This window comes from Trichosurus vulpecula, chromosome 6 (genome assembly GCF_011100635.1).
Source record: "Trichosurus vulpecula isolate mTriVul1 chromosome 6, mTriVul1.pri, whole genome shotgun sequence".
NCBI classification, from domain to species: domain Eukaryota; kingdom Metazoa; phylum Chordata; class Mammalia; order Diprotodontia; family Phalangeridae; genus Trichosurus; species Trichosurus vulpecula.
In genome coordinates, this window is record NC_050578.1 from 60,604,482 (window position 1) to 60,748,660 (window position 144,179).

Here is a 144,179-nt window from a genome sequence, read left to right on the forward strand (position 1 = left end):
GTCTTTTGTTTTGGAGTGCTTCTCAGCACTAAGGCAATCAAGGGCCTTTGAGTCTTGCCTTTGTTTGAATCAAGAGTCATTGACTGGAAACAATGTATATGATGTGGTGCTATTCGTGATTAGAGATCTTTCCCACACCCTTTTGCTAAGTAGATGCTAAGTCTCAGGCTTAAACCCTTTTGCTAAATAGCCACTAAGCCCCAGGGCCCTAAACAGGGTATATATGCTCTGAGGTTAGCATTTTCCTTTTCGGGCTTACTCATGGGAAGAGTATTCATGTGATTTGGCCAGACAAAGCTCTGGATAGCCGTTAAGGAGCATCCCCCTCCAATCCCTCTGCTTTGAAAAACCAGATGTTGGTGCTTCTTTCTCTGGTAACTATGTATGTGTTGTCTTGGTCAGATAGCTAGAAGCCTGTCTGTTGATTTGTTTTATTTTGCTTTGTTTATATAATTTCTGCTTGTAATTTCTGTTGGTGTTTTCTCTGAAGTTCAGGGTGTTGGCTTTTTCACCTAAACTAAGTGAATGATATAAGTATCTTTAATTAAAGTAAGATTATAAACCCCTTAAAGTTGCTTTCCTTAGAAAAGCAGATCAAAGATCCTGTGCTAGAAGCCCTCCTGTGTGCTGGTGTTATTGGCTTTACACCCCCACAGCAGCTGCAATTAACATTGTTGTAACACCCCCTGTCCCTCTCTCTCTTCATGTCTCCCTCTCTTCCCTCTCACACACAGGCACATACAAAATTTTGGAGGAAAAAGTGAATCCTTTTATATATTTTATGTAGTATTTTTTCGTTTTGCTATTGTTTTTTTCTTTCTCAGTAGGCATTCCATGCCCAATATTAGTTATGCTTTTTTGTTGTTTTTCGTTAACTAAACATATGGCTTCTTTGGCATAAGGAATTCCTAGTGAGAAAACTTCTAAGACAAAAGCCGGTTGGCACTTGCTGTGCAATTTAATCTTAGAGTTGCTTGAGAGTTTGCATACATTTCCCAGGGTCACACAGAAAGCACGTGTCAGAGGCACATACCATATCTTTTTGTTTGCGTTTTTGTTTTTGTTTTTGTTTTTTTGAAGGAGGGAAGGCAGGGCAATTGGGGTTAAGTGACTTGCCCAAAGTCATACAGCTAGTAAGTGTGTCAAGTGACTGAGGCCGGATTTGAACTCAGGTCCTCCCAACTCCAGGGATGGTACTCTACTCACTGCACCACCTAGCTGCCCCTAAACCATATCTTCTTGACTCTGAGTCTGGTCTATCCACTATGATGAGCTGCCTCAATGCTATGACCATGACCTTACTAAAATCCATTAAATTCATTTATTTTCCCCACTTGCTGAGATGACTAAATTTTAATTCAAGGAAGTCTGACAGAGTAAAGTAGTAGAGATATTCAGATCTGGCTTTGGGTACAATTCAGACACTGAACAATTATATTATCAATTAAACTTTTAGAGCCTCAGTTTACTCATTTGAAAAATGAAATGATTCTTATATATTCTACCTCATAAGGTGGTGAAGTAACACTTTGCTAAGTGCTTCATAATTATATGTTGTGTTTTTACACTGCCTTTTAAGATGCTGGTCATATTCTCTGCATCTTTGAAGATTAATGTCATAGAGACTAATCGTGAATATTCTGTCAATCTACTCTCTTAGTGTTCATGTTAAGCATCACTATAGTTAGCAGTAATCCCTTTTTACCATTGTGTTTGGTTAGCTGAGTTGGTTAGAAAATTGTGTTTATGAAGGCAGAGACATGTGTTTAATTTCCCCATAGACTAGTTTACTTTCATTGTGTTCTCTGATTTCAGATTGCTCTCCTATTCCCAGTTAACACAAAATGACAAAATTGTGGCTTGGTTGGTTGTTGTCCTCTGTGCTCAAAGAGGACTGAAATGACATCGCTATGTTAGGGTCAAGGTCCAGCTGTGGTGGATCAGACCAACACAAGCTCTGAAGGCTCTACCACGAGTCAGGCACAAATAATCCTTATGAAGATTTGGAGTAGAGATGTCTAAATTTGCACAGCTCACGTTTCTTTTGAGCTATTGACATTTGTAACAAGGAGAACCACTTAAGAGAGTGTGAATGATTCAGCACAAATCAGCACTGATTGGGGGAGGGGTCCTTAAGAAAAGTGATCATCTCACCAATACATTTTCCTGGTTCTTCAATGCAATAGATCTTGAAGAAAATGAAATGACATTCCTAAAACAGCGACAAAAATATTAACAGACTTGGACTAGTAGCAACCTGAATGTGGTCATGGATCAAAGATATAAGGACCATACAATAAGGTCCAAACTATGAGAAACATTTTCTTATTGAGGTACTTTGATTGTCGCTTATGTTGACTTTATGGAAGTAAACTTGGAGGAAAAAATACCCCATACACTATGATTTGGATGACAAAATTGGAGAAATCACTAGAATCATAGTTAGGAATGGACTTTTCTCAGGGGACTATTGAGATACATATCTGACAGTGAGATCCTTATGATAAAAAGGTCATTTAATCACAATATTTGACTGTAATTTATATTTGCTTTCCTAAAGCTCATGTAGTGGAGAAAAAAAGACTATGGAATATAAATTTCCCTATATAAACTATTTACCTGAACAAAAAGAATAATAAAGGGTCATGAGCTTAGCTGGTGATTTTATCCACAGTGTCATAGACTAGACAGCTCATTTTAGAAGAATCTGTTGCTCTGTGAAGGTTTTTCCCTCAAATCTCTTGTGTGCACCTACCATCTGTTTTTAAAAGAGCAATATACCTGTCTAGCCTCCAGCTATTTTGCCTGTAACTCCAGCAATCAGATGAAACATCCAATGGCTTGTCAGAAATAGCAGCTCTTTCTGATTTTTCCAGAACAGCATTTTAGTTTCCCAGATCAGAAGAGAAAGCTTGACTTTTTTTTTCCAGGAGAGTGGCATGGTAACACAATAGCAATTCTCTGAAATTTCATGGAAGAATCAGGAAAGTGAGAACAATACACTTGGGGTCTCATTCCAATCGATTGGGAAAGGATTGGAAAACAAATTTGTGATTTGTTTTTATGAATGATGATTATGTAAATCCCTCTGATTGGTATTTTAAACCCTTCCCAATATGGTTACGAATTATCTTGTTAGATTTATTGCATATTAATTTTTCCTCTTTATACATTTTGTATTTCACTTTAACTTGTCTGTTTGCTGTCCCTGAAAAAATGACATTTCACCTACCTATCTCCAGGCAATGTGGGCTATAAATTAAATCTCTCCTCACCTTAGCCATTTTGAATCCCCATGAGAAGAAAGAGAAAGAGAGAGAGTGCATATGTTCCAATCTGCATTTAGACTCCATAGGGTTTTTTTTTTTATTTTTCTAGATGTGGATAGCATTTTCCATCACGAGTCATTTGGAACCATCTTAGATCCTTGCATTGCTAAGCAGAGATAAGTGTATCCAAGTTAGTCATTGCACACTGTGGCTGTTACTGTGTAAAATGTTCTGGTTCTGCTCACTTTGCTCAGCAATAGTTCATGTATGTCTTTCCAGGTTTCTCTGAAGTCTGCTTGCTCATAATTTCTTAGGGAACAATAGTATTAACTTGTTCAGCCATTGCCTAATTGATGAGCATCCCTTCAATTTCCAATTCTTGACCACCACTAAAAGAGTTGCTATAAATATTTTTGTACGTGTGTGTCCTTCTCCTGTTTTTATAGTTTCTTGTGATACAGACCTAGAAGTGGTATTGTTGGATCAAAGGGTATGCACAGTTTCATAGTCCTTTGGGCATAGTGACAAATTGTTCTCCAGAGTGGTTGGATCAGTTCACAACTCCACCAACAATGCATTAATGTTCCAATTTTCCCACATCTTCTCCAACATTTATCATTTTCCTATTTTGTCGTGTTAGCCAATCTGATAAGTGTGATGCGGTACCTCATTGTTTTGATTTGCAACTCTCTAATCAATAGTGATTTAGAGCATTTTTCGAATGAATATAGATAGCTTTAAATTCTTCCTCTGAAAACTGCCTGTTCATATCCTTTGACAATTTATCAATTTGGATTTGACTTCTACTCTTATAAATTTGACTCAGTTCTCTGTGTAATTTAGAAATGAGGCCTTTATCAGAGACACTGGTGATAAAAATTATTTCCCAGCTTTCTGCCTCCCTTCTAATCTTGGTTGCATTGACTTTGTTTATGCAAAAATTTTTTCAATTTAATGTAATCAAAATTGTCCACTTTGCATTTCATAATGTTCTCTATCTCTTGTTTGATCATAAATTCTTCCATTCTCCATAAATATGACAGGAAACTATCCCTTGCTCTCCCAGCCTCTGTATCTAAATTTTGTAGCCATTAACACTGCTAAATTCTTGAGAGACAAGAAACAAGAAGATTGCCGGTTGTTAAGGAAATCACATCCTAATTTGGGGAGACACAAAGAAAGTTCAAGTATTGGAAATCTGGAGAGACTTAAAACTCCTTAGTGGAGAGCAGTGGTCTAGATGGCAAGGCCCATGGGTCATTAGGTTAGATGAGGAAATCAGAATGTAATGCTGGTGGAGTGTGGGGTTTAGGGGAAGGACAGATGAGAACACTGAAAATACCTTTAGATCTAGGAGCACAGAAAATGGTAACGTGTGATGGGCCTCCAGCTAATTGAAGGAATAGAATAGTTGACTCCCACTGTCATCAAAATGTGTAAGCAGTTCAAACAGACTAAGCAAAGGGAAGTCACAAAGGTAGGCAGGAGGTGTTACAATGTTACTTTTTTTACATGTGGTGCATAGTTTAAATAAGCATTATTCAGCTTAGTTTGATGACATCTAGGCATGTTTTAGCCAGCCTTTAAAGTATGTCTATTAATCATAGATTCAAAGAATTTCAGAGTTTAATCTGTACCTGAACAAGGATAGCCTCTACAAACATTCCTCAGTAGTCATTCATGCTTTACTCAGTAAAATACATGTGTATGTGTAATTTTTAACATTTCTTCATTCCATAATTACAAATATAACAGAAAGCATAACTCACTATTTCACTTTCGCTGAGAGAACCATTATTTTATTGGTGTGCATAGATTACAACCCATTCATTCTTTCCATGTGATTATTTTCCGTGTCTTTCCATAATGAATAATATCTTCAATATGATTTCCATCATTTGTGATGCAAAAGTAGACGCACTTTGCAAGATTCACGTGAATACAATGCAATAACTCACATTGTCTTCAATTTTAGTACATTCACCCTTTATGCTTTCAATCAAGTGTGTTGAATCTGCAACTTTCATTGAGTACACATTCTCTTTTAGCATACCCCAGAAAAATAAGTCAAGGGGGCTAAAGTCTGTTAATATTGCAAATATTTCAAAATATGCATTTTTGCATATGTTTGTAGACTTTAGGGACACCCTGTATTTCCCACTATTATGTAATGCAAGTCATTTAACCCCAATTGCCCTGCCTTCTCCCCTCAATAACAACAAAAAATAGAATCATATACTGCAACATGTTCAGCCATTCCCCGATTGTTGAGCATCCCCTCAATTTCCAATTCTCTGCCACCACTAAAAGAGCTGCTATAAATATTTTTGTATAAATAGGTCATTTTCCTTTTTTTTTTTTAATCTCTTTGAGATACATACCTAGTAGTGACATTACTGGATAAGAGTGTATATATGGTTTTATAGCCCTTTGGGCACAGTTCTAAATTGTTCTATTGTATCAACCATGGGACTAGCAGCTGCTGTGGGGGCATAAGACCAAGAGCACCAGCACACAGGAGGGCTGCTAGCACAAGTTCTTTGATCTGCTTTTCTTTTCTTTTTTTTTTTGAGTATTGAAGTAGACAATTTATTTTTCTTTAATAGTATTTTATTTATTTTCCCAATTACACATCAAGACAATTTTTAGCATTCATTTTTACAGGATTGAGTGCCAAATTTTTCTCCCTCCCCTCTTCACTTCCTAAAATGATAGGCAATTTGACATAGGTTATACATATGATATCATACAAAACATTTCCATATTAGTCACAGCTGTGAAAGAAGAAACAGATCAATAGGAAAAAAAACATAAAAAAGAATAAAGTAAGTGAAAAAGTATGCTTAGATCTACATTCAGAGTCCATCAGTTCTTTATCTGGATATGGATAACATTTTCCTTTCTGAGTCCTTTGTACTTGTCTTGGATCATTATGTTGCTGAGAAGAGCTGAGTCATTCATAGTTGATCATCACACAGTGTGTTGATGCTGTGTACCAGTTTTTCCTGCTTCTGATCATTTCACTTTGCATCAGTTCATACAAGTTTTTCCAGGTTTTTCTGAAATCTGTTTGTTCATCATTTCTTTTTTTTTTAATTTATTTATTAAACATATTTAGTTTTCAGCATTGATTTTCACAACAGTTTCGATTACAAATTTTCTCCCCATTTCTACCCTCCCCCCCTCCAAGATGGCATATATTCTGGTTGCCCTGTTCCCCAGTCAGTCCTCCCTTCTGTCACCCCACTCCCATCCCATCCCCCTTTCCCTTCCTTTCTTGTAGGGCAAGATAAATTTCTACGCCCCATTGCCTGTGTATCTTATTTTCTAGTTGCATGCAAAAACTTTTTTTTTTGTTTTTGAACATCTGGTTTTAAAACTTTGAGTTCCAAATTCTCTCCTCTCTTCTCTTCCCACCCACCCTCCCTAAGAAGTCAAGCAATTCAACATAGGCCACATGTGTATCATTATGTATAACCCTTCCACAATATTCATGTTGTGTAAGACTAACTACATTTTGCTCCTTCCCAACCCATCCCCCTTTATTGAATTTTCTCCCTTGACCCTGTCCCCTTTCCAAAGTGTTTGTTTTTTATTACCTCCACCCCCATCTGCCCTCCCCTCCATCATCCCCCCCCCTTTTTTATCTTCTTCCCTCTTCTTTCCTGTGGGTTAAGATACCCAATTGAGTATGTATGGTATTCCCTCCTCAGTCCCAATCTGATGAGAGCAAGATTCACTCCTTCCCCCCTCACCTGCCCTCTCCCCATCCTCCCACAGAACTGCTTCCTCTTGCCACCTTTATGCGAGATAATCCACCCCATTCTCTCTCTCCCTATCTCTCTCCCTCTCTCTCTCTCTCTCTCTCTCTCTCTCTCTCTCTCTCTCTATATATATATATATATATATATATATATATATATATATATGTATATATAGATATAGATATAGATATAGATAGATAGATAGATAGATAGATAGATAGATAGATAGATAGAGCCACAGGACAAAATAGAAATTGAAAGAATCCATCGATCGCCTCCTCAAATAGATCCCAAAAAGAAATCTCCTAGGAATATTCTTGCCAAATCCCAGAGCTCCCAGATCAAGGACAAAATATTGCAAGCAGCCAGAAAGAAACAATACATACACATTCACTTATATATATACATAAACATATTTGTATATGCATATTCCCTTCAGCTACCCTAATACTAAGGTCTCATGAATCATATACGTCATATTTCCATGCAGGGGTGTAAACAAAACAGTTCAACTTTAGTAAGTCCCTTGCAATTTCTTTTTCTTGTTCTTTTTCTTGATTACCTTTTCATGCTTCTCTTGATTCTTGTGTTTGAAAGTCAAATTTTCTATTCAGCTCTGGTCTTTTCACTGAGAAAGCTTGAAAGTCCTCTATTTTATTGAAAATCCATATTTTGCCTTGGACCATGATACTCAGTTTTGCTGGGTAGGTGATTCTATGTTTTAATCCTAGTTCCATTGACCTCCAGAATATCGTATTCCAAGCCCTTCGATCTCTTAATGTAGAAGCTGCCAGTTCTTGGATTATTTTGATTGTGTTTCCACAATACTCAAATTGTTTCTTTCTGGCTGCTTGCAATATTTTGATCAGGGCTCTTTTTTTGATCATGGCTTTAAGTTAGGCCAATAATTTTTAAATTATCTCTCCTGGGCCTATTTTCTAGGTCAGTGGTTTTTCCAAGGAGATATTTCACATTGTCTTCCATTTCTTCATTCCTTTGGTTCTGATTTATAATATCTTGATTTCTCATAAAGTCACTAGCTTCCACTTGCTCCAATCTAATTTTTAAGGTAGTATTTTCTTCAGTGGTCCGTTGGACCTCCTTTTCCATTTGGCTAATTCTGCCTTTCAAGGCATTCCTCTCCTAAATGGCTTTTTGGAGCTCTTTTGCCATTTGAGTTAGTCTGTTTTTTAAGGTGTTGTTTTCTTCAGTGTATTTTTCAGTATTTTTGGGGGTCTCTTTTAGCAAATCATTGACTTGTTTTTCGTGGTTTTCTCGCATCCTTCTCATTTCTCTTCCCAATTTTTCCTCTATTTCTCTAACTTGCTTTTCCAAATCCTTTTTGAGCTCTTCCATGGCCTGGGACCAGTTCATATTTTTTTTTGGAAGCTTTTGTTGTAGGCTCTTTGACTTTGTTAACTTCTTCTGTCTGGATGTCTTGGTCTTCTTTGTCACCAAAGAAAGAATAGAAAGTCTGAGACTGAATCTGGGTGTGTTTTCACTGCCTGGCCATATTCCCAACCAACTAACGACCCTTGAGTTTTTCGTCGGGGTATGACTGCTTGTAGACTAAAGAGTTCTATGTTCCACATTTGGGGGGGATGTGCCAGCTCTGCCACACCAGCACTCCTCCTTCCCCAAGAACCCCCAACCCAGACTGGGCTTAGATCTTCAGCAGGCTGTGCACTCCTGCTGTGATCCGCCACTTAATTCCTCCCACCAGGTGGGCCTAGGGCCGGAAGCAAATGCAGCTGTAGCTGCCCCACCTCCGCTGCTCCGGGCGCGGTGGCCAAACCTTGAACTCCTTCCACTCCCGCAGCTTTTCCCACTAACTTTCTCTGCTGTCTTTTGGTGTTTGTGGGTTGAGAAGTCTGGTAACTGCCGCAGCTCACTGATTCAGGGTGCTAGGGCACACTCCGGCCGGCTCCTTGTCTGGTTGGTCCGTGCCGCTCATGCTGGGCTCTGCTCTGCTCCCAGCTCCCAGCTCCCAGCTCTGTGTGGGATAGACCTCACTCAGAGACCATCCAGGCTGTCCTGGGCTGGAGCCCTGCTTCCCTCTGCTGTTTTGTGTGTTCTGCAGTTCTAGAATTGGTTCAGAGCCAATTTTTATAGGTTTTTGGAGGGACTTGGTGGGGAGCTCTCGGTAGTCCCTGCTTTCCAGCTGCCATCTTGGCTCTGCCCCCTGATCTGCTTTTCTAAGGAAAGCAACTTTAAGATGTTAACAACCTTATTTTAATTAAACATATATATATCATTCACTTGGTCTAGGGGAAAAAGTCAGCATGCTGAACTTTCAGAGAAAATATAAACAGGAATTATACACAGAGCAAAATAACAGAAATCAACAGATAGCCTTTTTATCTATCTGACCAAATCACAATATATAGTTAACAGAGAGAGAAGCACTAATATCTAGGTTTTCTAAGTGAGGGGGTAGGGGATGGTCCTAAAGGCTACCCAGAGCCTCATCTGGCCAAACCATGTGACCACTCTTCTAATGAGTGAAACCACCAAAAACAAAACTGCCAACCTCAGAGCATATATACACTTCTCAGGGCCCTGGGGATTAGCCCCTACTTAGCAAAAGAGCAAAAGGGTGTGGGGCCTGGGGCTTATGTTTTTCTCAAGCCGGTCTCTTGATTCAAAGAAAGACTCTTGATTCAAACAAAGGACTCAATCAAAGGCACTTGATTGCCTTAGTGCTGAGAAGCACTCCTAAAGAAAAGAACAAAGGCAAAACGTCTCACCCTGCTTGCCATCATGTCTCTAGAATGGTCTAATCAGTTCACAACTCTGCCAATAGTGTATTTAGTGTCTCAATTTTCTCACATTTCTTCCAACATTTGTCATTTTCCTTTTCTCTCATATTAACCAGCCTGATAAGTAGGGGGTAATATATCCCAGTTGCCTTCATTTGCATTTCTCTAATCAGTAGTGATTTAGTGGATGTTTTCATATGACTATAGATAATGTTGATTACTTTGTTTGAAAACTGCCTATTCATATCTAATCATTTATCACTTGAATAACTTGTGTTCTTATAAATTTAACTCAGTTCTCTATATATTTGAGAAATGAGGACTTTATTAGAGAAAATTGCTGTAATCCTTTTTGTTATGATTACTTTGTACATCCCTCCATCCTATTTCCCCTGTTTATCCTACTCTCTCTCCTTTCGCCTTATCCATCCTCAAAAATGTTTTGCTTCTTACTACCACATCTTCCAGGCTGCCCTCTCTTCTATCACATATATACCCACTTCTCTTATTCCTTCCCTTCCTACTTGCCGATAAGGTAAGACAGATTTCTATATCCAAGTGAGTGTGTATGTTATTCCCTCAAAGAGCCAATTCCAATGGGAGTAAGGCTCAGGTGCTCCCCCGAGTCTCCCCCTTTTTCTCCTCTATGGGAAAAGCTCTTTCACATCTCTTTTATACGATATAATTTAACACATTCTACCTCTACTTTTCCCCTCTTCCCAGTTCATTCCTCTTTCTCACCCCTTAATTTTATTTTGTTAGATAATCATCGATTATATTCAACTCACACCAATGTCCTCTGTCAGCGTACACTCCTAATTGCCTTAATAATGAGAAAGTTCTTAGGAGTTACAAGTATCATCTGACCATGTAGGAATATAAACAGTTTAATCTTATTGAATTCTTTGTAATATCTCTCTCTTTACCTTTTTATGCTTCTCTTGAGTATTGTATTTGAAAGTCGGAGTTTCTGTTGAGCTCCGGTCTTTTCATCAGGAATGCTTGAAAGCACTGTTTTACTGAATGTCCATTTTCCATAGAAGAAATTCATTCATTTTTGCTGAGTAGGTGATTCTTCACTGTAATCATAGCTCCTTTGCCCTCCAGAGTACTATATTTCAAGCCCACAGAACCTGGAATGTAGAAGTTGCTAAATTTTATGTTATCCTGACTGTGGCTCCATAATATTTGAATGGTTTCTTTCTGGCTGCTTGTATTATTTTTCTCCTTGACCTGGTTGCTTAGAAAAATCTGAAACATTATTCCTGGGAGTTGTCATTTTGGGATCTCTTTCAGGAGATAATTGGTGAATTCTTTCAATATCTATTTTACCCTCTGGTTCTGAACCATCAGGACAGTTTTCCTTGATAATTCCTTGAAAGGTGATTTCTAGGCTTTTTTTTTTAATTTTTTTAATCATGGCTTTCAGGTTGTCCAGTAATTCTTAAATTAACTCTCCTGGTCAGTTGTTTTTCCAATTGGATATTTCACATTTTCTTCTGTTTTCATTCTTTTGACTAGATTTTATTGTTTCTTGATGTCTCATTGAGGGATTAGCTTCCCTGTACCCAATTCTATTTTTTAAGGAATTATTTTCTTCAGTGAATTTTTCTACCTTTTTCCATTTGGCTAATTTTGCTTCCAAAGGAGTTCTTCTTTTCATTAGATTTTTGTGTCTCTTTTCTCATTTGGTCTTTTCTGTTTTTTTTAAGGTATGATCTTCTTGAATATTTTTTGTGCTTCATTTAACAAGCTGTTAATTTTTTCCCCCATGATTTTTCTTGCATCACTGTCATTTATTTCCCCAATTCTTCCTCTACCTCTCTTACATGATTTTTTAAAATAATTTTTGAGCTCTTCCAGGAATTCTTTTTGGCCCTGAGTTGAATTCATATTTTTCTTTGAGGCTTTGGATGTAGCAATTTTGACTTTATTGTCTTCTTCCGAGTTTGTATTTTCATTTGCCCTGTCACCATGATATCTTTATATGGGAAGGATCTTTTTTGTTGTTGTTGTTGCTGCATGCTTATTTTTCAAGCTTATTTCTTTGACTATGTTAAATTTGTGCTCTTATCCTGAGGTGAAGGGGGCACTGTCCTAGGCTTTATGTTTTTGTGCAGCTGTTTTCAGAGGTAGTTTGGGGTGGGGGGGGGGGGTCTGCAAATTTTCAGTTTTTCCAAGGTTATATGATCTGAGGAAAGATATGTTTACTACTTTCCTGTGCTATGCTCTGGTCTGTTAGTGAGCACGAGCATTATTTTCCACCCTGGAATTGTGACCAGGGTCCCTGCTCCCCTGCAGTCTTGGGCTCTGGTCTGCTAGTGATCCTTCCCACTCTGGGACTGAGACCAGGAGCCAATTACAGGCACTGAATCCTGATCCCAGTGCCAACAAAGAGACCCCTGTAATCTTCTGGCTAGTTTTCTGAATCCCTTACCATCTGTAGCATGAAAACTCTGGAAGCTGCCACTGCTGGTTTGCTAGGTCATGGACTTCCCTGGACTGCACTCTGTTTTCACCCTATGTGACAGCCCTTTCCTGCCAACCTTCTAATTTGTCTTGGCCTGGAAAATTGTTTCACCTCTTTCTTTTGAGCATTCTGTTGCTCCAGAATTTGTTTTGAGGTGTGTTTTATAGTTGTTTAGCAGGGAATTTGTCATAACTCAGGTGATTCTCTGCCTTTTCTTTGCTATGTTGGCTCAGCCTCTGAAGCATTTATTAAGCACTTATTATGTGAAAAACACTGGGAATACAAAAAGAATGAGAATACAAATGCTGGAAATGCAAAGAGAAGATAAAGACAGTCCCTATTCTCAAGGGGATCACATTCAAATGGGTGGAGAAAACAAAAAGTTTCTGTTACAATTCAGATGGAGAGGTCCCATAGTAGATGGTAATAAATCTTCATTTAATATTATTACCACTGATAAAATATCATTTTCTATTGTTGATCCATTTCACAGTGCCAAAGACTTAGCTGTCAAGACCTTTTTTTTCTAGGTCTTTATTAGCTGTGTCTGCAAAACTCTCACAATCAGTTGCCAGCCTGCTATCAAGGTTGTTTCCTATGATGAAGATTTCAGGGCCTGAACTGAAAGTAGAATTAGTAATCTGACCTTGCTACATGCACAGGGCTCTTAGTTTTACCCTCCAGTCATCTTCAGCTGATCAACATTAGGTGTTGATTGTTTTAGGGAAGGTTGGTACCTTCTCCATAGTAATTATTCCCCTCCATAATGGCTGTGGAGTCCTAACTGTGAGCAAGTTAATGGTCTATAGGGCATTCATTTTCCCAAGGCTCTTGGGTTCAGGGTCCTGGGCTATCTCCATCAGATTTACAACATGGGGCATGATTTGTTGAACACATGCCACTTTCTTAGGGTGCATTGCTGCTTTACTTAGGTTGGCTTCCCTGAATCATTGGTGATGAAATTTCTCTTTCATTATTCCTATCATATAGTAGGAAAACACTGTTTGCTTAACATTTTAAATTTTTGCTCGTATTATAATTCTGCTCAGTTTTTTCTAAGTACTTATCCAAAAAATACATTTAGCCTCATCTTAGTGTAAAAATATTGCCATGGCTCAAATCCCTTCATAAGTGCTTTTTCTTATTCTAGGTATAAGAGATTTATAAAACTATGGAAGAAAATCCTGGGAGAAGATAAATGTACACTTCCAAAGAATTAGCAAATGAATCCTGGCAAATAAGCTGCCAAGTGTAGAACCTAGAACAATATCTCAGTCACAGTAGCCCCTTAATATATGTTTTTTAATTCAAGTGCCAAAGAATCCTAACATTATATCAAACTGAACAAACATAAAAATTCCTTGTGGAAAAGAAATCCAACTCTCTCCCTAAATTTACCCTTTTATGTTAATTAATGCATCACATTAAAATACAGAAATCTGGATTCACGACTATCCACCTGCCCAGGCATCTGTCTGAGTAAGACCTAGCTATTTCAGCTGGCTTTCATTTCTTTCAGATTAAGCTTGAACTCCTGACAATTTAGAATAGAAACAAAAAGTGTGATCTTAATACAAATTTATAATAACTCAAAATATATGTCTTTTTCAAAACCAGGGTCATTCATGTTTTTCAAATGTAAGCAAAATATCCTACCATCCCTTTAATACTTGGTTTGTAGCTGATCGAATGTGAGGTCTCCAGTAAGTTCACCTGGAAAAATATCTTCAGTGAAAAGTAAACCATTACATAAATATAGTAGTCCAAGGACACTCTAATACCAGGCAAAGCAATATTGACTCAAAGCCCATTGATAATTCTTGGACCACAGCCAATTTTTCTAGAGAACTTGCTGTAGATGCATATTTGCCATGACTTTGCTTTTAAACCTATTTTATTTACTGCATAGATTGAAACTACTTGACAGCAATAAGCTTTCTCTTTTTAATTTCTTTTTTTAACTTCCCATCAGGATTTTGCTCCCTAAAAGCTTTTCTTTTCATTTGATTAATTAAACAAATTTATATACCCATTACAAGGCATTTCCCCAAGTGTTACTGGAAAAACTAAGCATACATTTTCTACACTAAGTAAAGAAGGCATAACTTAAAAAGACTCAAGCTGAATGATACATGAAATTCCCCTTTACAATTAATAAACACATTTACTACACACATACACACACAACTACATCTGGCAGGTTAGAGCAGGATTAATATGCTTGCAAGTAATCCATCATTTTTGTAGTAGCAAAGAAAGGTCTATTTCTGCCTTTGGATAAGCAAGTGCTCAACACTGATCGGTATGTTGGGGTTAAGTCACCATAATGACACATTTCTTGCGCTTCATGCCAATTTTATGAAATGAACTGAAGATTTTGACTTTGACTATAACCTGAGAGAAAACTGCATATGCAAAAAGAAAATCAGGTGAGTTCAGTTTACTGTAATTCCACACCCTAGGAGAGACAAGGGTGCTGCTTTTGGTTACCAATTGCGTAGCTTCAATATATAGACAACCTTCACTGAATCAGACTTTCTAACCTGGATTTGCTTGGATGGGCTATTTGAAGATGGGATGGTAGTAATGGGCAAATGAGAGAAGGCAGAACTACTAAACTCCTTTTTTGTGTTTGTTTTCCCTACCAAGAGAATAAAATTCAGGTGATAGACACACAGAAAGAGAGAGACAGACAGAGACAGAGATGCAGACAGAAAGGGAGAAAATTGGAAATGCCACCCTGTTACCATATGTAAGCTCCGTGAGTTCATGAACCAAATCTCATCTAGACTTTGAACTCACCCTAGTACCTAGCATAGTGCCAGGCATACAGTAAGCATTTAAAATATTTCTTGAATTGTTGATTTGAAAGACAATATAATCTCAAACATTTCAAGTCCCCACTCACAGAAAAAAAATTACACCACTTATTACCACAAGAACTTATAGGTCCAATTGTAGAATTGGCTTTGTTGGTCTTTTTATGGGATCATGGTGATTAGAGAATGGGAAAATTATTAGAGGACTAGATATAAGCAAACAATTTCCTAATTAGGGGGAAAATCGGTTATATTCAGCAAACTAAAGGCAAGAGGATTAATTGATATAAAAATTTAGTGATATTTTAAAATAATGGTTTCAGGGAACCAATAAAAGGTAAATAGTCAGATAATCACCGTGATGTTTATCAGAGAATCTCAGACTTGAAAAGTGGCCATTCCCAGCTTCTACCTGAATTGGAATTCTACCTACAGCACCCCCATTACACTCTGGAATAATTCTGATTTCTAAGAAGACATTTTATTCCATCCAGCCTACATGGGTCTCTCTGAATCTTCTTGCTGGTGTTTTATTTCTTCTCATTCTTTGGGACACAACAAAGCACATCAAATACTCCTTCCATAGTACATGCTTTCAAATATTTGAAAAATGGCTATCATATCCCCTTGAGTCTTCTCATCTTTAAATCAAATACTTCCAGTTCTTCAACTCATTTTATTTATCATTCAGCAAGCAATACCAAAATTTTTACCCAGTGGATAGAGCTTTGGGCCTAGAGTCAGAAAGACCTGAGTTAGAATTTGGGCTCTGACACTTCCTAGCTCTGTGAAACTGAGCAAATTATTTATTCCCTGCCTGTCTTAGTTTCCTCATCTACAAAGTAGAGATAATATTAGCATTTATCTTCCAATGTGATTGTGAGGATAAAATTCAATAATATTTGTAAAACACTTTGCAAAACTTAAAGTACTATCTAAATGTTAGCTATCATCATCACAATCATTATGTGCCAGGGATTGTGAACAGCGCTAGGGATATATGAACAAAACTAAAAGTCACACTTAAGGAACTCGCATACTATTGGGGAAAATCACTTGAATAGAGATAATATTTTTTTAAATGTGAAATAAATACGAAGTAGAGGAGGGCAATTGGAGCTGAGGGAATTAGATGAGGCTTTTTATTAGGAGTAATACTTATCTTGAGCCTTGAAGTAGGCTAAGGATTTTATGTGGTAAGTCAATAAACATTTATTAAGTGCCTATTATATGTTAGGCTCTGTGCTAAGCACTGGCGATATAAAGAAAAGCAAAAGATAGTCCCTGTCCTGGAGGATTTTACAATCTAATGGGGAAACAACTTGCAAACAACTATGTATAAACAAATTATATGCAGAAAAAAGTGGATGCATACAATAGATTGAAGGCACTACCATTAAGGGAGATTAGAAAAGGCTTCTCATAGAAGGTAGGGTTTTATCTAAAACCTGAAGGAAGCCAGGGAATGGAGCAGGCAGAAATTGAAGGGCATTTCGGTCATGGGAGAGTCAGTGAAACTGCTTGAAGTCAGGAAATAGTGTCTTGTCAAAAGAATAACATGGGGGACAGTGTTACTGGCTTGTAGAATACATGTTGTGCAGGGGGAGAAATGGGGTATATAGTGTGTAAGAAGACTAGAAAAGTAGGGAAGTGGGAAGGTTATGTAGGACTTTGAATGCCAAAAATAGAAATTTTTATATTTGATCAAGGAGGTGATCAGACACCACTAGAGTTTACTGAATGTGGGGTGGACAGGGGTGGATCAGACAGGTGATGATCAGATTTAAAATTTAGGAAGAATATTTTAACAGCTGAATGGAGGATTGACTTGAGTGAGAGAGATGTGACAGGGAGACCAAACCAGCAGGCTCTTGTAATGGTCTAGATGTGAGATGATGAGACCCTGGACCCCAGCCATATGGATAGTGGCAGTGTCCAAGGAGAGAAGGTAGTGTACACAAGAGATGTTAGAAAAGTAAAATTGATGTCTTGACAACAGATTGGATATGGAAGATGAGAGAGAGAGAGAGAGAGAGAGGAATTAAGAGTAATACCTAGGTTTCAATCTGGGGAACTGGGAGGATGGTGTTACCTTACACAGTAATAGAAAAGTCAGGAAGGGAAAGTTCTGGAGAAAAGAGGATAAGTTCAGTTTTGAATATGTTTAGTTTAAGATGTCTATGAAATATAATCAGTTTGAGATGTCCAATAAACAGATGGGAGATGATAGTCTAAAGGTCAGAAGAAAGATTAGGGGTAGATAAGTAGATTTGAGAATTATTATTATAGAGATCACATTGGGATGCACGGGAGATCAGGAGATCATCACACAAAGTTAAATAGTATAAAGGAAGAAGAAAAGATGGCCCAGGACAGAGCCATGAGGAAGGAGGGCATTCTCATAAAGAAGTAAGGAGAATAGAATTTTTTATCATTTTAAAATAGAATGTTAATTTTATTTTCAAAGTTACAAGTATTTTAAATTACTATGTCTCTTCCACTACTCTTTTCCATTGATTAAATGAAAGCAACATCAAGAATGAGGACAGCAATCACAAAAACCAAATACCTCAAAACAAACCTACATAGTTCAGGAAAAATAATCTCGCACATTATCTATGTTTAAAAAATGTATTCTGCTTTCTGCATTTTAATTTCATCATCTCTCTGTCAGAAAGTGATTGGCCCATTTCTTCTTCATTCTTTTGGACTCACAGTTTATCATTCTGTTGAATGGATTTCTAAAGTCTTTCAAAGTTGTTTTCCTCTAATAAGGTTGTTGTAAACATTGTTCTCCTCCCAATTCTGCTAACTTTCTTCTTCATTCATACATGAAAAGTTTTTTTTTTCCAGTTACCTCTAAAATTCTCCGTTCCATCCTTTCTTATGGCGCAATAATATCTGATTATATTCATATACCTAAATTTGTTTAGCCATTCCACAAAGGAGGATTACAAAATCTGGCTACCACAAACAGATCTGCTATAAATATTTTTGTACCTGTAGATCATTTTCCTCTTTCTTTGATTTCTTTGGAGTATATACCTAGTAGTAGTATAGCTAGCTAGATCAAAGGGTATGTACATTTTGGTAAATTTCTGGGCATAGTGCCAAATGACTTTTCAGAATGGCTAGACCAATTCACAGCTACAAAACACTATAGTAATGTGTGTGCTTTCCCATAGTCCCTCCAACATTTGTCATTTTCTTCCTCTTTTGTCATCTTTGCCAGTCTTATAGATCCAAGGTGGAATCTCAAAATTACTTTAATTTGCATTCTGCTAATTATTAGTGATTTGTAGCAGTAGTATCAAAGTCAAATAGAAATGAGGTACACTTATACATATATAAAGATCCCTGTGGGCTATGCAATGAGTTAGTTTTAAAATTTACCGTTTTCATTGTTTTATTGTATTTTTATTTGTTTTGTTAGTTATTTCCCAATTAGATTTTAATCTGGTTGATTCTGCACTCAGTAGTGTTGCAGGCCATATGTGGCTGTGGCAGCATGCTTGACTCCTCTGATTTAAAGCTCTTTTTTATGTGATTTTTACTAGATTAAATCCTGTTCATATCATTTTACTATTTACCTATTGAAAAAGGCTCCTTGTCTTATAAATTTAAATTAGTCCCTCCCTTATACATCTTGGATATGAGATCTTTATCAGATGTCCTTTTTCAAAGATTTACTTTCTCGGTTACCTGTTTCCTTTCTAATTTTATTTAATTTTTTATATTTAATTTTAAAAAATTTAATTTTACATAATTAAAATTAGCTGTTCAAAATTGTTTACTTTCTCTTGTGAGATCTTTAATATCCATAATTTCCCCATGAACTTTCCCCGCCTAAATAGATACGAAAGTAATTTCTTCCTTGTTCCTTTAATACGTTTATGATTTGACCATTTATATCTAGGTCATATATCCATTTGGAGCACATCTTCGTGTATAATGTGAGGAGTTTGTCTAAAACTAATTTTTACCAGAATTTTTTTGAAGTTTTCCCAGAAGATTTTGTCAAATAGTGAGGCCTTCCCCCAATAACTGGGGTCTTTGTGTTTATCAAGCTGTATGTTACCGTGTTTGTTTACTTTTATATGTTGTATACATAATCTGTTCCATTGATCTATTGCTCTCTTCAGGTCTCTCACAAATGTAGAACAAGGCTGTTTGGGACTTAATTTTGATAGACCTTATCCTTCACACTACTTATTTTCCATGATTATCTTTTTATATTCTGGACCTTTTTGTTCCTTCATATATGTGTCATTACTGTTCTAAGTCTATAAAAATTCTTTTGGTAGTCTCTTATAACATTGAATAAGTTAACTTAGATAACATGGTCATTCTTTATATTGTCTAGACTGACTCATGACTCACTTATTCTTCTTCAATTACAATCAGTCCTCAACTTTCATGGATATAACATTCCTAGAAAACAATGGGGAAATAAAGAAAAACCCAAATGCTGATACATTGAACCAATAGGAAGTAGGGGTTAGGTTCTCATGAATACCCAAAACTGTAATCTTTTGTCAGAGATTGCTGAAAATACATTTTTCTGTATATAATCCTTTGTGACAAAATATTAGTTCTGATAATATGTACTTTTCCTAAACATGAAATAACCCCCAAAAATAAAGCACAGAAAATAAAATTGGTAACATGCAAAACATTTTTCTCACTAGTAATTTCCTAGAATTCTGTGATGCTTTATGCTAAGATTTAAATAAAAAAATCAAAACATTGATTTCAGATAATATTCACTTTTTGTAGGACACGAAAACAACAATACTATAAATATTGTTCAGCAAATAATATTTTAAAAATAAACATTTTTAACCTGAATTTTTTAACACTTTCCATTGTGTCAGATGGCAGTGTGCAATATACTACATATATATATATATATACATATACATATCTTGTCTGTCTTCTGAAAATCAAGGGAGAGGTCACTGTTTTTGGACTCTGAGCCTAGTGAGGTTACAGTGGGACCAGTAGAATACCAGTCATTTCACAAACTTGTGTGCAATAATAACACTCATGTTTTTCTCTACTCTGCATAGCCACAAATGTACATGGTTCAAAACCAAAAATGAGGTTACTAACAAAATCACTGAAATGTTTGAAATCATGAAAGTTAAATGCACAGATGTTGAGGATTGATTATATTTAGGATTTTTAAAAATTTCTGCAAATACTGCTGTATAGTTAGATTTCTATAGATTCTGGTGAGTTGAGGTGGATTATTGAGTATGGGGGTAAGCAAATTTGCCAGTTTGCTTATAAAGAAGAGTAACATATATATATGGACAAGTAGGATATGGCCACTTAAAGAAGGGTTTGAAATTTCAAAGTATAGAGGTGTTTTGTTTTGTTTGCTTGTTTGCTTGGTTTTTTTTTATCCTAAAGGAAATAGGGAGCCATTAGAGATTTCTTTAACAGGAGAAAAACATAATCAGACCCGTACTTTAGGAATTTCAGTTTGGCAACTGTGTGGACAATGAATGGATCAGGGAAGGAAGAGACTGAGACATGGATAACAATTGGGAGCTATTACTGTAGTCTGGTGGAAGGTGATTCTAGAAGGGAACTTTGGTTGATTGTATGACAAATGCAAATGAAAGCAAACAAGCTGACCTCATCTAAGGCTACATCGAGAAGAGGTTGCTGTCTAGAATCCAGAAAGTGGCATGGCTATACTTAGTGCTGATCAAACTATGCCTAGAATATTGGCCTCAGTTCTACATGTCACATTTAAGGAAGGATTGTTGTTGTTTGTCTTTCATTCTTAAAAAGGACCAGGGACATCAGAAAGGTGATATCTTGACTTGCAAGTGAATTAGATTTAAGTGAGGCAGGGCTGTGCAAAGCTCTGAGGCTCACTCTCTCTTCCAGAGTCATCTGAAACTCTGTGGCAAGATGTGGCAAGAGGAAGGTTAAGGCAACTGGAGATGGGCCCAGATATAATGGTGTTTTCAGGGTGCTAAGACCCTGTAACACTGATACACTGGGTTCTGCCCAAATGAATTTGACCCAAGCCTTCCTTCAGCCAAAGAAAAACAAAGTTATTAAAAATCTGCCATACTTAGTAGACTCCCAAGGAATCTTAGCATTGGCTAGACTCTTAAGGAATTTGAGCCTTTGTAATGCTTGTACTCTCTGAGCACTTTCATGGAGGCAAGATGGATCTTCTATACAGAAAGACTGGGGGGGGGGGGCAGGAATCCAGGGGTGGCCAAGTCTGTCTGGGGCGAATAGAGGTGGGGTTTAGAGAGGGTCTTATGGGAAGTGGTCAGCAGCTGGAATGACTAGAAGTCAGACACGGGGAACCAAGACAATGAGATTTTGATAGGATCAAGGGTGGGAAGGAGCTGAAGGCTACCCGGAGAATGGAGGGCTAGACCAGGTTAAGGGTAACAGAGATTTGGGCATAGATATACTGGAAGGCTTATGGCCTTGGGTGAATGCCAGATCAAGTGGGAAGATTCAAGGAGAGTTCAAGCAGGCTTCTACAGCCTATGCCCCATCAATGGGGAGACCTTATTCTTCCCCAGTTTTCAGTTTGTCTGAGGCAATACCCATTCAGTGATTAAGTGGTTTAAGGCTAGGTAAGAAATGAGGCAAAAGATGGCCTAGTTTGCCTACTCAAAAAAAAAAAATTTGTTTTGGTTGTGTGGTTTGTCCTTCATTCTCAAAAAGGACCATGACATCAGGGAGACGATCACATAACTTGCAATTAAATTGGATTTGAATGAGGGAGAGCTGTTCAAGTCACCAGCCTCGCTTTCTCCTCCAGTGCCATCTGGGTCCAGTGGCCAGATACAGATCAGGATACCAGAGATGGCCCAGGATGCAGTGGGAGACCTTGGCCTTTTTAAGCTAAGGTCTTTTCAAGTTCTCGCCTTGAGTGAGGAAACACCCCTTAATCAAATAGGCCTCTTTAAGTAGTGAGTCAAGAGATGGCCCTTTAAATTTAAAAAAAAAAAAAAACTGGTAGGGGAAGGCCCTCAGAAGTTGCCAGCCAAAAGAGAAACAGTTACTATTAACATTCACTTTGAGCCTGGAGGGCCCAAAAAATAACCATTAAGTGGTGCTTGGGCAGGGACCTATTGTTGTTCTATCAGTGAGATCCAGAGTGAATACGCCCTAGAGCAAAGTCTTTGAGAAAGAAATCTAGCCAGTAAAACCCCAAGTTAACTAGGTAGGTTTTGGTCATAAAAATTTACCTTCCTTTGGACAGAAAACACCCTCGGGTAAAGGCATGATACTAGAGGAAGGGAGAGGGAGTGAGAGAGGAAAAGGGAAAGGGAAAGGGAAAGGGAAAGGGAAAGGGAAAGGGAAAGGGAAAAGGAAAGGGAAAGGGAAAGGGAAAGGGAAAGGGAAAGCGAAAGAGGGAAGGAGGGGGAGATCCTCAGGGTTTCTAGCCAGAATGGAATCAATTCTATTTACAGCCACTTTAAGCCATCAAAACCCAAACAATGATCAAGTGGGGCTTGGGCTGGGACCTATTATTGTCCAATCTGTAAGAGCCTAGAGATTTGAGTTTAAGGCATAGTCAAGTAGCTACATTTGAATTCCAATGGGCTTTATCAAAGCCTGGATACACACACACACACACACACACACACACACACACACACACACACGCACACGCACACACACACATATCTACCTGAAAACACAATTAAACTAGCTCAACTGGACCTTTGAGTCCAAAACTAGGCACAGTAGATACATAAGCTATACAAAGATATATTTTATTGATATAATTAATAATTAAATATTTCTATTAATTAAATTGCTTTAATAATTAAATAACTAATAATAATTTAAAAGGTTCAGTACTAAAGTGGACTGCCTCAGGAAATACTGGATTCTTTCCACCTACAGAATTTGGATAACCCTGTGGCCACATACAACAGAGAGAAAATTGCTTAGGGGATTCCATATTGTCCAGTTAAATGGGGTATGAAGTGAAGGCCAGTAGTTATACTTAGGTAATGAGGAGCATCAGTAGGGAACATCAAGACAAGAAGACTAAGACTGGAGCTGAGGTACTAACCAGATTTCTCCACTTTTGACTCTAAATTTTCTCCACTATACAGCATCAGGTTAGGCTTCTCAATCTGGAAGTTCATTTTTCTCTATTTCTTCCTCACCTTGAAAATTGACTCTATTTCTGAAGCCATATGTACTGGTTCCTTCTAGAAACTCCATTTAAAGCTAAGCGCCCAGACTAGCCATCTTTTCAATCCTCTCTGATCTCCATTCTGTACTTTTTATACTTCCCATATCTTCTTCCAGCTCCCCACCACCTTAGTTTTCATCTTCCTTTTGTTTATTCTTCCTCCATTAGAATGTAACAATCCTAGAGAGTAGGGACTGTCTTTCTATGTGTATTTTTATTCCCAATACTTAGCCCAATGCTTGGCAAATAGTAAACACTTAATAAATCCTTGTTGGTTTGACTTGTAGAGGGATTTTTATTCAGGTATGGGTTGGCTAGGTCAACTCTGAGACCCCTCAAAACTCAAAACTCCCGTGCTTCTATGATAGGAACAAGTATGGGTTTATAAGGAGAAGTAACACTATCTAAGACAAAGCCATTGACCAATGGTTGTCAAAAAAGGATGTGAAAAAACCATCAAAGGAACAATCCCATATTACTAATAAACATGTGAAAGATAGCTCCAATCAGAAATAGAAGGAATACAAATTAAAATTAATTGGAAACTAAATAATTTAATTCTAAAAAATGAGTGGGCCAAAGAACAAATCAGAGAAACAATTAATAACTTCATTCAAGAGAATGACAATAATGAAACAACATACCAAAACTTATGGGATGCAGCAAAAGCAGTTCTTAGGGGAAGTTTTATATCCCTAAATGCCTACATGGATAAAATAGGGAAAAAGGAGATCAATGATCTGGGCATACAGCTGAAAAAGCTAGAAAAAGAGCAAATTGAAAACCCCCAATTAAATACCAAATTAGAAATAATGAAAATCAAAGGGGAGATTAATAAAATTGAAACCAAGAAAACTATTGAATTAATAAATAAAACAAAGAGCTGGTTTTATGAAAAAACCAATAAAATTGATACACTTTTGGCCAATTTGATTAAAAAAAAGAAGAAAATCAAATTACCAGTATAAAAAATGAAAAGGGTGAGGTCACCTCTAATGAAGAGGAAATCAAAACAATAATTAGGAATTATTTTGCCCAACTGTATGCCCATAAATTTGACAACCTTAGAGATATGGATGAATATCTACAAAAACATAAACTGCCCAGGCTAACAGAGAAGGAAGTGAAATTTCTTAATAACCCCATATCAGAAAAAGAAATTGAGCATGCCATCAATGAATTCCCTAGGAAAAAATCTCCAGGGCCAGATGGTTTTACATGTGAATTCTATCAAACATTTAAAGAACAACTAATTCCAATACTTTGTAGACTATTTGGGAAAATAGGTGAAGAAGGAGTCCTACCAAATTCTTTTTATGACACAAATATGGTACTAATACCCAAACCAGGTAGAGTCAAAACAGAGAAAGAAAATTATAGACCAATTTCTCTAATGAATATTGATGCAAAAATTTTAAATAAAATATTAGCAAAAAGATTGCAGCAACTCATCACGAGAATCATACACTATGAACAAGTAGGATTTATTCCAGGAATGCAAGGCTGGTTCAATATTAGGAAAACTATTAGCATAATTGACCATATCAACATCAAAACTAGCAGAAACCATATGATCATCTCAATAGTCGCAGAAAAAGCCTTTGACAAAGTACAACACCCATTCCTATTAAAAACACTAGAAAGCATAGGAATAAGTGGAACCTTCCTCAAAATTATAAATAGCATCTACCTAAAACCATCGACAAGCATTATTTGTAATGGGGATAAACTAGATGCATTCCCAATAAGATCAGGGGTGAAACAAGGATGTCCATTATCACCCCTATTATTCAATTTGGTACTAGAAACATTAGCTGTAGCAATAAGAGAAGAAAAAGAAATTGAGGGAATTAGAATAGAAAAAGAAGAAACTAAATTATCACTTTTTGCAGATGATATGATGATTTATCTAGAGAATCCTAGAGAATCAAGTAAAAAACTACTTGAAATAATAAACAACTTTAGCAAAGTTGCAGGATATAAAATAAACCCACATAAATCCTCAGCATTCCTATACATTACTGACAAAGCCCAACAGCAAGAGATAGAAAGAGAAATTCCATTCAAAGTTACTGAAGGCACTATAAAATATTTGGGAGTCTATTTGCAAAGACCAACCCAGGGCCTATATGAACATAACTATGAAACACTTTTCACGCGAATAAAATCAGATCTAAATAAATGGAAAAATATCAGTTGCTCATGGTTAGGCCGAGCTAATAAAAATGACAATTTTAACTAAATTAATCTATCTATTCAGTGCCATACCAATCAAACTACCAAAAAATTATTTTACTGAGCTGGACAAAATAATAACAAAATTCATTTGGAAAAACAAGAGGTCTAGAGTATCTAGGGTATTAATGAAAAGACATGCTAGAGATGGTGGCTTAGCCACACCAGATATTAAACTGTACTACACAGCAGCCTGGTACTGGTTAAGAAACAGGGGTGTGGATCAGTGGAATAGGATAGGTACACAAGTAGGAGAAATCAACAAGTTTAGCAATCTACTCTTTGATAAACCCAAAGAGGCCTGCTTCTGGGCTAATAATTCACTATTTCACAAAAACTGTTGGGAAAATTGAAAAATGGTAGGGCAAAAACTAGGCATAGACCAATATCTTACACCATATACTAAAATAAAGTCAAAATGGGTTCATGATTTAGGAGTAAAAGCTGATACTATAAGTAATTTGGGAAAGCAAGGAATAGTTTACTTATCAGATTTATGGAAAAGTAAAGAATTCATGACCCAACAAGAGATAGAGAGCATTACAAAATGCAAAATAGATAATTTTGATTATGTCAAATTGAAATGTTTTTGTACAAAAAAAAAGCCAATGCAACAAGAATTAGGAGGGAAGCAGAAAATTGGGAGAAAATCTTTGCAACTAGTATCTCTGATAAAGGCCTCATTTCTAAAATATGCAGGGAACTGAGCCAAACATATAGGAATACAAGTCATTCCCCAATTGAGAAATGGTCAAAGGATATGAACAGGCAGTTTTCAGAGGAAGAAATTAAAGCTATCTATAGGCATATGAAAAAATGCTCTGGATCACTACTGATTAGAGAAATGCAAATCAAAACAACTCTTAGATACCACATTTATCCTGTCAGATTGGCTAAAATAACAAAACAGAAAAATGATAAATGCTGGAAAGGATGTGGGGAAATTGGAACATTGTTGCATTGCTGGTGGAGTTGTGAGCTGATCCAGCCATTTTGGAGAGCAGTTTGGAACTATGCCCAAAGGGCTATAGAAATGTTCATACCCTTTGACCCAGCAATACCACTTCTAGGGTTGTATCCCAAAGAAATCACACAAGTGGGAAAAGGATCCATATGTACAAGGATACTTATAGCAGCTCTTCTTGTGGTAGCCAAGAATTGGAAATCAAAGGGATGCCCGTCAATTGGGGAATGGCTGAACAAGCTGTGGTATATGAAGGTGATGGAATACTATTGTGCCATAAGAAACGGGGATGATGCAGACTTGGTAACAACCTGGAAAAACCTACACAACATAATGCTGAGTGAGCGGAGCAGAGCCAGGAGAACGTTGTGCACATCCACAGTTATATGGATTCCGTGAGGACCAACCCTGACATACTGCGCTCTTCTCAGCAACCTAAGGTGCAAGGACACTCCAGGGGACTCACGATGGAGAATGCTATCTTCATCCAGAGAAAGAACTGTGAAGTTTGAATACAGATCGAGGCGCACCACATGCTCGCCTTTTTTGCTTCTCTTTTGTTTTTGTTTTTGGGTTGTTTTTTTTTTGGTTCTGTTTCTTCTTTCTCATGATTCATTCCATTGGTCATAATTCTTCTCCACAACTTGACTAGTGCATAAATTAATTCAATGCGAAGTTATACATGATAGTTATATGAGATTCCATGCCATCTTGGGGAGGGAGGGGGGAGGGAGGGGAGAAAATCTGGAACTCAAAACTATGTAGAACCGTGTGTGGTAAACTAAAAATAAATAAATAAATTTAATAAAAAAAAAATAAAAACAAATAAAATGATAAAAAAAAATCTCTGAGGTTTCACCTTATACCTAGAAGACTGAAAGAGATAACATAACATAAAATGAAAATAGCCAATGTTAAAAGGGCTGAAGGAAGATGGACTTGGTAGTATACTGTGGTGGAGGGAGCTGTGAATTGGTCCAACCATTCTGGAATGGAATTTGAAATTATGCTTTTAAAAGTGACTAAAATGTTGATACAGTTTGACCTAAAGATCGTAGCTAGGCAAATTCCCCAAAGAAGGATAAAAAGTCCCATATGCTACAAAATATTAATAGTGGCACTTTTTTTTGTAGCAGAAAAGCAAAGTAACAAAATCTCTGCCTATCAGTTAGGAATTGAATCAATGAACTACATTACTAGAATGTAATGAAATATTAGTATGCTATAAGAAAGGATGAATATGAATAATTCAGAGATACAGGGGAAGACACATGAACTGATAACAAAGTAAGAAGATCAGAAAAACAAAACGATATGTGCAATAACTGCAACCATATAAATCAAAAGAACAAAAATGAATATTAATATTAATAATATTAAATGTGCTCTTGTAACAACAATGATACTAGCAGCTGCTGTGGAGGTGGAAGACCAACAATAAGAGTACACAGGAGGGCTGCTAGCACAAGTCCTTTGATCTGCTTTTATAAGGAAAGCAACTTTTAAGGGCTTAGTCTCACCTTAATTAAACATACATATATCATTCACTTAGTTCTGGGGGGAAAGTCAGCACCCTGAACTTCAGGGAAAACACAAGCAGAAATTACAAGCTGAAATTATATAAACAGAGCAAATAACACATAGAAATCAACAGACAGGCCTCTAGCTATCTGACCATAGCATACATATTTACCAGAGAGGGAGGCACTGACATCTGGGTTTTCAAAGCTGATGGGGGCTCCTACCAACAGTCTTCCAAGGATTGTACCCCACAAAAGCAAACCACCAACTTCAGAGCTCATATACCATGTTCAGGGCCCTTAGGGTTCTGAGTTTACTTAGCGAAAGGGGTGTGGGAAAAATCTATAATCTATAATCTCTAGTACCACATCCTATACATTGTTTCCAATTAATGACTTTTGATTCTAACAAAAACAAAACTCAAAACACCCCTTTGCCTCAGTGCTGGGAAGAACTACAAGACACCAAAAAGTCCCACTTTGCTTGCCATTACATTTGAAAGGCAAGACTCATCAAAGGTACTTGATTACCTCAGTGCTGAGAAGCACTCCAAAACAAAAGACAAAAGCTCCCACTCATTAAAGGCTCTTGATTGCCTTAGCATTCCAAAAGAGAAAACAGTTAAAAAAAAAGCCCCACCCTGCTTAATACCATAGCCATCTAGCTAATTTTGATGTCTTGGTTGGTTTTACTGATTTGCTACTCTTTCTCAATCTCTTTATACTCATTACAAAAGATGGCTAACTAGTAGAAAAGGGGAAGGGATGTATTTATAAATAAAAGTAGTGTAAAATGCAATATTTCAATGATATATATTTTTTTAAAGCAATGAGTGACTGAGAATTTTCTTTCCGTAAAAGGGATATTTTCCTGATGGACTATGATAATGCTGTATAAATGTAATATATCTGAATTTCAGGAAACAATTTAATTAAAATTTCTTATAATATCTGAACATGCTAGATTGAGACAAGTGGCCTGAATGATATGATTTGATATACTTGAATTGTTTGACAAAATTTCAAGATTTGCGTTGGTTACCAGATTGATGTCATCCTTCAGGGCATGGGAAATAGCTCCCAGTGGAATGCTATAGGATACTGTGTTGGTCTTGAACTGTCCATATTCTCATCAATGACTTGGATGAAGGCACATGGAATACTTCTTGGATTTGTGAATGATACAAAGCTGGAATGGTGGCTTAGCATTTGAGACAACAGGATAAGGATACAAAAAGCAACTCCAAAAACAGATTGGTGGACCAATGCTAAAGCAATGTGAAACACTGGCTAGAGTGCTGGTCTTTAAGGTATTAAGACCTGGGTTCATATCTTTCCTCAGACACTTACCCAGACACTGTGTAAATGTGGGTAAGTTACTGAATTTCCCCAGAGCCTGAAGATTGGAAGAGCTGGTTGAGGAAACAGCTTAATGAGGATGAACTCATTCTTAATGCCTAAGCAGCAACTCAGAGTTCCCATATCACAGACTCTAGACACTTTAAAGAATGGTCATGGAAGATTCCTGTATCTGGATTAGAAGATTTTAGGGATCTTCTAAAAGAACTATTCATACATGATACCATCATAGAGTCCAAAAGTCGCTATAAATTACATGCCAATCAATCAATCAATAAGCATTTATTAGACGCCTCATCTGTGATAAGTGCTGGAGATACAAAAAGAAGCAAAAGACAGTTCTTGCCCTCAAGGAGCTCACAATCTAATGGGGAAGACAACCTGCAAACAAATATATTCAAAACTAGCTACATACAAGATAAATAGAGAGAGTTCAAGATGCCATTGATTGTTTGCTAGGCAATTGATGGTTTTGAAGTTTAAATTTCTATAGTGGATACAATCATATTCTAATAGGAGATAAAAGAAGATAGCATTAATCTTCCCACCATGAATTTACCATTTTGAACACAGACCTTAAAGATTCTCAGGAGTCCCTGCTTTCTTCCATTAGTTTATGGACAAGGTAAGCAGGGGCATGAACTTCATGAAGTTGTAATGAATATTGGTGATCTCATTGTCTCTGCAGAGACATCAGAACAGTATGACAAAAGACTGATGGTTGTGTTAGAGGGAGGTGGTCTGAAACTGTCAAATGCCAGTTTGTAAGATCCTCTATTAAGTTGAGGAGCCACATAGTATCTCAGCAAGAAGTGGGTACTTATCTAGAAAAGATAGAAGTACTCCTCAGTTGGCCACTCCTAAAGATCCTGTGCAAATTAAGACTTTTCAAGGATTCAAAGGCTTCAATGATTAACTAATAAAGTGTTGTTATGCCTTCTTTCCTCAATAATATTATTCATTCAAATATATATGTTTTGAAAGAACAAAACACAGGATTCCATTTGTTCAATGTAATGATAAACCACAACTCAAAAGAAAAGAAAAGAAAACAAAACAAAAATGAGGGTGCTACTCACCTCCTGCTAGGTAGCAAATTTAAAATTCAAAAAGACATGCATTTTTAAAATAATGTGGGAATTTGTTTTGCTAGATTATATAAATATTAATTTTTTTTTGTTTTCAAATGTTCAAAGGGGAACAGTGAGAAGGAGAGATTAATAAAAAAATATATACTTGAAAAATTAAAGGGTACTATTACCAAGAAATTCAAAGTCTATGTGCTTGGACCTAAATATGAAGTGAAGATGTACAATAATCCACGGAAATTTTTTGACCAATGTCAAGTTGTATGTTGATTGCCACAATGGGGGTAGGATCACTATTAAATAGTTAATTCACTATGCAGTCAAGAAAGACAAATGTGGATAACGTATCCTTTCCTACTGTCTTCATGATACTGAAGTTATGGTGATAACTATAGAAGGTGTGAAAGCTATTTGACATACTCACAGACATAGTTGGCTGTTCAGAGGTTTGAGTGTGAAGTGCAGTGCTTTTCTTTGGGTATTTTCCTTGATCTGAATACCAAAGGTATTATTTATTTATTTTCTATGACTTAAACCACTTCCCACTGTCTTCTACCTTTCGAAGGTACAAGTCAGTTGTTAGAATTCAGTGCTCTCTGTTTAACTGGGTTTTACATTTTAACCAATGTCTGCATTTTAATGATTATGAGTCAGAAATTACTATATTTTTTCCGCTCCAAAAAAATTTTAAATAAATAATTTTGTAACCTTAAGAACCTTAAAAACAAAATTTAAAGTGTCAGTGATAGCCTCTTACGACTAAAAATACCAAGTAAGTATTTGGAGACCATGAGTAATAATGGATGGTAAGTTCACATTTGATTTTGTCAATGTGATTATAGATTGTGGCTGCACTTTTATCGAGAAACTTTGTGTAGAGATTACTTTGTTCACAATTTTAAGAACTGTATAGTAAACACATTTTGGAATCTATTGCCATCAAACAGATACAGATTGTGTCCAATTTACAAAGCACCTGTATTTATAGCTGCCACATTTGGTGTCCCCATGATAACTGCTTTGAGAATCACATTATTAAAGCTTAGAGTTTTTGGATGATCTTTGGGTTTAGAACTGAAAACTGAAGAGTTAATTCTATTTGGAAGAATAATGGAGGGAAACTGATCTTGGAAGTCAGTCAACTAGGAGGCTCAGTGGATAGAGTGCTGGGCCTGGAGTCAGGAAGATCTAAGTTAAAATCTGACCTCAGACATTCACTAGCTATGTGACCCTGGGCAAGTCTTTTTACCTCTTTTTGCCTTAATTCACTGGAGAAGGAACTGGCAACATACTCTGGTATCTTTGCCAAATAAATCTCATTTGGGGTTTCATGACTGAACAACAACAAATACCAATGCCAACTGTACCAATGTTATATGGCAGCCTGCTTGCTTGAAAAATAGCTCCCTATACACCAACATAATTTTCCCCCATAATTATTTACACTTCCAGACATCTAACCAAGGAGAGACGAAATAAGGTATGTGAGACATCTTTTCAAAACGAAATACCTGCAGAGAATTGAGGAATCATCGCTCACATGTTAGTGGGGATTAAGTTAATTTGCTTTCATTCTAAATCCTAGATGATATTGGTTGCACTGATGGTATGGGGCTTCTCATCAGGGAGGAAAAGGGGAAGGCTATTTTAGAGGATGGGTAAGCCAAGACGGAGGCAACTAAGTGGCTCAGTGGATAGAGTGCTGGGTCTGGAGTTAGGAAGACCTCAGTTCAAATCCAGCCCTGGGCAAGTCACTCTACCTTGGTTTTCTCAAATCCCCTGAAAAAAGAAATAGCAAACCTCTCTCGTATCTTTGCCACAAAAATGCCAAGGACATACGGGCATGATGATCCATAGGGTCACAGATTGTTGGAAACAACTGAAAGACTAAATGACTAAACAGGCCAAGATAGCTGCCTATTTGGAGCTAGATGACAGAATCAAATGCTGAGAGAGAGTACCAGAACTAGAAGAAAACTGACAAAAACAAATTTCACTTATTTCAAATTTTGCCAGTCAAAGAGGAGAATTTATGTATTTTTCTTCCCCCATTCCTTTCCCTGTTATTTCTTCTCTTCCCTAACCTCTGCTCCTCAGACTCAGAACTCAGGGCAGTACTACAATACATTTTGGGTTAAATAAATTTGGAGTGTCCAATAAGAAACCCAGTCACAATAGAGTATGGGATGTTTTTGTAATGCATTCTGAGCTTCAGGCAGCCAACTTGCAAATAAACTTTTGGAACACATTCTATTTTTAAGTTGAGGATTACTTAAGACATTCTTTTTTATATTAAATATATTGTATTCATATTTCTTTAGAAATACTTTTTATTATTATTTTCTATGCTTTTTAATAAAATGATAATAATATAGAGATGCAAAGCCATACACACTATGATTTTGATATGTATCTATGTATAAGGAAGATGAAGATTATATCAGTAAGCCATTGTGGCTCTCTCTTTTATTACTTCCCCCCCCCCATGCAATTCTATATTCAGGATATTATAATAAGATAATGAACATTTACAAAGCTAACTACCTTACTCAATATATAACTTTCATATTTTTTACCATCACTTATAACTTGTCCAACCAAGCATAACCAAAAATATTGCCAAACTGCCTATTTGATTTTCCAAAAGATTTCCCAAATAAAATAAATAGAGTCATTGGGATTTTATACATGTAAAAAAAACTTATGACAATCCATGTAATCTAATTTTGTGCCCTTCATTTTTTGCCCTTTGAAAATTTCAAAAGTAGGAAAAATTCCAATAATTATTTTTCAAATACTCTATTCATCTCCAAAGCCTCATTTATGGATCATTTTCTAAAACAGAGAGCCTCTGATAGTATGTTTCACATTTATTATCTTTTGTGTCAAGTTTTTCACACTTCTTCATTGAACAAAAAGAAAAAAAAACTCAGTTGCCTGTGTGAAAAGAAAGTCAAATTGCCTTCACTGGTGAGATTTGCAAATTGGACCCCTACCTATCATGAAGAGAACATGAGGAGAAAAGCATATTAACTAATATACAACCCAATCCTAGTTTAACACTTCAGCTTAGATGTATATGAAAGGCTGTTAACACAATGGTGGCTGAAGTCACAAAATGATCAAGAGGAAAGAAATTACTTAGTTATAAAGTATTAATTGTATGAGAATTGTGTGCCCTAGGTATTTTTAAACCAAATTTAGAAATAATATTTCCTAATATAATTAAAGATCACTAAGAATGATCTTTTATGTTTCTCCAAATTTATCAACACACTGTCACTGCTACTTTTTGCAAAGAAGAGAAGTAAGAGGTGTCAGAACAAGAAAAAGTAGGCTTGTAGCGCTACAGAATCTTAAAGATTCAGCTAAATTTGGAGACTAAGGACCTGGGTGTAAATCTGTTTGCTATCTGGGTAACCTTGGACAAAGTACCTTACCTCTGTAACATTATATGTAAACATCATATGTAAACATTATATGTAACATTATATGTAAAATGTAGGGATCGCACCAATTGAATTCTAAGGTTTCTTCCAGAAAGAGAAAGAAAAAGCAGGATTTCAAAGGGTGTGTGAAATGAATTTTTAGCCTGATTTAGGCATGTCAAATGATTCAAAACTCAGACACTCACTAGCTGTGTGATACTGAGCAAGTCACAAACTCTATTTACCTTAATCCACTGGAGAAGGAAATCGCAAACCATTCCAGTATTTTTGTCAAGAAAACCTCGTAGACAGTATGGTTCATGAGGCCATGAAGAGTCAGACACAAAAGTGATTCAGGCTCAATATTAAAATGAGACATTGGAGCACCTAGGTGGTACAGTGAGTAAAGCACAGGCCCTGGAGTCAGGAGTACCTGAGTTCAAAACCGGCCTCAGACACTTGACACACTTACCAGCTGTGTGACCTTGGGCAAGTCACTTAACCCCAATTGCCCTGCCTCCCCCACTCCAAAAAAAAAACATAAAAGAAACCCATAAAAATAAAATAAAGTGAGACATTTATTGATCATGGAGGATTAGGGGTAAAGATTGAATCTATGGTTGATTTTGTTGGTATAAGGAATTCCCAGAAAAGGAAACTCCCTCTACTCATACAGGTTGGTACCTTCTCTTCAGCTTATTATTCTTAGAGTATGCTAGATTATTGAGAAGTTAAGTGACATGTTCTAAGTCACCTAGCCAGTAAATTTCAAATGTTGGACTTGAGCCAATCTTCATTGCTCTAAGACCCAGGTGTCTCTCTCATTCTCTCTCTCTCTCTCTCTCTCTCTCTCTCTCTCTCTCATTCTCTCTCTCTCTCTCTCTCTCTCTCTCTCTCTCTCATTCCTCTCTCTCATTCCTCTCTCTCTCTCTCTCTCTCTCTCTCTCTCTCTCTCTCACTTTCTCTTTCACCCACCATTATGTAGTGCTTCCTCAAGTCTGAGGAGTCCTCACACTTTCTACAATGGGCTTTTTACTGATGGAATCAGGAAGCCATGTCAATGGTTTAAGCCCTAACCCCATGAACCTATTAAGGCTTGAGAACAGTTTAATTACCTTTTAAGGAGAGAAACAAAATCTAACCTAGTGTTGTAATGAAGCCTGGGCATCTTGCTTCTGGGAGAATCAGGATGATGTATGATAGTAGTATTTTGAAGACTCATTCTCTTTGGCTGTTCTTTCTCAGTTTAACTCCTTTGGAATCCTGTCAGCTAGAACTCTTGGTATACCAGTAGCTGGGGCTTGCATGGCTTGGAACCTGGACCTCCTCTACCAGCTCCTTAGAGACCTTTAAATAAGTGCCAAGGTTGTGCTGATCAGAAACCTGGTCATCAGCAAAGATGGATGTGAGTTTTTTCACAATTATACATCTCAAGCAATCCATACATCTTAACTGAAAACTGGCCCTGGACTGATTAATCAGTTTTTGTTTCCATGTTCTTTTGATTGAATACAGACATTTTAGGGAAATGGGACACTTCTTTTGTTTGCTTTCTCCTTCTTAACTTGGAAAGTCCCTAGTCCTTCCTCCAATTAGAAATCAGATTACCTAATTATACACACTGGCTTATAAATTGTTTTCTTTTACTTATTTGTCTTATTTGATTAATTTTCTTTAATGTATTAAAATCTATCTCCCCCTGTATGTTGAGTCCAGTGCCAAAGCTGAGGAAGGCCATTGGTCCTGATTTGTTAGGTAATTTGCCTTCATTGCTTAATAAATTTATAAGCTCAGAAGCTTGAACTTTTGCTTCCTCTGTTATTTCATCTTTTACCTAACACACAGCCCTGATGCCCTAAGGGACAAGAGTGACCATTGAGAGTGACATTCAGGACCCAGGTCAGTGGTAGCCAGGATCAGTATTCATTGGACAGTGATACATAATTTGAATGTGAATTTGGTGGGACCACCTCTATTTAGAAACTCTGCCAAGATTCTGCTCACTCTCCCCAGAGAACGAGATAGGATAGGACAGAATGTGTTAGCAAGGTGTTAGGGAAAGGACGTTTGAATTTTTATTCTGCTTATGTCTTAAAATTATCACCTTACAAAAAAAAACAAAGCAAACAAACAAAACCTAATCAATAAACGAGTTAAACTGAACAGTCATTTTCTCCTAAAAATAGATGAAACACAAATTCATAAAGTCTCAAGATTATGGTAGTAGAGAAGACACACCTCTATCCCCTGGGGTACCCCTAGAATACCGAGAGGCACATAGCATCCTGGCTCTGGAATAGTGGGCCAAAGCATACTTTTTACACTGCTTTATATGTCAGCTACCTCAGGCAGCTAGGTGGTGTGGTGGTAAAAGGGGAATAATATTAGCACCCACCTCCCAGGGTTGTTCTTAGAATCAAATAAGATAATAGTTGTAAAACACTTAGCATAGTGTCTGGCTTACAGAAGGTAATATGGAAATGTTATTATGCTTATGATTATATGTTGCTCCTACCACAAAATAGAACATGGCCTTCTTTGTAGGATACTAAGGGATGGAATTATAGATGCGGTACAGGTAATAGAACTATAATAATCATATTTATTAAGTTCCTACTCTGTCTAAGACATGATGCTTTTTGGGTACTGATATAACTTGTACACTGACTCTTTTTTTAAGGACCTTTTTTTAACCTGTCCTTGATTCCTTCTTATCCATTCTTACTCTAAACCATCTACATAGATATCCGAAGGGAGAGAAGAAGGTAAACTGTCACAGATATTTACTTATAATACATGGAAAGGTGAATTACCTACTGTTCAAAACAAGACATTTTTTTAAAGTAGGTACATATTCATTTTATACTTTGTTCACTCCATTAATTTGCTTAATAAAACATTATCAAAAGATAAATGAGCTCATTTCTTTGAAAATTATCTCAAATTTCCGAATTAGTTATATGTTCTTAAAAGATAAATTATAATTTTTAATACAGTACAGCTACAAAAAGAAATCCTTCCCCAAACTTTACTATATGTTTTGAAATTACTCTTTCATCTCCAAGTATTAGTGATCTCTGTGGCCATAGAGTTATTTTTTTTAAAAGATAAGGCAATGTGAGAACCTTGCAAAGAGCCAATCAAGGGGATTTTAGCTTGTAAGCACTTGGAAAAATGGCAGAAAAGGGCTTTTGAATCAATTGATCAATAAGTAATTTCTTAAGTACATACTACGTCCTGGGCACAAATATAAAAGTACGAAGAATGAAGCAGGTACTACTCACAAAACAAAACAAAACAAAAAATTTACATTCTAATAGGTGAGATAACTGATAAAAAAAGTATGTACATTAAGCATAAAGTTAATAAATATATATACATATATACATACATATACACACATATACATATATGCATATACATGTACATATAAACATATATACACATATATATATATATATACATACATATAGATAGATAGATAGATAGATAGATAGATAGATAGATAGATAGATAGTACTTCAATGCAAGGTACTTTGGGAGGGACACCAGGAAAGATTTCAGGAAGAAGATGACACTGGAGCTGCATCTTAAAGAGATGTACAATGTGAAGCAGAGATTAGGAGGGTATATGTTCCAGACATTAGGGAGAGTCAATGAAAAGGCATGGGAGATGCTGTGTTGTGACTCAGGAACAGAGAGTGGTTCATAGAGTGAGATAGGGGGAGCAATGTCTAGTGAGACTGTAAAGTTTGGAGCCAGGTTGCAAAAGGTTTAAAAACTAAATGGGTTTATATTTGATCCTGTAGGCAATAGGAATCCACTTTATTTGGTTGAGCAGGGGAGACATATATCAGATCTGGGCTTAAGGGAAATTATTTTGGCAACAGTGAGTAGGAAAAACTGTATTGGTAAGACTTGAGGCAGAGAGACCAAATAGGAGACTACGATATTTGAAAAGTTTGACAGACATAATTTCTGGGTAATTAGTCATTTTATTAAGCTAGCATTTTAATAAAAAAGGTGAGTGGCAATCTTGAATGCCAAAGACAATCATGGCAGTCAGCTCATGGCTTATAGGCCCTTGGATGAGGGGAGTTCCAGAGGGTGGCAATCTACTCTGATTGGTTAACAATGAGAGAATGAATATTACAATGAGGGGCTGGACCTATTCTAAAGAATTTTTATTATGTCATTTACTTCTAAATTACTCCCTCCCTCTCAGCCTTGGGCATCAAAACAAAGAACCTTTTACTTTTTTTTTAAAGAACTTTCCCCAAGCCTGAGTTTAAGACAATGGCCTGGGAGTTTCTTATTAAGATTAGAAATCTGATCTAGTGGGGTGGAGTAGCAATACCTAGAATGAGGAGAATGTCAGTCCTATCTTCCATCAACTCTGAGAGATCAGATGAGGAAATAGAACAGGGGGAAAAAAGCTGGGGTCTCCCCAATTGTAATAATTGCTATTAATATAAAAGAAAAATAATCATTTGTCCCAAGGCTTTCAGAAAATTTTAGGAAAGAGGTGATGAAGGCCCTAATTAGTGTTGATGGAGAGAAGTAATTAGATATGAGAGATTTTTGATTGTAGAAACAGTAAGATTTGACATCTCTTTGGGACTAGAAAGAGTGAGGCCAGGGTAATGCTGAGCGTACAAACCTGAAACACTGTACTTTCTAAAGAAGTTTTGAAATAAAGCTGCAAATGTGATTGGAAAGTATCCAAATGAAACCAGTGCCTCTTTCAATAATATGCGACTCTATTGATTTAAATTCCCTGTGTTTCATTCTCCTTAGCTGGAAAATTAAGGGATCACATGAGATAGATAGTTTCAGGTATAATATCTAGGAATTAGATTTATTTTAGTGGCTGTCCAAATAACAAATGCTATTATCCGTAGCTTCTAAAAGTCGACTAAGAACATGTGGATTTTTTCAATCCACCAAAACCAATAATTTGATAGATCTACCCAAAGATAACTATTAGTAAGTAGTAAAATTAAGTGGTTTGAATTGTGTTCTCTTATCTCTTTTTCTATCCCCTGACTCTGATAAAGACTTTAAAAAAACAATGAAGAGGTTGCAGGAAAGGAGAAGGCAGGGACATGGATAAAGCCAACTGGACCTTGATTTGTTGTTGTTGACTGGATATCTTTCTGATGAACAGTGGTAATTCCACAAATTCTGATAGGACCTAGAGTATTTGATCAGTTTATAAGATAAAATGTATATCTGGGTAGATATCCTCATATATCATAGAAATTACCACCATCCATTTATATCAAACCCATACTAGTGGTTTTAATTAACTGAAATCATCTGCCTGGTATTAGTTTCTCAGCTTTACTCACATTTCAATCTCCATAAATTATTTCTCAGTCGTTCATCCTGTGGAATGCAAAAGGTTGCTGTGCCAGCTCTCTGGAAGCCTGGTAGCTGGACCGATAGTCTATACGGTATTCGGCAAGCTGACTTGACCTACCTGAAAATATTGAATCAAGCTTGGTTTGTTATGTTGATTCAGCCTGAAAAATGAATGAAATTTTCACTTACAGAGTCAACTACTTCCTGTGGGTATTGCCAGAACATTATTAATGTTTGAATCAGAAGTATCTTGACTTGGCCAAAGGAAATTGCATTTTTTTCCTCCATGAAATATATTTACAAGTGATATTTATTCATTTTCAGGGAAAAAAATAAGTGAAATTTATAGACCTCCAAAGATATTGAGACTATTGTCCACATTCTAGTTATAGACTTAATCCATTTTCCTTTATGAGAAAACAACATTTCTCTGTGTAACCTACACACACACACACACACACACACACACACACACACACAAATGGTACTCCCAAAATGTTAGAGTAGTTTTAAGTTTTCACATTACAAAATTGCACTAAAATTTTTCTGACACACAAACACATGTACACACATATACACATGCATGTACGTAGTATACATGTATAATACACATACACTTAAACATACATTGTATAAACACATACATGTACATAAACACATGCTTACATATAGCATGTGCATGCACAATACATACATGTACACATATATAATAATTCTTTGCAAATTCATTACACTATTTTTCTCTGATTAAATTTTTCTATAGAACAAACTTTAAGGACAGAATCATTGAATTCCAGGCTAGAATCATAGGATTACAATCATAAGATTCCAAGGGTGGAATCATAGTATGAAAGCAATATATTCTTTTTAAAGTTAACTCTATGACAGAGTATCTATTGATGCAATCAGCAATTAGCATATTGGATATGAGCTTAAACTTCAGTACACTTAACACCCCTTTTTCTTTCCCAGAAATGTCTGTCCCTTCAAAACCAAGGATAATAACAATAACTAATAACTAATGCTATGTAGCACTTTTAATGTTTACAAAGTACTTTACACATATTTTCTTATAAGATCCTCACAGAAACCCTGCGAAAAAGATGTCGTTATTATCTTCATTTTACACATAAGGAAAAATGAAGCTGAGAGAGGCTGTGACTTGATCTAAGTCACCCAGCTGATAAGCAGGAATATAATTCAGGTCTTCCTGGCTCCACCACCTGTGTTCTGTCCCCTGGGCTACCTACCTGTATCAAAAGAAGAAAAAAATGCAAATACTCAATTGTTAGTTTAAAATTTCGTAATTGAGTGTAGGGAATTGATCATTAAAAAAAAAAAAGACTGCATTACCAAGTGGATACTCTCCTTCAAAGCTATTTTTCTAATGAAAAAAATGTCCTTCATCATCTATGTTCATGGGTTGATTTAATCTAGCTAGCGAGACGAGGCTCACTAGCTCTCACAAGAAACATCTCGGTGATGGTGTGCTTTTGCACTTGCCTTGTTCTAACGTTGAGGCTGCCTACCCTTCTTGGGAGTCCCCTATGTTCCAGACAATTGGTGGTTAACCCATGTTGTTTAGTGGGCTGCTTGATTTTAGTTATTAAAGTTGTAATATAGATTTATATTTTTCTCTATCTTGAGCTGTTTATCTGACAAGCTGAAAGAACACATTGAGCTAATTTACAGCACATGGGTGAGTGCAGAAATTATTTAATACAGCCTAATGTTCTTTCCAAGTGGTTCAGTTCCCTGAAGTGCACCTGTTTCCTTGGTCAGCGATATTGTTTAAGATACTATTTGGGAATAAAATGCTCATTCATATGATGAAAATTAACTCCTTAAGAGCACCAGGGAGCTAATAGTAAATTGTTTCTTCTCTACTACAAAACCGTAGCAAATTACTAATTAACAATTTCCTAGGGAACGCTGAACAAGCTGAATTTTTGTAAATTACATGAGAAAACACTATAGGTTTTCTCCTTTCTCAAGCTTGTTGTTAGCCCTGCTGGACATCAGGATTCTTCTTCCTTCAATCCTTTTGCTTCTTTCCCTTCTGGTCAATTTCCAAAATTCTGGGGAAGATTTCTAGGATCCCAGAACAAATTGAGAGCATTGGGTGTGTATGTGGGAGGATACAGCATATGAAGGATCATAAGACCTGGCTATGGAGCTTGATATCCCAGAATCCACTAGTCAGCCCAAACTCCTTATTTTGTAGATGTAGATACTGAGGCCCAAGAGAAGTTTGCCAATGATCACATGGTTAGAAAGCATTAGATGGAACATTTGAACTCAGGTACACTGAATTTAAAGCCAGGATACTCCCTTATATTGCATGGATTTTTTTTTTTGTATCCAGGCCTCAGAAGCCACCGGTGCACATTTGTTTTCTTTTTTAACACCCTGTTTAATAATAAAATTATTGGATCAGATGGGTGTAAAGGAATGAAGATTACTTATTCAGGCCACTAAGATGTATTATTTAATTCTAATTGTCTGAAAGAGATAATAACTATTTTTTTTTGTGAGGCAGTCAAGGTTAAGTGACTTGTCCAGGGTCATACAGCTAGTAAGTGTCAAGTATTTGAGGCTGGATTTGAACTTAGGTCCTCCTGACTCCAGGGCCTGTGCTCTAACCACCATGCCACCTAGCTACACCAAGACAATTACTCTTTAGGCTGTTTACTAGGAGAGACTTTTGGAATTCAGCAAATGATTTGTTCTTCTGCAATGTTAATTTGATTAAGCTTCATTACAATGTTTTTAAATGCTGAATATTTTGGAAAAACTGTAACTGTTTTGAAGTGCCTGTGACACTATGTGTTATGCAATAAAAGTGAATGAGGAGAAGAGAGGGAGAAAAGGGAAAGGAGATAAAAGGAAGAAAGGAGATAGGCAGCGAAGGAGAAAACAAGAAAATTAATGACAATAATATTAATAATCCTATAACTGCCATTTCTAGAAAGAGACTTCTATGTTCTTTCAAAGCACTTATAATTCCATATTTATTAACCCAATATTTATATATGTCAATTTATGTATTAGAAGTAAAGAGTTTAAAATCAGGTGAAATTTTATCAATAACATAATTGCATTGTAGAGGGAAGAAAACCATATTTTCCAAAAGTGAGCAAATTAGTCTGATTATATAACTATTTTAAATACAAATTCTAGAAACTTCACATTGAACATATTATTTTTCCATTAGTAATCAAATAATAATAATGCATCTGAACAAAAAAAACACTTGTATAGTTTGAGATGCTGCTTTCATTTATGTAATTAATTAGTTAGTCTTGAAATTTTCAGTTTTGATATCTCATGTGAATTTCCTAATGGGTGCTCATTTAAGAACAGTCATATTAGCCTTGATCAAAAAATAAAATAGAATGAGCATTTTACTTAGTATTTTTTTAAATATAGTCTCCATTTATAATTTAACCAAACTCATCTTTTGTTGCTCCTGGCTATTTGAAATGCTATGGTAATTTAAAGACAATTTACATGAGCTATTGAAGACTTAATAGAGATAATAATTTTAATTTACTATGGAATGCCTATAATATATATTAGACAAACATTTTATTGTGAAATGAGATTATTAAGGCATTTTGCCTAATCGACAAGGTAATGGAGGTATTAAATGGGGATAACCTTTTTTTCTCCTCTCTCCTCCCCTCCCCTTTCCTCCCCTCTTCTCTCCTCCCCTCTACTCCTCTCCCCTCCTCTCCTTTCCCCTTCCCCTTCCCTTTCTCCTTCTACTTCTTCTCCTTCTCCTTCTCTCTCTTCCTCTTCTCTCTGTCCCTTCAAGCTGTAATAAGAGTAAAAACCCAGAGTAAGAAGGAATGTCTCTAGTAAGTATTTTGGGAATAAAATCCATATGTTGCAAAGTAGAATCTCTCATACTAGGTGAATAACGACATACAAATCACCCCAATACTAATTAGAACAATTGACTAAAATCTTTTCTGAAGTCTTGGAATTGAATTGTGGCTACATATGTTTTTCAAATATCACATCTTCCTAGCTCTCTCATGAACACCTGTATTTTCTTCCTTTAGATCCTGGAAAATAGCTCCTATGGTTGCTTAGGAAATGACAATTTAATAGAGCCCATCAAGTACAAGTAGTTTTAGTATAAAATCTATCTATGATTAAATAAATTGTGCATATGTATGTCTTAAGAGACTACATGGTATACTGGATAGAGTCAGAAACCCAAGTTAGGCATACCTGAATTCAAGTCTAGCCTTTGAACATATACAGATGTTATGAACCTGGATGAGTCACTTAATTTTTCAGTGAACCAAAGAATGCTCTAATACTGTAAGTCAAAAAGCTAGTGTTGATCTTTCCTGGTAGAGGGGGTCCCTATACCAATGCAATCACAGATCCATTCCCCCAAAAGGTATTGGAATGTATTATCCTTTCAACTTCACAGGAGACCCTACTTGAGGGTAGAGAATATGTTGTTTTTTCATATTTATATTCCACACTTAGTATAATTCTCTCTGTACAACGGCTGTTTATTTGCTTCAGTTTATCAAGTCAAGTATTGCACTACATGTTAGGGACACAAAGAAAAGAAATCTAAAAGAGTTATTGTCTTCAAGGAGCTTACATTCCTCTGGGAAGATATGCAGTGTACACAAGTAAGTTAATGAGAGAAGTATGCTATAGCAATACAAGAGGGAGAAAGTGTAAATGAATTACTGAAGTGATTAAATTATGTGTAGCTATCATGATCTTATGAGTCTCAAATAAGTTTACATTTGAATTAGTTCTAATGTGCCTACTACGTGCAACGTAGCATATTGAATACTGGGGGAGGAGAGGGCAAAACTGAAGGAAAAAAATGAAGATGTTCTCTTCTTCAGGAACCTCAAACATTTCTCTTTGATTCTCATCTAGTCTTTTTCTTAACTTTTTCCTCTGGCAAGTTCATTTTCTCCCTTGATGTCCCTCAATGCCTTATTGTAGCCACTCCTAAAATGTGGGAGTCGGAAAATAGTACTACAACTCTGTTCTGATACAGTGCAACTATCATCTTCCTAATCCTGGACAAAAAGCCCAATGTTACATTAAGTTTTGTTTGCTTTTTTGTTTGTTTCCTTCACTTTTTTACATTAAAACTTCAATTCAACAAACTTTTCTTAAGCAGCTACTTGGCTTCTGGGCTGAGCTTTGAAGGAAACTAGTGATTCTAAGATGCACAGGTAAGAATGGGACTGCGAAGAGAGTGGACTGGGCCAAGCCAGTAAGATAAAGTTTGCATATCCAATTGGAATGTAGAAACCATGGAAAGAAGTAATATGAAATGATTCAGGGGGAAAATTATCTGAGAGTCAAATTGGAACCTGATATGGTTATATTTTACACTAGAAGCCACAGGGATTCATTAGAGATCTTTGAGTATGAGAATGTCAAGGGTTTAAGAACATTATGTAAGAGGAAGGGGACCCAGAGATAAAGAGATAGATTGGCAAGATACTGCAGAAATACTATTCATGAGAATTAGCAACTCAATTTATAGTTTGTGAAAGAGAAGGAAGAGCCAAAGACAAGAGTGAACTTTTGAAGAGAGGTGACTAAAAGAAAGGAAGTGCCCTCACTCAAACGAAGGTCATGCCCTCGCTAGGAATAAGGAAGTGTAGAGGAATTTAGGTTTAGGTAATTAATTCCCTTTTGGACATGTTGGTTTCAAGGTAGCAATAGGAATAAACTATCCAGATGGAAATATCTAGCAGACCATCTGATGACATACAACTGAAATTCAGGAGAAAGATAGATGTGCAGGCATCAGCACAATTAGACATACCTATCCTAAACTCTATACATCCTCATGAGAAAGAAAGACTAAGGCAGAAGATTTGCGGAAGAAACTATGATATATAAATGGAACGGAATAAGAGATGAAGAATGTTAGGAATGAAGAGAAAAGTGGAAAGATATGCATGAAATGATGCAGAGTAAATTAAATTATAATAAAGACAGCAATATGCAAACTTACTATGGTACTGTAAGTCAAGAGGTCACTTAATGGAAGTCAAATATCAAGTAATAGAAAATCCAAAAGATGGAATTTTATAAAAGATAATGAAACACACCTCCTCCCTCACAGCAGAGATGTGAAGGAGTACTAGCAAGAATACTGTATTGTATTCATTGTTCAACAGTCTATGGGCTGTATATTTTTTTCTGTATTCCAAGCAAGGATTCTACTTGGAAGGTGTGTATGAGAGAAATGACTGTGATATAAACAGAAAAGGAACAAATAAAGTTTATTATAAAAAAAAGAGATAAGTGAGTAGGAGGTGAAGTTGAAAAAAGTATAAACAGCTCTAAGTGTTTGAATATAAAAGGGAGAAAAAATACAGCTTAATAGGATGTTAGGGATGTCTGAAGGTGGTTGTCATCATTGTTGTTTTCTTGTTCTAAGCCTGGGGGAGATCTGGACCCATTAGTATAGTAGAAAGATCCAATGATAATGGGAGGCTGAAAATGGGAACAAAGAAGGAAATGATAAAGTGATGAATGAAGTGATGAGAGCTCCTGTAAGAGATGGGAGAGGGGGAGAAGGAAAGGAGAACGGATCAAGGTCTATAGTAAGAGAATTATCCATGGACAAGGAAGAGGAGAATGGGGGAACAAGGAGAGGTGTGGGGTTTTACAGCAGATGGCCTCAGTTTTTGCAGTTAAAAAAAAAAAAACTTTTTCTTCTACATGCACAGAATCAGGTGTCCAGCACAAAAAAGAGAGGGAGTATTGAAAGTCAAGACAATGAAAAACAGAATACCATGTTCAGTTCAAGAACTTAGAGTACATGAAAGGGAATGATGTGGTAATGTTAGGTGAGAGCCAGATTGGGAATAGTTTGATTATGGTAATTTGAGTAATTAAGATAAAATTGCTGTAAGGAATGTGACAGAAAATCATTTAGGAAAGAATGAAGAGGTTGACATAACAGTTGATACCAGATTTTATTTTCAAATGAAGTGGATTTCACATATATTGTATAACTTTTCTTTTTTTAAAAAATGTTTTATTGTTGATTTTCTTCTTTTGTTTTGGCACCATTTTTATTATCAGTAATGGACCTTTTCTTATATAAAAAAAGAAAAACAGTTAAAACAAACCAACAGAGGAGCTATGAATGATATCATACACAACAAGCCTTGATCATAATGAACAAAATGTGTCTTGGTGATTTCACTGGAACCAAGATTAGGCAAGCTTGTGTATTCTGATCTGTCTTTATGATTTTGTATATATTATTCTGGTTATATTTATTTCACACTGTATCAGTTCATTTGTGTCTTTAAATCCTTTAAAACCTTACATTTCTTATGAGTGTTAGAAGTTGCAGTTCTATAAAGAATGTTACTTCTTTGAAAGCAGAGATTGGGTTTTTTTTTTTTGGTTTTGTATACTCAATTTCTAGCAGTGAACCAAGCTGTGACACTTTGTGACACATAATTGTCACTTAATATATCATTTGATTTATTGATGGATCAGTTCATACAAGTCTCATTTCTCTGAATTTCTGTAGTCATAATTTCTAATGGCACCACAACATCCTTTTCCCCAATTTATGGACAACAATTTCTTTCCAGGTGTGGGGTGTGTGTGTGTGTGTGTGTGTGTGTGTGTGTGTGTGTGTGTGTGTATGAGAGAGAGAGAGAGAGACGGATAGAGAGACAGAGAGAGAGAGAGACAGAGAGACAGAGAGACAGAGAGAGACAGAGACAGAGACAGAGACAGAGAGAAGAGAAAGAGACAGAGGAGAGGGAGGGGAAGGAGAAAGGAAAAGAGGAAGATGGAGAGGGAAGGAGGGAAGGAGGAGGAGGAGAGAGAGAGAGAGAGAGAGAGAGAGAGAGAGAGAGAGAGAGAGAGAGAGAGAGAGAGAGAGAGAGAGTTTGTGAGTACTAAGATGGATTCTAAGGTATTTTTGAAATATATGGGACCTTTCTTTTTGTCATTTACATCCTAGGAGCAGTGAAATTGTTGGATCAAATAGTCTAGCCTAAAAGTGTACTAAGACTTTAGGGACACCCTTTATAATACTATAGTGACATTAGTAGCAAAATTCCAAATCACAGTTCAGAAGAGTTAGGGAAATCCACACATCAATGCTCTACTCATCTGCCTGCTTTTCCACAGGCTTTCCAATGCTGCCTCTTGATCTTTCATAGGTTGTGGAGAGGTGAGACCTTAGAGCTGTTCATTTGTGTTTTTCAAATTGTTAGTAAATTGTAAGATTTTAATAGTTAGCCTTGCTTCTTTTGAAAACTATTTGTCTAAAAGAAAGGATACATTTAAAAAAAACAAGAGGTATATGCCCATGGAATGAAACAGATACCTTCTAATGGATTTATCTGGTGGGAATTTATACATTAGGAAATATCAGGCAAGTTGCATTTCACTCTCACTCCAGAGTTAGTGTGAAGACCTGGCTTCAAATTCTCCCTCCTAAGCTTACTACCTATTTCATGTAAGGCAAGAAGACTAGACTAGCCGACATCTGATATTCTTTTTCATTCTATGAAATATTCATGTGTCTCCAGACTTGGGACCCTGCTGTCTTGATTGGTGATTGCCTCCAGCTCCCCTTAAATTAAGCCTGGATCTAGATGGGTTTCACTTCCACCCCACCCATCTCCTAACTAACCTCCAAGAGGTTGTACCTCCATCACCTTTCCTTTTTTCAGGTTTAGAACTAAAATAAAATCAACTGTTTTTCTTAAAAGGGTAAGAACCTTATGTTTTCATTCAGGATCCCTATAATTTTCCAAACCCAAAGTGCTGGTCACCATCCCCCAATATGTGTTACCTCCCCTAATAGAATGTAAATTTCTCTAGTGTAGGGACTGTCTTAGTTTTTGTCTTTGTATTTCCATTGCTCAACACTGTGTTTAGAGCATAGTGACTACTTAGCAAATGCTTTTAAAAAATTAATTGAAGGACAGAAATCAATACAAAAGAAACAAATAGAAGAAAAGCCAAGCATAAAAAGTATAACCTTAAATGTGAATAGATTAAACAACCACCTAAACCAAACAAAAAAGAGTGGTAGAATGAATAAGAAATCAAATCAGTTCTACACAAGAAAGATCTAAAAATAAAAGCACACATTTAAAAATAAAGACAATACAGATTGAAAAGGAAAGGTTAAAAACAAAATTTTTATGCATCAGGTATTCAAAAAAATCACACTTGTGTTATTAGACAAAGCAAAAAATACAACATGATATCACATGAAATATGTATGAGAATTTCAGAATGTTTAAAGGAAACTTTCAGGAAGAAACAGTTTCTTGTGTTTCAGGGAATGATATGATTCTATAGGCAATATGAAGAAAAAAGGTCATTTGGTTATGGTAGAGGGAGAAGAGATGAGTAATGGTGACTCCCTTTGGGGGTACCGAAACAGCTATTCATCATCATTGACCTACCCTTAACAATTGTGGAGAGGTTGGCTGTCTTTACAATTCATGCAGCCAGAATATAGGGGAGGACCTCCAGAGACCTCTCAAACTCAAGACTCAAGTCACTACTCTTTCCTAGCGATTCACCTGGGAATACATACTACAGTGAGAAGAATCTCAAGAGCTCTGTTAAGCATTATGAAGTCCTGGACCAGAAATGGAAGATTTTCAGGGAACTGATGATGTCTCCTTCACTGTTGTCACATGAAGACAGGGACATCAGAGAAGAAAGGTCGATTTGGGAAGTAAATAACTAGTTAAGATGTTGTCTGGGAATAGAATTTGAATTTAAGGACCAAGGCTTTACTCAATTAACTGATTGACAAGAATTTATAAAGTGTCTTCTGTGTTGCAGATAATGTTCTTGGTGCTGGGAATATACATACAAAGAATGAAATAGTCCCTACTCTTAAGAATCTTACAAACTAACAGGGAAATAACAAGTATATATACAGAAATATATTATTTAGACAATATTTAATTGTATTTCCTTAATATTAATTCAGTATTTTATATAATCTATACTATATATATACATAAAATATACATATATATTAACAAGACATATATATTCTAAATAGTTGTTCTCATTCTGTCATATCTGATTCTTTGTGACTCTGGTGTTTTCTTGGCAGATATACTGAAGAGATTTGCCAATTCCTTCTCTAGCTCATTTTACAGATGAGGAAACTGAGGCAAACAGGGTTAAGTGACTTGCTCAGGGTCACACAGCTCATCAGTGTCTGAGACCAGAATTGAATCCAGCAGTCTTCCTGACCCCAAGCCTGGAACTCTAGCCATTTAGCTGCCCATATCCTAAATATTAATAATAACATATACATATATACACACATACATATATACATATATAAAATCTTATATATACTAAATGTTGATACTAATATACATATGCAGATATGTATATTATATGAGTATGAGTTAGCTAAATATAAAGAAATTAGGGAGGAAGAACACTAGCACTTTAAATGTAGCAATGGGCTTATGGAGCCCACTGAGTGGAGACTTATAAAATTATTTTTACTTAGAGCCTCATGCAGTAACTAGGCTATCCCCTGTCTTTGAGGGGCCTTCAGAAAAGTTATCCCATTTCAAAATTCTCTGTGATTTGCATTAACTTAAGAATCATAGCTCATATGCATCAATCATCTACCTTTGTATTTCCTTTTCAATAGTTAGGCCGAGGACACAATTAGTTCAAAGAAAAAAAAACCTTTAATGAAATAGCATAGTGAGAAAAAATAGCAATAGAGCATTTCTTCCCATACTCTGGGGCATATGTTCCCCACAAATACAACTTCAGTGGAAATATTGAACATACCAAGGGGACACATGAGGAGGAGCATTTATTTAGGGAGCATGGATGGCCAGGATATATATGTGGAGAGCAACTCACATTTTGTCACTGCATGGTCACTGATGTCTTTTGGTAATGCCATCTTATTGTTCCCACTGAGTTTTCTCTCCACTGTTCTTGAATGGCATATTGTAATCAAGCTAAGGATACTATTGGCAAAAAGATAGAAAGAAAGAAAAAGAAAAAAGAAAAAAAGGGGAAAAAAGGAATAAAAAGGGAAAAAAAAACTTCATGAAGACTTGCATTTGGCTGCTAAGGTCTATTTCCTACTTGGTCATGATATGGTACTGGCACATAATAAAAACATGTGTCCTTATCTTAAATTTATTTCATAAACACTATTCATTTCCTCACTTTAGTTGTCTGTATCACATGTACTGAAGCATTTCCAACAGTGGGGTATACCTATTATCTTAGTACAATGAACCAATGTTCTCATGGTAACAGACTACAACCAAGTTACATTCACTCTGCTCTATTCTCTGCCAAGGGAATTATCATGATGGTTTCAAGGGCTAGCTTTGCAACCTTGTGCAGTCCCATCTACTGCATAGTTTCATAGGAGCAGTTGAATCTCACTGGTAAAAATGATAGAGTAAGCAGTAGACTAGACGAACACTAACTGGATGGTGTTTCAGAGTTCCTGCCAGGCGTTCTTGGCTACTATAGCAGTCTCTGGGTAGACAGATTCCCAACTGTACATTAACCCTACAGGTATTCCCTTGACTTGCCATTCTACCCACTTCCCTTCTCCTCTTCACCACCCCCATTCCTCTCCCAACCCCTACTGTGGCCTTACAACAAGGACATGGACAGTGGGGAGTTGTGTCTTAGAGCAGGTGATGATGATCATAATGAAAACAATGACACAGACCAGAGAAGATGGCCTCTCAGGGTCTTCTCAATGTTGAGATTCTTTGAGCCTGTCAATGGTGATTCTGGAGGGATGTCAAGAGATCTTGCATCTTTTTCATGCTCTGTTTAGTACCTAGTTGTTTTCATGCTTCATTGGTACCTAGTTGAGTGATGTCCTTCCAGCACATCTCTTCATCTCTCTGGCCCTCACTTTCTTCATCTGTAAAATAACAATTAGACAAGTCAGCTTTTTGAGGTCATGTCCAGATCAAAATTCCATGGTGATGTGTTATACTTATGTGGGCAACTATAATTGACACGCACATAAGTCTCCAATGCACCAGATATACTATAAAGGCAACCAACCTAAACTACTCATCGGTTGTCAATATATGAATGAGTAAATGACATATTTATGGAGTATACACAGAGCAAATACCAAGGTCGGGAAAAACTCCAAAGGCCAGACTAATTTAACAAAAGATAACCTGGAAAATATTCTATATCTAAAAGGAATCAGAAACGACAAAGTTAAGTAACCTCTGACCTAAACCTTATATTAAAGAATTTTCAAAAGAAATATTGTATCTACATGTGTATGTATATATGTAATGTGTATATGCATATAAAATGTTTTCCTTATCCCTTCCCTTTCTTTTGTAGATAAATTGATAAATGACTTATAGAAATTGTAGTGTCTTATAAATATAATTCTGAGATAACTATGAAACAACATTAACATGGAATATGGTTGAGCATCTAAATGCTTTGATGGTAGGAAATTATGTCTAGTTCCTACAACCAGTGTGGCTTACTGCCATTCCTTCAGGGGGCATTGAGACAAATGTTGTCATAAAGGATGCTCTGCATAGCACTTCACACATTTCCATGAGGGCATTACACATCTTGATTTGAATTGAAGGTCTGCTCCATTGCCTATCCCAAACTGGGCTGCTACTGTAGAGCAGCAACAGTATTTCAACCCACGTATGACTTTACTTCAAAGAGGTTTGCCATTATTTCTGCAAAGGTGATTTGTTAGGTAGTGTAGGATAGAAAGGTCTATATAAATGCAAGAAACTATTGCACCTGAATGTCTAATCACCTCAGGAAACAGAGCTGCTTTTATTTTAATGTAGATATTTTAATGTATTCTATAAACACCCTGTTTGGATAATGTGCTCCTTCATGTGTTGACAAATGGCAAGTCATTATTCTAAGTGCATGATTCATAAATCTGACTTGCTTTTTACATATAAACCAAATATAATTACAGTTATCCAAGAATAGAAAATACAGGCAAAGAAAAAATTCTCTTGGGAACCAAACTTTTCAGTCTAATCTTCTCCATTTACCAAATTGAGCAAGGTAATTTCCCAAAATTCTATTTCATGTTATAGGCATGGCCTTAAGGGTCATTTTGGTAGGAAGACTATTATATTAAATCTACTGGTTGCAAAAAAGATAATGATGAATTGTTTTAGAGAGGAAGGATGAATTAATATTTTGTTTTTAATGGCTGAAATGTTAATTTTACTTAATTTTAATGTGAGTTTACTGAAGAGTACCTGAGCTTCCTTGTTTTGCACGCTGTTATCAATCTCTCCAAAGCAATTTGCTGAATTTACAGAGCATAGAATTCAGGTGTAGCTGTGCAAAGAATATAATTTTATTAGTTTTCTGTCAGGGTAAAAGGGGGAAATCAACATAATAAGTACATTCCCATACACTTAAAATATATTGAAGAATTCATCGGCCAGTTGCAGAAGTATATTAAAGATCTAACAGAAATAAAAGAGCCAAATTGAGAAAATCACTGAATTAATCATTGAACAATATAATCAAATTGAGATTTCATCCTAGTTTATCATATCTTCATGTTTTTATAACAATATAAAAGTTTAGGGCATACATGAGGTCTGGTTTAGAAAATTAGGTGTGGAGAAGTTATAAATCTACCTGTTAAAAGGAATTGTCCTACAACTGCCCTGAAATGGATTATAAAATAGGGAAATGGTTAAGAAAAAGAAAAGTCCAAAGATGTTATCTAGGAAATGATCCAAAAAGGAGACAGACCTGTAATATAGTGAAAATGAGAGGTAACAGATGGAAAACCTGAGTGTTTCACTGGTACCCACACAATATTGAAGTATAGAAAGAATTGATCTATACATGAAAGGTTCTTTCTATTAGGAATGTTGGCAAGGGTCTCTCAGAGTAAGATAGTTGGCAAATGTGGATTGTGATCAGGACCATTATAGGAATATATATATTCATGAGAACACAGATTCATTGAAACAGTGAAGTATTATGTGTTATGACTCCCAGATCTTTGTGGAGCACATGCTTTGTGATATTCTAACTTGAGTATTTGATTCTTCCAACACCCCCTTCCCAGGGCTATAGGGGTAGTTCTGAGGGGTTGAGGTTGTCTCTTCTAATGCTATAATTTGTAAGCCCCACCCCCAGTGTATTTCCACCATGACTGTCAGTTGATTATCAATTATTCAGTCAAATATAATTAGTTTTCATAAGTAGATATTTACCATGGTGGTACGATATGAATAGTTGTTATTAAGTACTCCCCCTGCCAAGTCTGCGATGTACTCTCCTACCGTTATAAACAGGATATAGAGGAATGTGATGAGTTCATAAATTGTTTGTGAAAAAAGGGGTAACACAAATCCCAGTGGGTGGAAGTCCTGTTTCCCCTTTGTAGGTGTTCAAGAAATTCCCCTTAGAAATGCAGTAGCTTCTTTGCTAGGATCTTTGTAGAGTCATGAATCTGCCTTGATGTGTTACAATCATTCTACCCTTAACTCTGGTTACAGATAATGTCTCCAACCACTAATACTGATACTGATGGGAAGATGGAAAATCTAAAATTCTGTGGAACCTTCAAACTTCAGATCCTTCTCCAGACATAAAAGGTGATGATGGTAAGAAGACATAGATCAAAGCTAAAATGTAGGTTCTCCCCTGCCACCTCTCAAGTATTTCCACCTCAAGACCTTTCCTGGAACACTTCTCTTGGTTCACTCTCTTGGGTCCCAAGTGGCTTGTTATTTTATAGATGATCTGTACAGTGTGAACGAGTTTCTTCCACCAACCCAATTTTTTTTTCTGCACTTAGTATAATGTCTCTAATTAATGGATTGAACATGTTCTCACTTTGGAACAATGTCAGTTACTTTAAGTGGGGTGGAATAATTTACTGACCAACTATACACACACACACACACACACACACACACTTATTTTAAGCAATTAGATATAGTAAAATGTTAAGAGCATTTTATCTGATGTGAAGAAAGCTTGAGTTCAAAACTTGCTTTAGACAGTTAATTGGCTGTGTGACCTTGGGAATATCAGTTAACCATTTTCTACCTCAGGTTCCTCCTCTATGAAATGGGGATACACTTCTGTCACATAAAAGCTGTAAGACCATGGGCAAGTCAATCAGCCTCTGAACCCCCGTGAAACTCTTCAAAGATTTAAGTTGCAGAGCATATGTGGAGAGGCATTTGCTAAGGGAATCTCTTCACCAGGATTTGCTGATACCACTGAAGTCACAAATACAGTTCAAAAAGTGCGAAGTCCAAAATGTTCTTCCATAGGAATATGACTCTGATTTGATAATCAAAGTTATCATAAACATATAATTTATTGAAAATAAATATGTTGTAGCACAGAATTCTGATTGTGCAATGGTAGTTCACTACACTTAGAGACAGACAGACTTGAATACAAATCCTGTCCTAGATATTTATTACCTGTGTGACCCTGGGCAAGTCACTTTCCTTCAGTTAAAGACAATTTTCTCCCGTATAAAATAGGAATAATAATTGCACCTTTGCCCCTGGGTTGTTGTGAGGTTTAGATGAGATATTCTATATAAAGTGCTTTGTGAAACTTCAAGTATTAAATAAATGCTAACTATTGTCACTTGTACAGCACTGAAGAGTTCCAGGTTTCCATGTCTAGAGACAAATTCCTAATTATTCACAACAGAAGTCGTTGCCAGCAGAGTTACCCTTCTTCACACAAGACCAGAAGGATCACATTGTATTGGAATCTGTGTGAAAGCATATGTCCCACGGTGAGTGATGTCTCCAGAGGACTTAACAAGTTTGTGGGGTGATGAGAAAGAGATCATTGTTAATGTACTGTGACTTACCTTAGGGCAACTCCAAGGAAACTATGCACGTTTTAACAAGACTAGGCTTTATGGGAATCTCCATCCTCAGAGATGAGGAACAATTGCTTACACTCAGACTGAAACTTCCTAACAGACCTCTCTTTTCAGGAACCATGGGCCTGGCACCTATATATTTCATATAAAATTCTTGATCTTGGGAGCACAGTTAATAAAGTTGGGAACCCCACATCCCAGTTCTTTTCTTCTTTAGCACAAGCAATTCCATGTGTCATCAGAATATATTTCACATCACTGGAAAAACATTCTGATGACACATGGAAATGCTTATTGGTAAATAAATACAATCCTAGCCAAAATGTAAAACCTAGAGCTAATATACAATTTATAAATTATTTTTATGTTTATATTTGCATTCTCAAAAGCAAAGTATTATGTGAGGCTTACTTCATTAGTAAATACAACAGTTTCCATTTCATATGTTTAGATAGCTTTCCATTAATAATGATAATAATGATGTTGATAGCTAGCATTTATCTAGCATTTTGAAGTTTGCAAGGCATTGTATAAATATTATTTAAATTCTAGCCTCACAACAACACAAGGAAGAAAGTGCAATTATTCTCATTTTATAGGGAAGAAAATTGACTCTAACTGAAGGAAAGTGACTTGCCTAGGGTCACACAGGCAATGAATATCTAAGACAGGATTTGAATTCAAGTCTGTCTGTCTCTAAGTATAGTGAACTACCATTGCACAATCAGAATTCTGTGCTATAACATTTATTTTTAATAAATGTTATTTTTACAATAACTTTGATTATCAAATCAGAATCATATTCCTGTGGAAGAAGATTTTGGACTTTGCACTTTTTGAACCATATTTGTGACTTCATTGGTATAAGCAAGTCTCAGTGAAGAGACTCCCCCTGCAAATGCCTCTCCACATATGCTCTGCAACTTAAATCTTTAAAGAGTTTCATCGGGGTTCAGAGGCTAATTGACTTGCTCATGGTCATACAGCCTGTATGTGATAGAGGTGTAACTTGAATTCAAGACTTTTTGATTCTAAAGCTGACCTTCTATTCACAAAGCCACATTGTGTCTCTATAATTACATCACATTTTAAAATTCAAGAAAAAAATTTCAAATAAAAAGACATTTAATAACAATATTCCAGCCACATTGCATGTCCATTTAACACCTGAAGTATTGGGAATGATAGACAAACAAAAGATAACTCTTAAAATGTAGGGGGAGTTGTTTTCATTAGTCCTATTCTGCAGGGTCCTGGCTGTTCTCACTCAGACTTAGAACGAATATTCACACCAATTCCAGTCTTTGAATTGACTCACTCCAATCTGCTCTCAACCCCGGAGATCTACATTCCCAGAGGTAGGCCACCATAATGTGCTTACATTCAAACTCTGTCCGGGTACTATGGGTACCCTTGTTGAAGGAATAATACTCCTACTCCTCACCACTCTAGCTTTTCAATGCCTATCCAATGTGTATTCTCTTTATGCAACCAGTGACTCACAAGGTAATTCATCCACACAACACATGATATTCATATAATTAGCCACTCCTAAGAATGCCATTTTAAGTTATTAAACAAAACCATTTGCTTAACAAAAAAGCAAAAGAAAAAAATAGCAATATCATAGATCAGGCCGGTACAACCTGTGGCCTGCCAAAGGATTTCTGGGGGCCTGTGAAAAAATGTACATCTACATTTTTCACAGGCACCTGAAATCCTTTGGTGTGCCCGCAGGATGCTTATGGCCTACGGGCCACTGGTTGTGCAGACCTGTGTACATGCTAATATATCACAATCCACATATAAACTTGGATCACACTGTTCCTTAGTATTTATGGTGAAGAGTTACCACACATTTATAGGAATCTTGAAAGGAAGGAAGCAAAACCCTTACATACTCATGAAACTACTTCTTTGCCCAATGATTGGCTCTCTAAAGCTAAATGGATCTTCTCTTCTCTTCTCTATGGTACATAGCAACCACTTTCAGTTTCAGTTTCCTTATCAGTAAATTGGAGGTAATAATAGCTTTTTCAGTATTCTTGTGAGGATGGAAATGGATCATCATGTTAGAAATTTGCAAACCTTAAAGCTCTATATAAATGCTTACTATTATTATTGTTGTATTTGTAAATGTAGGGTTGAAACCATTTCGCCCCATTTTAATTGATACATTAACATCTTCAACAAACTAAACAAAAGATATTAGATTAAGTATGAAATATCTTAGAAAGTCATTGGGTGAAGTGAAATGACACCAGGCAGGAAGAATCTGTTCCCATAGACTGAATTTGGTCACACTCTGCGGATTAATGTATTAATTATCACTTAAGTTGAGAAGGGAAAGGGATTGAGAAAGTAGAGTATGTGGCTTTCCATGATAACCTAAGGAGCAGAGCTGAAGTTACCTATGGCAGAAAAGGGACATGTTAAGAATTTTCATTGCCTCTGTAGGCAGATTAAAGCAAAATCCCAGTCTAGGAGAGCTTAAACAAAAGGTGGGCTTATTCTTTGACTTCCCCTCCCAGTGCTTTTCCATTCATAGACATCTAAAGTTTCATTACCCAAATGTTTCCAGTAAATTGATTTTTTCCCTCTATCACAAAGAGGACAGACAGAGGTTTACTAGAGATAGATATAACTAAAAATTTGGAGTCAATCTACTTAAATTTAAGGAATTACCCTAATTGGAAGTTTAATACAACTGTGACTGAACTCATGACTTTTCATTTAAAATAAACTCCCTAAAGTTAAAAAGTAGGGCATTCTATGCCCCTTATATGCCATCCCATTGACTTCCAAGGTTTAACATATAAAATGAGTATAGCATCTTATTACATATTTATTCCATATTTCATTTGCTGTCTCAAACTGTTCAAATTCCATCCAAAATCTATATTTCTTCAGACATCATATATAAGCTGTGAATATCTTTAACATGGTTAATATCTTATATAATTTTACAGTTAACATAAATATCTTTTAATTTAAACAACAATATTTTTCTGCACTTATTATCACCAAGTTGCTTCATATGAAAAGGCATGGTGTTCCTTACACCATGGAAAAAAGACAGTATGAAAAGAATTGAAATTGAAGCTTATCAAAAAGTCAATGGGAAGACACATGGTTAGCACAAAAGCTGCAGCCCCTCACAAAGAAAAATTATGCATAAGGGTGTCTTGGATGTCATCAGAAGAATGAATAACTGGGAAAAAGAAAGTTGCCCTAGGACTATAGTGAGAGAGACCTGATGAACATCTCATGTACTCCACTGATATTCAGTTGATACACCAAGGTTTATTTATAGGTGGGCATAGATTGCTCAGGGATTGCTTAGAATAGACATGTATGACTGGCCTATGATCTACATTGTTGAAGTGAGTACAAACATAGATGAAATTATAGAATCAATGGAGAATCGGAGCATTGGAAAGAAACCATGAACATGATGCTCAAAATATGAGTAACAAAAACTTTCTAGAGATAGTTTCCTGTAGTAGATTAAAGAAGCTAAAATTCTGTCTGATTCTATTACAAGATTCTGTTTTTAAAAAAATGGTTATTTGTTTGCTCATTTAACTATTTTAACACAGCAATCTAGCTACATGCCAGCAGCAATAGCAGCAGCAGTGACAAGAATATGGTAAATATCAGATGAGCAGCCAGGACCTTCAAATTATCAAACTGGAGAGACTTATGCCACATAGTATCTGTGGTCTTTAAGTACAGATCACTATTAAATGAATCTCAACACTCACCTACCTTGCAGTCATCTCTCAAGCCTGGAATATACTGGTCCTCATTTCTGTCATGTGTAAGTCTTCCCTTCCTTCAAAATTCAACACATGTATCATCTAAACCATAAACAATCTTCCCAGATGTTCCTTTACCCTATTCATTATAGAAGCCCAAGTCTATACTCACATATAAAATATTTAAATTTTAAAACATATGTCAACAAAATGAAAAATCATAATCTTGTAAAATCTTGTAAAAGGGTCTTTCATGGGGTGGTTATTAGCAATCATTAGCTATACTATATCTCACTTACAGAATCTCATGGTTTGATGGAAACTCATGAGTCACCCAGCCTAACGCATGCCTAAACTAGAATCCTCTCTAAAAAACATTGCTGGCAAGCAACTAAGGCTCTGCCTAAAGACCTCCTGTAATTAAGAACTTTACTGGTAATCCATTCCAATTTTATTTACGTGGCATATCCCAATAAAATATGATGTGAGTGCCAAAAGCTATGTTTACTTGACAAGATGAGAAAGCCAATAATCTATAACATCTATAGTGATGCATTTATGTTTAATAAACATTTGTTAAGTTGAAGTAAATTCAAGTTGAAATCAAGGGAATTAAATTTATACTGTTTCATTATATCCCGATTCTTGATAGTAACGTCATTCTGTCTCAAAGTCCATTGTGATTTTATGGGAAAATGAAACTGATTTTTATCCTGTATATCTCACTTGTCTCCGCTGCTAATGAAGTTTTTTTTTTAATTCTAGTTACTGTAAGACCAGTTTAATAAATGAACAATATCTTTTAAGTTAAATATTATAGTAAAACTTGATAAAGTCTAATAAACTCAACCAATTCATCAATCGAAGGCTGTAGCCTAAAAGGCCTCGAGTCTCCCATTGCATCCTGGGCCATCTCCAGTCGTCCTGGTGAACATCAGGCCACTGGACCCAGATGGCTCTGGAGGGGAAAGTGAGGCTGGTGCCTTTGCACAGCCCTCCCTCACTCAAATCAAAGTCAACTGCAAGTCATGTCATTTCCCTGATGTCATGGTCCTCTTCAAAAACGAAGGACAATCACAACAACCTGGTTTTCTTTATGATCAACACTGATATGAGGAATGGAATAGTTTTATATTTAAATGCTTTACAAAAAAATACATAAACTTAACTTGTAACTTCTCTCTTTTTAAGAAATATTCGCCCTTCAGTATTGTACTGCTTACACTCTTTGGCAGAACTTTTGTCAGACCATAAAAATTTCTTTCTACAACCCAACCTCTAGAGATATTCTTACTATATTCAATAAAAGATCAATAGTGGCACAGTCTGCTGCTTTTATGGCATACCTAAATTTAGTGAAAGTATAGCAATGCAATCTCCTTTGTCTACCTTGACAATGCAGTTCGTTGCTGCCTTCAGAGTGAACACAACTTGTATTCCTTGGCTAATGGGAAACATAATTCTGTCAGGATACATGATAGCTTAGTAATGTGTCTTTTGAGAAGAGTACTCAGCCAACACTTAAAACATGACACAGGTGATTTAAGGTATGTTGAGTCAGATTTTCCAAGCACGTGCATGGAAATCAGATGCCTTTTGAAAAAGCACCTGTGACCTTAGTGAAAGAGGCAATGTAGCTTTTTTGTTTCCATCTATTTAAAAACATGTGGTCTGCTCAGGTACTTTGTTCATCCTAATTCAGCATTTTGTTTCATTTGGTTGGTAGAAGCTCAAACTGTAGAAGGAAAATTAGGTATACATACTAGGAATCTGAGGTATTTGCATGAGTGAGCAGCTTGTCCTTTATTTTGCCTAAGAAAGTATCCAGCTTTGTTCTATGATTCCCACCATTTGATATTCCTTGTTTCTTTTCTTTATACCATCAGAATTGTACCCCTTAGCTCTATTCCACAAAGTAATAGGTAATTATTATAAAGCAATATTATATTATTATATTATAAATTAATATATATTATATATATTACTAAATATAAACTATACAATATAAAATATATTAATATATAAATAATATATATCATTCTATTCTATTCTATATTGTATTACAAATATTATAAAGTAATATTCCACAAATGCCATGTCATCCCTCTTGAATCTGAATTCTTTGGGCTTCCTTGTGAGGATCTTCTACAATTTCACATTCATGAAAGGACCTCAGGGGTTATGGCATACCTCTACTTTTTGAGTCATTAGCTCTAACTAATCCTCATTCAACTAGGCTTGGTATTTGCCTGGTCAGCCCAGCAGGTGTCTCATGCTCAGCGCTCTATGGTTACCCCACTTCTGTCTTATGGCGAAGCTCAAAAAGTCTGCTTCCTCAGGACATCCTTTGGCTGGAATGATCCACCACTTCCCAGCTAGTTTAACTGTTTTATATTTATTTTTATTTTATATTTATTTTATATTTAGGCTGAGATGTCAATTGATCTCAACTCACTGCAAGATTTTTCCTTTGTGGTATCATCTGCCTTATATACAATTGTCAAAAGTCTTATGATACTTCAAAATTTATTAAGAGTGTGTCTATATCTCATGAAGAGGTTGTATGAAAATCCTTAGTACCTATTTTACTTTGTTCATTGATTTATTAATTGGGATACAGAAGGAAATGGCAAATCAATCCAGTATCTTTGCCAAGAAAACCCCAAATGGAATCCTGAAGAGTCAGGCATGATGGAGGTGTGACTCTGCAACACCAGAGGAATTTTATATTTACACATATAATAGAAATATGTTTTCACTAGAAAATAAAATGAGTTTAAGAAAAACTAAAGCCAAAATAGTTTCATGTGGTTTTAAAAAATAATTTCTGGACTAGTTCCTAGTTGTCACATCTTTACAATCACTCAGTTGAAGGAAAGGTATAACAAATACATGATCCCCTAAGCTTGTTAGTTAACCATAAAAGAAGCTTTGATTTTGTAGAGTAAAACATCACCTTAATGAATCTTCTTGACCAAGCTCTATCTCATGAATCCATTAATACCAGATGAGATTACTTGAAAAATATTTTTAAAAAATAGGTAACTATCCAAATGATACCCTGACAAAGACCCCAAAGATTTTAAATTTCAAAGGAGAAATAAGAAAAGTATATTTTCACCAAAAAAAAGTTTGCCACCATAATACAGGAGGCCAATTCCAAGACTCCTATCAAAGAAAATCTCCTAAAATCTTAATGTCCTCTGTATGCTCCTGTTTAGTGATGATGTTTGCATTAAGTAATAGGCCATTGCATATACTCTAAAGTAAGTTTTATAGTCACTCAAAACAATTCTGCCTCATAATTCACAAAGAAAAAACATTCAGTGGTTGAATAACTCTCTTTAGACCAGAGTATTCAACTTAATGTATATAACATATAAATCTGAACTTTCTGTACGAAGAACAATCAATATTCCATGAATGAAAAAGGAGGAAGAGAGTAGCCTGGGTGAATTTTAGAAAATTACATACTGCTTTCTATCCAAGTTTTTTTTTTTTCATGAAAAAGAAATCGATCCATCTTTTTTCCCCCACCAAGTCTGAAGAGTGTTTATGTTGTTTTCATTTACTTTGGGGAGTTCTATTATTTTTCATCTCTCCCCCCCAATTTATTGTTTATTTATTTTTTCATTCTTTTCTTTTAAATTTTGAATTTGAAATTTTCTGCTTCCCTCCCACATCCCTCCCCTATCCACTGAGAATACAAACAAAGCAATGTGAATTTTATGTGTGAAATGAAAAGCATATTTCCATATTAGTCATCCAATAAAGCAAACAAAATAAAGCTAGAAAACTAAAGTGCAATTTGCACTCAAAGTTCATCAGTTCTCTCTCTAGAGGTGGATATCGTTTTTTAATCATGAGTCCTTTTGATTGTCTTGGATCAGTGCATTGATCAGAGTAGCTAAGTCTTTCACAGCTGATCATTGTTACAACATTGTTGTTACTGTGCACAATGATTTCCTGGTCCTTCTCACTTCACTTTGCATTGGTTCTTTTAGATCTTGCCATGTATTTTTTTTTCCTGAAATGACTTTCCTCATCATTTCCTATAGTGTAACTGTACTCCATCACAACAATAGGCCACAACTTGTTCGACCATTCCCCAATTGAGAGTCATCCCCTCCATTTCCAATTCTTTGCCACAAGTAAAAGAGCTGCCACAAATACTTTTGTAATATGAATCCTTTTTCATTTTATTTGATCTCCTTGGGGTATATACCTAGTAGTGATATTGCTGGGTCAAAGAGTATTCCTGGTTTTATAGCCCTTTGGGTTACAAAAATTACAAATTATTTTCCAGAATGGTTGGCAAAATTCACAATTCCACTAACAGTTTATTGGCATACCTATTTCCCCTCATTCTCTTGAGTATTTGTCATTTCTGATAGGTATAAGTTGGTACCTCAGAATTGTTTTAATTTGCATCTCACTAATCCATAGCAATTTAGAGAATTATTTTTTCATATGGATATACATAGTTTGGATGTCTTCTTCTGAAAACTGCCTTTTCTATCCTTTGACCATATATCAACTTTCATTTGGCTTTTATTTTTAAAAATTTGATTCAGTTCCCTATATATGAGAAATGAGAACTTTATCAGAGAAGCTTGTTGTAAATTTTTTATATTAATACGTTGTCTGTCATATCTTTTAGCAAAATGTAGTTTCCCTGATTTTCTCTTTTAATTAGGTCCATTTTTTGCTTTTACTTTGTCTGAGGCCATTATTGCTATCTATATCTTTTTTAAGTTAGCTGAAGCGTCATAGATGTTTCTCCACCTCCTTATTTTAACTCTGTTGTCTCCCCTTTTCAATTGTGTTTCTTGTAAACAATATATTGTTGGATTCTGGTTTCTAATTAATTTTATTTTCTTCAGTTTTTGAAGGAACTTATCTCATTCATATTTACAGTTATGATTACTATGTACTTCTTTCCATCCTGTTTTCTTCTGATCATACTTCTCTTTTTTTATCCTATTGTTCCTCAAAATTTTTTTGCTTCTGAAAATTGCCTCCTTTAATCCGCTCTCCCTTTTACCATCTCTGCCCACCCCACCCCCCACTCAGCCCATATATCTTTTCTTTCCTTCTCCTCTTATTTTCATATTGATAAGATAGTTTTCTATAGCCAGTTGAGTGTATGTATAAATATGTACATATGTACACATATAAACATACATATACACACATATATGTGTGTATATTTTTTTCTTCCCTTTTTGAACCAGTTCTAGTGAAAGTGAGGTTCAAGCATTGCCCACTTTTGTCTTTGCCAGTATAAAAGCTCTTCCTTGAATGTCTTTATGATGTGAGGAAAACGTTTGTATTCTGTCTCTCTCTTCCCTTCTCTCCCTGTGCATCCCTCTTTCTCTATTTTTTTTCCTTACCCTATTTTTCTTTGGAGATCATCCCAACATTATTGGCTCATACTCATGCCCTCTATATATGCTGACTCCTTCTAACTTCCCTAATAATGATAAAGTTCTTAAGCATCATATGCATCATCTTCCCAAATAAGGATATAAACAGTTTGACTTTATTGAGTCTTTTATGATTACTGTTTCTTATTTTTGCTTCTTTTGAGTCTTATGTTTAAATGTCAGTTTTTCTATTCAGCTCTGGTCTTTTCCTCAGGAATGCATGGAAGTCCTATATTTCATTAAATGTCCATTTCCCCCCTCAAGGTTTATACTCATTTTAATGGATAGTTTATTCTTGATTATAATCCTACCTCCTTTGCCTTCTGGAATATCATATTTCAAGTCATCTACCCCTTTTATTTTGAATTTGTTAAATCTTGTGTGATTCTTATTTGAATTTTTTCTGAGTATTTTCAATATTTTCTCCTTAAACTGAGAGCTCTGGCATTTGGCTGTAATATTCTTTTGAGTTTTCATTTTGTCATCCCTTTCTGGACTTGATTGATGGATTCTTTCAATTTTTATTTTACTTTCTTTTTCCAGTATATTGAGGCAGTTTTCCTTAATGATTTCCTGAAATATGATGTCTATGTTCTTTTTTTGTTAAATCATGGCTTTCAGGTAGCCTAATAAACATTAAATTATCTCTCCTCAATCTATTTTCCAGGTTGGTTGTTTTTCTGATGAGATATTTCCCATTTTATTCAATTTTCTTATTCTTTTGATTGTTTTATTATTTCTTGATCTCACATGGGGTTATGAGCTTCCACTCACCAAATTCTAATTTTTAAGTAATTATTTTCTTCAATTAGTTTTTGTACTTCTTTTTTCCATTTCTCCAACTTTGCTTTTAAGTAGTTCTTTTTTTCAGGGAATAATTGTTCATCTTTTAACGTTTGGCTAATTTTATTTTTAAGATGTTATTTTCTTAAATGTTTTTGTACCTCTTTTATGAAACTTTTAATTCTATTTTCACAATTTTCTTACATCACTTTCATTTCTCCCCAGTTTTTCCTCTATCACTCTTATCTATTTCTTCAAGTACTCCAGGAATTCTTGTTGTGTTTGGGTATAATTAGTATTTTTCTTTGAAGCTTTGATTTTATGTGTAAGCACATTATTGTCTCCTGAGTTTATTTCTTAGTCTTCCCTGCCAGCATAGTAGCTTTTTAATGGTCAAGTGCTTTTTCATTGTTATTTGCTCATTTCTCCAGTCTATTTCTTGATTTTGAACATTATGTTAAAATTGGGTTCAGGTCACCTGGGGTGGGGAGGCACTGTCCCAAGCTTCAGTCTTTTTTGTGCTGCTTCTTTCAGAGCTGGTTCTGGGGGAAGAGGGTCTCTAAATTTTGGAAGCTTCTAAGGTAGTATAATCCTGAGATAGGTGTGGTCACTGCCTTCCTGGTCTATGATCTGTCTTTTTTTTTTTTTAACCCAGGAAGTCTTAGTCCTTATTAACCACAAGTGCTAGTGCTCCTCTCCACCTTATAACTGCAATCAGAGCCCTTGCTCCCTTTTGACAGACCACAAGCACTCTTCTCTGCCCTGGAACCACAACCCATAATTGTGTTTGGGTAATAGAATTGCTGATCAGCACCAATTGTACCCAGTGCCAACAAAGGGTCCCCTGTAATCTCCCTTTGACTAATTGTTCAGCCTCCTTGCTGTCCTCTCTGTGCTTCTTTTTTAAATGTGAATAGTCTTAAAGTGATTTTGTATTTCTCTTGGAGTCATAAAATTCCAAAATTTATCAAAAATTGAAGGTGCTCAATGCCCAAGGGTAAATGGGGAGATTCTTGGGTTGGGAGTAAATAAGCTATATTACCTAAAATTAGAGCATTGTACTAGAGCAGTGACATGAACCTTGTCAATGGAGAGATGAATGATTGAAAAATGAGGATTACCATATGGCTCTTTTACTATTGTCAAAAGATCTAAAAACAATGCCTAGCATGGGTTGTGTAGAGGATTTTTAGCCAGGAAAAAGAGATGTATTAGAAGAAATGACATAAATAGCTGATGATTGAAGCATTGAGCCAAGAGTAATATGAAGGACTTTTTTTGTTGTCTTTCTTTGTATCCCCAGCGATTAGCACTGTGTCTTGTATATAATAGAAGGCATAACTTCTAATTGTTAAAAATTGAGCTATGATTATTTTTTTTTAAGTTCCAACCATTTGGTTTTTGTTCTGTCTTCTGAAATAACTCAGGAATGTCAATGACCTAATCCAGAACATCTTGTGAGAGATATTGCACATAGTAGGCATTTCACAGACATATGTATATATGTGTGTATATATATATATATATAATATATATATATATATTGCATTGAATTCCACATGACAGTCCTTTATATAGTTGAATAACTCTAATTTGTACCTTCAAAAATCTCTTTCTTTTCCTCCATCAAGGGAATTTTGTAGGTAGCAGACAAGATGTATCAGGAATAGTCAGAGTATAGAGCTTATACACATGTGTTGTGGTCAGGCAGCACATCTGTGGAGGTAAATCTGACAGAAGATAAGCTGACATTAAAAGATATCACCAGCCAAAGGAGTTTGTTAAGGTTTTTATGTAGGAGGATAGTATTCTTTCCTCGAATCCACCCAAAGATTCCAAGGTCCTTCCAAATCCTACCTTGCTTCTCTGGAAATATTATGGCCAAAGTAATCATTTACTATGTTACTCAGTGAGTAAATGGGGAAAAACACTAGGAATGTGAGGAAAATGATGAAGGCAAGACAGCTGAATGTAAATCAGATATGGAGCAGACCAAACTGGAGGACTTCAAAGAAAGAGACAATGTGCATCTTTGAGAATAAAAATTTGGAATAATCAGGGAGACTTGACAACAATTCCTTTTTATTTAATATTTTACCAATTACATTTAAAAGCAATTTTAATATTCATTTTTAAAATGTTGAGTTCCCAATTCTCACCTTCCCACCCTTTACTCCTCATTTAGAAGGCAAGCAATTTTATATAAGTCATACATGTGCAGTGATGAAAAACATTTCCATATTAGTCATGTTTTGAAAGAAAACAGACCAATAAAAAAACACAAGAAAAATAAAGGAAGTGGAAAAAAAAGTATTCTTCAATCTGCATAGAGACTCCATCAATTCTTTCTCTGGGCATGGATAGCATTTTTCACCACAAATCTTTCAGAATTATCTTGGATCATTGTATTGCTGAGAATAGCTAAGTCATTCATGGTTGATCATGACATGACATTGCTCTTACTATATACAATGGTCTCATGTTTCTATTCATTTCACTTTGCATCAGTTCATATGAATATTTTTAGGTTTGTCTGAGAGCATCCTGTTTATCATTTCTTACAGCAAAATAGTATATCATCATAATCATATGCCACAATTTGTTCAGCTATTCCCCAATCAATGGGCATCCCCTAAATTTCCAGTTCTTTGCCACCACAAATGGAACTACTATAAATACTGTTGTACATACTGGTCTTTTTCCTTTTAAAAAAAAACTCTTTTGGAATCAGATTTAAATGGTTTCATAGCTCTTTGGACATAGTTACAAATTGTTCTATAGAATGTGTGAATCAATTCACAACTCCACCAACAGTACATTAGTATCTCAATTTTCCCACATTTACGCCAATATTTGTCATTTTCCTTTTCTGTTATATTTTAGCCAATGTGATAGATGAGGAATGGTACCTTAGTGGTGTTTTAATTTGCATTTCTTCAATCAACAGTGGTGTAGAGCATTTTATTGATATAGATATCATTATAGATATTATATGTAGATATTATATTATACATATTATATAGATACCATTGATTATCTGTAAACTGCCTGTTCATATCCCTTGATCATTTTTCAATTAGGTAATGGCTTTTTTATGTAAGTTTAACTCACTTAAGTTGAGGCCTCTATCAAAGAAACTTGGTAATTTTTTTCCAATTTTGCTATAGGGTAAGATAGATGTCAATACCAAACTGAGTATGTATACTATACCCTCTTTAAGCCAGTTCTGAAGAGAATAAAGTTCAATTGTATCCCACCACTTTCCCTATCTTCCCCTCTACTATAAAAGCTCTTTCATACCTCTTTTATGTGAGATAATTTACTCCAATCTACCTCTCATCTTTCTTCTTCTCCCAGTGCATTCATTTTCTCAGCCATTAATTTTACATTTTTGCATAATCATCCCATCATATCAACTCATGCCCCTGCCTTCCGTCTGTGTAGACTACTTCTAATTACCCAAATAATGAGAAAATTCTTAAGAGTTACAAGTAGCACCTTCCCATGTAGGAATGCAAAGAGTTTATTGAATTCCTTATGATTTTTCTTTCCAGTTTACTTTTTTTGCTTTTTGTTAGTCTTCTGTTTGAAAGTCAAATTTTTATTCAGCTTTAGTCTTTTCATTAGGAATGCTTGGAAGTCTTCTATTTCATTGAATATCCATTTTTTTTATTTGAAATTTATACTCAGTTTTGCTTAGTAGGTAATTCTTTGTTGTAATCCTAGCTCCTTTGCCCTCTGGAAAATCATTTTCTAAGCCATCCTATCTTTTAGTAGAATCTGCTAAGTCTTCTGTTATCCTGACTGTGGCTCCACAATATTTGAATTGCTTCTTTCTGGCTGTTTTCAATATTTTCTCTTGACCTGGGAACTCTGGAATTTGGCTATAATATCCCTGGGAGTTTTCATTTTGTGATATTTTTCAGGAGGTGATAGTGGATTCTTTCAATTTCTATTTTATCCATTGCTTCTAGAATATCAGGGATATTTTCCTTAATAATTTCTTAAAAGATGATATGTAGACTCTTTCGTTGATCATGACTTTCAGGTAATTCAATTATTCTTAAATTATCTCTCCTGGATCTATTTTCCAGGTCAGTTGTTTTTTCCAATGAGATATTTCACATTTTCTTCTATTTTTTATTCTTTTTATTTTCCTTTATTGCTTCTTGATGTCTCATGAAGTCATTAGCTTCCATATGCCAAATTATAATTTTTAATGATTTGTTTTCTTTATTGAGTTTTTGTGTCTCCTTTTTCATTTGGCCAATTCTACTTTTTGAGGAGGTCTTATTTTCAGTGAATTTTTGTATATCTTTTTCTATTTGACCCATTTTGCTTTTTAAGACATTCTTCTCTTCACTCAATTTTTGTGCCTTTCCCCCCATTTGGCCTTTTCTGTTTTGTTTCGTTTTTTTCATATTCTTCAGTATTTTTTTTCTTTCTTTTATCAAGCAATTGACTTTTTCTTGCACCATTCTTATTTCTTTTCCCAATTTTTCCTCTACCTTTCTTACTTGATTTTTAAAATAGTTTTTGAGCTCTTCATGGATTTTTTTTTTTTGCTTCAGATGAATTCATATTTGTCTTTGAGTCTTTAGATGTAGCATTTTTGATTTTGTTGTCTTCTCTGAGTTTGTGTTTTGATCTTCCTTGTCACCACAGTAACTTGTTATGGTTGGGATCTTTTGTTGTTGTTTTCTCATTTTTTCCCAGACTATTTCTTGACATATAATTTAATATTGCAGTTGGGCTCTGCTCCTGGGGTGAAGGGTCCACTGTCCGAAGCTTATTTTTGTAGTTGTTTTCAGAGTTAACTTGAGGGATCTGTAACCTTTCAGTTTTTCTATAACCATGGATTTTGCCCTAGGGCTCTCTCTTCTGCTTCCCTTTTCACTCTCTATTATTTCACTTGGCAATCTCATCAGCTTCTATTAATTCAATTATGATGGTCAATTATCTATAGTAATGTTTCTTAAATATTTTTATCTAGCCCCATTCTCTCTGCTGACATCCAGTCTGGCTTCTCTAACTGCCACTTGGATATCTTAAAATGTTATACTATAAACATCTTAAATTCAGCATGTCCAGAACTGAATTCTTTCTATTTCTCCCCCAAATCCTCTCCTTTTTCTGACTTCTTCATAATTGTTGAGGGTAACCCCCATGTTTCTACTTACTGAGGCTCAGAATCAAGTTGTCCTTCTGCTCTCTTCACTCTCTCATGCTTCCCATTTTCAATTTCTTGCCAAAGTCTATTGATTTACACTTAAAATATCTCTCTGATACCCATTTCTCTCCTCTGACACAGCCACCATCCTGGTGGAAGTCCTCATAACCTCACACCTGGTCTAGTACAATTGCCTGCTTGTTGCTCTTCCTGCCATAAATACTTACTGCCATATATTGTCTACCTAATCTATTCCACTGATCCACTACTATATTTTTAGTCAATACTAAATTGTTTTGACGATTACTACTTTGTAACATAGTTTGAAATCTGCTACTGAGAGGCCACCTTACTTTATAATTTTCTTCATTGATTCCCTTGATGTTCTTGACCTTTTGTTCTTCCAGATAAATTTTATGATTATTTTTTCCAGCTATATATAATAATTCTTTCATAGTTTGATTGGTATGACACTGAATAAGTAAACAAACCTGGGTAGAATTGTCATTTGTATTGTATTGGGTTGGCCTTCCCATGAGCAATTAATATTTCTCTAATTCTTTAGAACTGTCTTTGTGTGAAAAAGTGTTCTGTAATTGTAGTCCCTGGATTTCTCTTGGCAGGTAGACTTCCAAATATCTTATATTGTGTGCAATTATTTTAAATGGAATTTCACTTCTGTCACTCCATGTTGGAAATGCCGATGATTTATGTGAGTTTATTTTATATCCTGCAACTTTGCTGAAGTTGTTAATTGCTTCAACTACTTTTCTTAGTTAATTTTCTAATGTTGTCTAAGTATACCATCATATCATCTGAAAGAGTGATGGTTTTGTTTCCTCATTGCCTATTTTTGTTACTTCAATTTCTTTTTCTTTTCATATTGTTATGACTAGCATTTCTAGTATAATATTGAATAATAGAGGTGATAATGGACATGTTTACTTCACCCCTTATATTTTTGGGAATGCTTTAAGTTGATCTCAATTAACAGATAATGCTAAGTCTTGGTTTTAGATAGATGCTACCTAACATTTTTAAGGCTCTGTTTATTCCTATGCTTTTCTAGTGTTTCTAATAGGAAAGGGTGTTATATATTTTTAGAGGCTTTTTCTGCATCCATTGATATATTCACATAATTTCTATTGGTTTTGTTATTGGTATTGTCAATTATGCTCATAGTTTTCCTAATATGACAGGCACCTTAAAGACTAGTAAAAATCCCACCTGGACATATTAGAGGATCTTATTGATATATTACTGTAATCTCCTTGCTAGTATTTTATTTTTTAAATGCATATTTGCCTATTTTATTAAACCAGCTCCTAGTTCATGCTCCCCTCCCAACTTCCTCCATTTTCCTCTCCACTATAAAATCTCTTTCAGAGCTGTTTTATGTCAGATGATTTATCCCATTCTACCTCCCCTTATCCCCTTTTCCCAGAGAATTCCTCTTTCTCATCTCTTAATTTTATTTTTTTAGATAATTGTACCATCACATTCAATTCACACCTCTGCTTTCTATACACTCCTTATGACTGCCCTAATAATGAGAAAGTTTTTAGGAGTTATAAATATTATTTTCCCATGTAGGAATACAAACAGTTTAACTTCATTGAATCTCATATGATTTCTCTTTCTTGTTTATCTTTCTATCCTTTTTTTGTATCTTGTATTTGAAAGTCAAATTTTCTATTCATCTCTAGTCTTTTCATCAGAAATGCTTGAAAGTCCTCTATTTCATTAAATATTAATTTTTTTTCCCCTGAAGGATTATACTCAGTTTTCCTGGGTTGGTGATTCTTGTTTGAAATCCTAGTTTTTTTGCCCTCTGGAATATCATACTCTAAGCCCTCTGATTCTTTAAGGTAGAAGCTAATGGTTTCCTAAATATGACTCCATGATGTGTGAATTATATATTTTTGTATGCTTGCAGTATTTTTTCCTTGATCTGGGAGATCTGGAATTTGGCTATGTGTAACAGCAATGCTACTTGCTGCTACTGTGGCTGTGTAAGACACAGCAGCACACAAGAGGGCTGCTAGCACAGGTTCTTTGATTTGCTTTTCTAAGGAAAGCAACTTTAAGAGGTAACAATTTTACCTTAATTAAACATATATGTATATATGCATATATATACATATATACATACACACACATGTATATATGTATGTATATATATGTATGTATATATATGTATGTACATATATATGTAATCACATTCACTTAGTTCAGAAGAAAAAGTCAGCACCCTGAACTTTCAGAGAAAATACAAACTGAAATTACAAACAGGAATTATGACCAGAGAGAATAATAGAAACCAAAGGATGGGTTTCTATCTGTCCAATCAAATCGCAATACATGGTTACCAGAGAGAAAAGCACCAACATCTGGGTTTTCAAAGCTGAGGGGGCTCTTAATGGCTACCTAGAGTTTGGTCTGGCCAAACCATGTGACTATTCTTCCAATGAGTGAAACCCCAAAGCACCAATTTCAGATCATATATATACACTTCTCAGCACCCTGGGGCTTACTACCTACTTAGCCAAAGGGGGTGGGGCTGGAGCCTGGGGCTTTCTTGTTTCTTAAGCAGGTCATCAAAGACTCTTGATTCAATCAAAGACTCTTGATTCAATCAAAGACTCCCACTTGAAAAAAGGCAAAACTCATCAAAGGCACTTGATGGAGTGCTGAGAAGCATTCCAGAACAAAAGACAACAAAAAGTCCCACTTTGTTTGCCATTACATTTGAAAGGCAAAACTCATCAAAGGTACATGACTGCCTTAGTGCTGAGAAGCACTCCTAAAGAAAAGAACAAAGGCAGAAAGTCCTACACTGCTTGCCATCACAATGTGATATTCCTGGGAGTTTTCATTTTAGGATCTCCTTCAGGAGATAATTGATGGATTCTTTCCATTTTAATTTTACCCTCTGGTTCTAGCATATCAGGGCAGTTTTCTTTGATAATTTCTGGAAAGGTGTTGTCTGGGCTCTTTTGTTGATCATGACTTTAAGGTAATCTAATCACTTTTAAATTCTCTCTCTGGGATCTATTTTCCAGAGCAGTCATTTTTCCAATGAGGCATTTCACATTTTCTTCTATTTGTCTTCTTTTCGTTTTGTTTGATTGTTTCTTGATGTCTCATCATGTCATTAGTTCCCATTGCCCAATTCTAACTTTTAAGGAATTATTTTCTTCAGTGAGCTTTTGTATCCCCTTTTCTATTTGGCTAATTTAACTTTTTAAGGAGTTCTTTTCAGAGATTTTTTGTATATCTTTTTCTATTTGGCCAATTCTGCTTTTTAATATATTCTTCTCTTCATTGGATTTTTGTGCTTCTTCTACCATTTGGCCTATTTTATTTTTTAAGGTGTTATTTTCTTCAGTAGTTTTTTGTGCCTCTTTTAGCAAGCTTTTGACTCTTTTCTCATGATTTTCTTGCATAACTCATTTCTTTTTCCAATTTTTCCCCTGTCTCTCTTGATTTTTAAAGTCTTTTTTGAGTTCTTCCATGGCCTGAGAACAATTCGTATTTTTCTTTGAGGCTTTGAATGCAGGAATTTAGACTTTGCTATCTTCTTCTATGTGGGCATTTTGCTCTTCCTAGTCACCGTAATAACTTTCTATGGTCAGATCTTTTTCTGTTTGCTCATTTTCCAACCCCTTTCTTGACTTTTAACTCTATGCTAAAGTGGGGCTCTGCTTCCCAAGTGGAGGGGCCACTGTCCCAAGCTTCAGGGATTGTGTGCAGCTATTTTCAGAGGTAATTCTCTGGACCTGTATGTTTTTGAATCTTCCAAGATGGTATAATGTATGGACAGCTGTCTTTACTACTACTGTGTACTGGTTTGTGAGTGACCACAAGCACTTTTTTCAACCCTGGAACTGTGACCAAGATCCCTGGTCCCTAAGACCCAGGAATGTGACCCAGTTCCAAGTATAGGCAATGCAAAAGAGTACTGCCCCTGGTACCAGCAGAAGGACTCCTGTAAATCTCCTTCTGTTCCATTGTTTGATCCCCTAACTGTCTGTGTAATGAGAGGTCTAGAAACTGCCACTGCTGCCACTGATTCAGTCACCCTGGGGCCTTCTCCTGGTTTGCTAGGTTTGCATTTGCACTCTCACAGCCTGCACTGAACTGGACTCTTCTCTCATCTTGATGCAATAGACTTTGGCCTGGAAAATTATTTCACTCTGTCCTTTTATGCATTCTGCCACTCTTGAATTTGTTTGGAGTCATTATTTAAAGGTAATTGGAGGCATTTGGGGGAGAGCTCAGGTGAGTCCCTACCTTTACTCCACTATCTTGGCTCTAACTCTCACTCTCATTTCTTTAAGTTTTCCTTTACCACTTTTATTGAATTTTGAAAATAATATTTTTAGCCCTTCCAGGAATTCTTGTTGGGCTTGTATCTAATTCACACTTCACACTCCCCTTCCCTTCCACCTTGGAGTCTTTGCTTGTAGTTTTGTTTTTTTTTTCCTTTTCCTTTTCCTTTTTTTTTTTTTTTTACTTCATTGTCTTATCAGTTTGCCTCTTGATCTTCCCTGTAGCTATAGTATCTTTTTATTGTCAGGTTCTTCTGTTGTTGTTTGCTCAATTATCCACCCTATTTCTTGATTTTGAACTTAATGTTAAGGTTGGGCTGTTTCCAATTTGTGGGGTAGTTGGAGGGGCACTGTCTCAGGCTTCAGGCTTTTTTGCAATGTTGTTTTCAGATAGTTTCAGGGTTTTGGAACTTTTCAGTGCTTCCAGGTTGGTGTGATCTGGGGAGAGGTATGGTCAGTGCTCTTTTGGCCTTCAGTTTTGTACTTACCCAGGAAAACCCTTGATTCCTTGGGATTTCAATCGATAATAGTCCTCAAGCCTCCTCCACCCTTGTGTCCAGAAACTATACTTTTCCTCAGTGTCCCTGATCCCTTGTGATCAAAAGTAATACTAACCCTTAAGGGTCCTGCTACCTCTTAACCAAGAGTGCTGCTCTCTGTCTTTGAACTATGACCCAGAAGTGGTTATAAGGAATATATTTGCCAAACAGCTTCCAATCCTAAATCCAATGCTAGGATAAGAGTCCCCTATATTTCTGACCAGTTGCCAAATCCCTTTACCTTCTCTGACTTGAGAACTCGCAAAGCTGCTGTTTGCATTACCACTACCTAGTCCCACCATTGGTGTTCTATTCATATGACCTGTGGGTTCACCTCCACCCCCATGTCACAGATCCTAATTTGTCTTAGGCTAGAAGATTAGTTTGACCGTTTGTTGGCTTTGCCACTCCAGAATTCTATTTGAGTTGTTGTTTTAAAGTTGTTTGTGAAGGGGAAAGTTGAGATGGCTTGGCTGAGTGCTTCCTCTATTTTGCCATCTTATCCATGCTCAAATATAAAATCTTTTATTTGGCTTTTAAAGCCATTTTAAGCTGGTTTCTTGCTACTTTTCCAGTATTCTTTTACTTTATAAGCTACTACTCCCCAATACTCTGTTATTCAGTGACACTAGCTGCCTTCCTGTTGCTCAAAAAAGACCCTCTCTTCTGATGGAACTTTTTCAATGGCTGGGATTCTCTTTCTCCTCACGTCTACCCCTTTGCTTCCCTGGCTTCCTTCAATTGCCAGATAAATCTTATCTTCTGTAGAATGACTTTTTTATTTCCCTTAAATCTAGGGTTTTACATCTGTTCTTCATTTTTAATTTATTCTATTTTTGTAGATAGTTGTTTACATGTTGTCTTTCCCATTAATCTGTGAAGTCCTTGATAGTTTTTTTCTTTTCCATTTCTTTATATTCCTAGAACCTAGGTTAGTACATGGCACACAGTAGGTACTTATTAACTAGTTATTGACTGACTGTTAAGTTACCCAGGATCTTGAACATAAGCACAAATGAAATAATAGAGGAAAGGTCAGAAGGTTCTCAAGAGGAAAAAAGTTTCTTAACTTGTGACAGAGTATAATCACAACCAATTACTTTGATATGTTCTGTCTTTAAGACCTTTAGAGGCTTACTATACAACTTAAAACAAGATACTTCTATAAGGGCACGTGCATGACAGGGGAAACCCAAAGACACACAGGGAAAGCCAACAAGTATTGCTCTTCACAAAAAGTTCTCATCTGGTTTCCTTCTCTACTGCCTTTCAAAATATTCAATATATAGAGGCACAACTCATAAAAGCCCAGGATCCTAGACAATCATTACATTTATAAGCTAACTTAAGATCAAAATCTTCGTTAAAGTTAATGGTAATAGCAATTGCCTTCCTGATCTAAATATCAGTCTTTTGGATTGCGGTATCAGCAGTATGTGCAAAATGAATAAAGGAGAGAGTAGAATAAAATTTGAGAAGAACAAATAATCTTGTTTGGCATGAAGAGTATTGCAATGAAGCAATGCCTGTATAGAAAGGTACCTGGAAGATATTTTCCCATGTTTAGCCCTTAACCAATGGACTGGGGTCACTTGTGATTTACACATCATCCCTCTGCCTGCAACATAACTCATTATATTTATTTCATTATCCAGAATTCCATTGTAATCTAGGCGTATTTTTTCCTGTTTTCTTATGAATTAATAGAATTCTAACACTTCTCTTAATCAACTATCCTTAGACACTCCAACCCTCCAGTTAAAATATTGTTCATTTAATTAACTGGAGAAACCGCCTTTCTCAATAGCAGTTATTCCTTTCCCCCATTAAATCTTTTAACTTCTGAAGATTAAATATATGTTAGAGTTTCAGACTATTTAATTTACCAACAAAGATATCAACCATAATAAAGACACGGTTAATTCTTTGCAATAATTTAGCTTTGGGGGTGGGGGGCACAGCCAAGACGGCTGCATGAAAACAGCATCTTCCTGGAGCTCTCTCACAAGTTCTGTCAGATACTTCTAAAAAAGTGAATCTGAGCAGATTTGAGAGACTTAAAAGCCACTAGTAGACTGAGTGGGGCAAATTTCCAAGCCAGGAGAGTCCGCAAGGCTGACAGGATGGATCTATAGGCTGGGAGAGCACTGGTGTGTGGAGCTACACCAGACCACACCAAATAGGGAGCAGCTGTGGAAACCAACCTGGCTGGGAGAAATCTGGGCACCTGAAGCCAGCAGAGATCCCTAGGCCTCTCAACACAGGATAGGAGTCTGTCAAAGCAATGGGAGGCTGCAGCACAGTGCCTGCAGCCACAAGACATCTACTCCTGAGGCTTGAAGCCCAAAGGTTTGAAACCTGTCTTCTTGAACTTCCAGGAGTCATAATGGCCAGGTAAATGTCTTTCATCCCTCCTTCCCTGACACAGAGAATACCTCAGGAAAAACCCTGGAATACAGGAGCCAGAAGTGGGGCTTCAGTAGCCAAACAGCAGGAGATCTTGAGTCCCAGGAGGGAGGAGCCAGCAAGGGTCAACATCAGGAACCCAGATCTGCCTTTGCACAGCCAGGGGAAGTGGCAGACATGAGCACAGACAATGGCTGAGATCACCCATGCTGGAGAGCAGCCCCAGGGGAAAAGGAGACTTCTGGCAGCCAGACAACCCCTCCCTCACACCTCAGGAAACCAAAGGCTATAACACACAAAGCCAGTAACTAGGCTCACAATTCCCAGAACAAGAAGCCTGGGACAGAGCTCCCTGAGCCCCCAAAGCAGAATCCATTGTAAAGCCAGGAAAAAGCTAACCAACATGAAAAAGCACACGAAAAAACCAAAAACTATTGACACTTTTTATGGAGACAGGGGAGATCAAAATACCAATTTAGAAGAGGACAGGATTGACACTATACCCACATCTGAAACTTCAAAAGAGAATGTGAGCTGCTCTCAAGCACAAAAGCATTCTTGGAAGAGCTAAAGGAGGATTTTAAAACCAAATTAGGAAGGTAAAAGAAAAAATGGAAAAAAAAATCACTGATGAGATCAAGTCTTTAAAATGTAAAATTGGCGAAATGGCTAAGGAGATTCAGAATCTAAATAGAAAAAAATGACACCCTGAAAGGTAAAATCAACTAATTGGAAAAGGAGACTCAAAAGCAAAATGGAGACAGCAATTCATTACAAATTAGATTTGATCAAATGGAAGCTGATGACTCTATGGGGCATCAAGAAGTAGTCAAACAAAACGTAAAGAATGAAAAAAATAGAAGAAAACGTGAAATATCTGATTGGAAAAACAACTGATCTGGAAAATAGATGCAGGGGACACAATTTAAGAATTATTGGTCTACCAGAAAGCCACAATGAAAAAAAGAGCCTGGAGAGTATCTTCCAAAAATTTATAATTGACAACTACCCTGAGGTCCTAGAACCAGAGGGGAAAATAGTCATTGAAAGAATCCGTTGATCACTCCCTGAAAGAGATTCCAAATCAAAAACTTAAAGAAACATTTTAACCAAATTTCAGAATTGCCAAGTCAAGGAGAAAATACTGCAAGCAGCCAAAAAGAAACAATTCAAAAACCATGGAACTACAGTCAGCATCATGCAGGATCTTTCAGCTTCTACATTAAATGACAGGAGAAATTGAAATATGATATTCCAAAAGGTAAAGAAGTTTGGACTACAACCAAGGATCAACTACCCAGCAAAACTGAGCATAATTTTTCAGGCAAGGAGGTGGACATTCAATGAAATAAGGGAATTCCAGACCTTCCTGATGAAAATGCCAGAATTCAATGGAAAATTTGTTCTTTAAATACAAAACTCAAGAGAGACATAAAAAGGTAAACAGGGAGAAAACTCCCCTCACAAACCTTGTCAATCAATAAGGGCTAATTGTTTACATCCTTGTATAGGATTTTATGTATATAATGTTAATCTTGGGAATAGTACAGTTATTATGACAGTTGAAAGTGATACACATAGACTGTGAGTGACAGCATGAAATAACCGACATAATGATAAAAAACGTAATTAAGAGATGAAAAGGGAGGGCTCTGGGAGAAGAGATAAGGAGGTAGTAGAAAAAGGTAAATTACATCACATGAAGAGGCATAAAAACACTATAGTGGAGCAGAAAAGGGGAGGGAGAAGAGTAGCATATGAGCTTTACTCTCATTGGATTTGGTTCAAGAAGAAAATAACATATTCTGATAAGTATAGAAATAAAACTTGTCCTACAGGCAGTAGGAGGGGAAAGGGGAAAGAAAAGGTAGGGTGGTCAGAAGGGAGGGAAGAAGTAGCAAGTGGAAAACGGTAAGATAAAGGAGAGGAATCAAATGGGGAGGTAAATTGAGGAAGGCGCTAGTCAAAAGCAAAACTCTTTTGAAGAGTGGAAGGAAGAAGGGAGAAATAAAAGCATAAAGTGGGGGGGGGATTGGGAAATAAGATGGAGAAAAAAAGATAGCTTGTAATCATAACTGTGAATTCTCCCATAAAATGGAGGCAGATAGCAGAATGGATTAAAACCATAACCTTACAATATGTTGTTTACAAGAAACACATTTGAAATAGGGGTAGCACAGGGAAAAAGTGAAAGGATGGAGTAGAATATATTGTGCTTCAGATAAACTAAAAAAAAAAAAACAGGGGTAGCAATCCTAATCTCAGACAAAGCAAAAGCAAAGATAGATTCAATTAAAAGAGAAAAGGAAGGCACTATATGCTGTTACGGCACCATAAGCAATCAAACAATATCATTATTTAACATATATGCACCAAGTGGTATGGCATGCAAATTCTTAGAAGAGAAGGTAAGGGAGTTACAGGAAGAAATAGACAGCAAAACCATATTAGTGGGGGACTTCAAACTCCCCCTCTCTGAACTTGATAAATCTAACCTCAAAATAAACAAGAAAGAAGTTAAGGAGGTGAATAGAATTTTAGAAAAGGCAGATACGGCAGATCTCTGGAAAGAACCGAATGGGGATAAAAAGGAATATACTTTTTTTCTCAGCAGTACCTGGCACATACTCAAAAATTAACCATATACTAGGTCATAAAAACCTCACAATAAAGTGCAGAAAGGCAGAAATAGTCAATGCATCCTTCTCAGATCATGATGCAATAATATTTATTTGTAATAAAGGACCATGGAAAGATAAACTAAATATTAATTGGAAACTAAATAATCTAATTCTAAAGAATGAGTGGGCCAAAGAACAAATCAGAGAAACAATTAATAACTTCATTCAGGAGAAAGACAATAATTAGAGAACATACCAAAACTTATGGGATGCAGCAAAAGCAGTTCTACAGGAAGTTCTATATCTCTAAATGCAAACATGAATAAAATAGATAAAAAGGAGATCAATGAAATGGGCATGCAACTGAAAAAGCTAGAAAAAGAACAAATTGTAAATCCCCAATTAGATACCAAATTAGAAATACTTAAAATCAATGGAAAGATTAAAAAAATTGAAATCAAGAAAACTATTGAAATAATAAATAAAACTAAGACCTGGTTTTATGAAAAAAAAATAATAAACCTTTGAACAATTTGATTAAAAAAGAAGAAAACCAAATTACCAGCATCAGAAATGAAAAGGGTGAATTCACCTCCACTGAAAAGGAAATTAAAACAGTAATTAAGAATTATTTTGCCCAACTGTATGTCCATAAATTTGACAACCTTAGGGAAATCGATGAATATTTACAAAAAAAAAATTGCCCAGGTTAACAGAAGAGCAAATAAATTACCTAAATAACCCCATCTCTGAAAAATAAATTGAGCCAGCCATCAATGAATTCCCTAGGAAAAAAAATCTATGGTTTTACAAGTGAATTCTATCAAACATTTAAAGAACAATTAATTCCAATACTTTATAGACTATTTGGGAAAAATAGGTGAAGGAGTCCTACCAAATTCTTTTTATGATGCAAATATGGTACTAATACCTAAAACAGGAAGAGTCAAAACAGAGAAAGAAAATTATAGACTAATTTCTCTAATGAATATTGATGCAAAAATTTTAAATAAAATATTAGCAAAAAGATTGCAGCAACTTATCTGGAGAATAATATGCTACTACTGGCAGGATTTATTGCAGGAATCCGAGGCTGATTCACTATTAAGAAAACTATCAGCATAATTGATTGTATCAATAACAAAACTAGCAGAAACCATATGATTATCTCAATGGATGCAGAAAAAGCTTTTGACAAAATTTTGACCCATTCCTATTAAAAACACTAGAAAGCATAGGAATAAATGAAGTCTTCCTTAAAATTATAAATAGCATCTACCTAAATACATCAGCAAGCATCGTATGTAATGGGGGTAACCTAGATGCATTCCCAATAAGATCAGGGGTGAAACAAGGATGTCCATTATCACCCCTATTATTCAATTTGGTACTAAAAATGTTAGCTTTATCATTAACAGAAGAAAAAGAAATTGAAGGAATTAGAATAGGCAAAGAAGAAATCTAAATTATCACTTTTTGCAGATGATATGATGATTTACTTAGAGAATCTTAGAGAAGCAAGTAAAAAAATACTTGAAATAATAAAAAAAACTTCAGTAAATTTACACGATATAAAATAAACCCATATAAGTCCCTGGCATTCTTACGAACAAAGCCCAACAGCAAGAGATAGAAAGAGAAATTCCATGAAAGTTACTGTAGACACTATAAAATATTAGGGAGTCTACCTGCCAAGACCAACCCAAGGCCTACATGAATGTAATTATGAAACACTTTTCACACAAATAAAGTCAGATCCAAATAAATGGAATAACATCAGTTGCTCACGGTTAGGCCGAGCTACTGCAATAAAAATGACAATTTAACCTAAATTAATTTATTCAGTGCCATACCAATTGAACTACCAAAAAATTATTTTACGGAGCTGGATAAAATAATAACAAAATTCATCTGGAAAAACAAAAGATCTAGAATATTAAGGGAATTAATGAAAAGAAATGCTAGGGAAGGTGGCCTAGCCATAGCAGATATCAAACTGTACTATAAAGCAGCAGTCATCAAAACTACCTGGTACTGGCTAAGAAACAGAGTGGTGGATCAGTGGAATAGGTTAGGTACACAAGATGCAGTAGTCAACAACTATAGTAATCTACTGTTTGATAAACTCAAAGAATCCAGCTTCTGGCCTAAGAATTCACTATTCCACAAAAACTGCTGGGAAAATTGGAAAATGGTATGGCAGAAACTGGACATAGACTAATATCTTATACCATATACCAAAATAAAGTCAAAATGCGTTTATGATTTCCAAATAAAGGCTGATACTATAAGCAATTTGAGAAAATATGGAATAGTTTACCTATTAGGTTTATGGGAAAGGGAGGGATTCATGACCCAACAAGAGATAGAGAGCATTACAAAATGCAAAATGGATAATTTTGATTATGTTAAATTGAATAGTTTTTGTATAAACAAAGCCAATGCAACAAAGATAAAAAGGGAAGCAGAAAATTGGACGAAAATCCTTAACAACCAGTATTTCTGATAAAGGCCTCATATCTACAATATACAGGGAACTAAGCAAAATTTATAGGAATAAAAGCCATTCCCCAATTGAGAAATGGTCAAAGCATATAAACAAGCAGTTTTCAGAGGAAGAAATTAAAGATATCTATAGGCATATGAAAAAATGCTCTAAATCACTATTGATTAGAGAAATGCAAATCAAAACAACTCTTAGGTACCACATCTCTCCTGTCAGATTGGCCAACATGACAAAACAGGAAAATGATAAATGCTGGAGAGGATGTGTGAAAATTGGAACATTAATACATTGTTGGTGGAGTTCTGAACAGATCCAGCAATTCTGGAGAGCAATTTGGAACTATGCCCAAAGGGCAGTTAAAATGTGCATACCTTTGACCCAGCAGTACCATTCCTAGGGCTATATCCCAAAGAGATCACACTAGTGGGAAAGGAACCTGTATGTACAAAAATGTTTATAGCAGCTCTTTTTGTGGTAACAAAGAATTAGACATCAAGGGGATGCCCATCAATTGGGGAATGACTGAACAAGTCGTGGTACATGAATTTTGCTATAAGAAATGGGAAAGATACAAACTTCATAATAACCACAGACATATTGATTCTGTGATGACTAACTTTGATAGACTTGGCTCTTCTTAGCAATACAAGGCTCAAAGACAGCTCCAAAGGACTCATGATGGAAAAAGCTATGCTACATCCAGAGAAAGAACTATGGAATCTGAATGCGGATTGAGGCAAACCATTTGCTCTGCTCTGTTTTTTTTTTCCTCTTCTTTTTTCATTTTGTTTCTTCTCTCTCATGATTCATTCCATTGTTCTTAGTTCTTCTTTACTACTTGTGTATATAAGTTAATGCAAAGGTATATATAGAATCTATGTCAGACTACATGCCATCTTGGGAGGGGGGTAGAGGAGGGAAGGGCAGAAAATTTGAAACTGGAGAACATGTAGAACTGAGTGTCATAAACTAAAAATAAAAAATCTTATTTAAAAAATAGATATATTAAAAAATAATTTAGCTTTGAGAAAGATAACAAGTAGAGTCTCTTCAGACCTTCACTGATAATTAAGTGAAAAACTTCATTTCTGTGAATGCTATTGAGTTCATTCAGGATTTAAAAAGTCTTTTTGTAATAATCTTTTTTTTTGAATAAAATAAAATTACACTTTCATGAAGAAACAAGGTATATCTCCTTGTTCTTACAGCCTAGATGTATAGTAAAACAGTATCTGAGCTTTGCTCATGCTTTAAAAGTCTGTCTCTCTTCATTTGTCTCCCTCTCTCTTCCCTCAATTCTCACACTACTATTTTAATGTTTCTTCATAAAACAAACCAGTTAATAGTTCTAAATAGAAAAGTTTCTCCTTGTCTTCTTTCTCTATACATTTTCCACAAATTCCTCATAGATCTTCATAAATCCAAGTTAAACCCACAAATTCCCTGATTGCATAGAAGTGCCCAACAAAATACAGTTGCAACTGTAAAACAGAGTTCTCATTTTCTTAAAGAGACAATAGCATTTTAAGCTTTTGAAATCAGAATCACACTGAAAAGATGGATAGCAGTCAGACTGCAGAAAGTCTTGAATACAAAGCTAAGTATGGGGAAGATTATTTTGTCAGTAATGTGAATAATGAATTATAGAAAGGAAAAACTAGAGACAAGGAAATATCTTAGGCTATTACAGTAATCCAGACAATGGGGTAGTAAGGGCTTTAATTAAGTTATAAACGGAAACAATAGGATAAATGGATTATTTTGAGGTATTATTAAAAGTATGTGGTAAATAGTTGGATTTTGTACGTGAAGGAGAGGAAAGGGTCAGGTATTATCCTAAATTTTCAAATTGAGGTGATAACAGACATAGAGACATTTAGAAGGAGTCAGATAATTTGAGGAAAGATGATAAGTTCAGATGTTGAGTTTGAACTGGTGTTAGGACTTTAGGATGTATATGTCAACCAGTTCATTAAGTACCTACTTTGTGCTAAAGATTGGAAATACAAAGATGGAAGTTGGAAGCCTCTTACCTATCTTATTAGTAAGGGCCCATCTTACATTTTTGTTTTATATTGTTCATAGTTATAAGTACATTGTAGACTCTTAGTATTAAATACATATTATGAATGGAATAATTGAACCATTGTTGGGGCAGAGAAACCGTTATAGTTTTCAGAGCTCGTTGTCATTTGATTGTATGTAACGGGTATTATTACAATTTAAAAACCACTCCACAAGTATTTATTATATAACTATAATGTTCCCTGCACTGTAATGGATATTTACTAAAGAAAGAAAAAAAACAGAGCATTTATTGATAGAGGATTAAAGTATTTTCATGAATATTACATTATGGGTGGAGTAAATATGTAGACATGTGATGGTCAGAGTATCTATAATATCAGGCCATGAATCAAAAAATTAGTGCATGCCTACTATGCTAAACTCTAGGAATACAAAGACAAAACTGAAAGAATCTTTGCTTTCAAAGGGCTTGCAAAATCTGTCAATAAAGACAAATTGTATATGTAGGTATATATACTATATATCTTATATATAGGTATATATACATCTATATTGTATATATGGGTATAAATTCAAAATATATATATAAGCATAAATTCAAAGTAGACACAAGGTAACCCTGGATAAAAAGGTACTAGCCCCTGAAGACAAGAGATACCAGTAATGACCTCATCCAGAAAGGGCCTTGTGTGCTGTCTTTAAGAAAGCCTGGGATCCTAAGAGAAAAAGGAAAGAGTAAGGAAAGAGAACCATCTGGCACAGGAGACCAAGAATTAAATGGATCAAGTGATATAATATTTGCAAAGAATTTATCATAGTGCCTGGCCCACAGTGAGTGCTAGGTAAATATGATCATTGTTGCTATTATGATAATGATGATGATGAGAATAATGATGATGATGGCAAATGATATGTCACATATAAAAAGGTTTATCATTCACTGCATGTATCTGGAGAGATAGAAATGTTCTCATCAGTTGAAATGCGCTATTTAGAGTTCAGGAAGAAAAAGAAATTATTGCACACCATTATTAGTTCCTTCTCGTTTGCAGATTGTTATAAAGAACCCTCAGGCATCCTCTTCCTTTGTTTCTTCAGCTTGGCCTGTAAAACCATAACAATGTAGGCATTTAAACAACTTTTAGTTTCAGCACAGATGTGTAGGTGCTCCTTTTATATAAAGTGCCCGGGAATTCTCTCACCCTCTTGGGATAGGCATACTTGTCAGGAAGGGTTCTGATGACTGTGGGTTAAAGATAGGTGACCAAAGGGAAAGTAAAGAGATTGATTAGCATGCTAGGGAGTCTGCTTTCCCTGATAGCAAATTGCAACTCCTGCGGTACAGATTTGGGTTTTACAACCTTTGAGTCTCGCTTAGAGCATGCCACCAATCAGCAGCATTCTGTGGAAACTCAGGCTATCAAAGCAAAAGATTTCGCAGGGGAAGGAAGGGTAGAAGCAGAGGAGGATCAGTCAAGGGGCAGAGTTGGTGGAAGTGGGGGGGGCGTGGAGAGAAGTATTTGGAAACCAAGTGGAAGGATTTATTATCAATTCCCTGTTTAAGAGCAGGAGGCAAAGTGAAAAGAACAAATACGTTTTACAATTTTGAAAGGAGTCCTTTTAGGCAAACTGCAGGGTTTCTTACCCAAGGAAAGCAAGAAGTTCTTACAGCAGTGGATGAGACCATCTACTGTACCATGTTCTTGCACAGGCGTTGGCCACTTTCTAATATTAGACCACTAGAAGGTTGGGGGATTTCTACATAGGTAACTCATTGAGTAGTTACGAAATAATAGTGGCTCCTATTTTTGCCCTGCAAAAGTTGCAAAGGGTATATTCTAAGGTAAACCAGTCAGATAATTTTTTATCAAAAAAATTCTCTAAAAATCAGGGGTTCTCAACCTTTTTGTGTGTCATGGACCCCTTTGTGATGTTGGAGAAACCTATGAAACCAGTCTTAGAGTAATGTTTTTAAATGCATAAAATAAAATACATAATATTAAATGCAAATTAATTATATTGGCATACAGTGGCCAATATGTATTTTTAAAAAGTGAGGTTATGACCTCTTGCTACACAGTCATTTAAGACAAAGGTTAAGGTTTTTGGTAAAGGTCATTTTACACTTGAGAAGATAGGAGGCAGTACAATAAAGTTGAAAGAGATTTGGGTCTCTACTCAGAAGAAGTGGATTCAAATTCCGCCTCTCCTTCTTTATTCCTACGTGACCTTTGGCAAACATTTAATTTCTTAGGGTCCCAATTTCCTCATCTGTAAAAGGAAAGGGCTGGGCTAGATTATTTCTAAGCATCCTTACAGCTCTGATCTGCAATTCTCTGGTCCTATGGTATATTAAAATACGATAATGTAATAGAGAAAAAGTTAGATTTGGCATTCAAGGCCTACCATCAGCCTTTGCTAGTTGTTAGGGCCTTGGGTAAATCAGTTTCTTTGAATTTCTTAAATTCCTCATCTTTAGGATAAACACAATGATGCCTATCTGGTCTACCTCACAAAGTTCTTATGAAGTTCACATGATACATGAAAGTGTTTTTAAAACTACAAAGAATTACGAACAGTTAAAATATTATTTAGTACCAAGGAGAAAATTATCTTTCCTCAATCTTCATATTCCAACTAAAATGGTCTTTCCCTAGTCTCCATTTTATAAGCTATAATATTAGAGCTTGATTATATGATTTTAGAGAAATTATATAAATTGCAAATTTCCATTAAATGTTTTACCTTTCTTTTAAGGAAAAAGTTTGGCTGAGTGACTCTCTGATGACTGACTACACCAGAGTGTTTGATGTCAGATCATGAAATCAGAAAATGTTTTATAAGTAGTAATATTTCTGTTCTCATGTTTATAAGAGGCCTACAGGGTTCTTCTTTTTAGAATCAAGTGAATTTACTTTTTATGTACTTATAATATGTGAACAAAGGATTTAATTAGTCCTCTTGTGCAGTACTCAAATACACATTCATTATGGCAGCCTATTCTTAGAACATTCCACAATGTCGCTGTTTTTCAAAAATAATACCAGAACACCAATTAAAAGCACAGACATGTATGCTTCAGGAAAACAAAAAAGCTTGTGATTTAATGCTGTATACTTTAACTATTTACAATATTTTGCATTTGTTATCCTACTAATTATCCTACTATTTATGTTACCCAGATTGTATATTTTAAACAAAAGCAAATAATGAAAAGGTTTTTTTTCACATAGTGATATATGGAATACTTGGTATAAGTAGCTGGAGATTTTTGTATCTTCTCTAATATGTATTTTTAAGTGAAAGTTTTATAATTTGTCTTTCAAAATATTCTCAAATATTTTTGAATGATGTTTCTTTTTTATACCACCAGCATTTTGCAATATATTTCCTCTTTTTTCCCATACTTTATGACAAAAAATTCAAAGTGAAAATAAAAACAGGGAAACATACAGCAAAATTAACTAATATATCAGCAAAGTATGACGTTGTATTCTGTGTTCCACACTCATGTTTTCTCACTTTTGTAAAGCGGGGAATGAATTCTCATAACTCTTGTCTGGGTCCAAGCTTCATCATCATAATTTCATTGTGTTCACTTGGATTATTTTGTGGATGAATTTTTTTTCCCATTTGCTTCATTGTAGTAGATAGATGACGATGAACTTGGAGTCAGGAAGACCTGAGTTTGAATCCTGCCTCAGACTCTTACTACCTCTGTGACTTTGGGCAGGTCACTTAACCTCTGTCTGTTTCCTGATCTGTGAAATGAGGATAATAATACAACCTACTCACTTGGCAAAACTTAATGTGCTACAGTATATGCTAGCAACTCTTATTATAGTGATTTTTTTCCACTGAATGATTTTTAACTTCAACATTTCAATAGATCTGTATATCACTGAAACAAGTACTGCCTTCAACACTATAGATCACTGCTTATCAGAGTCTTCACACTTTACTGACTTACCCCAAGTCTTTGACTAGGAATCAGTCAATATTCCGATTACTATCTTAATGTCTCTTAATGTGGTACAAATAAAAATCTTTAATGAAGCTAGTCTAACAATTCACTGATAGCAATATTCTAATTGGATGGATTACAATAGAATAAGAATGGGGTATGTCCTAATTAGATTTATCTGGGGGAGGGATAAAGTTGACTGGGTTTTTAAAAGCTACACCAATAGAATATAAACTTTGAGGAGGCCAAGAGAGCCCCCCAGATTTCAAGTATGATATGTGATGATAGGCTGTGTTTGCTGTCTGAGGAACAGTCTGGTACAGGGGAGGGGAACTTGTGGCTTCAATGCCACATGTGGCCCTCTAGGTCCTCAAGTGCAGCCCTTTGACTGAGTTCAAACTTCACAGAACAAACACCCTTAATGAAATAATTTGTTCCCTAAATCTTGGATTCAGTCAAAAGGCTTCAGTCAATGACCTAGAAGGCCTGAGCATTTAGGTCATAAATTTCTATTGATGGAAACATATAAAATGATAAAAATACAAAATGCCTATCAGTTCTAGATAGCGTCCATCACCTCTCAAGTGACAGTGGCAGAATATTTGAAAATCATATAGTTTTAAACTAGACTCTCACTGCCATCCCCAACAGTGGCAATTCTAAACCTTTTCTTTCTTCAAGTCACCTACACCACAAACTACTTCTACCCGCTTAGCAGAGGGCTAGCAGACTCATACTTGACTGAGAAAATAAAGGTCATTTGCTACTGACCTTCCTTTTCTCCTCCAGTGTGAATCTCCAAACTCCTTTATATCACCTCTCACTCTTTCCAATAGTTGATAGATGGTGCTTATTCTCAACAAGGCCAACAACTATACTTATATATTTGTTCCATCCTGTCCAGCCTCTTCTTTCTTTTGAAATCATTCCATCTCTCTATGATTTCTCAGTTGCCTACAAACATACCCAGGTTGCCCTCATCCTTAAAAATTCATCATCTGAGTCTATGACCCCTCAAGTGATTATCCTTGATCTGTTTTTCCTTTTTACATCCAAACTCCTAGAAAGGAAGCCCTTTACACATTTTGCCTCTATTCTTTCCTTTCTTTCAATTTTCAGCCACTTTGAACTTTCAACCACTTCAAACCCATCAATCAACTGAAAATGTTCTTTTCAAAGTTATCTTAATTGACAAATCTGAAGCCATTCTTAGTCCTCATCTTTCTTGATATCTTTGTGGGATCTGTAGAATTTTCTGCTATTGATTTCTTTGTTCTATATACTATTTGCTTTATGAGTTATTTATGAGTCATTGCTCTCTTAGTTTTGTTGCTATCTGTTCTTTTTTAGCCTCCTTTCCTAGACCTTCATCCATGACATACCCATTAACTTAACTCCTCCCCTATGCAATCTATCCACAGGCACAGGTCTGACTCAAAAAGCTACAATGGTTCCCTATTGTGATGAGTATAAACACAATCTTCTCTCTTTGACACTTAAGACTCTTCTCAATCTGGCTCCAACCTAATTTTTCAGATGTTTTACACATTCCTTTACGTCAGAAACTCTATAGTTCATTCGAACTGTAATAATTGCTGTTCCTCACACAATAAATGAACTTGGGAAAATTGGTTCACGATCTGTCAGGAAAGGGATTTAGAAATGCATCTTATACTATATATCCCTAGTGAATTGTAGCTGGATGAAAAACAAACATTAGGGATTAAAAAACCCAAAAAAAGTAATAGAAGAAAAAGGAATAATTTTTTAAACTAAATTTTAGGTAGAGATTACTTTTTCAGCAAGATATATGATTATTATAGACTAGGTGGATGACCTTGACCACATGAAAAAATATATACAAAAATGAATAAATTAAAAAAGATATTCATAAAGCACTTACTATGTGAAAAGCACTATGTTAATTTTCTGGAAAAGTGTTTCAGTTTGCAAAAGCAAGACAATCCCTGCTCTCAAGGAGTTCACATTATGAGAACAGACTTGGGAAATATTGAAAACAGATTTGGGAAGTATGAACAGCATATAGGACTGATAAAACTTCATGAATTTACATATGTAGGTAATATATGTGTATGTATGTATACTCATATATGTCAAGTTTTTATACATGTGCATATGTGTATATGTGATAGTTTTATATTGATAACTTATAAAAGGTCACAGTTCACAAAATATAGAAGTGGTCAAAATGTATGAATGACAATTTTCAAAAAAGGAAACACAAATTTGTAGTAAGAATTTGATAAAATGCTCAACTTCACTGAAAGAGATTCAAATTAACATACATTTCTAGTAGTACTTCACAGCTATCAAATTGATGGAATAATTACAAGAAATGAAATAATGCTCATAGAATTATAGAGGGACAGGTATGCACTTTCAAAAAGGGAGGAATTGTGGAATCATTGACTTATTTTGAAAGTGATTTGCCAGCATACAGTATAAGTGACAAAATCAGTCAAACTTTTAAGCTCAATGATTGCATTATTGTGAATATACATTAAAAATGGTAATGATGGGGGGGGGGGCAGAGCCAAGATGGCAGCTGGTAAGCAGGGACTAGTGTGAGCTCCACACAGAGTCCCTCCAAAAACCTATAAAAAATGGCTCTGAACCAATTCTAGAATGGCAGAACCCACAAAACAGCAGAGGGAAGCAGGGCTCCAGCCCAGGACAGCCTGGATGGTCTCTGGGTGAGGTCTATTCCACACGGAGCTGGGAGCTGGGAACGGAGTGGAGCAGAACCCAGCCTGAACGGCATGGACCATCCAGACCAGAAGCCGGGTGGAGGGGGCCCTAGCACCCTGAATCAGTGAGCTGCAGCAGTTACCAGACCCCTCGACCCACAAACACCTAAGACTGCGGGAAAGGTTAGTGGGAAAAGCTGCGGGAGTAGAAGGAGTTTGCGGTTCTGCTTCCAGGCCCGGGGGCAGCGGAGGTGGGGCAGCTACAGCTGTTGTTACTTCTGGCTCCAGGCCCAGCTCCTGGGAGGAATTAAGTGGCAGATCACAGCAGGGGTGCACAGCCTGCTGAAGATCTAAGCCCAGTCCGGGTTGGAGATTGGGGAAGGAGCAGTGCTGGTGCGGCAGAGCTGACACCTCCCCTCCAAACGTGGAACATAGAACTCTCTAGTCTACAAGCACTCATACCCCACTGAAAAACTCAAAGGTCAAGTTAATTGGCTGGGAATATGGCCAGGCAGTGAAAATGCACCCGGATTCAGTCTAAGACTTTGCATTCTTTCTTTGGTGACAAAGAAGACCAAAACATACAGCCTAAAGAAGTCAATAAAGTGCAAGAGCCTACACCAAAAGCCTCCAAGAAAAACATGAACTGGTCCCAGGCCATGGAAGAACTCAAAAAAGATTTGGAAAAGCAAGTTAGAGAAGTAGAGGAAAAATTGGGAAGAGAAATGAGAAGGATGCGAGAAAACCATGAAAAACAAGTCAATGACTTGCTAAAGGAGACCCAAAAAATACTGCAAAAATACACTGAAGAAAACAACACCTTAAAAAACAGACTAACTCAAATGGCAAAAGAGCTCCAAAAAGCCAATGAGGAGAAGAATGCCTTGAAAGGCAGAATTAGCCAAATGGAAAAGGAGGTCCAAAAGACCACTGAAGAAAATACTACTTTAAAAATTAGATTGGAGCAAGTGGAAGCTAGCGATTTTATGAGAAATCAAGATATTATAAAACAGAACCAAAGGAATGAAAAAATGGAAGATAATGTGAAATATCTCATTGGAAAAACCACTGACCTGGAAAATAGATCCAGCAGAGATAATTTAAAAATTATTGGATTACCTGAAAGCCATGATCAAAAAAAAGAGCCTAGATGTCGTCTTTCAAGAAATTATCAAGGAGAACTGCCCTGATATTCTAGAGCCAGAGGGCAAAATAGAAATTGAAAGAATCCATCGATCGCCTCCTCAAATAGATCCCAAAAAGAAATCTCCCAGGAATATTGTCACCAAATTCCAGAGCTCCCAGATCAAGGAGAAAATACTGCAAGCAGCCAGAAAGAAACAATTTGAGTATTGTGGAAACCCATCAGAATAACCCAAGATCTGGCAGCCTCTACATTAAGAGATCGAAGGGCTTGGAATGCGATATTCCGGAGGTCAATGGAGCTAGGATTAAAACCTAGAATCACCTACCCAGCAAAACTGAGTATCATGCTCCAAGGCAAAATATGGATTTTCAATAAAATAGAGGACTTTCAAGCTTTCTCAGTGAAAAGACCAGAACTGAATAGGAAATTTGACTTTCAAACACAAGAATCAAGAGAAGCATGAAAAGGTAATCAAGAAAAAGAACAAGAAAAAGAAATTGCAAGGGACTTACTAAAGGTGAACTGTTTTTTTGACATTCCTACATGGAAAGATGATGTGTATGATTCATGAGACCTCAGTATTAGGGTAGCTGAAGGGAATATGCATACATATATGTTTATGTATATATATGGGTGAATGTGTATGTATGTATATATCTGTGTGTGTATATATATATATATATATATATATATATATATAGAGAGAGAGAGAGAGAGAGAGAGAGAGAGAGAGAGAGAGAGAGGGAGAGAGGGAGGGAGAGGAGAGAGCAGACACAGGGTGAGTTGAAGATGAAGGGAAGATATCTAAAAGAAATAAAATCAAATTAAGGGATGAGAGAGGAACATAGTGAGAGAGGGAGATAAGGAGAAATAGAATGGGATGGATTATCTCCCATAAAGGTGGCAAGAGGAAGCAGTTCTGTGAGAGGAGGGGAGAGGGCAGATGAGGGGGGAATGAGTGAACATTGTTCTCATCAGATTTGGCCTAAGGAGGGAATACCATACATACCCAATGGAGAATCTTACCCCACAGGAAAGAAAAGGGAAAAAGATAAAAAAATGGGGGGGATGATGGAGGGGAGGGCAGATGGGGGTGGAGGTAGTCAAAAACAAACACTTTCAAAAGGGGACAGGGTCAAGGGAGAAAATTCAATAAAGGAGGATGGGTTGGGAAGGAGCAAAATATAGTTAGTCTTTCACAACATGAGTATTGTGGAAGGGTTATACATAATGATACACATGTGGCCTATGTTGAATTGCTTGACTTCTTGGGGAGGGTAGGTGGGAGGGGAGGAGGGGAGAGAATTTGGAACTCAAAGTTTTAAAAACAGATGTTCAAAAACAAACAAAAATGTTTTTGCATGCAACAAGAATATAAGATACACAGGCAATGGGGCGTAAAAGTGTATCTTGCCCTACAAGAAAGGAAGGGAAAAGGGGATGGGAGGGGAGTGGGGTGACAGAGGGGAGCGCTGACTGGGGAACAGAGCAACCAGAATATACGCCATCTTGGAGTGGGGGGGAGGGTAGAAATGGGGAGAAAAATTTGTAATCCAAACTCCTATGAAAATCAATGCTGAAAACTAAATATGTTAAATAAATTAAAAAATAAAATAAAATATTAAAAAAAATGGTAATGATAAAGAGAAAAAACAAAAAAATCATAGCACTATTACCCATGACAAGATTGTAAACAACAAAACTATTCAATGGTGAAAGGTTAAATAAATTATAGCACATTAATTTACTATAACTAAGTCTGTTATGTACTAGAACTACAAAGAAATTTGTCAAGACTTTAATTAGTCAGTCAACAAGCATTGATTAAGTACCAATTATGTGTCAGATAATGTACTAAAGTGGGTAGGTGGGGAAGAAAAATGTAAAGATATTCCCTGCTTTCAATGAGCTAATAGTCTAATAGGAGAGACACCATTCAACCAACTATGTACAAAAAGGCTCCAAGCAATATAAATTTGAGGTGATCTCTGAGGGAAAGCCAATTGAAAATGCAACATTATGAGATGGAAAAACTTGCATGAGGAATAGCTAGGAAGCCAGTCATTGAATTGAAGAGTACATGGAGGAGAGGCAAAGAGAAGTGAGCAAAGTGTAAGAAGACTGAACTTTTCTAATGAAAGTTGGGTGGATATGTTGTTGAAGGCTTTATTAAGTCAAACAAAGGAATTTATATTTAATCCAGGAGATGGTAGGAAGCCAATGAAGTTTTTTGATTGGGAGAGGGGGAGTCACGGTGTAACAACAGAATTGCTAGTCGCTGTTGTGGGGGTGAAAGACTAATTATACCAGCACACAGGAAGGCTTCTAGCACAGATTATCTGACCTGCTTTTCTAAGGAAAACAGCTTTAAGGGGTTCACAATCTTACTTTAATCAAACCTACATATATTATTCACTTAGTTCAGGGGGAAAAGCCAGCACCCTGATTTTCAGAGCAAATACAAACAGAAATTACAAATAGAGACAATATAAACAGAGCAAACACAGTTCTCAACAGACAGGCCTCTAGCTGTCTGACCAAAAAATTGCATAGTTACCAGAGAGAGAGCCACCCACATCTGGGTTTTCAAAGCTGGGGGGCTCCAGCAGCTACCCAGAATCTTCTCTCATCAAATCACATAGCACTCTTCTGGTGAGTGAGAAGCCCAAGCAAAACGCTAACTTCTGAGTTTCTATACCCTGTTCAGGGTCAAAGGGCATCACAACCATGCAACTCAAAACCATGTGATGCTTCTTCAAGCATCACAACCATGAGACTCTAACCTATGTGAACTAGGCTTTTTTGTTTCTTAAACAGATCAAAAACTCTCGATGTAATCAAAGAAACAAAGGCCAGACTCATCAAAGACACTTGATTACCTCAGTGCTCCAAAAGAGAAAAGAGTGGGAAAAAAAAGTCTCACCCTAATTACTATTACACATGGTAACATGGTCAGGCCTTTATTTTAGGAAGATCAATTTAGCGGCTAAGTGGAGGACGGACTGGATTGGGAGAAATTTCTGGCAGGGAGAACCACCAACAGACTATTGCAATAGGCCAGGTGTGAGATGATGTGGGCCTGTATGAGGGTGGCCATTATATGACAAGAGAGAAAGGGATATATGTGAGAGACATTGGAGAAGTAAGAAATAAGACTTGAACGCAGACTTAGTTATGTGGTGAAGCGAATGAGAGAGATGAGTCAAGGAAGATTGGACATATTATGCATATTCAATTAATGATACATATATATATAACATATATATTTCAAATAAGATATATGTTCATTTGGAGATGTCCAGAAGGCAGTTGCCTGATACTAGAGGTCAGGAGAGAGGTGAGGGCTGGATAAACAATCTGAAAATCATCTGAACAGAGATGATGATTGAATTTGTGGGAGCTAAAGAGATTATCAACAAGAAAGGACCAAGAACATGGCACTATAATATTAGTGTTCATGGCCTGGATGAAGATCCAGCAAAAGAAACTGAAGAATCAAATTTTACCTGAATTTCACAAGTGTAAAAATGTTATCTGCCCCAGACTCCAGACCCTTTAGGCATTGCTCTAGGGCTAAGCCCCTCAAACTTTTATTTTTTGCCTCCCCTTCTCAGCAAAGGACTAGGCATAAAATAGAAATTTATTAATACTAGCTCATATATATATATGTATATACAGGATATGTATATATAATATATATATATTATATATATATATAAACACATACATACCCACACACATATATATGTATATGTGTGTGTGTGTGTGTATATATGTATATATATATATATATATATGTATGTATGTATTTATACACATTGCTTTAGAATTTTAACAAGCACTTCCTTCTCAAGAATATTAGTACAGGTATTTTCATACTCATATAATTGCTGAAAATACTGAAGGTCCTAGAGGTTGTAACTTAGCAGTCATAAAACTAAGAAATGTCTGAGCCCTTTCAACCAGAATTCTTTGACTATCATCCCAATATTCGTCTATTTCTATGAATTTTCATGAAGCCTTTCCTGATTCCCCCAACATCCAGTACCCCTCCATCCCAAGCTACCTTGTATTTAACAATGTTGTGTATATTCGCATTTATTAACTTTTTATTTATATCATATATAATATATAACACTATATGTATATGTGTGTATAAATCTCTATATTTCTATGTACTTCTTTCCTTCATTAGAATGCAAGCTTCTTGTAAGGTTTTTTTTTTTTAATTTTTGTACTCATATCCCTAGGACAGTTCTTGGCACATTAGAGTAGTAGCTTAATAAAAAACTAGGGGATTGAGTGATTTACAAATTCTTAGTACATAAAATGCTACTCCATCCCTTTAGTGACTGGGAAAAAGGAGAACCCAGACAATCCCTCTATCAGAGGAGTTACAGATTGTTCTGTTCTCTATATTTTCCCTAATCTTTTTCTTGGGGAGTTTGCTATTCCATTTCTTTCTTTCTAGCTCTGACAGATCCATGTTTCCACTTCTCACTCCTGTACTCAGGCTCCTTCAGTCTCTATAACTAGTTCTTTTTTTAATGGGCAGGCACCAGTTTCCTTTTAACCTCCTCCCTCCAAGGGATTTAACTAACTTCTAATTAGGCCGGCTTCTGCACCCTGTCCTGCCCAGGTTAGCCTCGTAATTGGCAATAGAGAAAAGACTTAATAGAAATGTCTATGTAGATGTGTTCTGTAATAGGGATTACCCCCATTGCACAACACAGCCTGCTCAACATTTATATTAATGCCATAAATAATTAAGGAGATGGCTTTTAAAAATTCTCACTTTTATCAAAGCTACAGCTTTAGAACACCACATTTTTCTCCCAGCAAGAGAGCGTAAGTATCCCTGCAGTGTTCATTTTTTTCTGTGTAATTATTAAAAATGTAGCTTAGGAATTGAAAATATGTCTAAATAGTTTAGTAACCTCTACTAACATTTTCACCACATCTCCTTTTACTAGAGGCAAAATATCAATTAGCCTTTTTTTTCCTTCCAGAATTATCAGGGGCTTTAATGCAATAGCTAGACTGTTGCTTTGTGCCTTGTGTCTTTTTATTTAGTATTTCACAATTGCTAGAACATGTTAATAAAACTGAAGTTGAATATGAGTCCAGGTAACTAGGCTGTGTGGGATTGGCATGGAAAGTGGTTACTATGTGCCAGGGCATCTAGGTGGTGCAATGGATAGTGTGCTGGGCTTGAAGTTAGGAAGACGTGAGTTCAAATTCAGGCTAGGCACTTATTAGCTGTGTGACCCTGGGTGAGCCACTTAATTCTATTTGCCTCAGCTTCCTCATCTGTAAAATGACCTGGAGAAGGAAATGACAAACCACTCCAATATCTTCATCGAGAAAACCCTAAATGGGGTCACGAAGAGTTGGATGTGACTGAAAATGATTGAATAACAATAACAAGTGTCATGTGCTAAAAACTGTTCTAAACACTGGGACACATAAAAAAGTTAGACAGTCACTGTTCTCAATGATCTCACATTCCAATTTAGAGAGACAACACAAATTGAAGGCTTGGTGGTGTTGAGTATGGACTGTCAGGAAGGGGACATCCTGGTAGAATTTTAATGGGAGCATTTGAGTGAGTTGGCATGTCCCGTGCATGTCTAATCTATGCTTTTTATAGAAGATGGTAGTCTCTAGGTAGGTCTGGTTCAGGGTGGGGATACTGGGCTAAGGAGTCTCTAGCCAGTCTGGTGGGTTCTATCCTCCAGCACTCCATGGTTACTTATGGATGGGTGGGACTGGAGCTGGTATTTGTTAGATGAAGGGAGTCTAGCTTGTCTGGCAATGTATTTTGTAGTTGTAGACTATATCCTGAAGCAGTAAATTTATATGTATGGTTGATCCATAAGAGAGTTCAGACAAAATAGTTTATAACTACCCAGGCCTCAGGACATTTGATTTTGAACTGATCCCTGCCTTTAAAAATCAGAGAGGACCAGAAACTTTCCATCAACCCTGATGCTGCACTCCTACCCCTTCCCCTCTATATCTCTTGTACGATACATGATCATCAAGTGAATATTACCATAGTCATTGAACAGAAGGGCTACTGTCCTATGACTCCAGTTAGAATCCATGTGATTAAATCATACAGTTCCTAATTCTAAGCCTTCTTCTCTGTTCCATCACATACAACCACATCATCCATATCCCTGGTATGTTTCTATCTCCTTTTTCCATGATTCCATTAAGAACCCCCTACCAATTTATATCATTCTCTTTCCCTTTCATTGTTATGGAAACTCAGTTCCCATCAGAAGACAATGACTGAATCTCTGGTCATCCTCTGGTCAGTCTCCGGAAATATGCTTATTATGATCCCTAACACCTTGGACCAAGAAGGGTAATTGGCGTGCTTCTTCCAACTCACTGTTACTTCCACATTCTCTCCTTAAACTATTTGGTTACACTCAGAGATTTCTCCACTGAGTTTTATTCAGTGTATGTATATATACATACATACATATATATATATATATATATACACACATATATATATATGTGTGTGTGTGTATATATATATATATATATATATATATATTCACATGTTTTTAGCAGTTGCTATTTTTGTCTCTCCCACTCCCTACCACTTCCCAAGTCATTCTTCCTCCCTTTCCAAAGAACTCAGTATCTGCCTTTCTTGGCCTTAGGTTCAATGTGAAAGTTGTGGTATGGGTGGAGAAGAAGGTGGGGGGGGGGTGGATGGGATGTGACTTTCTCACACAAGTAGAGCTCACTAAAAATGAAATGGGTTGTTTGGGAGATCACAGGTTCCACTAAATGAAAGTCTTCAAGCCGAGGCTTATTCACTTGAATACTCTCACCCTCACATGCATGTGCCTTGGAATGGGGTCTCTGAATGAAAAAGTATGGATATTTTAGTTACTTTCTTAGAATAATTACAAATTGTTCTCCAGAATGTTTAGATTAATTCACAGATCCACCAACAATGTAAGACTATGGCTACCATTGTATAGCTCCAGAAATATTAATTATTCCCATCAATTGTAATCTTTATGAAGTTTTTGGTTGTGAATTGAACCTGAGAATAATTTTGATAGCCTTTATTTTATTATCTGTAATTTGAAGTAATTTTTAAATTAATGAATAGTTAATACATTAATAGGTTAATGAATAATTTGCAATAGTGTTTTGCAAAAACAGTTTATTCTTATGCTATGAGCATACAGCCATCAGTCAGTGGTTTTTTATATATATTTATATTTTCATATATATATGTAATCAGATTCTTATCAGAGACAGATGATACATATTTTTCTTGGTCAATTCCTTCATTATTCTAATTGCACTGATTTTGTTTATGTGAGAGTTTTCAGTTGCATACAATCAAAATTATTTATATTCTCCTTTGTGAACACCTTTATTCTTTTGTTCAATAAGAATTTTGTCCCCAGCCGTCTCTTTGAAAAGTACCTGATCTGGTTCTTTTCTTTTTGGGGGGCTAGGGGTAGGTATATCATATTTAATATTCAAGATGCACAAACAATTTGTGCTTATTGTGGTATCTGATATAAGGTGATTGTATAAACTTATTTTTTATAAGATACTTTCTAATATTCCAGCAGTTCTTTTCAAATAAAAGTTCTTTCCCCAATTTATTTATGTACTCAGATTTAGAAGGCACAATTTAGTCAATTTTTTTTATTCTTTGTCAAGTATGTCCCGCTGATCTACTTTTCTATTTTAACCAGTACTAAATATTTTGATGATTAGTATTTTACAGTATAATTTTATTTCTGGAAGAACTATTCCTTGCCTCCATTCTTCCTCTTTTCATTTTCCCCCCTGAGTTTCTAGACATGTGGTGGCTCTGAATGAATTTTGTCTAATTTTATAAAACATTTCCTTGGAAATCTAACTGTCCCAAACAGTAAATTCATGAATTAATTTTGCTTTAGATGCAGCTAGATGGCACACTCTATAGAGCAGTGGACTTGGATCCAGGAAGATATGAGGTCAGATTCTAGTTAAGACACTTGCTAACTGTATGGCCTTGGGGAAGTTATTTAATCTGTGTTTGTATCAGTTACCTTATCTATAAAATGGAGATAATGTTGTTCAGTCATTTTCAGTTATGTGCAACTTTTTGTGATGCCATTTGGAGTTTTCTTGGAGAAAATGCTGAAGGGTTTTGCCATTTCCTTCTCCATCTCATTTTACAGATGAGGAAACTAAGACAAATAGGGTTAGGTGACTTGCATAGGGTCACACAGCTAGTAAGCGAGGCTAGCTGTGAAATCAGGAGGATGAGTCTTCCTTACTCCAGGACTGGCATTGTATCCACTGTGCCACCTAGATGCCCAGGGATAATAATAGCACTTACCTAATAGACTTACTGTGAGAAAAAAATAGATAATAAATGTAAAGAAAATTGCAAATATTAAATTGCTAAAATATGCTTAGCAGTAGTACTATCAGCACTATCTTCATTAGTATTATTGTCATTAGGGTATGACAGAAAGAATAGGAAATGTCACCAAAGAAAATGGCATCAATGAAACAACATATTGAATCTTAAATGATGCTAATATTTATGGGGAATTTTATATTGAATGCTTTCATCAACAAAAGAGAGAAAAGCAGTTAAAAAAACTAGCTAAGAAAAAAAATCAAAATATTTACAAAGCACAAAAGTAGAAAGTCTAATAAAATTTAAAAAAATAAAAACTGAAAATAAAAACAACACATTGAATTGATATATAAAACAAGAGGTTATTTAAAAATGATACAACTAGTTAAAAGAGAAATAAATTTAGTCTACATCAAGAATGCAAAAAACAAGCAAACTGATAACTTTGTAGAAAGGGTTGAATATATAAACATGTAAAATATGCAATTTTTTTAAACATTTTTTTAAAATTTATTATTTAAATTTATTTAACATATTTAGTTTTCAGCATTGATTTTCACAAGAGTTTGGATTACAAATTTTCTCCCCATTACTACCCTCCCCCCCACTCCAAGATGGCATATATTCTGGTTGCCCTGTTCCCCAGTCAGCGCTCCCCTCTGTCACCCCACTCCCCTCCCATCCCCTTTTCCCTTCCTTTCTTGTAGGGCAAGATACATTTTTACGCCCCATTGCCTGTGTATCTTATTTTCTTGTTGCATGCAAAAACATTTTTGTTTCTTTTTGAACATCTGTTTTTAAAACTTTGAGTTCCAAATTCTCTGCCCTCCTCCCCTCCCACCTACCTTCCCCAAGAAGTCAAGCAATTCAACATAGGCCACATGTGTATCATTATGTATAACCCTTCCACAATACTCATGTTGTGAAAGACTAACTATATTTAGCTCCTTCCCAACCCATCCCCCTTTATTGAATTTTCTCCCTTGACCCTGTCACCTTTCGAAAGTGTTTGTTTTTGACTACCTCCACCCCCATCTGCCCTCCCCTCCATCATCCCCTCCCATTTTTTTTATCTTCTTCCCTTTTCTTTCCTGTGGGGTAAGATTCCTGATTGGGTATGTATGGTATTCCCTCCTTAGGCCAAATCTGATGAGAGCAATGTTGACTCATTCCCCCCTCATCCGCCCTCTCCCCTCCTCCCACAGAACTGCTTCCTCTTGCCACCTTTATGGGAGATAATCCATCCCATTCTATCTCTCCTTATCTCCCTCTCTCAGTATGTTCCTCTCTCATCCCTTAATTTGATTTTATTTCTTTTAGATATCTTCCCTTCATCTTCAACTCACCCTGTGTCTGCTCTCTCCCTCTCTCCCTCTCTCCCTCCCTCTCTCTCTCTCTCTCTCTCTCTCTCTCTCTCTCTCTCTTTATATATATATATATATATATAGACACATACACACACAGATATATACATACATACACATTCACCCATATATATACATAAACATATATGTATGCATATTCCCTTCATCTACCCTAATACTGAGGTCTCATGAATCATACACATCATCTTTCCATGTAGGAATGTCAACAAAACAGAAAACAGTTCACCTTTAGTAAGTCCCTTGCAATTTCTTTTTCTTGTTCTTTTTCTTGATTACCTTTTCATGCTTCTCTTGATTCTTGTGTTTGGAAGACAAATTTTCTATCAGCTCTGGTCTTTTCACTGAGAAAGCTTGAAAGTCCTCTATTTTATTGAAAATCCATATTTTGCCTTGGAGCATGATACTCAGTTTTGCTGGGTAGGTGATTCTAGGTTTTAATCCTAGCTCCATTGACCTCCAGAATATCGTATTCCAAGCCCTTCGATCTCTTAATGTAGAGGCTGCCAGATCTTGGGTTATTCTGATTGGGTTTCCACAATACTCAAATTGTTTCTTTCTGGCTGCTTGCAGTATTTTCTCCTTGATCTGGGAGCTCTGGAATTTGGCGACAATATTCCTGGGAGATTTCTTTTTGGGATCTATTTGAGGAGGTGATCGATGGATTCTTTCAATTTGTATTTTGCCTTGTGGCTCTAGAACATCAGGGCAGTTCTCCTTGATAATTTCTTGAAAGATGATATCTAGGCTCTTTTTTTGATCATGGCTTTCAGGTAGTCCAATAATTTTTAAATTATCTCTCCTGGATCTGTTTTCCAGGTCAGTGGTTTTTCCAAGGAGATATTTCACATTATCTTCCATTTTTTCATTCCTTTGGTTCTGTTTTATAATATCTTGATTTCTCATAAAATCGCTAGCTTCCACTTGCTCCAATCTAATTTTTAAAGTAGTATTTTCTTCAGTGGTCTTTTGGACCTCCTTTTCCATTTGGCTAATTCTGCCTTTCAAGGCATTCTTCTCCTCATTGGCTTTTTGGAGCTCTTTTGCCATTTGAGTTAGTCTATTTTTTAAGGTGTTGTTTTCTTCAGTGTATTTTTCGGTGTTTTTTTGGGTCTCCTTTAGCAAGTCATTGACTTGTTTTTCATGGTTTTCTCGCATCCTTCTCATTTCTCTTCCCAATTTTTCCTCTACTTCTCTAACTTGCTTTTCCAAATCCTTTTTGAGCTCTTCCATGGCCTGTGACCAGTTCATGTTTTTCTTGGAGGCTTTTGGTGTAGGCTCTTGCACTTTATTGACTTCTTTAGGCTGTATGTTTTGGTCTTCTTTGTCAGCAAAGAAAGAATGCAAAGTCTGAGACTGAATCTGGGTGTGTTTTCGCTGCCTGGCCATATTCCCAGCCAACTAACTTGACCTTTGAGTTTTTCAGTGGGGTATGAGTGCTTGTAGACTAGAGAGTTCTATGTTCCCCATTTGGGGGGGAGGTGTCAGCTCTGCCACACCAGCACTGCTCCTTCCCCAACCCCCAACCCAGACTGGGCTTAGATCTTCAGCAGGCTGTGCACTCCTGCTCTGATCCGCCACTTAATTCCTCCCACCAGGTGGGCCTGGAGCTGGAAGTAACAACAGCTGTAGCTGCCCCACCTCCGCTGCCCCTGGGGCTGGAAGCCGAACCACAAACTCCTTCTACTCCCGCAGCTTTTCCCACTAACCTTTCCCACAGTCTTTGGTGTTTGTGGGTTAAGGAGTCTGGTAACTGCTGCAGCTCACATATTCAGGACGCTAGGGCCCCCTCCGCCCGGCTTCTGGTCTGGATGGTCCACGCCGTTCAGGCTGGGTTCTGCTCCACTCCGTTCCCAGCTCCCAGCTCCGTGTGGGATAGAACTCACCCAGAGACCATCCAGGCTGTCCTGGGCTGGAGCCCTGCTTCCCTCTGCTGTTTTGTGGGTTCTGCCGTTCTAGAATTGGTTCAGAGCCATTTTTTATAGGTTTTTGGAGGGACTCGGTACAGAGCTCACACTAGTTCCTGCTTACCAGCCGCCATCTTGGCTCTGCCCCCCCTAAAATATGCAATTTAACAGAAGCAATGTTACACAGATAACCAAATATCAGAAAAATAAATTGAAGAAGCCACAGTTGAACTTCTAAAGGAAACAAAATAAAGTAAAAAGAACCAGAAGCATGTAAATCCATCCAAGTAAAATCTAACAAGTATTCAAAGAACTCCTGATTCCAAAATTACATGAAATATCTGAAAAAGTAAGAAAAAAGTGGATATTTTAAAAGTTTAAGCCTTTATATGAAAAACATGGAAAAACAAAATCTGAAGCAAACTATAGCCCAACATCTCTAACAAATATTGAGAAATCATTTGAAAATTGTTCAACATGCTCTTTTCCATGGAATATTGTGATGAGAAATTTGAAAGTCAGAAGGGACCTCAGCAGTCATATAAGCTAACTCTCTTATGGAAGGAATGCCCACTATAATGTATGCATCAAATGATCACTTAGGCTTCATGCCACTCAAGAAAATCCATTATATTTTTAAATGACTCTAAAAATTAGGATTGCCCAACCCCCAACATCATGTGTAAATATGTTCCTTTTTAAGTTTCACCCATTGCTCATGAGTCTGCTCTCTGGGAGCAAAGAGAATGAGGTTAATCACTCCTTCATATGGCAGTCCTTCAAATACTTGAAGATAGCTATCCTGTCACTCCTTAATCTTCCTGTCTCTATTTTAAACATGCTCATTTTCTTCAACTGAACCTTACAAGTAATGGATTCGAGGACTTTTACCATCCTGGTAGCTCTCTTCTTGACATTTTTTGAAATGATCAATAACCTCCTTGAACTGTGGCAATGAGAATTGAATGCAATAGTTCAGAAGAAGCTTGATGAGAGTAGAAAAGATTTGGATCATACCGCTTTCTGAAAGCTATGCCACTTTTTCTGTAGCCCACAATAGCATTAGCCATTGCCAGTCATCTTGATTTTGTCCTGCCACTGGACTTTAATGACTACAGAGCTCTGCCTCACTTAAATCTAATCCATGTGCAATCCAAGACAATTCCCCATGATGTCATTGGTCTTCTTTGAAAACAAAGGATAAACAACAACAGTATAAGGGAAGAATTAGTCAGAAGCCAAATAATCTCTTAAAGAGGAGGCAGAAAAAAGAAAGAGTTCCTCAGGTCAGTGCCTGACTTACAGTCTTCTCTTCTATACAATTCCTAACCTCCCATTAGAGAATTTCAGCATGCATATCAGTAGTCTCTCAAACACCCTAACCTCATAATTCTTCCACTCAGCCAGTAAACATTTACTAACAGTCTACAACCCCCCACTCCAATAAATTTAAGTGGCTTCCTGTCACCTCTAAGATCAAATATAAAGTTTTGTCTAGTGTTTAAAGCCCTTTAAAATCTGGCCACTTGCTTTCTTGCCAGTCTTCTTATAACTTACTCACCTCTATATATTCTTCAAACCAATGGCATTTGCTTTCTTGCTGTTCCTTACACATGACACTGCATCTCCCAGCTCCACATCTTTTCACTGCCATGTTTCCCTAGCCTGAAATTCTCTTCCTTTTCATCTATGACTCTTTGCTTCCTTTCCCTTAAGTACCAGCTAAAATTCTAAAATCAGAATCTTGGTAGCTGTTATTTGTAGATCTTCCTTTCCACCATACTCAATTTTATTCATTCCTCAATAAGTTTATATGGCTTACTATTTTTCTCTCTTCCTGAATTCCTGCCTTTTGGTGAAGGAAACTTCAGTTCTCCCTCAAATGCTCTAAACCACTCAGTTCTTCAACTCACTTTCCATTACCTACTCATTTACCCCACCTCATCTACAAAGATAGTCTTACCTTTGAAGGTGCCATCAGCCACAAATATAGTACCTCCATGTCTAAGGATCCAAAATCCCCTTACCCAATGATAAAGTATAAGATTTTCAACTTTCCCTATCTTTTCCCTTACAAAGCCCTACTCTTCAGCTGTATTATGACCTCTATTCTCTTGACCACCCTGATTTTTTTCCCAGAAATCTCTGAACTAGTCACGCAATCCTCTTTTCCCTACCTTGATGAATCAAATCAACTTTATCCTTCTCCCTTGAATCACTCACTCTTTTATTGTATCACCAATCACATCCCTCCATACTTCCACTTTGCATCACTCTCACCATGTTTGCTCCCACGTACATGCTGCTGAATGAAGGTGGAGAAATCACACAATCATCTTGACTAAATCCACTACAAATTTATGTTACACAATTCAAATGGCCCTTTAGTGACATTTGCTGTTTTTGTTGTGTCATTTCAAGCATGTCTAACTGTTTGTGACCTCATTTGGGGTTTTCTTGGCAAAGATATTAGAGTGGTTTGCCATTTCCTTCTCTGGCTCATTTTACAGTTGAGGAAATTGGAGCAAACAGGGTTAAGTGACTTGCTGAGGGTCACATAGCTAATAAGGCCAGATCTGAACTCAGGTCTTCCTGACTCCAGATCCAGTACTCTATCCATTAGACCACCTAGTTGTCCCTCACTGATCTTTGGCAATCCTATTATACCTCCCTTATCAACTCAATATCCAACTTTCCACAGAAGCTTTCCAAACCTTTTCATGTACCTCAAACCTCTCATGGCTCACCCTTCTCTCATCTTCTCAGCTGAGAACATTGGTTCATATTTTCAGGGAAAAAATGATAGCATTCACCAAGAGTTCTGTTTTCTCCCCTCTTCCTCAACTCCTATCACTCAGTTGTCTTCTGTCATAATCTCCTCCACCCCAGTTTTATATGATGAAGTAGCCTTATTGTTTACCAAGGCTAACCCGTCTCTCTACTTGTTCTAATGATCCTATTCCATCCTGTCTCCTCCAACAACCCCCTGTATCATTCCCACTCTAACCTTATCATTTATTTTCAGTTTCTCCTTGTCTATTGACTCAATCTCTACTGCCTACAAACTTGTATCCCCCATCCTCACTATTGTCCTATATTTCTCCTGCCCTTTGTAGCTAAACTCCTCAAAAAGGCTGGCTCCAAAAGGTGCCTCCACTAATCCTTTATAATCTGACTTTTGACCTTATCATTCAACTCCCCTCCAAAGTTACTAATAATCTTGTAGCTGTCAAATGCCATGGTCTTTTTTCAATCTCTATTCTCCTTGATCTCTCTTCAGCCTTTGACAGGGTTGATCACCCTCTCATCCTTAAAACTTTCTTCTCTGTAGGTTTTCAGGACACCACTCTCCTCTCCTAGTTTTCCCTCTACCCGTAAAGCCATTTCTTCTCTGTCTCCTTTGCTGGATCCTCCTCTAGATCATGTCCTCTAACCATATGTGTCCTTCAGGATTCTGTCCTGGGCTTCTCTTCTATCTCTAAACTACTTCACTTGGTGATCTCATCAGTTCCCAAGCACTTAAATACCATCTCTAAGTGGATGATTCTCAAATCTATCTATTCTACTCTTGCTGACTTCCAATCTCATGTTTCTAACTTTTTTGGGATACCTCAAACTAGTTGTCCAGTAAACATCTTAAACTAAAATTGTCCAAAACAGAACTCATTATTTTTCCCTTTAAACCTTCTTCCCCTGCTACTATCATCATTGTCAAAGAGAGCAACAACATCCTTCTGGTCCCTCAGGCTCACCATCTAGGAGTTATTCTCCTTACTATCTCTCGTCCATCCTCCCCATATCCAATCTGTTGCCAAAGCTTGTTGTAATATCTCTTGAATATGCCCTTTTCTCTCTTCTGACACTGCCAAAACTCTAGTGCAGGCCTTCTTCACCTCTAACCTGTATTATTACAATACCTTGCTTGTGGGTCTGGGTCTGCATCTGCCTCCTCAAGTCTCTCCCTACTCCAATCCGTCTTCCACTCAGCCACTGAAGTAATTTTCCTAAAGAGGAGATCTGACCATGCCACCCTCCTATGCAATAAACTCCAGTGTCTCCCTATTGCCTCTGGGGTCAAAAATTAAATGCTTTGTTTGATGTTCAAGGCCATTCATAACCTATATTCCTCTTAATCTTCTAATATTTTTACACCATACTTCCTGAAATACTCTTCAGTCAAGTGAGAATGGCCTCCTGGTTGTTATTGCATGTATGAGACACTCTATCTCTCAGCTCTAAGAATTTTTTTTTCTGACTGTCCCCTATGCCTGAAATTCTCTTTCTTCTCAACTCTGTCTCCCAACTTCTCTGGCTTCTTTTAAGTCTCAGCTAAAATTCCATCTTTTATAGGAAGCCTATTACTTTTAGTGCTTTCCCTCTCATTTTTTTTTCCTGTTTGTCTTATATGAAACTTGCTTTGTGTATGTTTGTTTATTCTGTGTATGTTTTTTATTCACATTAGACTGTAACCTCCTTGAAGGCAGGAACTGTTTTTTGCCTTTTTTGTATTCCTAGTGCGTAGTATAATGCCTGGCACATAGTAGGCACTCAATGATTATGGATTGATTGCAATTAGATCTTCTATAAAAAGACTTTCTTAATTCCCATTACTGTTAAGGCCTTTCTTCCGTTGATTATCTCCAACTTAGCATGTAGCTTGTTTGTACATAGTAGTTTGCATTTTGTCTCAGTTATTAGTATACCATGAAAGTAGATCAGTAAATCTATAAACTATTATAAAGAGCCTACTATGTGCCAGGCACTGTGCTAAGCATTGAGGATAAAAAAAAAGAGGTAAAAGTATTTTCCCTCAAGAATCTCACAATTTAAGTGAGAAGACAATATGCAAATAGTTATCTATGAATGAGATCTATTCAAGGGAAAGGAAAGGGGTGGGGGACACCTTCTGGCCATTTTTATTGGATCATAGAGTAACATGGGCTGTCTTTTGTCTGTCTCTCTTTCCCCAGAACTTACACAGTATCTGGCATGTCCGTAGGTACTTCATAAGCATTTGACTGACTGACAGATCATGCTTGTCTCTCCTTTCAAGGTGTCCTATACTCCCATTCTATCCAATTCAATTATATTTTTAAGAGTCTACCATGCTCAAGACAGTGGATTGGGTGCTTGGAATGAAAATATGCAAATTAGTCCATTCCTCCAGAAGCTTATAATTGTAAGGGACAAGAAAATATGTGTTGTTTGTTGTGATGGGGGAGTGTCAACAAACATTTCTATAATAAAATAATATACTTTCCCAATTGACTTCATTTTTCAAGTACATGAAGTCGCATGTATCTACCAAGGGTGGGGGATCTGTGGCCTCGAGGCCATATATGTGGCCCTCTAGGTCCTCAAGTGCAGCCCTTTGACTGAATCCAAACTTCACAGAGTTTGTAAAGTTTGTGCTACACTCCCTTTTCCCCTACAACTTGTATAATTTGTAACCATTTTCAAACTCAACTCAAGTGCCATATACTCTTGGAGGTTGATTCCTGATCTCCCAAGTTGCTAAAACATGCAGAGATTACTTTGGATATGATTTTTCAAAAAGTTTATTTTCTTCAGGCGTGTTGTTTTAGGGACTACTTTGGTTTTGTCTCTATGTCCTTGTATGGTGCCTGACGCCTAATATGCACTTAAATAATAAAAGTTTATTGGAAAAAAAGAAAGATAATGAAAAGTCGTTAAGTACCAATGCTTCATCATGACCAGAAAAATAACAAAATACTGGCAAAACAGCTAGGTCAGTATTATGAAGGAAGATATATGTCCCATTGCTATTATTAACTCTGTACTGTAAACTCATAGAATATCAGAACTTGGATGGACCTCTAGTCTAATTATTTCATTTTATAGGTAAGGAAACTGAAGCCCAGAATGCCTAAAAAACTCAGAGAAAGTCACATAAGCATGTAAGAGCAAGAGCAAGAAATCATCTCTGATTACCTGGAGTTACCACAGAGATTGTTTTATTACCCAGGGACAAGACTAGATAATTTGAGAAACCAAATGACCAATGGAGCAGAGACATCTTCAAATCCTATTTGTGTGTACTTTCAATATTTTCATATTATCAACAAACTCTAATAAATCTGAGAAGTTGAAATAAACATTGTGAAATAATAGGATTTTTGAAATAGTTTAGTGATAGGAAATTATCCTATGTAGAAAATAATTTACCATAGAAATCAGCATGTTTTTGTTATTGTTATTAACCCATACAATGAAATCACAGCATCACTGAAGCACTCAAATAGAAAATTATGACATTTTCTCCAGTGATATGCTCATTTTTCAATAGCCAAGTGAAGCGATCAACAGAGCGCTGGGCCTGGAGTTAGGAAGACTTGAATTCAAATCCAGCTGCAGATACTTACTTGCTACAGGACTCTATGAAAGTCACTTCATTACTCTTTCCCTCAATTTCATCATCTATAAAAATGGGAAAATTATAGCACCTACCTCCCAGAATTATTTGAAAGGAGATAATGAGATTATATTTCAGAATTGCTTTGTAAATCTTAAACGACTATTAGGTGATGTAATGTACATTTTGAGCCCTGAATCCCCCAAAGAATCAATACAACAATATAACAGACACTATAGGTATTTTGAAACATACTAACGAAATGGCATTTGTGAAATATGTTTAGACAATTTCTTTTTTGAAATTGTTTAGATGGTATCAAGTAGAATGATTTTTTAAAAAATGAAAAATGATCTTTCATAGGTCAGAGAACAAAACTCTAGCATTATTTAGCAAACAAATGTCAGAGGCATCGGTCTTGATAATGTGTGGAGAACTTAATTCCTCCCCTGATACGGCACTGGGGGCTTTGCCCCCATCATAGATTTAGGATTTCCTCTTTATTAGACATCACAGTTATTTAGAAAGTGACTGGGAGCATACCTTTAGCACAGTGGGCCACTTCTCTTCTCCATATGTCAGCTTTATAATGAAGCTGTCAGACAGAGTGATTTATCTTTGGATAACATGGTCCTTTAAAAATTTCTTTCTTGGATAATTGAATGTCACTCAATCAGAGAAGCCCTTACTTCTTGCATTAGGACGTCAGGGGATGCACAGGCGATCACGAGACAGATTGCCACATATGGCTCTATCCCATACTTTGCTGGAGGGGCACTGCCTGGCTGGTTCTAGTCTATGGAGGAAGTGTAAAGTTGTCCCAAGAGTATTTTCTTTCTTCCCTTCTTTCTTTTTCAACATTATGAAATTCAGCTCCAATCTTATTTTAAATATCTTTGTTATTTGCTTTGAAGTCATTGCTCCCCTGAGTCCAAAAAAAAAAAGAATAGCTCCCTCAAAGTAAATATCCCACTGCTTTTTTTTCCCTTTATTTTTGGATATTGATTGCTCAACCTCCTGTTTTGTTGAGAGAGACAGAGAGATAGAGAGACAGAGAGAGACAGAGACAGAGAGAGAAAGAGAATGGGTGGGGATTTGGGTTCGAATTCTCCTCTTCTACTCACTACCTGTGAGAAAGAATGAATCAGTCAAAGTCTCTGGACTTCAGGTTGATCATTTGTAAAATGAACGTCTGAATCCTATTCCAAATCCTATTGCATTTTATATTTTTCCAAGTATTTCACAAGGTGTTTCAAAATAACTCTTAAAGCACCCTCTCTGGGTTCACTTCCCAAGTCTATGCGGCACTGGCAGATTGGGTCCTGAGAGGGTGACAACAATTAATACTCAGAGCTTTAGGGGTAACCTCCAAAATACTGGAGGCACACTTCCCTTTAACAGTCAGTAGACTCAATTTGCTTGGTGGAAAAGTAAAGTAACATAGCAAGAAAAATAGCTGCAATGCATTTTCCCTCAAACCTGGGATGCTTTCTCCCCCAAATGCACACAGGGTGCCTCAAGGCTGAATATTCAAAAACTTGATGTATAAAGGTAGAAACACACATAAGGTAAGGATCATTCCTTGCCAAGATCATGCATCACTGGAAAAAGTCACAATTTCAATTCTTTCTCTGGAGATTCCTCATAAAGTTTACAACTGGGCAGAGAGTTGGTTCTCATGATAGACAGCCTGCTTTGCTGGCAGGCTTACCAGGGCTCTTAACTGGGCAAAGGGCCTTTACTGGATGGGTGGCTCAGTGTTGCCTGCTCCTTGTAGGGAATTATATATTGACTAGATGGGTTAATCACTGGCTAGACTGGGTCAGATAATTTTTCTTAGCTACTATTGATCTGGGCTAGTCAAGTTTTTCCATGGCCAGAACACTTCTGCCAGTCAGGTCTGGGTAGGTCACTCAGTGGACAGGTAGCTGCTGGATGAGGCTGGAAGAGTTGCTCTCTTCCTAAGCAGCTGGTGCTCTACTGAACCAGACAGTTCTGTAGATTTCTGGGTTTCTGCTGTCAGTTTGGACCAGGTGGGTCATTCAGCAGTGGGCTCTTCTCTGAGTGCAGTGTGTCTCCTGGACAGGTTGATTCTCTGAATTGGATATAGGCTGCGGTAGTATCAGCCATTTCTGTCCATTGTCTCATCTGGTTGTTATGATGCGCTTTTTGTCCATAGTGATAGAGTGTTCTTTTCAATCAAGACAATGACCCTTAGCCAAGTATCCTCAGAGCCTAGGCTCTAGGTTTGTCATTTTCAGGCTGGAAGTGAGAGGGATCTTGAATCTTTAATTTTACAATTCTTCCTGGTCCAGTAAGTTACCACATTCTTATATGTGGTGATCATTCAGGTATAATTCCCAGATTTCCATTGGGCTCTTGTGCATGAGTGCATTGGGGGCAAAGGTTGCCTTTGCTGGCCCTTAAGCAATTAGAGCTTCAGATCCTTTCTAAGACCTTTAATGTTGTCTTTTTCTCTTTAGCACTTTAGCTTTGTAATTCTAAAGGGGGCATATCTTTGTACTCAAATTCTCTTTAATTTAAAAAATGAGCCATTTGGATCTTTTAAGACAAGTTTACCTCTCCAAGTCAAGCTATAGGGCATCTCAAATCCCCAAAGTTTAGCGGCATTTACAGAATGGGTGACCTTAGGTAACTTAAAGTGAGAGAATTTAATTTGCTTTTAAAACATGGTATAGCATCAGAGTAGGAAGCAGCAAAATAATCAAGCTTAAAAAACAAACTCTGCATTGCTGAATAATACACTGTTCATTTGCCATGGAATTCTCCTTTGTGGAATCCTTCAGTTTGTGAAAATATTCAAGTTAAATTTTTCCCCTAGTGGAACAAATTTGGTATGCAAGTTCTAGGGTATCTATTCATTAGCCTCTTCCTGCTGTTCCCATTTTATTAATGAGGGAACCCATCACCCCCCTGCTAGCAAGCACTTAATTTCTTCTCAGAATCCATATGTTTTCCACAGTACTCAGAAACCAGAATTTCTAACAAAATCATTTTTAACAAGGCCTGAGTTCCAAGGGTCAATTACATTCCAAATATAGTTTTTTGTCACAGGTACAGATCCTTTTAAAGTATCTCTTAGTTATTATTGCTACCACAGTTTCTAGATTAGGGATTAGGCAATCTAGATCTTCTATGAAACAAATTTAATCTTCCAGACCTTCAGAATGCTCAGTGTGAAACTCACATAATCACAACTCCTTCTATTCCATTCCATTCCATATTCCATTTACTTTGTGATATCAGCCTTCATTCCACTGCTGTATGTGCAACCCGTGTTAATATCAATCCAATTCAAATTAGATTGCATCAGAGTAGCGCCATCCATAGAAGGTACATATACGAGATGCTTTATTGTTCACAGAAGTCACGATCTTGAATGGTTTACATTCCATAGTCAAATGCTTGTTTGTTTTTCGCAGGGGATTCCCAATTACATAGCAAAGAATGTGATACTGAATTTGGCAAGAATTTTCTGTGGCACAAGTGTTAAAGAAGTCCATGCCTTAGTTTTCTACTTAAGGATATCCCTTGAACTCTTTCAATTCTACTTATCCTACCTCTGGGATTTTGCCACATTTCTGTGTAGGGTATACTGTTTTAATTCTTAACAAACCAATGGATGCCTGGGTCAATGGTAGCTTAATTCAATATATAGATCTGTGCTCTTCAAGGAGTTCCAGCCTAATTCAGTGAAAATCTGGTACTGTTCCTTTATTGTAGGTGCATAATAGAACTAGAACCTAAGTGTGTGTATGTGTGTGTGTGTGTGTGTGTGTATGTATGTATGTATGTGTGTGTGTGTGTGTGTGTGTGTGGGTCTGGGTCTGGGTCTGGGTGTGCATGTGTGCTAAATCCAACTTTCAAAACTTTTTCAAATCCCAATGCTGTCTATAGCATAATCAAGGTCAAATGAATATCAGTGATATTAAGGATACAGCATGTAAGAATTTTAATGTATCTTTTTATTAGGTTATGGGTAAATATCATTCATGTAGTATTTAATTTTTGAAAGTTCTTTACTATTTTATTTCATTTGATTCTTACAATGACCTTGTGATGTAGAGGCTATTATTATCCCCATTTTATAGAGAGGTAAATAGGTTGAGAGAGGTATAGTGATTTGGCTGGGTTATCTAATATAAATTTTCAAATTGTGTTTTCTTGAATCCAAGTTTATCACTCTATCCACTGTTCTGTCTAGCTAGATCACTGACTTGCTGCATCGAAATGTTGTGTAACATACCATTAATTCTCAAATAACTACTGACAAAAATTGGAGGTGGATTAAATGGCATGTTTTTGAGATATATTCTAACTATCAGTTTAAAACAATTTTTTAAATGTTTGCAGAATCATGTCACATGGTCATGATCAGTTTTAATTATGTAATTATCCTCATCATATTTTTTCCTCATTGTCCAACTGTTAAGTTTGTGGAGAAAAAGAAAAATCAGCTTTTATACTCTTCCATTTTCCTGGATTCTGTCTGACCCAGGGCTGCCAGTTTTATCTGTGCTTTTGATGAAAGGAATTTGCTGTAGCAAAGGAGAACTTCCAGGAAGGTGATGGAAATATCCCCCATAAATTTTATGCCCTTTATTGCCACTCTAAAAATGGTAAGAAATCATTCAGAAGAAAAATAACAAGAATTGAAACAAAAAAGTAAACAAAAAATATCCCCATAATGTAATCCCCATTGGAATACAAACAGTCTGCAACATGAGATACTCGTGTCAAATGTTTTCTGTGCCCACAATGAACCCCAGGATCCAATAAACTCTCCAGGTGCTGCAGATTGAAGGTAATTTGGGGTAGAGCAGAAAGTCAAAGGGATAGTTACTAGTTACAATTATTAAGTACCAAGTTTTGGAGGCAACTAGTGGGGCCCTGCTGTCTATGACTATCTTGGGTCCCATGTCAAGGGTTTCCTGAGACATAGGTTCCAACACTTTCATAGTCAAAAGCAGGTAGGACAGGCTTTCCTGGGTTCATTATTGAACACTTAGATCCCTTCATATAAACTTTCTATTCACATTTCCCCCATTAAGGGGTCTGTATGGTAGTGGCATAGCAACATACAGTTAAAAAAATGGAAAGTTCTAGTAAGTGGGGGCAGGTAATCAATAAAGATCTTTACCAGTTACTCCCAGAGAGCTCTCCTTGCAGATGATGATTTAATCAAAGTCTTCCTTACTTCCTTAAGGGGAAATAAAGAGTCAAGAGGTGGGATGGAGTTAAGAGGTTACAAATGTCAAAAATCCCCAAACCTTTTCTATAATGACCGTAGAAAAATATACTGAACAGAATTTGGAAGAAGAAAACCAATGAAAAGTGACAGTGAGTAATTTCCAGTCCAGGACAGCTTAGGGAGACACAGAGGTCTATAGATACTGAGTTAAGGACTGGTCATGAGTTGAGTTCATTAAAGCAGTGGCACCCTGTGGTTATGGCAGCACTGTGCTATGGAGGTGGCAGCAGCAGTAGGGAGTGGCTTAATGCCGGGATGGAGAGAGGACTAAAAACCTGTATAGACAGAAATAGCTAGAGACTCTCATCATTTTTTATGCCAGAATGGTATTTCATCATAATCCTGAGCCAGAACTTGCTCAACTATTCCCCAACTGATAGCCATCCCTTTCACTTCCAATTATTTACCACCACAAAAAGAGTTGCTATAAATATTTTTGTACATAAGGTCCTTTTCCTTTTCCTTTGATCTCATTGTGGTACAGGACCAGCAGAGGTATTGGTGGGGGGAAGGGTATGCACAGTTTTATAGCCATTTGAGCATAGTTTTAAAGTGTCTTCAGAATGGTTGGACTAGTTTACAACCCCAACAGTACATTATTTTACCTTCCCTTCATCCCTTCAGATGTTTGTCATTTATGAAAGGTGGGAGATGGCACCTTGGAGTTGTTTTGATTTACATTTCTGTAGTCAATACCGACTTAGAGTATATTTCATGTGACTATAGATAGTTTTAATTTCTTCTTCTTACAACTTTTCATATTCCATGTCAATTTAGGAATTGGCTCTTAAGAATAAGGCTCTTATTTTTTTTTTATAAATTTGACTCAGCTCCCCACATATTTGAGAAATGTGGCCTTATTTCAGAGAAACTTTCTGTAATTTTTTATATTAATTATCTGTGGTACCTTTTATGAAAATATAGTTTCCTTGATTATCTCTATGTCTAGTGTCCGCCACACTATTTTCCAGTTTTCACAACAGTTTTATCAAGTAGAGAGTTCTTATCCCAGATGCTGAAATCTTTGGGCTCATGAAACAGGAGATTACTATGGTCATTTACTACTGTTTCTTGTGAACCTAACTTATTCCAATGATCCATCACTCTATTTCTTACCCAGTACCAAATAGTTTTGATGACTGCTGCTTTATAATAGAGTTTTAGATCTGGTACAGCTAGGACACCTTCCTTTGCATTTTTTTCATTAATTCCTTTGATAGTCTTGACATTTTGTTCTTCCAGATGAATTTTGTTATTATTTTTTCTAGCTCCATAAAATACTTTTTGGAAGTTTGATTGGTATGGCATTGAATAAGTACATTGATTTAGGTAGAATTGTCATTTTTATTATATTAGCTCGGCCTACCAATGAGCGGTTGATATTTTTCCAGTCGTTTAGATCTTTGTGTGAAAAAGTGTTTTGTAATTCTGTTCATATAGCTTCTGTGTTTGTCTTGGCAGGCAGACTCACAAATATTTTATATTGTCTACAGTTATTTTAAGTGGAATAGCTCTTTCTATCTCTTGCTTCTAGGTTTCCCTGATCATCTCTTTTAATTAGGTCTATTTTTGCTTTTGCTTAGTCTGAGTTCATGATTGCTACTCATGCCTTTTTTCCTTCAGCTGAAACATTAGAGATTCTGCTCCAGCTCTTTATTTTAATTCCATGTGTATCTTTCTGTTTCCAAGTGCATCTCTTGTAAACAACATATTATTGGATTCTTGTTTCTAATCCATTCTCCTATCTGCTTCCATTTTATACATGGGCTCATCCTATTAACATTCAAAACTGTGATTTTTTTTAAATTCTTTAATTTATTTATAGTTTTCAATATTCACTAACACAAGATTTTGAGTTCCAAATTTTCTCTTCATCCCTCCCCTCCCTTCACCCCAAGATGGCATGCATTCTGATTTCCCCTTCCCCCAATCTGCCCTCCTTTCTTTCACCCCCACTTCTTATCCCCTCCTCTTCTATTTTTCTGTAGGCCAAGATAGATTTCTATACTGTGTTGCCTGTATATCTTATTTCCCAGTTGCATGTAAAAACAATTTTTAACTTTTGTTTTTAAACTTTAAGTTCCAAATTCTCTCCCTTCCTCCCTCTCCACCCACCTTCATTGAGAAAGCAACAATTCAATATAGGTTATAGATGTGTAGTCACGCAAAACACTTCCATAATAGTCATGCAAAATTGCGATTATTAACTGTGTATTTCCCTCCATCCTGTTTTCTTCTATTTATCCTTTTTCTCTCTTGTTTTACCTTGTGCCTCTTCAAAAGTCTGTTTTCCTCATGATGACTGCTTGCCTTAATTTACCCTCTTTTTTATCATCCCTCCTTTCTCAGTGAATTTTCATACATCTTTTTCCATATGGCCAGTCCTGCTTTTCAAGGCATTCTCCTCATCTTTGGATTTTTGGATCTCTTTTACCATTTGGTCTAGTCTGTTTTATAAGGTGTTATTTTCTTCAGCATTTTTTTTGTGCCTCCTTTACCAAGTTTTTGACTTTTTTTCATAATTTTCTTACAACTTTCTCATTTCTCTTCCCAATTTTTCCTCTACCCCTTTTACTTGATATTTAAAATTCTCTTTCATGGTCTGAGACCAATTCATATTTTTCCTTAAGGCTTTGGATTTAGAAGTTCTGACTTTGTTTTCTTCTGAGTGTGTTTTGATCTCCCTTGTCACCATAGCAACTTTCTATAGTCATCATTTTTTCTGTTTTTTGCTCATTTTTTTTACAGCCCATTTCTTGACTTTTAACTACATGATAAAGTGGAGCCCTACTTCCTGGGTGGAGGGCATGATTTTCCCACCTTCAGAGTTTTTGTGCAGCTGTTTTCAGAGCTAGTTCTGGGGGTCTGTAAGCTTTCAGTTTCTTCTAAAGTGATGCGATCGAGGGAAAGGTGTATTTGCTACTCTCCTGTTCTATGCTCTAGTCTGCAAGTGACTAGAACTACTAGAACTGTGCTGAGGGTCCCTACTCCTCTGCGGCCACAAGTTCTGGTCTGCTAGTGCTCCTCCTTCCCTTGATGGGACTACCACACAGCACTGCAGCCCTGATCCAAGTATGGGTAAAGAAACAGAGTCTTGTCCTCAGTACCAGCAAAGAGAACCCTGTAATGTCCTTTAGATCAGTTGTTCAACGCCCTTACTGCCTGTGGCCTAAGAGCTCTGGAAGCAGCTACTGCTGCTGCTGATTCAGTTGCTCCTAAGGCCCACTCTTGGTTTGCTAGGGCCTAGTCTGAGCTGGCATGGTGTGCACTGGACTGAGCTCCTCTCTCACTCGGTCCTGACAGACCTTTCCTGCTGACCTTCTAAGTTGTCACAGGCTAGAAAATTGTTTTACTACATCCTTTTGAGGGTTCTGCCACTCCATAATTTGTTTCAGGGAATTATTTAAAGGTGTCTGGAGTGTCTTTGGAGAGAGCTCAGATGAGTCCCTGCCTTTTCTCCACCATCTTGGCTCCCTCTGCCTTCCAAAACTGAATTCATTAACCCATTCTCTTCCTCTTCCCCAACCTCTTCTCTTCCTAATTTCCCCCTTTCTGTGGATGCCTCACAGTTTCTCCCCACTTCCTTCCATCTCCCACTCAGCTCTCAAAATAATTTTCATAAAGGCCAAATTTCAGCACAGTTCCCCTTCCCCCTGCTCAGTAAACTTCAGTGGCTTCCTATCACCCAGAAGATCAGATATAAAATCCTGTTTATCCTTCAAACCCTTCACAGTGCCCCATCCTTTCTAGTCTCTTACACCACCCCCCAATATATACACTGTAATCCAGTGTCACTGGCTTCTTTGCTGTTCCTTAAAGAAGTCACTTCATCTTCCTTCACTGGGCATTTGGATTTTTACTGATTCTCCTCCATACCTGGAATTGCTCTTTATCCTCATCTGGGTTGAATGTCCTCCCTGACTTCCATCAAGTCATGGTTAAAAACCCACCTTGACAAAAAGCATTTCCTGATTCCCTTTAACACTAGTGCCTGTTTTCCCTGTTGATTGTACCCAAGATAGATGACTGGGCCTGGAGTTAGGAAGACTTATCTTCCTGAGTTCAAATCTGGACTCTGACATTTATTAGCTGTATGATTTTGGGCAAGTTACTTAACCCTGTTTGCCTCAGTTTCCTCATCTGTAAAATGAACTGGAGAAGGTAATGACAAGCCATTTTAGTATCTTTTCCAAGAAAACACCAAATGGCATCATGAAGAGTTGGAATTGACTGAAAGAAATGAACAATAACAAAGGACAAAGTAGAGAAGCAATAACCATGCTGCTGCTGCTACGACTACTATTGCTACTACTATTACCACTACTATTACTACTACTGATGCTGCTGCTGTACTACTACTACCATTACTGCCACTACTACTACTACTACTAGTACTATACTATACTACTACTACTGGTACTATGCTATACTACTACTACTACTAGTACTATACTACTACTACTACTACTAGTACTATACTACTGCTACTACTACTATTGCTACCACTATTACTACTACTACTGCTAGTACTACCACCACCACCACAACTACTACTACTACTACCACTAGTATTACTACTACTATACTACTGCTACAAGCTAACACTAATATAGTGCCTATTAAAATATGCCAGGTGACGTGCTAAGTCCTTTATAAGTATTATCTTATTTGATCCTCACAACATCTGCCAAGAGTGATAACATAGTTTCATCTTTGCCTATTCTAATTATTTCAATTCCTTTTTCTTCTCCTTATTGCTAAACCTAACATTTCTAGTACCATATTGAATAACAGTGGTGATAATGGACATCCTTGTTTCACCCCCGACCTTATTGAAAATGCATCTGGCTTATTGCCATTACATATAATGCTTGCTGATGGTTTTAGGTAGATGCTACTTATCATCTTAAGGAAGGCTCCATTTATTCCTATACTCTCCAGTGTTTTCAGTAGGAATGGGTGTTGTGTTTTGTGAAAAGATTTCTCTGCATCTATTGAGAAAAACATATGGTTTCTTTTAGTTTTGTTGTTGATTTGATCAATTATGCTGATAGTTTTTCTAATATTGAGCCAGCCCTGCATTGCTGATATAAATCCTACCTGATCAAAGTATATTATTCTCATGATAAATTGCTGTAATCTTTTTGCTAATATCTTATTTAAAATTTTTGCATCAATATTCATTAGGGAAATTGGTCTATAATTTTCTTTCTCTGTTTTGGCTCTTCCCAGTTTAACTATCAGTACCATATTTAGATCATAAAAAGAATTTGGTGGGACTCCTACTTCACTGATTTTCCCAAATATTCTATATAGTATTGGAATGCATTGTTCTTTAAATGTTTGATAGAATTCACTTGTAAATCCATCTGGCCCTGGAGATTTTTTTTTTCCTAGGGAGTTCATTGGTGGCTTGTTGAACTTCTTTTTCTGAGATGAGGTTATTTAAGTATTTTACTTTCTCTTCTGTTAATCTGGGCAATTTATAGTTTTGTAAACATTCACTTATTTCATGAAGATTGCCAAATTTATTGGCATACAATTGGGCAAAATAATCCCAATTATTGTTTTAATTTCCTCTTCATTGGAGGTGAATTCATCCTTTTCATTTTTAATACTGGCAATTTGGTTTTCTTCTTTTTTTTAATCAAATTAACCAAAGGTGTATCAATTTTATTGGTTTGTTCATAAAACCAGCTCTTAGTTTTATTTATTAGTTCAATAGTTTTCTTAATTTCAATTTTATTAATCTCTCCTTGGGTTTTCAGTATTTCTAATTTGGCATTTAATTGGGGATTTTCAATTTGTTCTTTTTCTAGCTTTCTCAGTTGCATGCCCAATTCATTGATCTCCTTTTTCTCTATTTTATTCATGTAAGCATTCAGAGATATAAAACTTCCCTAAGAACTGCTTTTGCTGCATCCCATAAGTTTTGGTATGTTGTCTCTTTATTTAATTTCCAATTAATTTTTTGTCTAACCATGGCTCTTTATTACATATAATTTTTATTTCATCACGATCTGAAAAGGATGCATTGAGCATTTCTGCCTTTCTGCACAGGATTGTGAGGTTTTTAATGCCTTAGTATATGATCAATTTCAGTGTATGTGCCATGTACTGCTGTAAAAAAGGTATATTCCTTTCTATGCACATTCAATTTTCTCCAGAGGTTTATCATATCTACCCTTTCTAAAATTCTATTCACCTCCTTCATTACTTTCTTGTTTATTTTGAGGTTAGGTTTATTAAGTTCAGAGAGGGGGAGGTTAAGGTCCCCCACTAGTATAGTTTTGCTATCTATTTCTTCCTCTAACTCCCTCAACTTCTCTTCTAAGAATGTGGATGCTATACCACTTGGTGCATATATCTTTAGTAATGATATTACTTCATTGTATATGATGCCTTTTAGCAGGATATAATTTCCTTCTTTATCTCTTTTGATTAGATCTATTTTTGCTTTTGCTTTGTCTGAGATTAGGATTGCTACCCCCTGCTTTTCTTTTTTTTTTTTACTTCAGCTGAAGCCTAATATATTCTACTCCCACCTTTTACCTTTACCCTGTGTGTATCCCCCTGTTTCAGATGTGTTTCTTGTAAACATCATATTGTGGAATTATGATGTTTTTTATCCTTCTGCTATCCACCTCTGTTTTATGGGAGAGATCATCCCATTCACATTCACAGTTATGATTACTATCTATGTCTTTCTCTCCATCCTATCCCCTCCCCCCATTTATGGTTTTATTTCTCCCTTCTCCCTTCCCCTCCTCAAAAGAGTTTTGCTTTTGACCACTGCCTCCTTCAATTTCCCCTCCCTTGTATCAGCCCCCTTCCCTTTTTAGAAGGTAAATTCTTAAAGAAATTAAGCTTAGGTGGGCTCTGAAGAGACAACATAAAATTTTGATTCTATGAAATTAAAAAGCTTTTACACAAGGTAATTCAATAAAACTAGAATAAGAAAATAAATTGTAAAGTGGGATGAATCTTCTTAATCAAATATCTCTGATTAAAATATGATATACAATATATACAATGAGAATTAACACAAATATACCATTCAAGGCAATCCCCTCATAGATAAATAGTCAAAAGATGTAAACAAGACAGCTTTCAAATTGAGAGCTTCAAATCATCAACAGGTAGAAATTGGGAACCTGACAAGTGATTGTTCCAAGGTTATATAACTAGTAAATAGGAGTAGAACCCTGGTTTCCTGACTCCAAGTCCTGTGATTTTTGGTTTGTTTGTCATATAACATTTGGTGCTTTATCGAATACAATAGTGTATGATTGCAACATTTCAACATTTATGCATAAGACCAACACTTGATATGCTATTACAAAACAAGAAACATACAAAACAAAAAGTCCACTTTGCTCACACAAGGAGAAAAATCAGGCTAATAATATTGTAACCTTCTTAAAGGAAAGGGCTGTTTCTTTTTTCTCTTTTGCATGTTGCAATAGTGCTCTTTTTAGAATGCTGAAGGATGCTGGACTGAAAGCTCCTTGATGACTTGATAAATGGTGATTTGCAGGCTGACTGTTGTAATATCATGTAGACAGTATCTGATTGCCATTGACAGTCAGGAGCTGGATAGCCAAGATTAGGAAAATTTGTTTCAGATTCATCTGAAATGTTCTACTAAATTTCAGATGAGCATTATTATGAGGGAAATAATCAAGAAATTTTCTATGGATTTCAAAGACTCAAATAAGATACTTGACTTGTTTATAGAATTGTCCATGGCAGAAGATTCATTCAATATGGAGGTTTACTGTTATCTTTTATACATTTATTTATTGCTCTAATTAATAGCTTATTATTTGACCAACCCTGGAGCTATTGACAGGAATTTTTTTTTAAGTTGAAAATTTGTTTTCTAGATGATGTCAATCAAGATATCATGATTTTTTTTGGCAGTCAAGGCATTATTCACTGATGTATATGATCATCGTGAATTTGAAAATAACAGAAAAATGGGACCATGAATTAAATAATATATCTTCAGAGATTTCACTTGTTTATTCAACTCCCCCTGACTGCAGATCAATTCAATTCCTTGATTAAACATTTCCTATGTGCCAGGCACTGTGCAGTCCCTGCCTTCAACTAGCTTACAATCTAATGGGGTGTAATAGTAACTAAGGTGGAACATTTTGCTGTTCTTCTCTTAAGTGCCTTTAATGATTCTGGCCTTTGTTTGAATGAGGCAGATAAAGCAGGATCTTGTCTTGGAATGTTTGTCAGCACTAAGACAATCAGGAGTCATTGATTTTGTATATGGTCTGATATAGGGGATGGGGAACTTTCACACAGCCAGCCTGGATGGAGTCAGAGCCCTCAGGCCTCTGAACAGGATATAATTGAGAAGAGCTTGGTGTTTAACTTTTGGGGCTCATTCATGGAAGGAGTCTTGAGACTCTGCGCAAGCTCTAACTGCCCCCGACTTTGTAACCCAGACAGATAAGATGTTGGGACTATTAAACCCGGTAACTATGAATTGATATTTGAATCAGACAAAGTCTGTCTGTTGATGTTTGTAATTTATTTATATTTGCTCTGAAGTTCAGGGTGCTGGCTTTTCCTCCTGAACTAAGTGGATGATATTTGTATGTTTGATTAAAGTAAGATTGTTAACCCCTTAATGTTGCTTTCCTTAGTAAAGCAGACCAAAATAACCTGTGTTAGCACTCTTCTGCTTGCTGGTTGCTGTTCCTTTTACACAGCCACAGTAGCTGCTAGCAAGACTGTTGTTACAGGGGGAAGGGAACTGTGTGCAAACAAATACATATAAAACAAGTTATATGCAGAATAAGGAGGAAATAATCAACAGAGGGAAAGCAGGCATTAAAATTAAAAGGGCTTGGGGAAGATTTCCTGTTAAGAGGTGCAATTTTAGATCATCTCTGAAATTTATAATATTACGAAGTTGAGGAAGCTGAGAGGTTAAGTGATTACTCAGGGTCACAAAGTCATTACGTGTCATAAGCAGAACTTGAACCCAGGTCTCTCTGACTCTGAGGTCAGTTCTCTTCACATCACAATATGTTGCTTCTATTTAAAAAATGAGAATATATTAGCACCAGAAATTTAAACTGAATAAGTCTGATAGAATCCTTATATATCCTTAATACCTTTATCTTATTTATCTTACAAATACTATATATATACATATATAAATATACTTAAATTAATTAATATAATATATTATATTAATATATCATAAATATAAAACATAAACCTTATATTATGTTATATTTATTGTGTTATGTTATGTTATTAACCTGTATTAATCCTTATTACCTTCTCCCAGCCCAGACCCAAATCACTAGATCTTTCCCTTCCTCAATCAACTTTACTTCTCCAATTTGTAATCCATCCACTATAATTGAAGTTTGTTTTACTTGTGACTATCCCTCCTCCAAACTTTATCCATTTTAATACTTTACTTCCCAATCTTTGTCTCAGTGAAGTTCTACTTTTACTTCATCTACTACAAACACGCCTTATATTAATTTTCCCCAACTTTTCCTTGCCCAGCTCAGATGAGAATGAAGTTCAGAAGATGCCTAGTTTTCCAGCCTTACCCAGCTTTCTGTTTGTATAGTAATTTCCTGACAAGGCCCATTTATGGGAAATAGTTTTTTCTTTCCTCCTCATTCATTTCCAACTTTATTCTGTCTCTGTTTTGTCTCTTGTCCTTCCTTTCCCATCTCTCTTTTTCTACTTTTAACAAGCTAACCCTGAGTTTACTGTGTTCCCTCTTTCTAACTTAGAGGTGGAGAGGATTATAAAGAACCAACAGTCTCTTCATTTGAAGATGTAAGGAGTTGACTGTCACTAGTCCTTTCTTTTTCTTTAAACTAAATTTCTTTTTCTTGTATTGTTGCTATAGTCTGTATTTGTGCTTGAATAATAGTGGTGGTGATGGTCATTTTTGCTTCACTACTGATTTTGCAGGGAAGATTTCAATTTTATCACTGTTACATACAATGCTTGCTCTTGTTTTTAGATAGATACTACTTATCATTTTAAGAAAGTCTCCATTAATTTCTATGCCTTCTAATTTTTAATAGTAATGAGAGTTGCATTTTGTCAAAGGGTTGTTCTGCATCTATTAATAAAATTATATGATTTTTTTTTATTATTGACACGGTCAATTATACTGAAAATTTTCCTAGTATTTAACCATCCTTGTATTCCTAGCATAAATCCCACATGTAATAGTATATCATTTTGATAATAGATTGCTGTAATCTCTTTGCTAGTATTTTATCAATTTTTTTTTGCATCAGTATTCATAAAGGAGAATGGTCTATAGTTTTATTTCTCTCTTTTTGTTCTCCCTGGTTTGTTATGAAAACTATATTTGTGCCACAATAAAATTTGGCTGTATTCCTTCTTTACCTGCTTTTTGAAATAGTTTATATACTGTTGGTTTCATTTTTTCCCTTAAATATTTGGTAGACTTCAATTGTAAATCCATCTGGCCTTGGGGATTTTTTTCTCACCGAGGTCATTGATGGCTTGTTCATTTTCTTTTTTCTAAGACAGGGTTATGAAAGTATTCTGTTTCCTCTTGTTAATACGGGCAGATTATATTTTGTTAAATGCATCCATTTCACTGGGATTATCAGTTTTAATGGCAAATAATTAGGCAAAATTACTTCTAGTAATGTCTTTAAATTCATCTTCATTTGTGGTGTGTTCGTTTTTTTGTTTTTAATAATAGTAATTTGGTTTTCTTTCTTTCTTAAGTTAAATTAACCAATGGCTTATTTTATTGCTTTTTTTCATAAAACCAGTTCCTAGTTTTATTTATTAGTTCAATGCTTTGCTTTCCATTTTATTAACATCTCCTTTGATTTTCAGTATTTCCATTTTGGAGTTTAATTGAAGATTTTTACTTTGCTTTTTTCTAGTTTTTTTAATTGTATGTTCAATTCATTAATCTATTCTTTCTCTATTTTATTAATGTAACTGTTTAGATATGTAAATTTTCCCCCTTAGTACTGTTTCAGTTATGTCCCACAAATTGTGGTATGTGGTCTTATTGCTGTCATTCTCTTAAAGGAAATTAATGATTGTTTCTATGATTTGTTCTTTAACCCACTCATCCTTTAGTATTAGATTAGTTTCCAATGAACTTTTAAACCATGCTTCCATGGACCTTTATTAAATATAATTTTATTGCATTATTATCTGAAAAGGATGCATTTAATATTTCTGCTTTTCTGTATTCAGTTGTGAGGCGTTTATGCCCTAATGTATGGTGAGTTTTTCTGAAGGTGCCATGGATGGCTGAAAAAAGATATATTCCTTTCTATTCCCATTCACTTTTCTCCAGTGATCCGTCATCTTCCTTTTCTAAGATTTTATTCATCTCCTTGACTTCTTATTTACTTTATGGTTAGATTTATCTTACTCTGAGTGGGGAAATTTGAAGTTTCCCACTAATATAGTTTTATTGTCTATTACCTCCTGTATGGCATTTAACTTTTTTAAAATGAATTTGGATACTATTCCATTTGGTGCATATAGGTTTGTATTGATATCATTTTATTGTCTATGGTGCCATTTAGCAAGATATAATTTCCTTGCTTATCAGTTTTAATAAGTCTATTACTGGAGGTAGCTAGGTGGCACAGTGAGTAGAGCACCGGCCCCAAAGTCAGGAGGACCTGAGTTGAAATCCAGCCTCAGACACTTGACACATTTACCAGCAGTGTGACCTTGGGCAAGTCACTTAACCTCAATTGCCCTGCCTTCCCCCCTCAAAAAAGTCTACTACTACTTTTGCTTTCTCTGAAATCATGATTGCTGCCTCTGTTTTTTTTTAAGTGAGATGAAGCATAATAGATGCTTCTCTAGCTCCATATTTTAATTCTGTGAGTATCTTTCTGTTTCAAGAATATTTCTTACACACAACATATTATTGGATTCTGGTGTCTAGTCCCTTCTGATATCCACTTCTGTTTTATGGGAGAATTCATCTCATTCATATTCACTGTTTTGATTACTAACTGTATATTTCCTTTCATGCCATTTTCTTCTGTTTATCCTTTTCCCTCCTTCTATTTCCCTCTCTCTTTTTACCCTGTACCTTCTCTGGTCTGTTTTACTTTAGATTCCTGCCTTATTTTACTGACCTTGCCTTTTACCACCTCCCTTTTCACTTCTTCATTTCCCCTACTAATTCTACTTTTTTATCTATCCATTTTTACATCATCCCAAAATAAATGACTCACCCCTGCACTCTCTTTCTATATAGAATCCTTATAACTGTTATAAAATTCTGTCAATGGAAGAGTAGGGGGGCAGAGCCAAGATGGCGGCTGGTAAGCAGGGAATAGTGTGAGCTCTGTACAGAGACCCTCCAAAAACTTATAAAACTTATAAACTTATATATATTTCATATAATATATATATATAAATATTATTAATAATAATTAATATTATATTATATATATAAACTTATATATATTTTATATTTATATAAACTTATACAACTTATAAAACTTATAAAAACTTTATAAAACTTATAAAAATTGGCTTTGAACCAATTCTAGAACGGCAGAACCCACAAAACAGCAGAGGGAAGCAGGGCTCCTGCCCAGGATAGCTAGAATCACCTAGAAAAACCTAGAATCACCTACCCAGCAAAACTGAGTATCATGCTCCAAGGCAAAATAAGGATTTTCAATAAAATAGAGGACTTTCAAGCTTTCTCAGTGAAAAGACCAGAACGGAATAGAAAATTTGACTTTCAAACACAAGAATCAAGAGAAGCATGAAAAGGTAATCAAGAAAAAGAACAAGAAAAAGAAATTGCAAGGGGACTTACTAAAGGTGAACTGTTTTGTTGAAATTCCTACATGGAAAGATGACAAGTATGATTCATGAGACCTCAGTATTAGGGTAGCTGAAGGGAATATGCATACATATATGTTTATGTATATATATGGGTGAATGTGTATGTATGTATATATCTATGTGTGTATGTATATATATATATATGTATGTATGTGTATATATATATATATATATATATATATATATAGAGAGAGAGAGAGAGAGAGAGAGAGAGAGAGAGAGAGAGAGAGATAGAGAGAGAGGGAGAGAGCGGACACAGGGTGAGTGGAAGATGAAGGGAAGATATCTAAAAGAAATAAAATCAAATTAAGGGATGAGAGAGGAACATACTGAGAGAGGGAGATAAGGAGAGATAGAATGGGATGGATTATCTCCCATAAAGGTGGCAAGAGGAAGCAGTTCTGTGGGAGGAGGGGAGAGGGCAGATGAGGGGGGAATGAGTGAACATTGCTCTCATCAGATTTGGCCTAAGGAGGGAATACCATACATACCCAATGGGGAATCTTACCCCACAGGAAAGAAGAGGGAAGAAGATAAAAATAAATGGGGGGGGGGGGATGATGGGGGTGGAGGTAGTCAAAAACAAACACTTTCAAAAGGGGACAGGGTCAAGGGAGAAAATTCAATAAAGGGTGATGGTTTGGGAAGGAGCAAAATATAGTTAGTCTTTCACAACATGAGTATTGTGGAAGGATTATACATAATGATACACATGTGGCCTATGTTGAATTGCTTGACTTCTTAGGGAGGGTGGGTGGGAAGGGAAGAGGGGAGAGAATTTGGAACTCAAAGTTTTAAAAACAGATGTTCAAAAACAAACAAAAATGTTTTTCCATGCAACTAGAAAATAAGATACACAGACAATGGGGTGTAGAAATTTATCTTGCCCTACAAGAAAGGAAAGGAAAAGGGGATGGGAGGGGAGTGGGGTGACAGAGGGGAGTGCTGACTGGGGAACAGGGCAACCAGAATATACGCCATCTTGGAGTGGGTGGGAGGGTAGAAATGGGGAGAAAATTTGTAATTCAAACTCGTGTGAAAATCAATGCTGAAAACTAAATATGTTAAATAAAATAAAAAAATAAATAAAATAAAATAAAAAATAAAAAATAAAAAAGGAACAAAAAAAAATTCTGTCAGTGTTGTAGCTGTTAAATCTTCTTTGATCCTTACTGTGGTTCCACAGTATTTCAATGTTTTCTTTTTAGCTGCTGGAAGCATTTTTACTTTGAACTGGGAGCTCTAGAATTTGGCTATAATAATCCTGTGAGTTTTCATTCTAGTATCTTCTTCAGATTTGATCAGTGGATTATTTCACTGTCTATTTTACCTTCTGGTCCTAGGATATCAGGACAATTTTCCATGTTAATTTTTGAAATATGATGTCTAGGATCTTTCTTTGATTGCATCTTTCTGGTAATCCAATAATTGTTAATTCTTTCTTTCAATCTATTTTCCAGGTCAGTTGTTTTTCCAATGAGATATTTCACATTTTCTGCTATTTTTTTCATTCTTTTGTTTTTGTTTTGTTGTTTCTTGAGGTCTCCTAGGTATCCTTTTTTTGGGCTTGTGTCCAATTTACTATTTTTTCCCTTTGAAGCTTTGCCAGTAGCTGTTTTGACTTCATTGCCCATTTCTGAATTTGTGTCTTTACCTCCTCTGTGACCACACAGCCTTTTATGGTCAGGTTATTTTTTAATTGTTTGCTTATTTTCTGCCCTATTTATTGATTTGGAATTTCATGTTAATGTTGTGCACTGTTTCTGGAATGAGCGGAGGGAGAAAACAGTCTCAAGCTTTAGGCTTTTTTGCACTGCTGTTTTCAGAGCTAGTCCTGGGGTTGTGGTGGAAGTTTTTGATGCTTTCAAGGTGGTGTGATCTCAGAAGAATTGTGGTCACTTCTCTTCTGGTCTGCACTCTGGTCCTTACCTAGGAAGGGTCCCTGAACCTTTAGGATTGCAATTGATACTGCTCCTCAGGTCCCTGGTTTCTTGGGACCATAAATTATACTGTTCCTCAGGATCTTTGGTCCCTTGGGACCCCAAGTGATACTGCCCTTCAGAGCTTCCATCTCCTCTTGACTGAAAGTGCTCCTCTCTGCTCTTGAACTATGATCTAGAAGTGGGTATAAACAACGGAGTTGCCTAAGAGTATCTGCTGCTGGGTCCAGTGCTAACACAGGGGTACTTTGTAATCTCTTTTTAACCAGTTGCCAGGTCCACTTACTTTCTCTGGTTTGAGAGTTCCTGAAACTGTTGTGTTTCTGTCCCTACACCTAGTCTTACCGCTGGTGTTTCATTCACATGGGGTCCAGGTGAGTCTCCTCCCTAGTATCACATATCTCCCTTTTCATTTTGCTATGTCATCTTGGACTGGAAGAATGTCCTACTTTTCGTTGGCTCTCCCACTCAGAAATTCAATTTGAGGCATTATTTTGAACTTGTTTGGAGGGGAGTATTGAGATAGCCCATCTGAATATTCTCTCTACTCCACCATCCACTCTGCCCTCATTCTCATCCATTTCCACATAGACACAAAGCCTTCATAGCTTCCTAGGATCACAGATCCTGGGCTGGAAGGAAACTTAGAGTTGATTATGTCTAGCCTACTCATTTAACAGATAATGAGATTGAGGCCTAGAGAATTTAAGTGACTTGTCCAGGGTTATTCAGTTGGCACTTTCCTGAGTAAGGAACTAAATTCAGGGCTTTCTGACTCCAAGTTAAACATGAAACCCACTATATAGAAATCATTTTAAGTCAAAAAACAAACAAAAAACCCAACTATACCTACTTAATTTTCCTAGACTTGCAAATATAATGACACAATGGTGGAAGCAAATTTTGAAGGAATTATACATACACACATGTAATACATACACATATACATATGTATTAGATATACATATATGTATTTGTATATACACATACATGTATAACTACATCAAAAGATACTAACATATGTGTGTACGTATATGTATATATACATATATACACATATATGTATATATGTATATGTATATATGTGTGTGTATATATATCTATATATATCTATATATCTATATCTATATCTATATCTATATCTATCTATCTATCTATCTATCTATATATATATATATATACACACACAAGAGAGGGGGGAGATGGAAAAGATTAGCCTGAATAATTTCTGATCTATTTTTTTAAAGAAAATATTCAATAGAAATAATTCCTATCACTAGCCATCAATTCATTTAATTGTTAGTTTTAGATAAAAGAAGGGAATCCATTGATTTTCAGATCAGTGTGGCAGAAATACTGCTGTGGCAGTGTGGCATAGCTTATATCAGTCAGAGCTTGCCGCCAATAATTTGTCTATATCAATAACCTTACTTCATAGAGAGTTTGGATTCTGGTTGCCCATGGAACTTATTTTAAACACTGGTAAGAAGCCAATATTTTCTCCTGAACTAGGAACTGAATGATTTGTTTAGACTCAAACCACACGAAATGTTCTAACATGCATCTCCAGCATTTTCTCAAGAAAATGGTGCTGCTTATCTACTTTATTCCCTTCCTCCCACACCCACACTTATTCCTGAGATTTTTAACTTTAAATTGAAAACAATTAGAGAGGGGTTTACTGTAATTTATGGCAACCACCTTCAATTTTTTTTGAGACTTTAAATCACATTTAATGAAAAACAATGACAAAGTTAATTGTTAGGAAAGTTAACAAGATTCTAGATATATAAAAATGTCTCCATCTCTTCTGCAATGTCTTGCCACCTAGAATGAATGACTATTTAAATCAAGGCTGTTTGTTCTATGTTTTAGCAGAAGACAGAAAAGAATTATGATGTCTCAGTAATGTAAGGTCATGTTCGCATTTAAGATATCCTTTCGTTTTATGTTAGCTCAAAACTGGACAACACCTACCCATATCTTTCCACAAAATCAAAAAAACAAGGAGGCACTGTGGTTTTCCACTTTCTAGCCTAGATCCTTTTTAAATTGTTGTAGGAATTTGACTCAGCAAGTTTTCTTTAAAGTGTCAGATGAAGCTGGGGGGACTAGATGATTTTTAACTCCCATAGTACCTTTTTTAGCTATGCAAATCAAATGAGAAAAACAAATATGGAAAAGAAATGGATACAGTTGGCAAAGCTGGAAACGATTGCCTTACTTTTATTCATCCTAGAGAGCAAAATTACCAGACTGCTCATAGGGATGCAAAAATTATCACTAAAATCATCACATTGTCATTTGACAAGTAAATACATGATAATTTCAGGATATATTATTAAATATGTATGAAGGAAGAATTCACTGAGCAGGTGATATTTAAGATCAACCTTGAAGGATAAGAATGTTTCTGAATAGTGGGAAAAAGTAGAAAGTACATTCCAAGCATGGAGGAAAGTTTAAATAAATGCAAAGGGGTGGAAAATGGTAATAATCCATTCACAATCAAACTTTACTCTACCTTTCTTCATTTAATAAGCAAACATTTTTCTCTTTTACACAATATACAATCTACCCAAAGTGTCCTGCTTCCTGTTCTCCATATAAAACATAACATTTTTCAGTCTCTGAGGCATTGTAACCAGTCCTCCATGCTTAGAATAAATGCCTTCATCACTTCATCACATGCCACTTTCTTTATGTTTTCAATTTATTTGTGGACATTCTATTCCTCCCATCTGAACATAAGCTCCTTGCAGATAAGGGCTATTATTTTTGTTTGTTTGTTTTCCTAGTATATAGCACATAGTAGACCCTTAATTCTTTTTTGAATGGAATAAATAAATCCATGGTGGAGACCTGGACACATTTATAGGAAGTAGACAATATCTGGTAAAAAGATAGAGATTAAGTAGGAAATGGAGGGAATAGTTACCGATGTATATTTCTAGTGGAGAAGGGAAGAGATGGGATTAAAGAGATGAGTAGAAGGATCAGCTTTGGAGGACTAGAGGAAAGTCTAATGAAAATATAGGGAAGTTTTAAACAGCAATAAATATATGGAAGTCTTTAAGTGTGAGAGAAGGGGTAGGATGGAATTGAAAAAAAAAATTCTGAACTTAAGAATGTAAGTACTTAAGTAGCCTGAAGACTGCTATATTATGCCAACAAGGATATAGGAACAGTGATAGAAACAAATAGAGAAAACTTTATAAAAAGAGATAGTAAATAGTGATTGCAGAGAGCAAATGTCTGGAAGTGGAAGGGGGAGCAAATACTAAATTGACTCCTCACCTGGACCATAGAATATGTGAGTGTGTCCATGTTCACGTGATCCTGGGCGCAGTGGTAGAGAAGGAGAGGAGAAATCCATCTCAGAGAGGGTGGCATTAAGAAGTTATGTCTTATGGAAAGAACCAGGTTGCCATGAGACACACGTGTGGGGATTTTGTGAGATGAAGATATCGTAGATGAAAGGAATTTCATGGAAAGTAAATCAAGGGTCCTAGAGGGCGTAATGAAGAGGGAAGTCAGAAGAGGACAAAAACTGTGAAGAGTGGATTTGAGGATGTTATTAATGAGAGTAGAAGAGTTAGTAGGGGAATAGGATGCTTTTCTTTGTTCCTGAATCTTAGGGATAAAAGCATAGGAGAAAGACAAATTAATTGAAGCCTCAGACCTCCGGAGTCCTATAATGATTGAGTGCAGTATTGGTTCAGAAGCAGTGCTATTCAACTCAGGATTACCATTTCAAACAGGAGGGATCTGGCAGGGTAAGCAGAATATGAAGATGTCAAGCAGTTCTGGCAGGGTATTTAGGTCAGAATATACCAACTGAAGTATATCAACGTCATAGCCTTATTGCAAGATGACAGCGTATGTTACACAGTATCTAGCATACATTAAGTACTTGACACAGGTTTGATGATTGTCTGACTATACCATATATGGAGAAGGATTGCCATCAGTAACGTGAAAAAAAATTTCTGCTATGAATATTTTATTGCTATAACACTTTTATTTCAGGCACTTCTGTATATTCGCCCAGAAGTAGAATCATTGTGTCAAAGTATAGAAAGACTTAAATAGCTTTAATGCAATTACAAATTATTTTGCTTTGGATTAATTTAAAACTCTAACAGAGTAATAGAAAAGATGTTTTACTTTTCCTCTACAACCTGTTTGATGTTGACTTTTTTATATTAATCTATAATCTTTACCAATTTGATGGATGTTATTCAATATCTTAGAGCTGATTTAATTTGCATTACCATTTTAAATAATTTTCATCATTTCTCTTGTCATTTATAATTTAGATTTACTTTTGGAAAAATGTTTATATCCATGTCCACTTTTCAATTGAGTAATCATCCTCAATCATATCTTTATATCAAATCTTGTTGAATATCAAGGTTTTATCAAAGATGTTCGATGCAAAATTTTCCCTCATTCCATAGCTTCTTTATTTCAGTTCTAGATTTGCAGGATTCTGTTTATGCAAAATCTATCTAATTTATATATTCATATGTTCCCCTATTGTCTTTTAGAATTTTGTATTGACAAGTTAAGAATTCTTGATCATAGTTGATTTCTCAGCTTTCAGAGATTTCATATGTTCTTCAAATTTTGTTGTCTTTTGATTTTATTTTGCCAATCTTTCTTCTACTTCTACATTTTGGAGTGCCAAAACTGATCTTTTTTTTTTCAGAAAATCTATACTTTTAAATAGATTTTCTGCAATTTACTATAAAACTTACACTCTCTGGTCTTTTTGATTTGAACTTTGAGACTTCTAATATTAGTCTAGATTTCCTTTCTTATTTCTTCCTTTAATTTTCTTTTACCTTGTTTGTACATATGATGCTAAGGGTACACTGACAAAGAAAATGGCCTCTGGCCTCAAGGATTCTACTGGAGGAATATACCATAAATAACATAAATAAATTCTAGATAAATCTGATGAGGTAATACTATTCTAACCTGAGAGACCTAGTTCCCCAAAGATTGCATTTATCCCTGATGTCTTAGTCTCTCAAATAAGTAATCCGTAAAAAAAAAAAAAAAAACTATACCAGTTCCTTCTACCTGGATCCCTGAAGTCTATTTGCTTGGTTGTATTCATTCTGCCATTGATTGGCAATTGCAAACTGCATTTTCACTTTCCTCTTGCACTATACATTTGCCCTGTTGTGCCCAATTGGACCTCATAGTATTGCTACTTCTCCCACCCCAATTTGTCAACTCCCTGTTCTTGGACCTGAACATATGCATATAGTGAGAGAAAATTTTAGATCTAGAAGATGCCATGAAGATCATGTGGTTCACCCATTTCATTTCATATATAAGAAAATTGGAGTCTACATGGTGAATCTTGTACCAAGTCACTACACTAGCCTGGTGACAAAAGTGAGACCCATCACATGTTTCAGCTTGTTAGGCAAAAAGTATTTAATGAGATTATTTTGTGACAGGCTCCAAACTAAGTACCAGGGAAATAAAGATAGGCAAATCAACCCCTGCTCTTGAGGAAGTCTGATTCCAATAGGAGAAGACCTGTAAATAATTGGGTACATAGAAGATATATGCAATATACATGGAAAGTAATCTCAGACAGGAAGTACTGGCAGCTGGGGAGACCAGAACAGGCTGACTACAGAAGGTGGGATTTAGCTCAGTAATTAAGGAAGTCGGGGAGGCTAGAAGGCAGAAGTAGGGAGTCAAAACATTCCAGGGTTGTGGAACAGTCAGCACAAAGGTAGAAGGAGGGGAGAGAGAGTTTTATATCAAACAACTGCAATTTAGCCAGTGTTATATGGAATGGAGCTAAATGTAAGAAGACTGGAAAAATAGGAAGGAGACAGGTTATAAAAAGCTAATGCTAATGCAAGGAGTCAGTTTAAACCAGCTTTTGAGAGCCAGCTGTTAAATGTTCACTGAGCATTTACATCTTGGAAATTAAAAAAAAAACAGTATGTGTCAAAGCTTGACTTATTTATTTGTAACTGACTAGTCTTAAGAAATTGATATTAAAATTTTAATAAAAATTAAATTTGAAAGTGTGCATATAATCACCACCCCCCACCCCCCCACCCCCAGAGAGCTGATTGTCAAACATTTATCTGTTAACACTTGATAAATGCCAAATTGAGGAGGTTATATTTGACTCTTTCCATAACAGGAAACCATTGGAGTTCACTGAGCAGGAGGTTGTCATGGATATACCTGAACTTTAGAAACAATCACCTTGGCAGCTGAGCAGAGGATAGATTGAAGTGGGAAGAGACTTGAGACAGAAAGACCAGATGAAGCTTCTTATAATAATCCAAGTGAGAGGTGATGAAGGCCTGAACCACAGTTGTGGCTGTGTGAATGAAGAGAAAGTGACGGATTCAAGAGATGTTATGAAGGTAGAATTTATGCTTTTTTAATAGATTGAACATGTGGGGTAAATAACAGTGAGGAATTAAGAATTACATTGAGATCACAAACCTGGGTGACAGGAAGGATGGTGTTTTTAAAGAACTGTTTTGGTGTCCTAATTTTTCTCCCTATACCATGTCTGTCTCCACCCAAATTCAAGTCCTAACCCCTGAAATCTACATTTGTCCATCATCATAATACTGTGTTCTTTGTATCCTTTCTTCGTAGGACGAATTTCCTAATTCTGTCCCTGCTTTGAAGATTCATTTTCACCTGCTTATACCCGGAGAGCTTAGATCATTAGGATTAACTGTCCATCCTCAGCTCACCCAGTCTTGTGTTACCCTGCTGACATGTTAGCTTGAATTTGAAAAGATCTGACAGATTTTTGTGACTAAAATAGCTAGTTTCATTAAAGGTTTAATTACCGAATAGTACAGTTAAAATCAAGTGTCCTTCCAAAAAAAGGACGTCGATTAACATTATATATACCTTGCAGTGAGAGAAGTGATAAGAAAATATCTTGTGTAAAAGCCTATTGTTAAGGATATTTTCAAAGACTAGGGCTTTTGAGTTTATTAAAATTAATATTCTTTGTATCAGTTGAGCTATGCCATACCTGACAAAATCATTACTTTAATCAGCATTAGCTTTGATGGTGTGTTTTCATTTGGCAACTGCTTATTAGTAATAGCAATAGATCCATGCAAACCGTGTGCTCTGTAAAATGAGAAAAAAAGATGAGTCTCTTTCTAGGCTTGATGTAATATATGATTTAATGATGGGAAAGCCAATACCCATTGGCTTAACAAGAAAAAACACAAGAGCAATAGCTCAAAACATGGATTCATTATCCTTTCAATCTGTAACTAATTTGGACTGCATAAAATCATTTAGGTTAAATATGAGCCTTGATGATCATCATGGCTGCAGTGTGTGAGATGCATTCAAATTCTTCTAGTGTCTGATCCTAATAAACTGAAAATATGTTTCTTTCAAATATTACAGACCTTTTGGTACTCTCATACAAGCACAAATGCTGAGGAAGTATCTAGTTGGGATTGATAGAGTGCTGCTTAAGTAGATGCCAAAGACTTGACCAAAATATCATAGCTGAGAAGTCTTGGGGGCTCAATGCATTTACCACATTATCTGGCTCTGATGTATACAGTTTTATTTCTTTCTTTATTTTGTTTATACTATATGCAGAATGATAACTCTTTGAGGGCAAGAATTGGTGTTATCTTCTTTGTATCCCTGCCACTTAAAACAATGCCTGGCACATAGTAAGCATTTATTAAATGCCTGCTGACAGATTCATCTATTCATTCATTATTTGAGCAGTAATTTGTGAATATATCCTACGTGCAAGAAGCCATTCTAAAAATCATGTGTATTCTTTGAGACACTGAATGAAGACAAAAAATGCATAATCTCTGTCCATAAAAACGTTTTTATTTAGTAGAAGAGATAGGCCAAGAACATAAGTACAATAAATGGTAGATTATTATAAGTACCACAAAGCATTTTGAGGATTCATAGGAGAAATCGTACTTTATTAGTAGAATAGAGGAAATACAGGTAATTTTTTTAAGCTAGACATTGAAAGACTTTTACAAATGAATATTTAGTCAATCAATATATATATGTATATATGTGTACATATATATGTATATATGTGTGTATGTGTACACACACACACACACACACACACACACACACATATATATATATATATATATATATATATATATATATATATATATAATTTACTATATACCAGGCTTGTTGTTGTTGTTGTGTTTGTCCTTCATTCTCAAAGAGGACCATGACATCAGAGAGATGATTACATAACTTGCAGTTGACTTGGATTTGAGTGAGGGAGGGCTGTGCAAGGGCACCAACCTCACTTTCTCCTCCAGAGCCAGCTGGGTCCAGTGGCAAGATATAGATCAGGATGACTGGAGATGACCCACTTGGTTGGGAAATCTAGAGAAAGTTAGTTTGAGGGATAAAATGATAAGCATTTTTGTGGAAATAGGAAGATCAATTTCAAGATTTTTAGTAGAAATGTACAGGTAGTTGGCAGTTGGAATAACCCAAATAAGCTTGAGATTCTGATTTCAGAGCTGCCCTGTGTATAAGTTAGCAATTAGCAACACTATGTGAGTGAGAAAAATAGGTGAAGATGAGCACAAAGTGAGAGAAAAGAGGAGAAAGAAGGATGGATCACATTTATGGGGGAAAAGATGGAGGCTGAGGAGGAACTGCCAAAGAGGTAGGAAGGGAACCAAGATAACATATTTCTTTGGACAATGGCAGGCATCTATGGTTAGATATGGCTAAGACTGAAAAGCCAAAGCAATCAGGAATTCTGCTTTAGCAGTTAAGGCAATTTTGTTAATGTTGAATCACAAACTTTCTTCTGGAAAAGTCATCATCCAGTAGGAATATTCTATAAACAGGATAACTCAAGTATAATCCCTTGCTTTCATAACTTTCTAATGTTTTCTACCACTGCAATATTTTTAATTGTCAATACTGATACATCATGGTACAAGAGATAATTCAAGCTTTGGTAAATGTTAGCAAGCTGTCTTAAATTAAAAAAGAAAGGCTTAGAGTTTTCACAACTTTTTTAGGAAACACATACATGAGCATTCTAAGATTGTGCTTTGTGGTTTAGTTATTTTTTGATTTCACTGATTTTACTCTGGTTTACGTTGATGACCTTGAGTGGTCTAAGAAGGTGATAACAAGAGCATGGGTAGTTGTCAAAGAAATGATCAATAAGTCACCCTTGGCAGGGCAGTTCTGAAGTACAAACAAGTAAAACCTCTTTGCCTCCAACAGAATTGCTGCAAAGATACAGTTTATATAGAAAAAAAGAGCAGAATAATGTGGCCAAGTCACACTAGATATGTAAAAATGATGGGTAGAAAATTTTGAATGGCATTTGGCAAAAGGGAGAGTCAGGAAACTAATACCTCTGCCCTACTGATTAGAGGGCTGGCCAATCTATCACAATTAGCAATCAGAATATTTTCTTTAGGGGATTTTTTTCTTTGTTCTTAAAAATACATAATATTGAACTTTTATTTTGGCCTTTTCAGTTAAAGAGGGATAAAATAAAAGCTAATCCTACAATCTACAATAAACAAGATGCTTTTATGTAATGAATGAGTTAAGGACTCTGCTAAGTTCTAGAGCTACAAAGAGAAAAACGAGAGAGTCCCAGCTTTCGAAGTGCTAAAATTATAATAGAGGGAGACAAAACACAGATGAGATTTCAGCTGCATGTCATATGGAAAAGCCTCATGGTCTTTAGGATGTAAACCAAAGCAGATGGAATTTCATTTTATTGTGTGTTGTTTCTACTGATGAAATCATATGCTTTTCAGAATTTCCAGTTCCTAGTAATCCCTCTGAAGTCCGTTCCATCCACTGAACTTTCAGCCCATGATCACATGTCTTTATGGTGCTAGAATTTACTTGGAATTGTGAACCCTAACGTCTGGGATTGTGAAGAAAATGACTAAACTGGTAGAGGGATGACAGAAAAATCGAAAGGGAAAAGTCAAAGATCTGGAGGTCAAGATGAGGACAAAATGTATTCTCAGTGAAGTTAAAGAGATAAGGGTACACTGGATCCAGCTGGTAGGGGCTTGTGAGAACCCATTAATAAATTTTCACTATGAGCATTTCCATTTTTGAAATTGTCAAACTATAAATTAGGGCTTGATTTACTGTTTTGTTGATTGTGATTTGACAAGGTGATGCAATAAAGCAGATTAAACTCAAAAGTTGTCATTTCTTCCCCAGAGAGCTGGTTGTTAATTATTTACCAGCACACATCTGCAAAGAGATTGTGGTAGTAGATGGATTTTGTGTATTAAAGATCCTGGAGACAGAGATAGTACCAAGTTATGACAACATCCAAAATGTAGCTGTTCTCAGTCTCCCTTGCTTGATTCTTTTCCAGATCATATCCTTTAACTGTAAGTATCTCTCAGGAAACAATTCTGCCCTGGGCCCTCTTCTCCCTCTGTACTACTTTACTTGGTGATCCCAGCAGCTCCTATGGATTTAATTAGCATCTCTATGCTAATGATGGTCAAATCTACCTTTCCTGCCTCCAATCTCAAAACTCCAACTGCATTTCAGATATCTCAAATTGGACATTCAGTAGACATCTTGAACTCAGTATGTCTGAAACAGAACTCACCATCTTTCTCCCTAAACTCTCCCTCTCCACCTTCCCCATGTCTGTAGAAGACAACACCACCCTCCCTGTCCCTCAGGCTCACAACCTAAGAGTCAGCCTGAATTTTTAACGTCTCTTACTCGTCATATCCAATCTATTGCCAAGGACTATCAATTTCACCTTTGTAAGGGCTCTTAAATAGACCCTCTTATCTCCTCTGACTCTACCCTCATTCTAGTTAGGCCCTCATCATCCCACACCTGGACTATTACAATAGCCCGGTGATGGGTCTGCCTACCTAAAACCTTTTACTCCTGCAATCCACTTTCAGCCACTAAAGTAATTTTCCTAACATGTCACTCTCCTACTCAATAAACTGGACTGGAATCTTATTGACTCCAGGATTGAATGCAAAATACTCTGTTCAGCATTTCAAGTCACTCATAACCTAGTTTCCTCCCTACCTAGCCCTTTGACATACCTATGGCAAGATGGCCTGACCTGGATAAGGATGTAGCAAAAGAAACTAAGAAGGAGTAATCATATTGTATGAGGTGATAAGACTCAGATTAGGAGAGGGGAATGTTAAGAGAAGGTGGGCCAGGCCATTGTTTTGTTGCTTGTTGCTGTGGCTATTGTGACTAGAATCACAGGAGGAGAGAATGTAAGGAAGCCTGACACAAGGAAGAGATGCAGAGTGGATGACATTAAGAACAAAATCTGGATTTTCCCATTCCTTCCTCCACTCCAACTTTTATGCCTTCCTAGGAGAATTACCCTAATCATTGTTTCTTTTAAGAGTTTGTTTTGTTTTGTATCCCTCCATTTGCTTTTAAATGAGCTGATTCTTCTTTGATAAAATTCATTATAGTACTGATTTATACTGTTACCAAGAGATTAAATGTAGCCAAGTGATGTGATAGGCAATAGAAAGGAAACAATACAAAGAGAAATAGATTTTTATGCTGTTAATTTATATCTATCTATCTGTCTGTCTGTCTGTCTGTCTATCTATATCTCTCACTAGCTCTATATCTATCTGTCAAATAACAGAAAGCGATACATTGCCTCAGCTTGGACTCAAGATAAACCAAAGATATTTTATTTATACAAATGCTATAGCTTCCCAAATTCAGAGAACAAGTGAATGTGGATCATCCTAGAACCATCGTGGACATAACAGTTTGGTGGAGGGTATATCTAGTATGCACCCTTTCCCATTGTTCCGTGTGTTAAAAGGTTTAATAGGAGGTCCATTCCCTTGAAGCACAGAATCAAGGGTATTGGCTAAAAAGGAAATACATCTTTGTATCGGGTGCTGGAAAGAAAAGATACCAACCCATATGTTGCTGGAGTCTAGGCAGGATGGGAAAACAAAATAAAACAAAACAAAACCTAGTCCTCCTTGCCAATCACACTGTTAGAATTGTGATACCAGGCAGAGCCAAGATGGCAGCTGGAAAGCAGGGGCTTGCTTAATCTTTCCCCCAATCCCTCCAAACACCTGTAAAAATGGCTCTGAAAAAATTCTAGAGCTGCAGAACCCAAAAAATAGCAGAGGGGAGCAGGTCTCCAGCCCAGGAGAGCCTGGATGGTCATTGTGAAGTGTCTATCACATGGTGCTGGGAGCAGAGTGCAGCCCAGCATGGGCCGCACCAGGACAGACCAAACTGGGAGTGGGCCAGAGCAGGCCTTAGGGCAATGAATCATTGAGCTGTGGCAGTTAGCAGACTTCTTAACCCACAAACTCCAAAGACCTCAGAGCAGGTTAGTGGGAAAACTGCTGAATCAGGACAGAGAGCAGTCAGGCCTCAACCCTGGGGGAGGCACAGGTGGCACAGCTGTGGTGGCAGCAGCAGCAGGAAGCTCCTGTGGCTGCTTCCAGAGCTCTAGTGTCAGCTACTTCTGGAGTCCTGGCTCACACGGTGGGAGGGATCAAGCAGTGGATCACAGCTGGAGTGCAAGAAGTCCTTTGCTGGCACAAAGGCAGCTTTGCCCTGCTTGGATCTGGTTGGCAATCCTGGTTGGCAATTCTTGGGGGAGGAGGAGCACTGTTGTGCCAGAGCTTGCTGTGTAGAAGTAGTTCTGAAAACAGCAGCACAGCCCTTAAGCTTGGGACAAAGCACTTTCTACTCTGCAAGCAGTCATACCTGACAAAAAGCTCAAGAATCAAGTAGTTGGTTGGGAACATGGCCAGGCAGTGAAAATGGACTCAGATTAAGACTCAGACTTTGGAATCTTTCTTTGGTGACAAAGAATACCAAAACATACAGCCAGAAGAAGTTAACAAAATCAAAGAGCCTACATCAAAAGCCTCCAAAAAAAATATGTACTGGTCTCAGGCCATGGAAGCAGCTCAAAAAGAATTTGGAAAAGCAAGTTAGAGAAGTAGAGGAAAAATTGGGAAGAGGTATGAGAGTGATGTGAGAAAACCATGAAAAACAAGTCAATGACTGGCTAAAGGAGACCCCAAAAAAATACTGAAGAAAATAACACCTTAAAAAATAGACTAATTCAAATGGCAAAAGAGCTCCAAAAAGCCAATCAGGAGAATGCCTTGAAAGGCAGAATTAGCCAAATGGAAAAGGAGATCCAAAAGACCACTGAAGAAAATACTACCTTAAAAATGCGATTGGAGCAAGTGGAAGCTAGTGACTTGATGAGAAATCAAGATATTATAAAACAGAACAAAAGGAATGAAAAAATGGAAGACAATGTGACATATCTCACTGGAAAAATGACTGACCTAGAAAATAGATCCAGAAGAGATAATTTAAAAATTATTCAACTACCTGAAAGCCATGATCAAAAAAAGAGCCTAGACATCATCTTTTAAGAAATTATCAAGGAAAACTGCCCTGTTATTCT